The sequence below is a fragment of the Neolamprologus brichardi genome, chromosome 5 (genome assembly GCF_056152115.1).
Source record: "Neolamprologus brichardi isolate AB-2024 chromosome 5, ASM5615211v1, whole genome shotgun sequence".
NCBI classification, from domain to species: domain Eukaryota; kingdom Metazoa; phylum Chordata; class Actinopteri; order Cichliformes; family Cichlidae; genus Neolamprologus; species Neolamprologus brichardi.
The window spans coordinates 10,775,894-10,877,522 of NC_142108.1; the positions used below are offsets into that span (position 1 = coordinate 10,775,894).

Sequence of the window (101,629 nt, forward strand, 5' to 3'; positions counted from 1 at the left end):
AGAAAGAAAATTAAGAAAAGCAATATTGACTACCAGCAAATTAATGACATGTTGTTTATAGAAAAGTTAGGAACTGATACTCAGTCACATTTAGTTCTTACAGGTCCAGACACACTTATCCTCCAGGTACTTGGATAGATGTCCTTGTTTCTTCTGAAAGATTCGGTTACACCATTTGCATATTGTTCTTGATCATTCAACTCAAAATCTCTGGGAAGAAAACAGGGAAGTGGAAGAGAACGGAGCAATGAGGCTAGAATGGAATCGTAAATGTTGCCAAGATAGTTTTTTGTGGTTTAGAGTGAAAGACAAATTAGCATGGCTTTCTCTTTATGAAAGAAAAACATGTGAGGAATGTTTAGGAGACTGCAGTTTCTACAGAGTGGAAAACCACACCACAGAGAGAGCTGGAGAGAGCCTTTGCTTTCATAATTGCAGCTACAACTTCACCTGAACACTTGATTAAAGGAAATATATTCTACCCCTTCTTCATATGAAGCAGATATTCATGTAATGTCTGGAATCTCCATGAATAAACAGACAGTGGTCCAGGCCAGCTGTGAGGTACTTGCACAAACCACCACACTCACATGCTCTCCCTGGCATTCAGCCGGCAGAAATAAACAGTTTCCTTTCATTTTTCCTCAAGACATTTCTCAGTCCAACAGAAGGTCCAGAGTTTCAGACAGAATACATCTTCTGATTCCAGATGTACAATGTAGTGCAGAGGGTGTAGTATTACATTCCTCAGACCTAAAGCAGAAGTATAGCCGAACCCTTCACATGCCTGCTGCTTCTTGGCTTGGACCTCTGCAGAGAATCCCTCCTGCTCTCCATTTTCCTTTGATATGGGTTAAACGCTGGGCAGTCTGACAGAAGACAATTGAGGAAGAAAGGAAATGAGAAAGCCTGGAGGAGACAGTGTAAGTCAGGGAGGGACAGAAGAAAGGTGAAAGACAGACTTAGTCTCCTAAAAGCTCCCAGTGGTTAAAATAGAAAGGAAGGGGCCAAAGACGAGGGGGCTGGATTTCTGCAGCTCTCTGATTCTGGGTCATAAAAGTGTGCTAGTATGTGTGCGTATGTTTATGTGCATGACAGAGTAGGAAGTGGGATGGCTCGAACTTTAAAATTCATTAGCAGATACTGTACATTCAGTAAATGTTTTCCTGAACGCTTTGTGTCTCCGTTTGTGACACATTGTGTCTGTGGGTGTGCTTGGTTGTGTGAAAAAAGAGAAAAAAACCTGAGTGTTTGAGAAAGAGCAAAGAAACTCTGAATAGCCTCGAGGGGGTTTTCCTCTGAAAGGGAATGCTTTTCTCCACCCCCTCACAGACACCCTCTACTTCGATCTCTCTCTCTCTCTCTTTCTCTGTCTCACTCCCAAACACTCAGAGTAGCCGTAGAAGCGAAACAGACTTAAAAGAAGAGAAAAAGAATCAACGGGCAGCTCGACAATTTGCGTCTCTCTGTGCCACACACTCAGACTTGGGGAAGGTCTGCGAAGAATGGAACTGACTTTACTTACTTTTCAAACAAGGCAACTCACTGTCATGTGGATGTACTTCAGCCAACTTCTACTGCTGATGAACTAAACATGGCAAGTTCTTCTGCACAAAGCCAAAGGAGGCTGTCTGGAGAGGATTACCGGGTCCAAAAAATGACAAAACCTTCTGCTTTGTAGAGGAGAAGCTCCCGCAAATATGGTAAAGTAACACCAAGTTTCCCTCCCGAGTATCATTATTGTCCATTGTTACTTTCTGGTTTAAGATTTAAACTGCTCCAGTGACCCAGTAACTCAGAGTGTGATTTCTGGTCTGGACAAGTGAACAAGTGAATTTCTTTCTGTGACTTTGCCAGCTATGTGTACGTGTGTGTGTGTGTGTGTGTGGGCTACTGGAAGCCTGATACATTAGTTTACACGCAGGGCATCATTTTACCTCCTTTCAACTTTTGTTTTCTAGTTGGAGAGTTCTGTGCATGGTAATGATGCACACTTTTTGCTCTCGTCTTTTATGAAACTTTATCTTTGTAGCACACAAAGGGAGTACAAAACCCAATGTGAGTGCTCTCTCCAAAGCTTTTTGTAATCCCGAGCACAGTTGGTGGGACCGTTTCACATCAACAGCCAGCAGCATCTCAAGCTTTTTAAGTGTGTGCACACCAACAAAGAGAGAGTGACAGAGAGAGGCACATTGTCGTTTGTCTCGCATCCTTAAGTCCTTTGATTTGGACTTAATTGATGCGGACGGCACACATACTTGAGTGAGTGGAGAGTGTTTCGATGTATAAATTATTTTACTGCTTTGCATGCGCACAAAATGGAATTCTCCAGTTCGGCGGTTGGCTCTTTAAAAAGTTCAAACCGTAGAGCTTTTAAAGAAAGGAGGGGACTAATCTAATCCCAGTCACAACAGAATGTAATTAATTACGATGAGTAAGCCACAAGATGGGGAACACTGATGGTGGATTTGTAGGAGGATGTGGTTTCTTTGAACTTTTATTTACGTATTGCTGTTGCTATTAAATTTGTTTTTAAAAAAGGGGAAAAAAATCCCTAAATGCTTGCTTGGAGCATGGCTTTTTTTGGTAACCTGGAATATATTTAGTCAGTCTCACATTTATCCTTTATATTTATGGAATATACTTTTATTTCTTACATGGGAATCCGTCTGACCCATAACATCTGTCCAAGCGTAAGTGATAGCTTTACAGCAGGAAGGAAGGATGTTTAAAGAAGTACAAACTTGACTGCGAGTGGCGGCCACCACTGTACTTTGCCCCGACTTCACTTCCACTGCAGCGCTAGTTTGACCAGCTTTCAAAGACGTAACTGTTTGTTTTACTTAATGCCTGACTGATGCCATGAGCCTGCAGAGTCTCACTTATTAAACTGCTGCACTGTGCAAGACCTATTGTGTTTAAACTCTCTACAATATCACAAAAGCCCAACTTGTGGCACGCTGGTGTGCAATGTATTTGCATTTAGTTAATCATGAAAAGTACAACCAAGAGTCACTTATTAACTATCAAGGTCAAGAACTTTCCTCTTGAGGCCTCACAGAATCATGTGTTATGTGTTCCTTTAGTGTACAGTAAACACAGTTACCTACTGCGGGACAGACAATATTTTCTATTGTCAGTTGAAGTGATAAAATTGTATTTAAAATATATGCAAATTATGAAAGTGCACATGAGAGTTCCACTTGGGCTTTGGACTTGCTCTCGTCTTATAAAAACATATGTGGAGGCAGCAGGCGAGCAGACTTTCTACAAAACAGTAACAGTTGCAGAAGATTAGCTAACAAGAATAAGCAAACAATGACAGGTTTAGCTTTCACAGGAGAAAAATAATTATGCCTCTTTTCACTAAATATTTTATTAATATAGTTGCTTTAGTTGTCTGCCGTTGCTGTTGTGCTGTGCTGGTAGAGACAATTGATTTATCTGAGTTCTTATGGGTTTTTTTTTAAATTTTGGGGGCGTTAAAACGATCAAATAGTCACGAGGGCATTTATACTGGAAGGAAATAGTTCCGTTGTGGACTATTAAAATATAACAGTGCAATGAATGATGCTCATTGCAATGTTCCATAAACCTACAGGAAACTGCAGAATTTGGTGTTTATTCACTGTTGGTTTGGCAAAATAAACAACCACAAGTTACTGGATCTGCTCCAGGCGTTTAAGTCTATATAATATATCAACTTTCAGATTCAGGATACTCAAAAGTGCTGATTTATCAGTGTGCCACAAGCATGTACATCATCTCAAACTCTGTGGAAATGCGATGCGAGTGTCCAGATTTTGATTGATTGGCAGAAAACTGGACTTGGATTTCCTGGGTCACTCCCCCCTTTTAATTTAGCTAATACTGCACACTGCTCAACTTGATTTTAATTTTTGCCAAGTCTCTTCTGAGGCTGACTGGGAAAATGAACTCATTTGATTTATGAAGAAATTATGGGTAATCACAGACATCTGCCATTTGGAACTGTATGATCAAAACAGATTTCATTTTGCTTCAGTCAGCACGTCAAGGCTCTGAGAGTTGTCGTGAAGTTGTGGACTGAATTTTCAGAGTGTCTATCATCTCTGTATCACAAAAGTGGGTCAGATGCAACAGAGGCTTTGCACTTGTATTTCCAAAACAGAGCCCCAGCCAAGTGTTCAAGGAAAAATGTCAGTGCCTCGGCTGTTCGCAGGCCAGCTTTCATTACGCATTGTCTCTAGAAAAGTTTGTTTTTGCAACATTGCCATTTCCTCCCCAATCTGTGGCTTTCCAGTTGCATGAATTAATTTTAAATGCAGTTTGTTAACGGTACAGAAAAAAAAACCCCACAGATTGCACTTCCTCTGTTTGACTTGCATTTCTTTGAACTCGCAGAAGACCCTCATACTACCTTGCAAGAATGAAGAGCAGCAGATGTTACTGCACTGCACTCCTAATACGCAAGCTCACAGACATAGAAATCCAAATTGTCATATGGCTTAATACATTTTACAACACTTCTTCTAACAGTACAAGTACCTTTTCCACACTGGGAGCCAGTGTGTTGTGTTGCACTGTCTAAATACTAAATAATTTGAATTTTATGTTCGATATTTTGAAGCCAGGATCCGGCTTCGGGAAGAAGGCTCAGATCCAGAAGGTTTTGTTTAGTCATGTTAAATGGGAGCGGTTCATGAATGAATCAGCTGTGGTGACATTGTGCCAGAAAAAAAGTCCCTGTGTGAACCTTTATCATAGATATATTTTTTGGTTCACTTGTTTTTACACAGGGCTGTCACTGCTGTATGTCTTTACTGGTCATGGGAAGTCTGTGCTGTCTGATCTTGTGGTGGCATGAAAGAAAAAGAGAAACTATGTCATATGGCGCACTTTAAAGCATCCAGGTTTATCCCTAGATCAAATAAGGATTTTGAAACGCGGATTTGTGATTTCAGAAGAGATGACGGCATAGATTTACGTAGGATTCAAACACACTTGGTTCATTGTCCTACGATATAAGCAAATATTTTCAGCATGACGGCCTGCAGCAGTGCTGTTTTGACTCTTCAAGTTATAAGCTGTTGGACTTGTTCATTCTTATATTATTTACAGATTAAGGTTCAATTAATGGATTATCTGTGAAAGCTCACCCACGTTCTGTGGAAACTTGCCAGTGTTCAATACTACAGCACCATGAGTAAGGACTGGAAATCTGATACACTCTTTATTGAACTACAAAATGAACAAATGTATTTATGGGACTCTACATTACTCTTAGCGGAAGAAACAACGCGATGTAGTAATTTTGCCTCATGTGGGATTTTTCATCTTAAAAGGCTTTAAGATGGCTTATCCGTGGGAGCCCCTCTACTGAGTTAGAAAGGCTTAGAGCACACACAGAGGCAGTTCTGTCTCATCACCAAACAGACAGAAGGAAATAGTAGAAAAGGAGGGGGAGTAACTCAGAGACACTGGGAACATGGTTTTCATTATGACATGACTAACACTCATTTTGATGATGATGGCTCGAAGTCAAAAAATCGTTTTTATTTTGGGTTCCGTGTGAAAGTAGTCAGAGTAAAGCGTACACTGCAAAACGCAATCGTTTTTGAACCGTGAAATAAAGAGAAAGGAAGATGACACCTGCATATGAAGCTGACTCACTTTAGCTCTACTATGTGCTGTGTTTTTTCTTTCCATGACAACATTTCTTCAGTTGACATGTCACAGGCACTCAGCCTACTGTGTCCACGCTGTTTTTGTCTTTTCTCATGACTGAGTTGGTGGTGTGTCATCCGAGGCTCTCAGGTACAAGACTAAACGTGCAGAATTCAGGCAGTTGTCAGGAAATACTGGCCAGTCTTAACTGTCACTTTTGGTTATGTTTTGGGTTAACCCTGGAGGTGCAGTGACGGCCTATCTCTTATGAGGAGTTCAAGAAAATGTGATGAACAGTCAGAAACGAAAACATAAACCAAACTCTTTCAACATGTCGCATCAAAAGCTGCGCCAGTTTAGTAAAGGTTAATCTCCATCACAATTACATCTTTTGACCCATATAGCTGATGACAATGCAGTACTCACCTTGACAGGTTGTTTATGCAGTAGCTCAGTTGTCGATCAAGACTTTTGTTAGCCCCAGCCTGAGGCAATATGGTGAAACTTGCCATAATGCTTGCTATTCTCTATACAAAACATTGAAAAAAAACCTCCTAAGGGGCAGTAGACAAGACAAAGAAAGAGCTAACCTTTATAAGAAATGCCTCTTGTCCATGTGGTTAGGTCAGCTCAGGTCAAACAATGACCTTTGTTGTAGACTGAAGCTCTTTCTAGAGTTTAATCGCAGGCTGCAATGGACAATTATCACAAGATAGGAAATCCCCTTGTCTAGAAAATGCAGGAGAGGCAGTGTTGGAATGTTTTCAGCTGGCCAAAAACAACAATCTCAAAATGAAAGTTCAGGATTTAAGCTTGACTGAATACCCTTCACTGGCTGATTCTGGAAATAAAATATATCTTGGTGGAAAAGCAAAGACGCTTTATGGTCATATGAGCTGGTTACTGCACACTGATAGATGGTGGAGAGAAAGAAAAATGCCATAATGATGCATGAAAGAGACTCTGCCTGGATATTTAAAACAGACTGAAGGAACAGATATGAGTCTATTGTAATGCCAGGAAGGTGACACAAAGAGCGTACTAAACAGGAAAGAGACAGTAGAAAACAAACCCGAAACATGAGGATGTTGATTAAAAGCAGTGTAGCTGAAAACTGGCTTCTATGTAAACTAAAGCAACAGATACACAAGCATGTTCAATAATGCAATTTAGTGAGTTCAACATAGAAAATGCATGGCTGTCCCTCTATTGAGGTCTGACCCACCACACCTTTGGATGCATGGATCGATGGTTGTTTAACTATCATTATATTGAAAAAGATTATACTTGCATATGCTGCTGTGACTGCAAATTACGATTATAACTTCCTTATTGTAATAATGTTTTCCAATACCACACACAGACACATTTTGCTTTGTTTGACAGATGTTAATGATGAATCTTTCACAGTTCAGACCTGTTTAGAACATTTTCTGGCACTGGTAGGCACACATACCAGTAGGAGCAACAAAGCACTAGAAGTGAGTTGACTCGCTAGCCAGTCTGAACTGGTTCCAGCTGAGCTATGATTAGTAAATCGTAAAATTGTCTCTCTCATGCAAATATTGCTAGCCAAACCACCCATAGAGATGACTTCCAGTCAGGGAAGTTTTCTTTTTTAGCTAGTGTTAACAAAAAACACAGGTTTATTTCTCAATTCAACAGAAGGGACTTGGAATGATTCCGTTGCAGTGAGGAAATGATTTAAAGTCACATTACACAACAGTGGATGAACTCTATCAAATTTGTGGAATATAACCTGAAATCTATCATCTACATAAGAAAGAGCACACGTGCAAAACTGCACCAATTCAAATAAAGCCCTCCCTGAGAACCTGAAGTCTTCAACTCTGCAAAGTAAGTTCAGGGAGCCGTGCTTTATTAGACATGACCACAGGTTTACTGTTAACTAACAGAAATACAGTAGTGGCTGCAGTCAGTCTAAAACAGCTGTGATGCATTACCATTTAAGAGCCTTCCTAAAAGGTATTCTGCTCTCCATTTCGTGATCTGTTGTGACAGATGTGCACAATCAGAAAAGCATTCTTTTCTACTTAGGGAATGCAAAGGCTCCATAGACTCAGAGCACTGTGAATGGTCAAATATTGGTATTGATTTACATCCAGAAATCTTGTCATGAGTCCAGTAGATCAACATTAGCTCATTTCACAGACATTTCAGTCACTTTGTATTCACTATGTATGTGCAATCCTGTTTTGTGAATGCAAAGACTAAACAGAATTGAAAGATTTACTGAAATACCAAATGGATTATAAACAGCTGGAATTTTATGACATTTGTTTTGCATGTTTAATGTCCAAGTTGCTCGCAAGTATCTGCATCTGCCAAATGGTCTCAGTGTAAACCAGTGTGAGGTCTTTGAAGCTCCTGCACTTGTGTTTACACTGAGCCGCTCTGGTCTTGGTCAGGCCATCAACCTAAATGAGGAAGGGGCTAAAAAACAGAGTCCTTTGTGGGCTGGGAGATTAACACAGCAGGCTACTGACAAGTGATTGTGTGAATAACATACCTGCTGTGATTAGCGACTGATATCTATGCAGATTCAAAAGAAGTGTCAAGTCCTTATATTCAAATATCAACTCGGTATGAATATTATGGCTTTCCTTTTCATTACCAAACATTGATTTAGTTCTAGGATATCTGGATAGAAGAATAATTGTACATTTCACCTCTATCTGGCATGAGATAAGACTGTGAAGAGCACTATATTTAATAATCTTGAGACACTATAAAAATATTACATTGTATTTCATGGGGTTTCCAGCCAAGTTAGCAATGTGGAAATCAATGCTGGTCAGTCTCCCCAAGTGGTTTTCACTTTTGAAGTTCTCATTTTTCAGTCAGATGCATATGTCAGTGTATCCAAAGTGTTCCCTCGATGATTCCCAAGAATTTGGCAATCACATGACTTTTCTTCTTTCATCTCATAGAAGTTCACATTGCTGCACCTTTTATCACATGCTAGAGGAACTTCCCTTTTGTCCAGCACTCTGGTTAATGACCAGGTGATACAGCTGCTCTGTATATAATAATATAATAATAGCATAATATATTAATATATAATATACAATAATAGTCTTTTCTTTTTCAAACTTATTTTACTTTATTTATATATTGTGCTACATGTAAATGTTACATCTGTGCACAAAACTCTGGATTCATTTTCATGCAGCTGGTGTACTTATACATCAAACCAACAGTAGAGTATCTGCAGTACCAAACACTGTTGTACTAAGCCAGGGGTCGGCAACCTTTCGCATCCAAAGAGCCATTTGGACCCAATTTCCACGCAAACGGAAACACTGGGAGCCGCAAATACATTTTGACATCTATGTAATTAACTCATTTTGAACTCTTAAGACACCCAGCTGAACTAAAATGATCCATGTAGCAAACAAAAACTGTTGTGAGCCGCCACCCTTATATCGCCTTTGGGCTTTTGGAGCCTTGACCTGACCTGAAAATAATTGGAAAAAAAGCACTATGCTGCTAAAAAAAGAAAAATAGATATTTGCAAAATTCTGCCTAAATATGTATTTTACCTGGTTAATGTGTGTGGCGGGGCGTGGTCTGCAGTGCCGCTGCAGGGGAGGCGGACACACCATCACGCCTCGCCACCTTAACGTCTGTGCTATCTATGCTGTTGTGTTGGTGTGTGTCGGGCTGTGAACTGAAAAGCTACAGCCGGCTGTATGCGTACAGCAACCGTGTGTGAAAAGTGGTCAATAAAAAGATGCTGAAAAGCATGCTCATGGAAACATCGTCGGGTCTGCCGTGGTATCTTTACAATGGGACTTCTGCTCCTGAACCTCCGCGCACAGCGTCTGCAAATCGGGGCTGTACGAAGTCACTTTCATCTTTACGCAGGACTGTAAGCTGTTGTCTGTGAGGCGTGAGCGGTGTTTGTTTTTAACATAGTTCACGGTGGAGAACAGCTGCTGACATTATGTGGATCCAAAGGTCCACAATTGGCCTACCGATAAAGTCTCGATAAATGCACGGCGTTTCGGCGGGTACACCGGCTTCCGCGAGTGTGACGCTTATTTTGAGCGATGAAAAAAATAAAAGAATATAATTGTATTTTTATATTTCAATATCACAATAATCTTCCAATTTAGAACTACAAGTTAAAAAAAGAACTAACACAAATAAAATACACTTCAGCTAAATACTTCTAATTTATTATTTATTTTCCCAAACCACACGGAGCTGCAATATAAGGACTAAAGAGCCGCATGCGGCTCCGGAGCAGCAGGTTGCCGACCCCTGTACTAAGCCATGTTGACAGGCTTCACGTCTCTAGTCATCACCACCTCAAAACTGGGCTTATAGTCCGGTTGGTGCACCAAAACTGCTTTGAAGACATTATCTTTTCATCTGAATAGCTTCCATGTGCTTAGATGGACTTCACTTGTGGCACAGCTGGTCCTAGTAGAATGCCCATGCAAGCATTCGCAAGATTACTAAAAGCAGACGTCTGCCTACAGGCTGCTACTTTACCTTCTGACATAAGATGGTGTCATATGCAGTGGCATCTTTATGAAACCATATGCTTCTTTGTCATTTTCAATTACATCAGATGCCGACCCAGGTCTGCTGCTAATATACCAGCTCAAATTAAGTGTATCCTGGCTAGACATGAAACAAGTTGCACATACTCATACAGCACAGACTTAATTATCTCCATAATAAAATTGAAATCCTTTTGAACAGGCTTGTTCATGCTTTCTTCTGTGCTGTTCTTGCCTTTAATCACCCAAGTAGACTGAATAAGAATTCACTGACCCAACAGTGAACTCATAAAGAAAATAATATATCTGTTTCTTTATGACAGCAAAAACTTTTTAAACTGATTTCAAACCCAGGACAGTGAAGGTGAGCAGGTCTGTCTCGTAATTTGGCATTTCCACAGCAATTGTTGTTGACCTGTTTTGGCTTTTGAGACTTTTTTCTTTCAAATACCTTATTTGAAGAAAGTTGTGTCTAAACAGACATAGTTTGTAATTTATGGTCACGGTGTACTCGTTTTCCACACGTGGAACTGAAAATAGCAAAGTTTGTGAAAAGGCTGAAAATACCAGAAAATTTAATGAAAATCAAATCCACAGTGACAGACTGGCATCTGCATTACTGTAGACGTCCAAACTTCATCTGACTGCCCTTCATCTCTTTTTCTCCTACAGAACCCAGAGTCTCTGGACTCGTCCATCCAGAGTGTGCTGTCGGCCCTCTTCCCACCGTTTGAGGCCACAGCGCCCATCGTCCTTTGCCAGCTGTTTCGCACTATTGAGGAACGTTATCATGGTGATGCTCTGCAGTGTTTACTGGACTTCCTGATTCCTTCCAAACATGTGCTGGAAAGTGTCCAACAGGCAGCATGTGTGAGTAGAAATCATATCTTTGTGTCTTTGTGAAATCTTCCATATGTTAAAAGGTTGAGGGGTTCAAATAGTGTCAACTGTCCAAGTGATAAAGACTACCCTGCAAACTTCCGCTGCTGCAAACGTCTTTTTCACTGTATAGAAATGATTAATAAAAATTGTGATTTATAAGCTACAGCATACTGTAGACATTGTTTTGTTTTGTATAGAAAACTTAGGCTCAGTCAGAGCATCAAATGCCCACATGAATATAAATGCCTCAAATTACACCAGTGGTAAATTCAGTTTTACAGTATGATCAGAAGATTTACTGTAGATGTCCAAACTTATAAGCAGGAAACACAGAACCAAATAATCAATGCAGCAATGCAGTGAATTAAGTAGACAGTAATTTAGAAACAAAACTGCATTGTAAGAAACCTTATTTGATTTTTTCCTAGGCTGGATACTCTGATGTGGTTTTCCGCTGTGAGGGCTGGCCTCTCTGTCTCCATGACAAAACAGTCATCCAGTTAGCGCCCGTTAACCCCTTGCTGTTGCGTCCTGGAGACTTCTATCTTCAAGTGGAGCCTTTTGGGGAACAAGCGGCGCGCATCGTCCTCAAATGTCTTCTGGAGGAAGGATGTCGAGAAGTGGAGGAGACCCCCATCCCTGAAACGTCTTATCCCTGCATCTTCACCGAAGACTGGCTGCGGGACATCAACGAAGGACGTGACGGAACTCCTTTGTCACGGTGTTTGCTTTGCACAGACCAAGGTGTAATTAAGTTGCCGTGGGCCAAAATCGCAATTCCAGAGTTTTTAGACAAGCCTAAGATCATGCCCACCTGTCAGAAATCTCGCCCTGAGCCAAAGCAGATTTCAGTTCCCGTCCACTTCAACTCCTCCACCCTACCAGTTGAAGCCACGATTCTTTCAGCAAATGACAGGATGTCAGCATCCTTAAGACCCGCAGCCTGTTCTTCCAAACTTGTCAAAATGGAAGATAAAAGAGGGGCCCCGAAATCCTGCTCCAAACCATTAATCAAGCCGGTGGGTTGGGTTTCTCCTAATACCTGGGACAGTCATAACTATCAAGAGATTGAGGGTGATTATGTAGACCTGGTGGATATCGACAAAGGGAAAGAGCTTGTGGATAAACAGAGAGACAGGCTTCCAAATCCAACCAATGCAGTTTTGTTCAAACCTGTTAGACCACCCCCACCTGTGCCGCTTGGGAATAGCGTTCCCTGCGGACGCACGCTTCAATATACAGAGGAGCGTTTTACACCATGCAGCCAAGGGAAGCTGGAGCAGGACCTCACTGATGAAGACATGAAGTGCAGGTACAGAGATTCATACCTGGCGGCACTGACAAATCCAGTGCCTTTTGAGAAAGGGAGTGTAGACCTCCTGGCTGCCTTGGAGGAGGTTGGCCTGACTGAAGATGGGGAGTTAAAATCTAAGGCTAAAATTGGTGCTCAAAAAGACCAAGTAGGAAACTATTGTAACCATTGTGAGGAACCTGTGTTTGGTAATGAGCCCTTCCCTTGCAAACACTACCATGAGCCAACACCAGCAAACTTAAAGCCCCACCTTCCTAGTAAATGTGAGCCGGAAAACCTCATGAAGGAGTCGCCCATAATTTTGAAATCAACCCCTGGTTTGAGCCAAAGTCAGAGAGTTCAGACAAAACTTATTTCTCACCCATCAGGACATTGTGCTTTTATGCATCCAGTATCAGATGTGTCCTCGGGGACCCCTGATGGTGACCTGGAGTCTCACCAGAAGGGGAAGGATGTGAAACCATCAGGCAAGCACAAAGTTAAAGTGAGGTCTTTGTCCGCTGTCTCAGAAACTCCTACAGGGAGGCCACTTCTCTATAAGCTCAACAACAGGAGCCATAGTGATATTTGCCCTGAAACAGTCACGAACTTAATGCACTGTAGGAAAGAAGTTCAACTTGATGGGGAAACTCTGAAACTGGAAACAGAGAAGTGTCTAAAAAAAGGTAAGTGAGGGATAACATCCATGCGACTCAACAACATTGTTATTATTTTGTGCAAACAGCCATTAAAATGATCGGTTGCTCCATGTTCAAAGGGGCTCAGAACATTTGAGCTTAATAGACGGAGTGAACTCGCGTGTTTGAAGGAATGTGCTCCAGTGAAGGTCACAGTTCACAAAGGCTCTTTAAAAGAGGGTTCAAAGGTTAAAGATCAGGTTTGAGTATGATCTTCCTCTAGGGATTCTCCCAATGCTGTCTGGGTTCTCTGGCAGTACAGCCACATTTATGTCATTCCCATTATCAAGGGAGTGAAAGGAAATAGCATGCTGCACCCCAGCGAAAGAAAGGGCCTGAACCCACTGGGTAGAAAGAAAAAAGCAGAGCATTCTTGTAATGTAGAGAGACAGCATAACGTGCAAGAAGGCAGTTTCTCTATCCTCTGCACCCAGTGGCATGTGCCCGCAAGCCCTCAGAGGGGCAAGTTGAGATCTTGACTGGAGACATGCTTGTCACGGGCTGTTAAAGTGGCAAAGAGAGAGAGGACAGATGAGGCCTTGTTGGCTCCAAGAGGAGGCCAACTAGTAAAAGCAAGATTTAGTAGTCAGACCGCCGCTGTGTTTTGTTATAAAGACCATGTCCAGTATTTAGAAGTGGTCTGTGAATGTCTGTGCAGCTGTGTAATTTTAAACATGTTAAAGATATGGCTCGGAAAATTATTAATTGCTGTTGTTATAAAAGGGCAAAGGTTACTGCACAGAAAATGAAGCTGACAATTTACAGGAAGGCGCTGCACGGTCTTAGAATAAAGTCCCTCAATAAAAAACAGTCTAATGGATAATTAAAAATATATGATCATTTTTCATGCTGCCAAAAATCATGTTTTGAGTTGTCACATTTATAAAACTTTCAAAATATATAAATATATTTTTGCTTTGTCAGATTCTCAGCCGAGCAGAAGTGAAGCTTTGTCCACCGCAGAGGGGCCGGGTACCAGACTCCACAACTTAAAGACAGAAAGTATATCCTCTTCTGACACTCAGCATCCCTCGCAAGAGTCAGCTTTCAGGAGGATCAGTGGCCTGCTTGAACTGGGGATTGTGTGTTTACCAGGTAATTTTGCACTTATTAGTGTATGACATGAGAATATATTATTTTGCAATGTGATTTTTCTGCTACTGTATGCTTCAAAATTCTTTTTTGTACCTAAGAAGTCAAATACTGCACACAACATGACGACTTAGCATTTTAACAGGTAAAAACAGTTTTTATTCCGATTAAACTTATTTGATCAGAGGATGACATCAGCGGCTTCTGTGTCATTGTAAGATGTGATGGATCAGATGTTATAATTATTACGTGCCTCAAAAAGCTCAGCAGAAGCGAGTGACGCCTCAGTTTTCAGTGTTAAACATAAAAGGTTAAATTTAATGTAGCCCTGAATTCCTGTGACTGAAAATTCATATAAAGAAAACTTTTACCACTTCATGGATTTATTAAAAGCATCTTCTCCATCATGTCCATCCGCAGGCAGCAGGGACAAGACTGGCAGGGCAGTTGTGGAGGTCCATGGTGACAGGATGGGGTGGACGTCCCCTCTTGTGTCAGCACAAAGCATTTGTGAATTACTGCTCTACTTACATTCTATACCAAGGTACAGTGCTGAAAGACTTAGATGTATCTCTAGAGAAAAAAAGATAACATTTCTGCAGTTAACAAACCTGCGAGAATGGAGTTTGTGCTTTGCAACATATGGGAAGCTGATGTCTTCAGTGTGCCAGAAGAGGAAAATACTTGCTGGCTTTTCATTTAGTGCCTGTGATTATTATGTTATGAAAAGGTTCTACCACAAGAGGGCAGCAGCATATCATTTTCAATATTTCCAGTGGTCAGAAGGAAGCTGTGAATAATATTATGCATGACCTCATATCCACACCAACTGTTCTCCTATGGGTAATTAGTTTGTATAGCTACAGTTCTACAACTAATATAGCACAGATTTGACCTCTGCATATAGCGCCTTAAGATCATTTGGCAGTAACATGGCTAATGTTTACTGACCGGTGGCCAGTAAACATTAGCCATGTTACTGGTCTAGCAAAGGACAAATTAGCAGGCTTATTTGTTTACACTAACTAAAGGTTTTGATGCAAAGATGTTCTACCAGAAAGCTGACCTTGTGCTGTCCCCAGCAAAGAGTCACACCACAACAGTCTGCAGCCAGGCTCGCTGCCAGCAGTCTGGTATGCAGCGCATTGACAGAAATAACAGCCTTGCTTGATGTAGGCTCACATTGGGATAAGCAAAGAAGAGGTTTCTTTTTTCTTTGGTTTTTTTTTTTTTTTTTGTGAATTTGTGAAAAAGTTTAAGGTCTAAGTGTCAGATGTGGGTAAGTAGGTGTCAGATGAAGAGGTTAATGTAAATCTGAGATGTGGATTACTTAAAGCCCAAAAGCTCTTAAATCTGGTCTTTATTGCTAAATGAACACTGTGATTTGGTTTCCTAATGCGCTCTAACATGACTTGTTTTTGTAGGAAAGATGTTCGAGAGCTGGGAATGACTTTGGTCATCAATGCCAGGAAGAAGCCTCCCCCGCTTCACCTCTACAAGGCTCTATTGATGGCCCAGGTTAAAACAATAATCCTGCATGCACATGCCAGAAAAAAGTTGATGCAAAGACTATGGGGAGTGTTTGGTTTACTGGAAAAAACAGGTCTGGGGGTATAGTCTGGCCTTGTGCACAGTACAAATTGCACTGTAGGTCTGTGGTCATTAAGGTTTTACCGTAAGTGAGAAAAAAAGGCAGGATACTTAGACATGTACCACTTAATAACCCTCAGCAGCCTTCCCCTAACCTGTTCTCTTTCTGCTTCAGGAGCAAGCTCTCCATGCTGTCCACAGTATCGTCATGCTGATGGATAAAGACACTTGTCAGCGTCCTGAAAAACAGCCTGGTCTGCAGGTCAGACATCAAAACATTTCATTTCCCTATTCAGTATAAAAGTGTAACTTTTATTCACAAAGTGCTTGCCTTTGTCTCTTAGATGGATTTGGTGACCACTATGAAAGCCCTAAACAAGACGGTGGAAGCTTCCCAGCTAACCTCTGATTTTGGAGGTACCTTCACTTACAGTCACACCGAGTGGCTGCAGTTCCATCAGGTACTAAAAATGCACGCTAAGTCTACACAACTGCTCTACTGGTGGTATTGAATCCTAACTACTTCACTCTGAAAACCCATGGAGTGGTCTCTGGTGACTAAAGTTGCTCAACCATAATTCAACACAATTGAAATTAGGCTCCCACCCAGCCAACCACCCGGAGCATACATGATATCTGATGTGCTGTACTTTGAGTGCAGGAAGGGTGTGGTCACATGGGAAAGGCCAAAGTCTTATCTGAATGATGAATTTGATTATTTATTATAATGTTAATTGCTCACATTAAGTAGGGGCTGATATTTTATCCTGGCTATGGATAAAACTCAACACTGAGTCTCAACCAAGGCCATTCTGCTTTAACACACAGGTCAGTTACTTTGTGTAGCATATACAATACCATAAATTACATAATATTTCACTGTATTAGTGTGCAAATGAGGGGAAGGAGGAGTATGCCAGCCCAAGAAGAAGAAAATAAAGAATTGAACTACCTGTAGACAGCTATAGATATTTTTTTAAATACAGTTATTTTTAAACCATTTATATTTCTTAATATACCTAATACTTAAAGCAAATTGAATGTTAAAGTAATACAGCATTTAACCACTGATATTGGTCTCCAGTGTCTGCAGATTTTTTAAAAATTAACTCAGTTTGTCTCCTTTTGCTTCCACGCGACGTTGCCTCTTCCACAAAGCTTCTCAGTTCAACACAATGGAACATGTTTTATTTCAGAGGCTGGTTTCATTTATGACTGACCTGCGAGGAGCTGACAGTTTGTTGCAAAAGGCCATTAAGAGGGTGGATAACAGAAACCAAATGGACACAGCTCAGGTAACATATATATATTTATACTGTATTGTTATTAGATTGGTGTATGGACCACATGCTTACATTTTGGCTTTGTTTTTTGCATAAAACAGGAAGTGCAGCAATGCATTGAAGAACAGAGGATTTCAATGAAAGAAATGCTGGAAGATGCTAGACTGGTGACTTTGCAAAGGGAAGGAGGGGCTTTTCTGGCCAGGATGAAGAAAGAAGAGTTCAAATTTCCACAATCTGAGGACTACAGGTGTCAGATATGATTTGTCAATGAATGATGTTCTTCTTTTTTAACTTGTATTAATCTATATAACATGCTATAGAGAATCTAAGGGCTGTTTTATTTGCACTTACCATACTTGGCAAATTTATGTGCACATTGCATTTGGAAGGGTAATGGGTGAAGCCATCCTGGGAATCACCAAACTTTACTAATAGGAATGATAACATGTAGGATTTCTCCTCCCTAATGGGAAAAAAACGACATGCATGTGAGGTAGAAGTCAATTAATGATCATTTTTAGATGCCTACACAGTCCTAGGAATATCTCTACTGTAATTATTCCAACTAAGTGAAAACAAAAAAACTGCTGGCTGCATGGCTGTGTGGGTGGCTGTAAAATGTTGTTTATATTAAATATCAACAACTAGTTTCATTTGTTTTACTTACCAGCAGGAGGCATAGTAAGTTATCCATGAAATGTTACCATAAATCATAGAATAATGAGTATTAAACTTATTTATTTTAATTGCTTTTTGCCTTGTTAAAAAAATAAAAAACACACCCCAGTAAAAACTGCATGAATCTTATTTGTGGTTTTAAACTAGAATTAAAGAGCAAACAGATTTTATTTGTCTTAACTTAAAGGCCCAAAAAGAGATGTGCAGCTACCACTAAACTCATAAAAAATAGCTGTGGCAAAACAGGATTATTGTGTTTTAAAATACTTTTTAGTTTGAACATTTATTATAGCGTGCTTCTTTCATACGAACAAATTCCAAAAATCTGGTGATTTTGAAAATCTCATAAAGTCCTATTTTATTCGCAAGAGAACACAGAAAACATGAAATGTTTGAACTGAGATGGATATTGAACGTTTTGAATTGAATAGCAGTGACCCATCAAAAACAAACAAAAAAGCAAACATTGAGACAGCACATCTATAAGGCACCATCCATGCTGAAAGGTATGCACATGTATTAGAGCAACAAAGAATAAGTAAGTCTTTTTCAGGGAAGGCCTTTTGTATTTTAGCAAGACAATAAAAAAATGCATGCGGCAAGTCTGTCATTGTAGAAGAGCCCTGCCTGCAGTTCAGCCTTTCTGCCAGCTATAAATGAAAAATGCGATAAAGAAGATCGAGGACTGTTTTGCAACCAAGTAATTTATATCAGATAAGAATGGGTCAACATTCTTCTCCCAAAGGTCCAGCAGCTGATGTCCTCAGTTTGATGTTCCCAGATGTTTACAGACTGTTGTTAAAAGAAGAGAGGATTTTACCCAGTTTTAAACATGGCCTGTTCTTAAAATTTTTTGAAACATGTTGCTGTCATCAAATTCAAAACGACCTTGCTTTTTTTCCTAGACTGGGAGTAAACATTTTTCTGTGTTCTAGTCTGGGTCAAATATGAGGTTGGCAAATCATTGCACCCTGTTTTTATTTACATTTTATGCAGTGTTAACAACAGTTTCAGAATTGGGTTTGCAATAAAAAAAAACAAAACAATAAAACAAGGACAGTGTCACCTGATGGCTGTCAAAAACTGCCTGGTGTGATTCTGATTAAAAAGCCATTTCCCTCCCTGCATGACAAACGCAACCTCACAGTCAGTCTTAAATGTTTTCTCCTCGTGTTGCAGAGACGCTTTGGAGTCGGTGACAAGTCTTTATAACCAAGTGGAGGAGAAGCTCCACACACTGGTGATGAGATCAAACGAGTCCCTCCAACAGCTGGAGTTCCTTTTCAGGCTTCGAGAGGTGGAGGCCAAAATCACCACGGTATGTCTAGTAATCTTAGTCTGTTTACAATATCAGAATCTTCAATATGTGTTTAAACATCTAAAAGTTATGCGATGATAAACTCACAGCTGGTAGCCACATGTACAAAGTGTAACCGCATAACCAGGGCTTTGTGTCTTGTAGGCTGGGATGTGGTTCAGCACAGAAGGTGAACAGAGACTGAAGGACTCTTACCCAGTTGATGATACCCAGGCTTGCACTGAAAAGGATTTGGAGTACTTCCACATGTTCCTTACTCAGTCGAAGGTATCACCTCTATGTAATGGCAAAAAAATTAAGGATAAGAAAACTTGCCCTCTTTTGGCTGATCAAAGTTGATATCAGTGATATCGTTAAACTGCAGAAGCGGAAGGAAATTGATTTCACTTAACATTTTCATCATTTATCACAGGAAAAACAGCAGAACGCCTTGATCCTAGCTGCAGAGGCAGAGGGCATTTTTAAGTCCAGCGACAGCAGCCCTGCAAGAGATGTTTTTCAAACTCTCGTCAACACTTTCAGATCTAATGTAGAAGACTTCATGCTGCGTGCACAACAGAGATCCAAAGAACTGGACGCGCTTGTGCACGTTTACGCCTTTTGTGAAAAGGTTTGTGTTTTGTCATTGCTCCTGACAATTTTTATTAATGTCCTTTTCCCCCTTGTAAACATTTTTACTGATTACTTTCCATTTCCTTTCACTCACTCTCTCTGTCTAGGCATGTGCCCTGGCCAAAGAATGCAGTCATTCTTTGGAGCAGGTAGAGCAGGGGTGTTACCCAGCTCTGACTTTAAGTACACTCCAAATGTATGAGCAGAGATTAGGTGGTGAATTCTCCACCACTCACTTCCAGGCTGTGAAAGCTAAAGCCTGCGCCTTGGGATCAGGGGCTTCGGCAGCAATGAGAGTGTGGAATGCAGCTTGGGCCCAGTGCCGAGAAGTCAGGCAGCATCTTAAGGAGATGCAGAAGAAGAAAAAATACATAGATAAGAACCAGATCCAGAAGACCACAGCTGCAAAGTCTCCAGGGGAACATGGAGATACGGAGAAAGAGGAGAAAGGGAGTGTGATAGCAGAGGCAGAGCATTCCTTGACCCAACAGCTTAGCACCAGTGCTGTGTGCCTCAACTGCAACGACTTCAAAGAGAGCAAAAACAAAGAGTCTAAAGAGCTGCATTTACCAGAAATACCTGATAAAAATGGAGAAAATACTTCTTTCTCTCTAAACACTGACTCCCACCAAGAGAGCAAGTTGAGGCCAAGAGAGCATCACAGTGAGACAGATCTAAGAGATGTAAACTCAATGAAAGGGAGCGAGGATTTTCCTTCACACCAACCTTTAAGTCGATCCCTAAGCGAAGGCTCACATGTCTGCTCTTATCTGACGAGCGTTCCTGGCTTTTCGCCTTTAAATGTGAGTCACAAGCACTGTCATAGTAAGACACAGTCACTGGAACAAAATCAGCAGCCCATCCAAAATCACCCTTTTCCCCATAACAAGAGACTACGGCCAGGAAACCCGATCAGCAAATCACCGAGAGACAGCAATGAAGGGAAGGGTGAAGGATGTATAGACTCCAGACGGGAACCTGAAGATGTCAGGACTCCAGAGACATTACTCACACCAACAGAAATCAATGGCTGCACTGTTTTGTAAGTAACCCTCTCCCTCACCTGTAACCTAGAGCAAGATGGTGTCCAACATATGGCAAACTATATTAAAATGTTTTACCCAAATGTTCCCCAGTAAGCAATACTGTCGTATGAAGACATGCTACCCACGCACACACAATGTAAAACTGAGCTCACCTGGGTTTCATTTCCTGCATGTGGAACAGGAAAGTACGGAGGATCATGGAGGAGCTACTGTCCACAGAGAGGGAGTATGTGAAGGCTCTGGGTTATGTTCGAGAGCACTACTTCCCTGAGCTGGAGAGGGAAGATGTCCCTCAGGATCTCAGGGGCCAGAGGGGGAGCATCTTTGGTAACTTAGAAAAGCTCCACGACTTCCACCGACATTACTTCTTGAATGAGCTGGAGGGCTGTGTGAATGAACCCTTCAGAATAGGACGCTGCTTTCTACATCACGTAGGTGCCATTTGTGAAAGTCTAGCTTTAAGAAAAATAAACTATATTAAAACATTTTAATATAGCCACTCGCCTAGCTTGGGAGTTCGGTTCGATACTTTGGTGTCACGGTTTGATATTTTTTCAATACAAAAAATGTTCATGCCTTTTTAATTTGTCATTCATTAAAATTATAAATATATATTTTAACTCAAACGTACAGTTTTTAAATTTAATGTTGCTGAAACAACAAAATAATAAAAAATAAATACATCTATCTGATCGAGAAATCACTCATCTTTGGAAAAGAGAGTTTATTACAGAGAAATGGCTCTTTCCAAAATAAAAGCTATAATATACGCTTCTTCTGGGCTATATTCTCAGCAGCATATTAAACATATCAGGTCCCCATAAGGAGAATCGTGTGCTAACGGCTGTCTAAATGACTCGGGTAAAGTTTGTAGCATGCGTGCTTGTTGTTTTTGTCTGCTTCCACTTGTCTTTGCACTACAATGATGTCCGCATAAATGTGCAGTCATATTCATTTTGTTCCCACTAGTGCTGTCAGCGTTAATCTCGTTAAAATGACATTAACGCCATAACGCGGCAAATCTCCGTTAACAAGTTACCGTGGATCTCCCCGTGTGTGGGGCTGGACGGCGTCAACACGTTAACGAGCTAACTGCGCTAATGCACTAGTTCCCACCAATGTAATTGAGCATTGCGTGGCACATCCGACATACTGTTTTACTTTTGTCCATGACGCGCTTAACTTCAGGGTCATACGTCACATGAAAACCAAGATAGTTCCAAACGCCGGATCTGAATGAGGGTGGGGGACGTTCAATTTGCCATGTTGCAACGAGCTTAGCTTCTGTCTTGCCAGCTTGTTCGATACATATGCCTACTGGACCGAAAGCACTGTATCGAACGGTTCAATATCGATATGAGTATTGTTGCACCTGTAATATATATATATATATATATATATGTATACACACTGTTTCTTGAATCATTAAATCATTAGTTTTTCCATGACACAATCGGTGTAAGTTTTGGCAGCTGTTTAATGTTTAGTACTACCTCATGGTTTTCAAACAACAAATAATTTCCCATGTGATGTGTAATAAAATTGCTTTCAAATGTGTCCTGACTGTATGCCCGTGTCTTTAGCTTCCAAGAATTTACTGGAATTATGGTACACTGCTTGTGATGTAGTGACATACTTCCACACAGAGTCCCGACTAATCATCTGCATTTATTTTCCATTTTAGAGAGAAAGCTTTGCTTTGTATGCCCTTTACAGCAAGAACAAGCCCCAGTCTGACAGTCTCCTGATCAATCACGGGCAGGCTTTTTTCAAGGTGAGATCACAAATGTGGACCTTGTCTCCAGGATGCCACAGATATGTAGCCGCTATGTAGGATGCTATCAAAAAACGCTGTTGTTTCAGGAATAAAAACATCTCTTTGTATACCTCTGGACCTCTCTAGTGCTATTTTTTTTGTATTTTATTTATTTTTTGTATTTGTATTTAGTTTTTTTTTTAAAATTGCCCAGTAGATGCCTCATTCTGACCACTTGCAGTCGTGCATGTGTAATTAGAGCAGAAGATGTGTCAAAACGTAGACCCTTCAAATCTAGTGTTGGAGAAGAGATGACAAATCTGTCCTCTAAGGCAATGCTGAAATTCCAAATACATTGCAATATTGTATTGTATTGTATTGCTAGTGGACTGAATGGGACTTGCAAGAAGTGATGTAATAGGGAGTGCTGGATGCAATTCAGAGGTACACATGTAGTCATATTTAAATTAGTTAAGGTGTTGACTGCACCTCATTAAAGGTTTGTAAAGTGATATAGTTATTACAAATCCTGTAATAAGGATTTTATGAGAATTCCTTTAAAGCTATGTTGGTGGAGAAACTGACTGACTGAAACTGACAGATTTTGCCATTATAAAAGGCATTTATTCAAAAAATGTTCTTCTAATCTCACTCATCCAATGTCCCATCACACACACGCATGATTTTAACCATGTCATACACCTTTTTTAGCCTGTACAGATATTCACTAGACCTTTTATAACAATACTGCTTTGTTTCCTCTTTTCTTGTACCAGCAAAAGCAGCTGAAGCTGAGGGATAAAATGGACTTATGGTCATACCTGTTGAAGCCTGTGCAGCGCATTAGTAAGTACAGTTTGCTGCTGCAGGACATGATGAGGGAGTGCGATCCGGGACAAATCAGAGAGATAGCTGAGCTAAAGGCAGCCCTTGAGGTCATCCACTTCCAGCTTCGTCATGGCAACAACTTGCTGGCCATGGACGCCATCCACCACTGTGATGTAAGAAGGACTCTAGTTGCGTTAGCTTTAATTCTGTGTAATTTGATTATCATGATTACAAGATGTGAGGTTTTTAAGTGTTATATGCATATTACAAAATATAGTATGAATGTACACTGGTTTGTCATGCTGTTGTGCAACATCTATGAAATTTAAGCAGCAAAGTAGGGAAACAGGTACAGGCAGGTAAATATAAATACTCAGAAACCTTCATCATTTCTTGGTGTTGTGCAATAGCACTGTTAAGACAGAACACACATAGGAGAGGCTAGGATATGATTGACAAGGAGAATTTATTAGCCTCATTCATAGGAATCCAAAGTGAGGTGATGTGTGTGTGGAGGACGTGGTGGTCTGGAGCTCCATTATCTGAGAGCCCAGACAGAGGGGGTGAAGATTCACAGGAATTTTGTGGGTTATTTTGTGAACTTGATGACCTCTCTCATGTCAAAAGTAGTTAAAAAGTTCAGTATCTTGCTTTGCTGCTTAAATTTATTTAATTTTTTCTTTAGCTGAATTTAGAAGGTTGATAATTATAAAAAGGATCGTACATTTAAAATGTAGTTTTTTGCATTTTTGATGGGTACAGCATTGCAAATGACCCTACTGAGCCACACTTAATAACTCTTTTGTGTACTACAGGTTAATCTAAAGGAGCAAGGGCAGCTGATTCGTCAGGATGAGTTTTTGGTAACTTTTAGGAAGAAAAAATGTTTCCGTCACATTTTCCTTTTTCAAGAACTCGTCCTCTTTAGCAAGACAAGGAAGACTGACATTGGAAATGACACGTACATCTACAAACAGTCATTCAAGGTACACGTACTGCGCAAACACACACGCATGCAAAGTGCTTCAAATGCAGATTTTTTTTGTGATTCATCACAGCAAATAAAAGTTCATTCAAGAAACTTCCCCTTTATAACAAGTCACTAGAAAATTACTTATTGCAAACTGCAAATGACTGTTATAGTGACAGCTTTTCCACTTGGTGTCATAACTTAGGAGAATTTCCTCTTTGCATACATGAAGGGGAAGACTTGCAACGCACACAAACCAGCTTGACCTTTACCGGAACCTTTATCCAATGTGACACATAATATAGAACTATACTCAGTAGTGTATATCAAAAACAATTAGCAGTCACAATATTTTGACTAAGTTTTTCTGAATAATTCAATAATATGCAATAATATACCCATAAACCTTGAGCTGCAACTTATAAAAACAGTCCTTTTGTGAAAATTTGCAAGTACCCTTACTTAAGAGTCACTATTTTAACACAGCTCAGCTCTTTATTTAAAGTCCTGTCTGGCACACTGATACTCCTCAAGAGGACTTGGATATTTGCCTGTGGTTTTACAAATGTACCAAACTGCTTGCTGTATTTACAAAAACCTATAATCTAACACATTATCTTTCTCTGTATTCAGACCTCTGACATAGGAATGACACAAAACACCGGTGACACCGGTTTGTGTTTTGAGATCTGGTTCAGAAAGAGGAAAAGTCAGGACACATACACTCTGCAAGCAGCCAGCCGTGAAGTGAAGGAGGCTTGGGCCAGGGACCTGGAACGGATACTCTGGGAACAGGCTATACACAACAGAGGTATGGCACCTACATATAAACACACACCAATTATTACATTTGGAGGACTCATTTCATAAAAGAAAAAAAAAAAAAACCCAGCGCAGCATATCTAGCTGCACAATTAGTCAATGAATGTACCATTTGAGAATTACACAAATGGTTTCACATGTTATCTTTTTAGAGGTTCGTTTGCAGGAGAGAGTGTTTCTGGGTATTGGAAACAAGCCTTTTATGGACATTCAGCCCAGTGAGGCAGCCATCAATGATCGAGCCATTGACTACGTACTGATGGGGAGAGGTGAGTATTTGATGTTTTTAAATAAATTTGTGACTTCTCAGACCCTTACACTCTTTCTTGTTGCAGAAAACAGAGGCCTGTTCTCTGTGGGATCATGTGCATCACGGGATGAGCTTCCAGGAGGGCGGCCAAAGTCCGCTGGTTCAAGGAGCAGCTCTTCTTCCTCCTCGTCCTCTGGACGGGGCTCCCTCTCCCCTGTGGGGTACTTGTGTGGCCCAAAGCAGAAGGTGATTGCAGGGGTCCTTGGACGATATGCATCACCCCCAGGAGCCCTGGAGGAGGACGATCTTGACCAAGAGAGTGGAAGTCAGCATTTATTGTGTGAGTGAAACTTTGATCGGAGTAAAAAGTATGTGATACATTTTTATTACACAAAGTCAAATGACCAGTCAAATGAAGAGGGTATTTCTAAATGAACCAGAAGAAAAGTATATACCTTGATGTACCCCAAAACTTCCTATTGCTATGAGAGTGTTTCTGATGACCCCTGAACAGGTCATACACCAGATATCAGGGTATTGTGTTTCAAGCCTCAGAGAATTTCCTCTACAAGCTATGGGGCCAAAGGTCAGAGATCAGGGCAGATTTCTTTTCAAGAGAGCCAACGGTATTTCAATAGCAAAGCTAATTCCTAAAAAGCTGTTTGGCCCTCAGCTGTCGGCTATATTTAGGAACTTTCTCTCACCACTATGTAGTAGCGGAAGAAGCTTGTCCCGTGACATAATTGATGGCAGACTTTGATCATTCCTCAGTTCAACCAATCATGCACTTACAATGTTAACAAAGAAACTTTTCTTTGTTCCAGTGGACAGCTCAGAGTCGTCAGGCGAGAGCGTAAGCGGCTTCAGCAGTTCCAGTCACAGCTACCACTCTGCTATCGGAGGAGAGGTGGAGGACGTAATCACTGTTAAGGAGTCAGTGATTGCTCAGCCGACTGAGGCTTCAAGCATTCTTGCAGGAACCACAAAAAAAACCCAACCACCAGTTCCACCCAAACCCAAGCACAAACCAAAAGATCACAGCAAGAATCTGCCCTGCAGCAAGGTGCAGTACGAATCTGAGTAAAAGGTCATTTGGTTAAAACCAACCTGGTCATAAATCACTCACAGATGTATTTACCACTCAGTGAAGTCATTCTCATTTCTGCTTGTAAGCTGCTTTGTAGCTTACATGTGTGGTTTTGAATGTCAGTAATGAATCTTCTATTGTGACCAGTCACAAATATTTCTTTTTAATTATTATCTCTCAGGTACAAAGCACCGCTTTTGGAAAGTCCACTGATGTTTGAGAGCTAAGATATATATAAGGTATAGTAAAAGTAATGCAGTTTTACATCACCTATATCTTTCAATGTTGCATAAAACACTAATGAAAGGGAGGCACGTGAATAATCCACTGTTCTATTGTGAAAAGCAGTTATTTTTACATTTCTTCTTCATTTCTTCATTTTTCTGCAGATGTCTAAGCAGCCTGCGAGTCTGTTTGTGCCCGCTACCAAAGGAGACATCACTTTATTCCAGCTGTTACTGTAATGTTATACAACTCTGTAAATAAAGCTTCTTTTGATGTCACCACTAAAACCGTAGGTCAAGAAATCATCGGTGTGTTGTATTCTCACTACAAATGGTGATAAATGTCAGTTTGAAATGCGTACCTGACGTGGCTTTTTTTGCACTATATATTAGGTTAGTTTTATATCTTAAACTGCAGTCTCTGTGTCTATGTGTATTTGCTATTCATAATACATTGTGAGATTATTGTGTACTCTGAAATGTGGATTTTATCATTGTTAAATAAAAACATAACATAATGCCGTCTTTTTCAAATCTATTGCCAAATGTTGTACGAATGATGGAAGCCTCAGCAGTACTCAAAGCACAACTAATTTCCTCTGGAAACAAATCATTTGCTTTTTCTTTTGACAACTTTTTTTTTTATAATTTCACATATTACCGGTCTGAAGATATTGTTACATGACTTTCATACAGAAATACACAATATAAACAGTGATGTTGCCTGTTTGCTTTTGCATGGCCTTTTTCACACCTCAATATGAAAACATTTGGTGACCAAAGTGGCGACATTAGGAGCTTAACTGCCAGTTCAGACTTACACTAGCTGGACAAAGTAAATGAGCCATCAGGGCATCATCATCATCATTATCACCACCATGTTTTGAGTACCTCACTCAATAAGTTGTTAAATTTACAAAAGTCTAACTTGTAATTTGAACAAAATAATTTCATGTTTCTAGTAAGACTGGTTAGTTACCTTGACTCTCGAAATGCACAAGATCCCATGAGATTTCAAACCACAGGAAAACCACTGGGGTTATAAGAGACATACACACACTCCATGCGTATGCTATCACTATTTATTGTTGTTTAACCTATCAAGGACAAAAATGTTAAGAGAACTCTGTATCAAGCCTTCAAGCTAATCATAGCTTTCCGCACTGTTGCCGCACTATCAACCCTGATAAAGTTGAGAGATAGATGGAGTAGAACTTCTTATAAATCCTTTAAAATGTTATGTTAACCTGATTCTAGACTTTGTTGAACACTCGAGTATTTTTGTCAGACTAACGTAATTTGCATGGGTTCGATCCACTATGTCAAATTTAGTTGGGCTCAACTACAGTAAATGAATCCTTTATTAATTAAGTTAGTACAACTCAAGTATATTAAGTTGGAATAACAGATTTGCATAATACTAAAATAAAGCAATTTAATCACGTGGAAAGTTTTTCCATGATTTTTTTTTAATGTTCATTCAAAGATTTTTTTTCAGTGCTCAATAAATATTACTTTTACCTTTCTCCCGTGTTTCTACCACCCTGTTGCTAGTGTGTATTCTACTTGACACATAAAAATTCTTTTGAAATTTACTGTTGAACTAGTCAGTCTCTCTGTACAACTGATGCTCAGGTCAAGACCACTTATGATAAGCTCCCAGCTGTGTGAAAAACCTAAAGTGTTTCTAACATCTGTCTACTTTAGCTGGTGTTTAAGTCTATGGCAACTCCAACAATCAAAAGATAAAACCCTGTATACTAGTGTGTGATGATTTCTCCCACTCTCTGGTTTGTGTCCTGGGAGAAATCACAGCTGTTGCCATTCAGCTAATTGTTTAAGGATGGCCTGATGAATAACATTTGCTCTTGTCTCCCCGTCAGATAAGCTCATTTTTTGTTTTGTTTTTTAGGTTTGATTTGGGTTTATTTCAAGGGTTTAACCACTGTATCTTTCTTTTCAGATAAAATTCATGATTTATTTATGTATTTATTTATTACTGTTGCACTTCATTATGTGTGTGGTCTCCCTGTTTTTTTTTTGTCTAAACTTGGACCTGCTTGTCCATTTTAAAATGGGCTGAAACTGGGTTTCCGGCCTGTTTTGGGTGACTATTAGAAAGGCTTATTTGTTGTCACTAGAGCAATTCTGGGAGATCCATATCGATTTGTGGGTTGGTGAAGAAGTTTGGTCAGTCTTTTTGCTCATCTGGTTTATTTTCTTGTACAGCAGTTGGTTCTTTGTGAATGGTTTGGTGTTAGAATACGATTCGTCTGCTAGGTGTTTATATAATGGGTTTCATAGGTAACCTGTAGGAATCCACGGTGTTAGTGTAGTGTAGTGGGGAACGTGGGAACAACTCATTGTTTCCAGTTGCTTTTTTAAGCCACTGATTTAGAGTGTGTAAGAATGCCATACAAGTAACTATCTGAATGCTAGGCTTGAGTTGGCTATTTCTTTTGTGAAAGAGCTTGTTTTGCTTTTTCAATTTAATTCAGTTTTGTTTATACTGTGTCAAATTACAAGAACAGTTGTTTCAAGGCGCTATATATTGTAAGGTGAAAACCCTACAATGATACGAATAAAACAGAAAATCAGCAATCATATGATCCCCTACGAGCAAACGCTTTGGCAACAGTGGGAAGGAAAAAAACTCCCTTTTAACAGGAAGAAATCTGCAACAGAACCAGGGTCAGGGACGGGCGGCCATCTGCCAAGGTCAGTTGGAGTGAGAGGAGAAAGACAGGACAAAAGACATGGTGTGGAAGAGAGCTGAGATTAATAATAAGAAATGATTCAGAGAGGTGTAAACACAATCAGTTATTAATTCATGTACTAACAGGGACTTGGAAGAGAGAGACCTAATGTTTAGTTAACCACATTCAACTGTTTTACTCTTTGGTGCAATTGTGGAAACTATTATTCTTTCTTTGTGATTTTTTTATGTTTAACTCATTTTGCTGATCTTCAGTTAGTTTTTTTTGTTGTTTTGGAGCAGACGCAGTCTCTTAGGGGATGGGGTTTTGGGGGGATAACATGTGGAGAGAAGCTGCAAAGAGGTGTGTAAGACTGCAACCCTGCTTCTTGGTCTCAACTCTGGATTGAGCAAACTGGTGGTAAAACAGATCACTTCCATAGAAAATGTTGGGGAACATGAGCCAACTGCTGCAACTAGTGAGTCACTAACAATACAATATAAGAAAATGGGAACAAAATGTGAACTCCTGAACTTTGTCAGTCAGTGTGCTGACTGACAAAGTTCAGGAGGCTTACGCTTCATATATATATATATATATATATATATATATATATATATATATATGTATTTATTATTGATATTGTTAAGAGATATATTCTAAAACACTTCTTCAGCAGAGAATCAGAGAGGAGAAACACACAGATTTTCTTGCTAGCAAGGGCAGCCTAGAGTGAGACTCAGAGACCCGCCCTGAGGACTTGCCCTGGTCCTTTATTTATACACTTCAGTGAGTGCTTGTGTGGTGTGTGTGTGTGTGAGGGGGGGGGGGGGGGGGTCAGAGTGTGACCCCATAAAGACTTCCCTAAAACTGCTGGTCTGGAAAGTCCAGCAGTTCATCAAACCAAAACCACTTAGACTGGAAACAGATATAACTACGTTAATCCTACCGTAAAACAATAAAACAAGGTACGAACTTTCCCATGCTCCTAGGATGTGGGGGTGAAAGCCAGAACACCCTGGAATGTTACAGACTTCCTAGGATGAGACATCCTTTCAATAAACACAAATGGTTACATGCAGTATTCTACCATATACAAACTTATATCATTAAAAGATTATACTGACTACTAAGTACAATTTTCCATTGACACATATATATGTGTGTGTGTGTATATATATATATATATATATACACTAGGGGTGTGCAACGATACACAAAATTCACGGTTCGGTTCGGTTGGATACTTTGGTGTCACGGTTCGATATTTTTTTGATACAAAAAAAAATGTTCATGCCTTTTTAATTTGTCATTTATTAAATTTTCACGGCACATTCTGCACCACATCTCTGTGTGTTCATCATTTGTTTGAAGCCAGCTCACCTCCTGCAACCACTTTTCCGAGAATACGTGCTTCTTTTGTGGTTCGGACTCCTGACATTTCTTTGGAGGTGGAGGAACACCAAAGTAATTGCTTAAAGGAGCTTCTTTGACATCTTTAGGCGTTCTAAACAAATGTCTGTCCTCCTCCAGAAAATCTTATGTATGCAAACACGCGTTGCAACTTCTTATCTTGTGCGCGTTTTTTTATTTTGACAGCAAATGCGCACCTGCGGACCACTTATGTGCAGCCCTGGTTATTTAGCTCGTCATATTGCAGCCACAGAAATTCTTTTGTCCATGAAACCATAAAGCTGCACTTTATTTTTGCCTTATGGTCTGATTTGTCATAACTTTTCCGTTTTGTGGTAAGCTTTTCTTTGGCTGTCACTTCTTCACCCTGACCTGTCTTATTTGGCTCAGCAGAACTAAAATATATATCCTGCTGCTTTTACACACGCACTAACATAACGCTCAGCGATTCTCTGCGCGATCAACCTCTCACATGTTTAAGCTGCGGGAGATTTCACTTGTCATGTTTGCATAGTAAGCTAACGATTGATAAGACGATGTCAGAGGAATTGGTGCGCAAATTATCATCACTCACCAATCAGTGCTGTTGCTCTCTATACACTATTTGCTTGATTGCAAAGTGAAAGCAAAAAACAAGAGCAAATTCAAACCCGATTTCAATATGTCACATATTGACAGTGGCTCACCGATGCCAATGACATAATTACCCAGCTACATTTCCGAAAGAATGCAAAAGCATTGACATATATTTTTTCTTCCTACGATAGGCCGACGGGCAGGGCAGAGATAGATTTTGGTAGCCCGACTGGAAAAATTGCTAGCCCCTGGATGTCGGGCTAGCGATTTTGCGAGCCCTGTATCTGATTGAGGAATCACTCATCTTTGGAAAAGAGAGTTTATTACAGAGAAATGGCTCTTTCCAAAATAAAAGCTATACTATACGCTTCTTCTGGGCTATATTCTCAGCAGCATCAGGTCCCCATAAGGAGAATCATGTGCTAACGGCTGTCTAAATGACTCGGGTAAAGTTTGTAGCATGCGTGCTTGTTGTTTTTGTCTGCTTCCACTTGTCTTTGCACTAGGATGATGTCGGTGTAAATGTGCAGTCATATTTGTTGTGTTCCCACTAGTGCTGTCAGCGTTAATCTGAAATGAGGTTAACGCCACAACATGGCAAATCTCCGTTAACGAGCTACGCCGCCCCTTGCGTGGGGCTGGACGGCCAACACGTTAACGAGCTAACTGCGCTAACACACTAGTTCCCACCCATGTAATTGAGCATTGCTGGCACAGCCAACATACTGTTTTACTTTAGTCCATGACGCGCTTACCTTCAGGGTTGTACGTCACATGAAAACCAAAATAGTTCCAAACGCCAGATCTGAATGAGGGTGGGGGAGGTTCAATTTGCCATGTTGCAAGGAGAGCTTAACTTCTGTCTCACTAGCTTGCCCTGCGCTCAGTGAATCTGCGTTCGACTACTCCGCCTAGGCTGCACTGTCGAGCGCAGATCCACTGAGTGCTCAACACAGACAGCACCGTCAGAAGGAAAGTTGATAAAATAAATTAAAAATGTTGTATTGTTCATACATATACATACTGAACCGAAAGCACTGTATCGAACGGTTCAATATTTGCACCCCTAATATATACATACATATGCTGAACATGAGATTGAGAGGTTTCCTCTTTGTACAGTGACTAGAGCTATGTGTTGAAAAAACAAAGTGATAATAGGACATAGAAACTGTAGTTATTACAGTGTAATTATCTGTCTCTTATCTATCTTTTTTGTAGTGAGTTGGTTCAGAAGCAGAAGTCTGATCCCCCTCTTAAGGTTTGTTTTGGACTCCTGCCCCTGCAAAGGTTTTTAAAAGTATAGCTCAAGGGTACTTTGTGCAGTCCAATGTCCTGGTGCGCAGATGACTTGTGCAAAGAGATATTAGATATTAGGAGAATATTGGTCATTTAAGTTGTGGTCCCTGTTAAATTCAGAGAAAGTTTCTTGAAAGTATCCTATGAGGGTGTAGCATTACATATAGGTGTCTGACAGACACGCAGATGGAGCTACCATTATTTCTTTTGGTCTCATTTTAAGAGATTTGTCTCTATAAGACCTTGGCTGCGTGCAGCGGGGCTAGGGGAGGGTCTGTGCTGACGTACGTGGGTTACTGACCTGGTAGCGTGGTTCAAGGTTCAAGGTTCAAGGTTCGTGGCGTGGGGTTGTGGGGGTGCTCAGTCTCTGGGCTGGGGCCCTGGCTGGGCCTCGGGGGCTTGGGTCCTGGTTGGTGTGTTACAGGGGTTGTGGACGGGTGAGTGTATGGGGGCCACTTTGGGGGTGGGGTGCCCTCGGCCTCTCGGCCTGGGGCTCGGTCACTCTGGCGCAGCTGGCTGCCAGCGGAGCTCACGAACCCGTCACTGCAACCCCCCCTGGCTTCTGCTCCGCGGCTGCTGAGTGACCCCTCATCTGGGACTCTCCTCAGCTCTTTCTGGGATAGTGGCGCGGCTGCCCCTCTGTTGGTCTTCCTTGGTCTCTTGTGTTCTGGGGGCCTCTGGATGTCTGGAGTCTTGATCTCCTCCATACCTGCTTCATGCCCTGGAGGACGGGGCTGTGGCTCCCCACACCCTCTAACAGATCATTGCATGTAGGAACCTTTTAAAAACAAGCGCGTTCATGCTCACAGGTGTACACACGGGTGCTCACACACACAATCTACACCCTTTTTGGCTCCTACCTCAAAGCACACTGTGCGCTGTCGATCTTACGTGCTGCACAATAATGTTTAATATTTAGTATTTACTGTTATATTCACATAGATCATCATGATGTTGTTTATTCTATTGCTCTAGTCTTTCTCAACAGGTGATCCAGGAAAAGAAAAAGAGGGGGGGGAAAAAAGGACACAAAGACAAAGGTGATGAAGCAGATTTTCATGGTCTTTTCTCTCTATCTCTTTTCTCCTTTTTTTCCCCTCTCCTTCTGTTAACTTTCTTCTGAACTTTTCTTCTTGTTTTTCTTTCCCATCCCCGAGTCCAGTCTGGCCTGATTACAATAACTTAGAATAAAAATAATTAATAAAGATCAAATAAACTATGAAAAAATATATATATATAAGACCTTGGCAGTTGACAGGTAAGTGAAACCAGTCCATAAGATCTAATCCTGATGTGTCGCATTACATAATAGATCTGCCATTTGGGTATTTAATCATGGGCTGCATTGGCTTGCTGTCTCCCTCAAAGTCTGGTAACTTGTGCCAGGCTATCACTGTCAAGCAACTTAATCTTTGTATTTCATTGCAACCAAATCAGTGGTAAAAACATTACCATCCACAAACCTAAGGTGCTCTAGAGCGCTTCCACCAAACAGTTGTTTCTTTGCCACTCGGATGAGGGTAAGCGCCAACAACAGGTTTCATTGATCACAGTTTTTTTTCTGATACCTCATCATACCTCATTGAGCACTATATAGATGTTAGAGACGCTCAACACATCAAGCAACACTTTTACTGCGTTTTCCCTGATAAGAGAGAACAGCTGGAGAAAGCGATACAACACATGTTAGATAACAGAACAGAAAACTCCAAATCCAGCTGGATATCTCTCAGTTTACTAGTTAAAAAAAACAAAGTAAATTTAAGGATGCTGGCAAGTCCCTCTGTTTCCTAGAGCCGAGCCGCTCTAATAACATTAACCAGTCTCACTTCCTACAAGGTGATGCCTTTTGGTTTGCGCATAATATCCCAGCAACATTCCAGTGGCTTATGAACCATGTGGTGACTATTCTCTCTGATTGTACTGCGTAACTTGATGATATGGTCATATGATTAACGGAAAAACATCTGCAGGCAGCACATGTATTGTTTGACTGTGAATTTGGCCAAATGTGAGTTTTCTATTGCTACTGTTACCGGTCTGGGATAAGTTGTTTGTCTAGTGGTAGCAAAAGTCCTCAAAGACAGAACTTAGCATGATGGGGTATTGCAGAAGCTTTTTAAAAGCTTCTCTGCAGCAGTTGCAAATTGCATTGACCCTCAATGACCTCTTGAGTTCAAAAGTTAACGTTTTTAAAAATGTCAAAGCTCTCTTGCATTCCTCACCTATATTGGCAGCTGATATGACATGTTTTTGATTTTCTTTTTCCTTTTCAATGTGTTTCAGTTGAAATATTTGATTCGGAGATGTGTATCTTGGATCTGTCAGAGTGTATACTGACTGTAATCCCCTTACTTTTTGTGTTCCCTCCAGCCCTGCTGTACTTGTGATTCTGTGATTAATTTTCCCAAATTGATACACATGTCAAGGCCACATGTGAATTTTTAAAGGCTGGAACACAGAACTCCCAGCTGTGTAAGAAAGTGTTTCCAACATCTCTTATTTTCTTCTGCTAATGAAGTTTAAGGCAGCCCCTACACTCAAAATGTAAAACATCTGGATGATGTAGGAAACACAGTAAACAAACAAGCAAATAAATAAATGAATGCTTTATTTACTGGGTAAAAAGGTGGAGTTCTAGATGATCAAAAATACCTGAATTTCATTCATCACAGCTAAAGCATAAACTTCTTGGAGGTTGTGTTAGAACAGTTAACCACACAACCAGCCATATTGTGGCATGTTGGGAACAGTTTGTTGTAATCTCCTGCCTTGGAACACAGTTTGTTGTTGAGGGAATTGTGTTTACTGTGCCTGTTATAGTTATGCAGCTGTTATAGTTGTGTTACTGCCAACACTACAGTGCTCTTTTATGGTTTACAAGTGTTGTTGAAAAGAGGTGTTGCACCATCGGTGAAGCTTTTACAGGGTTAATGACCACCTTGGAACTGCAGTGTTAAAGTGTACATGAAACACTTTATGTATTAAGGCTAATTTACAACACGGAGCAACTCTAAAAAAAATGCAGCTTAAATCTAGCTTCAGTGTTAACTCTATGATGATTTTTTTAGAGTAGGGTTCTATGGTATAAATTACCATTAACACATGAACTGCTTAATGCCACCTTAAATGCAGGGGTTATCGTGACACCTGAAGCTCAGGTGTTTCTGTTCTTACCTTAGTAACTCCTAACCTCACCACAATATTCTTAGTCTGAACATTCATGCCCCAAATGCTCCAGAGGACATGAAAACTACAAACATGGCAGAAAAGTCTAAATCTGTCACCCCAAATTGTAGCTGTGACACTTACTGCTGTGTCTAGACACCTGCCAATCAAAACAGCCATGTCCCTAACAATATCATCCATGTGGAGGGTTAGAAAAGCCAGCCAGCCTATGATGGGAGAAATTAGACTTAAACTGTTTTCATAGAAGTGTGGAAAATATGCCTTTTAAAGCTATAATTGTAGACATTTAAACATGGGAGTCTATAGGCACTGATTCAGTTTTGCTGTTAGCTTCAGGTGGTCTTTATAGGAATTGCAGTTTTCTGGCATTTCCTCAATACCTTTATTTTTCAGCTGGTTTCGGAGGCTGTTGCTTAACTGGGAGGGTGTAGGGGGATTGGTAATATTCAAAATATCAATTTCAAGCAACCCGAGTTTTATGAAAAACACTGAAAAATGTTCACAGGTCAAATTAGTTTACAACTGTGGACAGCAATGGACTTATTTTTCAATATGTGTTCGAGTCAACCTCGGTTAAACAAAATCTGCACAAACGGAAAGGGAGAAGGGGTTTGATGTATAAAAACAAAAGCTGGACAAAAGCTGGCAATTTTGAAAAAACAAAACAAAACAGTGTGTATTGCATTCTGGAGAAAATAAATGATGCATTGCCATGACTTAATAACTCTTCTCTGTGGAAATTCCAGAGAATTCTGAGAAGACTTGAAGGGGAAAAAATGCAAATTTGTCTGACCGAACTGCTGTTATTTTTTCAACCTACAATCTTTGTTTAGATTGGAAAAGGTTATCTTCTGAGGAAATCTCACAAACATTATCAGATGATGATAACATATTTCCCCACACGTTTTATCTGCTGGAACATGTTTTCTCAGTCAATTGGCTTACAACCCTGTTTAAAAGATGATTAGATGAAGCTGCCATGGTCTCTGTTACCTGCTCAACTTCTTTGTTATATATATGCTGCCTGAAGCTGTATTAATTTTTCTCTCTTTTTTAAATGTTTTTGAAACTTTTTAAATACGATAGCTCGTAGTGCACTCGGTAACCTGCTCTTGTTTTCCAGTAAACCATGCTGATCATTGCAAAATCACTACAGCACTTTACTATTCATTCAGCCTACTTGACACAGGGTGTGTGATGATGAATCACACACCCTATATGAATAAGTATAGTAGTTCTTCTGTGTGTGTGTACGTGTGTGTGTTTTTGTAGCAGGCGCTCACTATTGGTCTTAGCTAAGCTCTCTCTCTCTCGCTCTCACTCTCCAGGGGAGGGTCACGTCACACCCACTACCAGACTGTCAAACACAACGAGGACTACAAATAGGGCAGAGAGCAACAGAGAGACACATAAAATTCCTCTCTCAGCTGAAGACTGCCTGAATAAACAGTTTGGTCAACGAGCACAGAAATAGTCATGGCTCAAGGTAAGTTGTGTGGTGCCTCCTTACTAATTTTATGGTGATGTTATCTTTTGCATGAAGAGGTCTTTAATGAGTAGAATTTGTTAGAAATAGTTAAGACCTTACTCAGTATTTTAAAAAAAAATCAATATTGTTACATGTGTTGTTTTGAGTCATTCATTCGGGTCAGCATGGGTGTTCATTATTATCCCACTATGTCTATGTTAATGTGACTGTGATGTTTAGTTACAGATTTTTGTAGAGAAGTGCATGTTTAGGAGGTGAAACTTTCACTCTTAGCCTCTTGCTGTTACTAACAATGCTGCAGGCACGGTGCCAAAGATTTCCACTGCTGTCTGAAGTCATCACTATTCACTTCAGCACCGTACTGCTGGAGTAAATAGTGATGTCACATTTTCATCAAGGATCTGAAGATCTAAAAAAATGTTTCACCTTTACATTTGAGAAGATGATTGCCTTCCAAGGTCCCTAACACTTAATAATAGCAGCTGAGAGCAGCTGGTGCTTCTACTACTTAACCAGTGCTATCTTTATAGGCTCACAGAGGACCGAGAAAGAATTCGGATGGTGCTGCTAAGAAATTCATAACTCCACAAACAACATGTCATGTCTGTTTAATAGGAATCCCCAATAATTCAAAAACAAAAAGAAGTTGCCCACCTGTGTGTGAAGTCAAACACTGCAGCATACCAAAAATATCTGTGGAGGGCAGCTGGACACTTTAATAGCAGCCTAACCGTCTGCCAGCGCACCTCCGAACAAATTGTAGTTGGTCATGCTTACACTAAGTTCTTATAAATAAGCAACATTTGTTTTCCATATGCTAAATGTGCACAGAGCATTTATTTAAATCTGAATGAACTTTTGAAGGAGAACCTCAGTCAACATGGGTGTCTCCTTGAAGACTGAAAAGTTCTTTAACTTCAGAGTGTTTTTCCTTGTTTATTTTTCCAGGATTTTAAACAGTGTCAACTGTACCAGCTCATGCACACTTGTCCCCAGCTAGATTATGTGTAATTTTCCTTATGAGGCTCATAGTGGCCTCAGTGATGCTAACCATGATCCACACATCACCAGGGGGACTGTGGCGTGTGGCTCATGGTTGGTAGACTGGAAGTGGAGAGTGGGTCTGTTCAGTATGTAAAGGTTAGAAAAGAAGGGAGGGTCAAAGCTTAGGAATGGCCCATGCAGTTTAAAATGGAGTGCTGTCCTTATAATTTACGCAACCCTGCAGGATAAACTGCAACCCAGTGACATGCATTCAGTTTGGCTTCACACCACACATGCATACCATATGGCATACCAAAGCTGCTCCGCTTTAAATCAAACCTTATGTTCAATTACGGGAGCAAATCAAAATACTTGCCTTTTGTACTATCAATGTAGCCACAACAAGCCTCCAGAGCCCTGCAGAGAGGATGATGTCAGTTCCCCACTGCACCATTAGCCTGTTGTCTCTAAAGGTTTAAGGTGACAGACATCCATGTGTTATTAATCTAAGTAATTGTTTTCACATTGTGTAAGCTGAGGGCATGTTTTATTGGACTTTCTTGTCTCCAGATGGCTCCTATATAACTTGATATAATAATTGTGCTTCAGTGCAATGCTTACTTTTTTTTTTTCCAAATATGTGTTGATTGGTTTGGGATCATGAACAGACTAAACAGAAAAGCCCTCATTATGCTCTGACTACACTCTCCAGCTGTGTCAGAATACACTGCACTAACGTGTCTTCAGTTAAGACCGGACTAAGTTTAAAACATCAGAGCCATGCCAAATACTGAGGAATGAGCCCCTATGGATTTCATGTAAAACCACAGGAACTTTTTCTAGTCGAGCCTTTGTTTACTTAAGTCTCTCCTAGCCCTGTGACTACCACCTCATGTCTGTTTCAAGCATTATGTTTGCAAGGAATAATACACAAGGAGAGGCTAACATGACATGTCACAGTGCAGATGAGCAGTGGTTACACAGCAGCAAGAGAATCTCTGAGTCATCATATAGGTGGGCCTTTAATCAAAGGGTGGGATTCTTTAAGTTACAAAGGACACTGGAGTGTGAAGGGAGTGACTGTCTGGGTTTAGCTTCTGGTAAATTAATACAGGAAGACCTGTCAGATAATATCATCCTTGAATGTTGGAAAAGACAGAGCATCCTACAGTCTGCAGTTTAATTTCAAAGTGAAGTCATCACAAGCAGAAGGAACAAACAAAGCAGTTGTTTTATGTTTTTTAGATTATGTGCCACATCCACAACTGCAACACAGGAAATCCAGACCTTGTTAACTGCACTTTTTCAGTTAACTGATCATTTTTTTATAAGTATTTGTTGGACATTGGAGTTCCCGATGTCCTACACAGCAAATAGGTTTTATAAAGCTTCCACTTTTTTGCGACATTGCATGTGCTCCATATGCATAGAGATATATTTTTTAAGAAACAAGGACATGACTAATGAGCTAAAACATGTCTATGCTTCACAAATCTAAATGATTATTCTGGACTAAAAACCCAACGTTTTGGGTCAGCATTGAGAGAAATTACTAGGTGAGAGATGTTTTTAGAAGTAAAAATTTTTAATTATGGATATGTCAGTATTGTTTAATATAAATAGCATTTACACTGTATAGTTTCTGTCAGTAGTTGTGTAGTAGCTGTGTGTGTACTCAGCTAAATGTGCTGCAGACAGTGTTTGATTATTGTAAATATATTATATGCAGATACTCTTTTACTCTTTGTGTTTTTTTTCTTGATCTGCATTTTTATAAAGAATAATAGAAACTCTCATTACCAAGATGGTTCTTTATAGACTATACTGCATATTTGAAATACTACTTAAATACTTTCCTTTTTATTCTCTCCATTTTAGCTCTGGACATCGATCACTGGAACTTGGAGTGCGAGTTCAACAACACTGACCATCGCACCGATCTCAATGGCATTGATCGTCTCATTGTGAGGAGAGGCCAGCCTTTCTCAGTCAGCCTGTACCTTCGCTCTGGAAGCTACCAGCCAGGAGTCAGCTCACTTGATTGTGTTGCAGAAACAGGTACTGCTCCTGATTCTTGTATTATATTTATATTATATTAAGTGTTTTGGTCCATATACATGTGTTCTTTTATAAAGTTTATATGGTCTGTATCAAAACAATTGGAAAATTGAATGAATAAAACTTTCCCTACACAATAGGAATAGGAAAAGCATTGTGTCCTCTCATTCAGGAAGTTAGCAGCAACTTGAAACAATAAGAAAGAAACAATAAAGTTTATGGAAAGGGAAGTCATGTTCCGTCTTCAGCGATCAGCAATAGTGCAACACCCTTTTCACACTGGGCTCAGTTACAGTAGCTAAAAGATGTTTCTATTTCTATCCTCTTTGACCTTAGTTGTTATTCTTTGCAGCCCTAGAAACTGCATCTTAAATTTTTTGCAGTACAAACAGTGAAAGCTCCCTGTCTCTTGTCCTCTTCTAATATTTGGATAAGACTGTTATGAAGAGCATGATAAGTCAACTTGTTGCACACCATCGAATGTAACTCTTTAAACAGGAAATGTTGCTCGCCAAGAGGAAAGCGTGTGTATAATCACAGATAATGATATCAGCCTTTGAAAGTCGAATGTGTTTTAATGGATAAGAGCGGCACCGTTCATCCCTCCCAGTGTGTGAGCCAAAAGCTTGCCCTTGCTTTAGCTGGCTGAGTGGGAGATGTCAAAGAGTTGGCTCTGTGGATTAAAGTGAACATAAATGATTTTAAATTTGTTTAACACAGCAGAATTTAGGAATGAATTACTAATCTATTATGATATCCACAAATCAGAAGACATACCAAAGATTACTAGAATAAAGTTGATAAGGGCTGAGAATACTGTAAGTTTACATTCCCTAACTACGATTGTTTCACTAGGATCTCTCTGCCTCTTCTTTCAGACTCAGACTTCTAACTATATTTGGGGTTTCATGCAGGTCCTCAACCCTCTGAACAGTATGGCACCAGGGCCTCTTTTGGTCTGTCTGCCAGCATTGACACTTCCTGCTGGAGCGCTGCTGTCACCAGTCCACCCGGAGACATAGTGACACTGTCGATCTGCTCTGCACCAGATGCGCCTATAGGCCGCTACACCCTGACCCTGGGGCACTCTGCGAGGATCGAGTTCATCCTGCTCTTCAATCCCTGGTGTCCAGGTGGGTAAACAGAAGCTGTCGCGCAAGGGGCTCTTGTTAAGACTCACTTTGATGATCATGTTTTACACTAGAGTGGTGTTGGTGCAGGAACTTTTCAGTTGCACGAGTGAAGAGACCATTTAAGGGAACGGTTGCATAGTCAAACAACTATGTTGTGATTTTTAAGCAATAGTTCAGCCTTGAGCTGAATATTCCTTTGTTGGAATAGTTTTGAAGCACTGGATTGAAAGTGAATGAAAGAGAAAGATTGAAAAAGAGGATTATAGACAGAAGACAGCTGTAACATGTCAGCCACTTCACTTGTGTTTACTTTTGAGCCGAGCTAGCACTAACCTTTCCAGCAGCAGCCTGTAGTCTTTCCTTTGTTACATAATAGTATTTTACACTCTTGTGTTTTCAATAGGCAGTTTCCAATAGTTAAAGACCAGCAGTACATCATTTACACCCTAGTTAGGACATGTATTAAGGAATGTATTAATGTTTGTAATGTCTCTTGGCAACAGGTGATGCAGTATACATGGACAACGAGGAGAAATTGGCAGAGTATGTCTTAGCTCAGGATGGGATCATCTTTCGAGGAGCCTACAAATATCCCATACCTACTCCCTGGAATTTCGGACAGGTACCAGCAACAACACTGACACAATCAGCCTGCCTACATTATCCACATAATCAGTTATATAAGTTCACACAGTGCCAGAGCGGTGGGGGAGTGAACCGCACTCATTCTGATAACAGAAAAATACATCTACTTGTGAAAGAATTAATGAAATGCTACATACCAAAAAAAACATAACTCTAAAAATTGGATGGTGGATACATAAAGAGGGTGGACGGCATGATAAAGTAGTATTTTCTTTAGTATGATCCTGAGAGCCAGAAGATAATGTTTTCCTATTCTGATTTTTTTAAGCACTCCCTTTCTACAATTCAGTTTCCAGAGGACAGTTTCCCTTCTTCCCCTATCAGAGAAATTAGGATCATTTGTTACTTTGATAGACTGTCTAATCTTAAAGAATCTCTCCTAACCTATTGAACTGGCTGTAACTGGGACCTGGTATATTCAGATGCTAAGGTATTCGGATCATGCCATGAACACAGATATTTCAGCCCAGTTTCAATAGAGTTGATTTCTAGTGAAAAGACTCCTATTTCCCCGACTAGATATTGTAATGAAAAACTTCAGAGCCCTAACTCAGCGGTCCCCAAGCTTTTCTGCACTTCGGACCGGTTTGTGTCCGACAATATATATTGTTGTGTTACAACAAAATAAAACCAGCGGAGGTACCAAAAAGAAGAAGATTTATTCATAACACAGGGGAAAAGACCCAGGGAAACTGAGTTAATAATAAAACTGATAAAAAAAACCCCAATAAAAACCCTGAAAATCATGAATTACACACACCCAAGCCTCAACTCTTGCTGCCTGGTAACGTGTTTGTACTTGCTCAGCCAACTCAAATTCTGTTTTCTGTTTGTCCTTTGAGCTTTCACTTTACTGTTATAATATCAGCCTCTTGCACCTGGCAACTCATCCCCAGACAGCTATACGTCTGACTCCCCTTCTACAAATGACAGCTGGAAGTCCTGCTGTCCACTACAAAGACACTGAATAAAAGTTTTGTTTTGAAAGTGCTAAAATTACTGTAAATTTCTGAGCTCTTGGTAAAATGAAGACAAGAATGTAATAATGAAGATTTTGAAATTTTTGAAATCTTTAACAAAAGAATAATAATATCAGATCACTTAACCTCCCTTGTGGCAATAAAATGCAACATCAATAGAAAGCCCAGGATGTCCTCTTTACTCTGCAGTAGGCCTGAGATACAACACATATACTTTGGTTGATGTATAGGTCTCAAACTTGCATCCCTCACAGAGGGCAAGAATGAATTGTTGAGTGTTAGGAGGTTAATGGATGGTGCGTTCCATCAGTTTTTCCATGTCGTGACTCTTCAAAAGCTGGTATCTCTTCCTCTGAGTTTTTACCTTCCTGCTTTAATGCCGAAATATCCTCCACATCATGCTCTGCCAGAAATCAGTCTGATTCCCCTTTAAAATTCTGAGTGAAGTCCCTTTAGTCCTCTGCTTCCTGAAGTATGGACATAGGTTGAATTTGAAGGCAGCAAGCCCTGCTGTCCACTACAAAGTATACTTTAAATCACTGTAAATGTGATTTTTAGCAGCAGAAGCACAATATCTGCAAAAATAAAGGATCATAACCCTTCCTTGTTATAAAATGTGGAAGCCTTAATGCCCATCATTCTGAATGAAAACAGTATTGTATATGAATGATTGGGTATGCTCAAAGTTTTGACTTGCATTGTATTTCAGATTTGTTGAATTTATTTATTTTTGTAAAGCATGTGCCCGCCATGACATGCCTAGTTTTGTTATTTTTCCGCTCACACTTAATCTGCAGTTATGTGTCTTATGTTGCGGTACAGTTTGAAAGTGGAATCCTGGATGCCTGTCTGAGGATTCTCGATATGAATCCTAAATATCTGAAAAATCCTGGCAAGGACTGCTCAGGGAGAAGAAATCCTATTTACGTGTCCAGAGTGCTGAGTGCTATGGTTTGTCCTTTTGACTTCTCGATATTCTTTCATTTTGAGAGTGTATTGTTTCTTTTTGTTAATTTTCATAGACATATTTCTTTTGCCTGGCAGGTGAATTGCAATGATGACAAAGGGGTGTTGCTGGGAAAATGGACAGGTGACTATGAAGGAGGCGTCAGCCCCATGTTATGGAGGGGAAGTGTGGAAATCCTGCGCAACTGGCACACACAAGCCTGTCAGCCTGTTCGCTATGGACAGTGCTGGGTGTTTGCTGCAGTGGCCTGCTCAGGTAAGATAGCACAGAGCCAGGCTTAGTAGCCTATCTCTAAAAACCGCTTGCTTAGACTCAAGCAGACAAAACATTATATCCTACATATAAGCACATATGTATGATATGCATTTTGTTCATCTTTTAAATATGATAATACTTAAGTTGTTGTTAAACCCTGTCAGTTTCCAGGGCCCTGGGCATCCCCTGCCGAGTTGTGACCAACTATCTGTCTGCACATGACACCAACAGCAACCTGGTGATTGAACGCTATGTCAAAGAAAATGGAGAACCCATTCAATCCAAAGAAATGATCTGGTGAGAACTCTTTTAAGTTGACTCACAAATGGTGGGACAGCTCACAGATTCAATTTAAATCACTGATTATCTTGAAATGAGAGAATCCACAGGCTATACTCAGCGTGAATCTGTTGTGTCATGGGGCAAGTGTGAAGACCTGAGTTACTTTGGTTAGGGCCAGGCAGCTGGGTCTGGAGTAATGAAGAGGTGTGGCAAGAGTGGCCATAATGTTTTTGCATGTGATGCATGGTTGTAATACATATAACCATGCAGTATGTTTCTATTATGCTATCCAGCTTATGGTATGATTGTATCTATAGGAACTATCACTGCTGGGTAGAGAACTGGATGACTAGACCTGACCTTAAATCTGACTTTAATGGTTGGCAGGCCTATGACCCCACGCCTCAGGAGAAGAGTGAAGGTAAGAAAGACTGTCCATCAAAAGCATGTTGTTTTATCAAGTAACGTGCTCACCGTGTCTTTCCCCCCCCGTTTCCCTCAGGAGTGTACTGCTGTGGCCCCATCCCTGTCAGAGCCATTAAGGAAGGTGAGCTCACGCTCAAGTATGATGCCCCCTTTGTCTTTGCTGAGGTCAATGCTGATGTGATCACATTCATGAAGAAGAAGGATGGCAGCACATCGAAAGTTTCTTCCGATGCACTCGTTGGCCAAAAGATCAGCACCAAGAGTGTGGGCAGTGATGCCAGAGAGGACATCACTCATCTCTACAAATACCCTGAAGGTAGATCAAACTTTTAGCACTCCAGCTGAATCAAATAAGTTCTTTCTCTTTTGAAAAAAATAGATATTTACCCGAGATGTACTATTTAAACACTTGTTTGCAATGCATAGAGGGATTTACCATGCACGCCTCATCCAACATGGTCTCACATGTTTGCATTCATTGCACTTTTGCCCAGTTTTTCACACACCGTAAGTGTGCGTGGAAATCATTCCCTCATACCTGTAGGTAAAACCAGGGTCACTTTCTAGCTACATTCCTGAATTGCTTATCAGTGTTTGCATTCCCCCTATTGCACATAAAGTCAACTCAGAACACCCTTAGGCTCATTTACTCCTACACACACTTTATCACTTTGGTTCAAATATACTGTAGAAATTGATTATACAGCATGGCAAGGCATATGGGTCGAGGCTTCTGTTATTTAAGCCATGATGTCGCTTCAATACTCACAGGATCTGCTGAAGAGCGCGAGGCTTTTAAGAAAGCTGACCACCAAAACAAGCTGCTCCAGCAGCAGCAGAATCAAGGCCTGCACCTCAATATCAAGGTGACATCAGATATGAGGAAGGGCTGTGACTTTGATGTGTTTGCTGTGGTTACTAACAACACACAAAGTGAGAAGAAGTGCCGCCTGTTGTTTGGATCCTGCGCGCTGTCCTATAATGGGTTTATGGGAGGGAACTGCGGCTTCAAAGATCTACTCAATGTTGAGCTTTCCCCTGGAGGAGGTAAGTAAGCTCACCGCTGATAGAGAAGGTTAGTACAGACTTTTCTTTTCACTGTAAGTTTAAAATATAATGTCTACGTCCTTCCAGAGAGGAAAGTTCCACTAAGGCTGAACTACTCCAAATACGGTGGTCAGATCACTGAGGACAACTTAATCCGTCTGGCAGCTCTGCTGCTGGACTATACCACCGGAGATACAACACTGGCAGTGAGAAATGTTGTACTGGACAACCCTGAAATCAAAGTCAGGGTGAGTAGCAAGATATGTGACAAAATACAAACCTTTGGGGTCTTTAAAACCCAGAAGTGACCTGAATAAATATAACCAATGTCATGCATGATTGTTATGAGATAAGCAGCATTATGAGCTTCATCTGAGAGGGGTCATACTTTTTGGCCTGTTTCTGAACAGATCCTGGGAGAACCAAAGAAGAATCGGAAGCTGGCTGCAGAGATCACCCTTCAAAACCCTCTGCCAGAGATGCTGGAGAACTGCTGCTTCAGCATCGAAGGGGCCAACCTGACAGGGGGAGGCATCATTACTGAGAGGTCATTAAGCCATTAAGATATTTGTCTTTTTTCAAGACAACCTTTTAAAAATTATTACTGTCCGTAATGGAAATGTTACTTCCCAATTTGAATTATGAATTATGAGATTTGTGTCATGTTGTTTCACGTTTTGCTGCCAAGTCTCAATTCAGCACCCGAATGTCTGGCTGAATGTGCTGCTGTTTAGTCAGGACAGGAGGTCACTGGAGGAGGGAGGAGAGAAAATAAATTACCAAATGGATTCCTTATGATTGCTCAACAGAAGGAGATAGGAGGAGTATCTCCTCATTGAGTGTTTGAACAGTGTCCAATAATTTACTTCACATAAATCCAGCTTTGCGTTTCTGACTCCATGACTGATGAGCAATGTGCCTGCTATTTTTTTTTACCACGACTATGTTTGGTCAAACTCTTCAGAGCAATGCAAACACTTCAACTCCAACTGCACCATTGCCATAAATAGTCACAAGTATCATGGTTTGTTTGACAGCAGGAATTATTGAAATGTGTATGCAATCACAGGACTGTGATATAAACCTTCTGGTGTTGCCTCAAAAGTAATCTTTAAACCTTTTTCCTGCAGGCTGGGACCAGTGGGACCTGGGGAAGATGCCAAGGTGAAAGTCTACTTCACACCCACCCATTCTGGACTGAGAAAGCTGGTGGTTGACTTTGACAGTAACAAGCTGTGTCATGTCAAGGGCTACAGAAACGTGATTATTGGAAAATAAAGCCTTTCAATGTCCGTAATCCATTAAATGGAATTATTCTTACTCTTTTTTTCAGACCAGGCATTTAAAGATTAGACAATGAATCAAGTTTAGTGCCTTTCTGCTCCAGTGCTTCCTTACTGTCTCCTCTCTTGTTTATTAGGGATTACTGTGTGGATATATACTTTAGTCTGAACCCCATTTTTTTTTACTGTGATTTATGAATGTTTTGTACTCACCGATGCCAGCCACAGTCTGATGATTATAGGTATTATGTGTTATTTGACAAAATTAAAAATCTTGTTTGCCAGTCAGTAACAGCCTTTGTTTCCACGTGACTGAGAATGCAATGTGTAGGTTTTTGTTTGCGTATTATATGACAGACAACACATTTGGACTAACTACAGCAAAGGCAATATGGAGGAGCTGTGTTTATGATGCTTTTTCTCTTGTTTATATACAGTAAATATTTCCCTGGCTAATCACAGCCAATCCTGAATATTTTATTTTACTCATGGGATCCATTTCCACATGCACACTGTGACTCTGCAAATATTCCTTTTATGGTAGCATCTTTGTCCCCAGTAAACATGCCGGCATTAGTTCCCCGTATGTACTGAGATTACAAATGAATACTTCAAACACACTTTGGAAGCTAATCTTTTGTCTCCTAACATATTACATCATTTAACGACCCTGTGTTATTATTGCAATGAAAGCTTTACTTAAAACAAAGATCATCATAATCTCCTCTCACTTATAAATCCTTCATCACTGATTATACTCAGACTGAGCTGTGGAATATTCTGCAAGTTACTACATGCCAGTTTCCTTTATATTCTTTTCTCAATTCCTCTGTAGTCAGAGAGACAAAAAAGAGACAGTTGATTAACTTGAAAAAAAAAATCACCCATATCTGCTTTTTCAGCCCCATTTCTCATGCACCTCTTTTTCCATGTCTACTTTGGCTCCTGTAGCTGAGCTCTCTGGCACCTGTTCCCTTTCATCTGCCTCTCATGGCTCCAGTGTTTGTCCTCCAAATACTTCTAAATGACCAGAGAGGACTCTAGCTTTATGACACAATTATCAATTATCATTGTATTAGACAACTGCAGATCACAGTGCCGAACTGGAACACAGCCACAGACCTGTAAAGCTTATTCACCATTTAACAGTGCAAGATACCACAGATATATCTCAAATATGCTACAAGCTCATATCACGAGCAGGCTGAACTCTTTAATTTGTGCCGTGCATTTAAAGAAAGCATCAGTATTCCTGTTTTTTCTTCCCTCTAAAGGCATGAGTGCATGGAAGTGTCTCTGCATGTTTGTGACTTACTGCATTTCAAAGCTCGGAGGAAGCAGTGCTCTCTGCTGGTCAGGGAGATAAACTGTTAAGAAAAAGAAAGCCTGCAAAGCTTTTGAAGAATGCACTGTTTGTGTTGCACAGTAGCTGGCAGCACAACACAATCTGTCAGCTCGGAATATAATACAATGCACGGGGAAAATCCTTTGTTTATCCCGTCTACAAATGTGTCAGCTTACACACCATAAAACGTGACTGCATGCTCCAAAAGCACATAACACAATTCACCACTCAAGAAAACGACTTACCCTTAATCTTACAGACATGCAGAGTGATTAGTGTGCAGTAAACATACCATATAACTGATATAAAGAATTTAAAGCATCACTGGATCTCACGAGTAGTCAGCCTGCACACCTTGAAATGTATTTAAATTACCGTAAAACTTTATTTGATCAAACACAAGACGGAAGACCAGAATCACAGAATCAAATTTATAATTTAAAATGAAAGCATTTAACACAACAGTAGCAACAGAGCAAACACAGTCGAGGAGTGATTTGGGAAAAAAACAAAACAAAGGGTATCTTTGTTCAGAAAACTAGAGCAAAACTTTAGTCAGATTTACGTACTAGCTGAGGTTGTAATATTTGTTTGATTGGCACTGAGTAACTTTGTGAAACAATAAAAGTATACAGTGCAAATAAGTGAATACACAAGAACAGATATCTTATCTCGATGTGACGAGTGCGTACACTTGCATTGTTACAGACATACTAGTTATGGGTTAGAAAGCTAAATATACACTTTGCCTTTAAGGCGCCAAAAAACAAGGACTACACGATTTAAAACCAATGCACGGAAAAGTTTTCAGATAATGAAAAAAGTGGAAAATTATTCAGTTTTTCTTACAAAGCATTCGTACTGAAATGCTGCAGCTTTCAGCACACGTTTTGGTAAAAGACAATAGAAGTGGCACACTGCATCGTCTGTCTGTATCTTGGGCCTACAATAATAACATAAAACTTGTTCTTTGTCATTACGCCTTACTGTCACATTATGGTAAACTTAATGCACAGAGATGAAGTCAATCAGATGTACTGTCAGCAAAACCATGAACAATCAAACCATGAAACACAAAGGGTCTCAGCCGTGTGATAAATTAGTGTGCTGATGAGTGTCCCTCTTTACAGAGTGAAGTCATGCAAAGTGCCGGGCACATGGCTCGTTTTAAAGCACACAGGTCTCGTCACAGTCAGATTGATGGGGCAAGTGTGGGTGACTGCCCTGCGACTTATACTGGACACCCTCTGATCCCTGACTCCTCTCGGGCTTCACCTGGAGGTAGGCCCGGACGCGGTGGTGCTGCGCCACAGCACCGCTGTAGTCGAACACGCGGCACTCGTACGTGCCCTCGTCTGTTGGTTTGACGCTGGAGAGACGGAGTTTGTGGGAGATGTTACTACCGGCCACTTTCACCACCTAATGAGCAGAAAAGATCAAGTTTTCTTGTTTATGTTTAGTTTGGTGAAATGTCAAAAGTGCATCTATCAAGAAATGGAAATGAGTGTTACAAAAGTGTGATTTCTTACGTGTCCATAATCGTGATTGATAATGCCTTTAATCAAAAATGACTTTTCTAGGTGACAGCTGATTGATACCACATCAAACTTACACTAATTTTAGTGGCACCTCTGACAGTCTCCTCCAAAGGTACGATCTGCACGGAAATACGGATGAAAAGTTAGCAGCAGAAAGCGACTGAGGCAGGTTTTTCAAAAAAAATAAATAGATCTCATTCTCAGCAGCATCTCACTGGAGGAACAGGAACAAACACGACTGATGTATCAGTATTTTTTCTTTTAAAACAAAGGATTACTTGTTTGGATTGCTTTTCTGATGTGTTTACCTTGTTCTCCTTGTTCTCGTCTAGCTGAGGTTTATACGTGTGTGTGTGTTCAAATGTGCATGCACAAGAACACACTCCACAGTGCCAAGCATGTAAGCCTCTGAGCAGGAGAGTTTGCGTGATTGGGTATGCAGAGGCACAGAGGTATTCTTTTGGGCATAGGTATGAATTATGCATGGAGCAGAAAGAGATTTTGAAAATCTATTTCTTTCTCAGCACCAATTATAGTGTCTAGAGGCACAACAGGGGAGCCCGAGTCCCCCCATGATGGGAGAGAGTCAACCTGTTCCCCCAGTGCTGGCAAATGCTAATCAGCAATTATACCTTGGTTTCCATGACAGAGGGTTTGTGCCACTGCATTTCCCTTTGACTGATATTCAGTAAGCTTTGGGTTTAGTCCAAGTGGACGTGCCATAAGAAACTGTGTGAAATCTGAAAAAGTGAATGTTGAAATTGATGTTCAGCAATACAAAAGTGTACAGTGATTAAGGTTGCAAGAAATAATTTATATAATATTTGCTTTGTTCTGGATGTGTTGCAATATCAGTTATATATGTACTATTTTGATCCATCTAGTATTTTTTGGAGCCATGAAATAATTTCTAGCTATTTCAGCTGTTAATTCACTACTTTTAAGCTAAAGCAGCCCTGTTTCATCTGTAATTGGAATTAAGATATATATTTTTAACAAATCTCTTCTTGTTTAAAGTTAAATATAGGATGGTTGACTGAGTTAAGTTTAAGTTTGCTGAGGTATTACAGGAGTTTTTCACCTTCACTGGGCTACCGGTGACTCCATCAAGAAATCCCTGTACATATACAATAAAGGAACTTACATTAAAGCTGCTTACATTATTAGTGATATAGGGAGGCTTCTCTTGCCACTCTCTATAGTCCTTGATATACCACCACTGGATCTCCAGGGAGTAGGACGGAGAGCCCGCCCCACGGAAGGAACAGGCCATCTCTACATCCTCACCACTGTGTGTCGTGATGTCGTGTGGGACCTCTGTAAACAGTGCTGCAACAGAGAGACACACAGAGAGAGAGAGATGGGCTTAAGATGTCCCCAAAATGACAGAAACATTATTTCTCAAAGAGCCTTGTGACAATGTGGCATTACTGCATCACACTCATACATGAGAAAAACTGTAAGCCAAGGACACGGTGTTGGAACTTAAGCTAAAATAAAAATAAGGATTCAGGGAAGAGTGGTGTATTAAACCAACCAAGCAATGATTTTATACTTTAGATCTGTTTGCAATGCAGGATGATAACAGTTGTGATCAGGTTGGTGGTAATCAATCAGTTCCTGAATTTGTCTCAGTTTTCTTGGGATGCTCATTGAAACAAACGTGAGGCATAGATAAAAATCTAAAACTGAAACAAAATAAAACACATACACAGCAAAAAGTTGAATACTAAATAAATTAAACCAGTTAGTTAACCAAGGAATACTAAAAAAAGAGTGTAGAAGTGAAATATTTTCAGCTGGTTATAGCTGCTCTAAACTGACAAGGAAAAAATACCGAAGAGGGATTATGCTAAAGTAAAAGCAATCAATGCAGCAAACTGACAATTCAATTAGCTTTTCTTCAGATATCAGTGTGCTTTTCAGTTGTTTTGAGTGCATTAATAAAACTGATTATATTATAGGTAAAGCTGACCTACCTAAAGGCTGCGGAGACAATAATTAGGGAATACCTTTTGCATCACAAGCCCACACACGTCTGAGATGTGACAAATGAAGCCCGACTGCAGCAGTGATGGATTTTAAGAACTCGGATGTCATTATCAATGACTGATCATTTCAATTAAATAAAATTCATTAATTTGAAAACTTTGACTTATTAGAAGTTACTACATTACTCAGACCTTTATACACATTCCTTTATACACATTACTGTGCATAAGGTCTGAGCAGACAAAAACATACTGAACCCAGTCAGTGTAACACAAAATTAGATTTATGCAGCTTTAGAAATGAAATCAATACCAATGCAATTTTGAGGTTACATACCATGCAATGTAATCTAATTTCAGTCAGCTCAATGTTGTGCTGGCAGTGCATTGGCCATTAAAATTAGAATATAATTAATATGCTCCAGAGTAAAAGTATAATGCGCATAAAGCATCACAGGTGATGTGTATTGATCAAATGTAAATGTACAGTTCAACATTCACTCTTCCTGTAGCTCTGTTTTGGTTTCTGCCATCACCTGGCAAAACTGTAAAACAAAAGGAAAGGTACTGAAAAACCCATCGCTCTTTGAAGAGCGATAAGGACAGAAGCCATATAGACTATCAGGTAATATTTTAAGTCTTATCGAGAAAATAACCATCTTTCAGAAAAGTGAGTAAGAGAGGAGTTTTTATTATTTGAAACTGATATTCACTCTGCTTTCTGCAAAGATGAAAAGTAGGCTTGATGGGGGAAAAAAAGCTGAGAATAGGCAAGCAGAGAGAGGCTTTAGTGCCACTGGACAGACTCCTAAAGCCTCTGTGCCCTTGCACTGCTGCGGTGCAGTCAGGCAGTGGCCTCATTTGTCAGCAGGAGACCTGTTGTAGTTTTGAGACTCTCCGGGACCAAAAGAGAAAAAGGCAGAAAAGTAGGATAAACACAGGACACTTTGTGACAAACTTATCTGGTCTGTATGCAAATGTGCATGTAACAGTGTAATCTTGCTTGAACACTTTTTTATCCATTTCCCCCAATTATGCATTCAATTTACATACAATTGTAACATTTTTTAACAGGGACACAATATCGCGATATCTGATACACTTTAAAAAGACTTTAGAAAAATAGCTACATAAATAATAAATAAATGAAAAGCATGTGTTCTGACAGTAATGATGCTATGAGTAAGTAGAAACCTGAGGTTTAAATGGTCACTTAAAGAGGAAAGAGCTCACTGCAGAGAGAAGCAAGAAAAGCAAAGACTTACAGTGCACATGTGAGAAACGGAGAAATTTCATTGTTTAATGCTCATTTTACTACAAAAAGGTCTTTATGTGTTAGTTCTGTCTTCTCTGCTTCTCAGGGGCGAAGCTAAAGGACCAGCACAAACACAAACAAGAGCCACAAACATTACTAGTTTTTCCAAATATTTTAACACTGCCCCCTGGTGACAATCCGCAGCGGCAACTTGCAGACGACAGCCAGCAGAGCCCTGTGTAGCAACAACGCACAACAGTTTTGGTCACCTAAGGGAGTTTACTTCTAAGGCTGTTCTTTGGCACAGTGAAGTTCCGACGTCAACGCTCATATTCAAAAATGACTGTCGAAAAAATTACAATAACAGAGACTTTATGCTAATGTTCAACAGTTTTACTGGCATTCAGCACCTCAGTTTTGCTTTACCAGAATTAATACTTTAAATGCCATACCAATTCAATAGTTTTGGAGACTTTTCAGTTTGATTTAAAGAAGTCTCGACTGAAAAAAATGCATTGCAATCCTTACAAAGACTGGTTTCTTGCAGGACTAATGTATTAGTGTATGGGTAGCTTCGTAGCCTTGGATGTCTTATCTCAACACCAAACATATTGGTAAAATAGCGTGTATTGTGTCTCACACAGCCACAGATAATATTGTGTTGCATGGCCCCAAGTGATTTTCTCTATACTGCCCTCCCCTTCAACCACTGCTGTGAATGTAACACATTCAATAGAGACGTTTCCAAAAGGTCCTAACATCCTGGTGTCAGTATTTGCTCAGATAAAAACTGCTTTTACATTGGCAGACCAAAATCATACATATAGACACATTTCCTTTAAGCTTTTGAGAGATCTCCTGAAAGAAATCACTTTAACATTAAAGTACTTAATAAGTTACACTACAATACACTTTATTTATGCTAAAAAAAAAATAACACTTCAGTCACCAAATAACCAAATATTTCTCTACTGTCTACGTTTCATCACAGCCTAACAATCTAACAGTTAAGATGCCGGCAGATAAAAGGGCAGCAACTGCACTTTCTAATGTATGCGCCGCGCAATATTTCGTGTTAAAACAGAGAACATGCAAAAGGTTCAAGGTTTAAAAATACAAACAGTACAACAATACAAAACATGATGACATGATGAAAGAGAAACTATGAATAAACCATAAGTTCCTAGCTGAGGTTGAAATGTCACTGTGGATTGCAGAAATAACAGTCTTAACAAAAGATTCACTAGACAACAGCAAATTCTATCTCCTGACATTTTCAATCAGACCCTTTCATTGTAATGCAAAAGTAAAATGCCCCCATAAGAAAAGAAACATTTTACAGACATGAGTGTCTTTTATTTTAAACTGCCAGACTTTATAGAACGTTTCGGGGCAGATCAGATGTGCACAGACAGCTAAACAGAAAAACAATAGGAAGTGCAGATCTATGATAAGCAAAAGGAAACAAAAACTGTAAATGTGCACATTTTCTTCAGATTTTTCTGCACAGTAAGCTGCATCTGCTGAGACAATTTCCCGTTGCGCTAACTACCCCTACACTGCCAGTGCAGACTGTAATCACAGCAGGTACAAAGATTAACTGTAATCTGATGGTGCGTGGCTTTCTTGCTAGGAAACCACAATAATTGTTCATTTTCAACAGATCAAGACATTCAGAAATAGCACTTGTGACGATTGTTATAAAGTGAAACGTTCCAGAAAATTGTAACATGACAAGGCCGATAACGTCTGGCAAAATAAATAAATAAATATTACAGCCAAGGCATGAAGTTAGAGTAGTTACAGAAATTAGAGACATCTACATCTACATATTCTATTCATTCAGCTTTAATAAGACTAAACAAATAATAAGAGAAAAGGAACAGCTAACTTATTTACTGTCACTCTAGAAGGTGGTGCAAAGATTGACATTTCTGAGAAAAGCCATTTTCTTTATGGTTTTATGCCAACGCAGCTACTTTTCATAATACTACAATATGATGCTCTGCAATGAAAAGCACTCTGTAAGAGTATACGTCTCATTATTCAGCAGTGGCAATCTTGCCTCTCAGGTCTCTGACGAAGAGCACAGATGTCAGGCAAAACTAATAACAATGTCTTGTTATATTGCGCTTCCAACATATGGTGCTACAACTGAAGCCGGGGAAGGCAGAGAAGTACGCCACGCACAAAATATAAGAGCAAAACAACCAAGGGTGGCATTTCAATCATCTGGGTTTTCTTACTCAATGCAGGTTCTTAGACTTTTCTGTCCTCCAGACACAGTATCAACAGCCAGCGGCACAGCACTGCAGCATCTGTCACTTGGAACAGACTGCACTACTGCGGGAAAAAAAAAAAGGCTGTTTGTGTGTGACATACTGTAGAAAGTAAGAAACACAAAGCAAGTAAGCACAAAAAGGAAGGTATGTAATATCTTTAAATAATAAAATGTTTCAACATAATAAATTATTAATTGACCAATACAGGAGTATCAAAACCCTTCTGTTAAAAGCACTCAACAGAGAACACTGCAAAGGCCCATGGAACCAAAATGTAATAAAAAGGTAAGTGTCCCAAGTAATTAATAATAACGGATTATTTTTATAGCGTTTTTCAGGGCCCTCAAAGTGCTTTACAGTTCCACTATTCATTCACTCTCTGGTGGAGGCAAGCTACAGTTGCAGCCACAGCTGCCCTGGGGCAGACTGACAGAAGCGAGGCTGCCATATCACGCCATCGGCCCCTCTGGCCAACACCAGTAGTAAGCTGTAGGTGAAGTGTCTTGCCCAAGGACACAACGACCAAGAAAGACAGAGTTGGGGATCGAACCAGCAACCTTCCGGTTACAAAATGAGCTTCCCAACCCCCTGAACCACGGTCGCCCGTGTTTATGTCTAATTAAGACGTAAACACTTTTACATCTTCAAGATTTTAAGTCTTTGCTGAAGAGCATAAGCTGCGAAATGTGGAACGCTTCTATTACATGACACAGCATGATAACATTGCTGAATGAGCATGAGTAACATATTAGCTGAAGTAAACAACTTTGTAAAATCCTAGATACACCATTGTATTTTGTGTATTTTGTGGTGTTTAGTCTGTTTTAATTGAACTCTGGTTAGTTTTCCCCCTTGGTGTGGACACACAACCAGAACACTCGCAGATCATTTACAGAGTGAACATGATTCAACCACAATCTGACCCAACTACCAGGGAAGTTTGCCCGAAACACCTTCCTGTAGCCATGTATGCTTAGCATTCTGGGATACGGCAGGGCCCCATAGACAGTGGTGGGAAGGTTACTTTTAAAATGTATTCCACTACAGATTACAGAATACATGCCCCAAAATGTATTTTGTAACGTATTCCATTACGTTGCTCAGTGAGAGTAACGTATTCTGAATACTTTAGATTACTTGACATTAGGTAAGGCTGGACTTTTTGCAACGATCTCGTATAGAAAGCTATTCCGTGCGTATATAAAACAGGTCCGCAGCTCCGAGCGGTAGTAAAGGGACCTCTGGCTAATACGTCAGGTTCCGTGTCAGGCTTGTAGCAGAAAACTAGCTTTACTTTGTTGTCTGGGGCAACTTTGCTAATGAGAGACAGAGAGAGGCGTTGAAAGGCTCACAGACACATAACGGGTATGGCAGTCCATTCTCCCTGCAGCACGGACTACACTGCCCATGAGGCTACATTCTTTAGGGCTATGCCTCTAACACTCTGCCTTCATATTAAATCATTTTTTGAACAGTAATTTTTAAAAATATTTCCTCACGTCAATATGAGACGCGAGATTGAGACACAGGCATTTGAGCCTCTTAATGTGTGTTTTGTTTGGGTTTCCACCGGCGTGGAATTACCAAAAATAGAGAGGGCGTAGACTAACATATGAAACAGGAAATGACCACCGTGTAATCCATTTATTTCAACAAAGTAACTGTTTTCTGAATACCACCTTTTTAAACGGTAACTGTAACGGAATACAGTTACTCATATTTTGTATTTTAAATACGTAACAGCGGTACATGTATTCCGTTACTCCCCAACACTGGTTACATCGGATAAAACCTTTTATTAAAAGGGTTCTTTAAAATTAAAATCAAAATAGAGAATAAAGGAGAACTCTTGAAAAATGACCAGTTCTGAGTGTCCACAGCCATTTGAAGCCACAGCATCCGATGTCAAAGTCAAGTCAAGGAGAAAGCTGCATGGGTAGTCCATGCGTCCAGAGCTATAGTACCAGCACAGGCTTATACCTGCAAGGTAATTCCTGCACTTTTCCACTTCCCCTGCCAGCCAATAAGACCCTGAATCTGTAAAGGTAAGATTTTTTCCTTCACTTTTTAACCTCTTTCTTTTCTTTTAAATCCTTTGCCTTCTCTCTACTTTTCTCTCTCACTAGCCCACCGACATGTTTCTTAAAAGTCTACCCCCAATTGTTGAAAACAATAGCATCTTTACTCTCCTATCTCCCTGTTCCTATTACCCTTTCATTTTTACTTTACTCACTTTCATTCCTCCTTTTATTCAGTTTCCCTTCGTACTTTCCGCTCGCTGAGTGGGCAATATGTGTCTGCTGGCGTTCTGGTGTCTGGCATAAAGAGATTCTTCCAACAGTCTCAAGAGTAGCTCACTACATCTCCTGGAGCCTTGCCCACTGGCTTTGGCAGGTGTTCAGCATCCTGGGAGAATTACCCTGTGTGTTACTCGCTGTGTGGTGCCCTATGGCTTCAATTCAGCATACTGTGTGTGTGTGTGTGTGTCTGTCTGAATGTAGCTATGTAGAATTGAAACACATGTTAAAAAGGTGCAACACATTATTCTTTGGCATAAGTTGCATGTTTCAATGCACACGTTTTCCTAATACAACAAAATCCCAGCTGAGGTAAAGGCAGAGAATAACAAGCAGAGCAGCTTCTAAATCATCCGGCAGCATTTAACATCCATAAGCGTTGTCTTTATTTAACACACACACACACACACACACACACACACACACACACACACACACACACACACACACACACTAATTGCCCAGAGAATCACAACAATTCAAAAAAGACAAAAGGATAAAGTAAGAAATCCTTTACTAGATAGACGAGAGGAAAATGACAAATGGAAATTAAAAAAAACCAAACAAAAATCAGTAATTTCTCACATTATCTGCTGGCAGAATAACAGAAAAATATCATCCTTTCATCCATCCATTTTCTGCTTCTTATCCAGGTTCAGGTTGCAAGGGTAGCCGTCTCATATATGCATATATGTCCAGACCTCACTCTGCCCTGGGCAAACCAACCAACCAACATATGTAATGTCTTATCTAGCCCAGGACTTCCTCCTATGCCTGGAACACCTCATTTGGAGACATCCAGTATGCATCCTGGTGAGATCCTCAAGCTACCTCACCTGGCTCTTTTCAGAGCAGAGGAGTAGGAGCTGTCCGCAAAGCCCCTCTCAAACGATCAAGGTCCTCACATAACTTCTAAGGATGAGCCCCCAGGCACTCAGATAATTTCTGAATTAAGTAGTATCCTTCAGTTACTACTCAAACCTCGTGAGAAAGGTGAGAGTAATTCTGGCTTCTAAACAGTGATCCTACACTATAATGTAAGAGATGTTTCAAGGTAGCTTTTCTCGAGGGTTTGTTGAGCAAACAGCCTAAGAATTACAACTATTGGTCATAGATTCAGGCGTTATCACCAATACAAACTCAATATGCAGTACTGATTTTAAATACAATACACTTTGGTTTGGTGCTACAATATGTATAAATATTATAGTATACATATAAATCAAATACATTTACTTGTATACCATTTTTATATATGTGGTCCATGCAGGTATAGTGCTTTTGTGTTCTCTAAGTGAGGAAATCGCATAACTGGCATTTAATCCAGGTGAATTTAAATCATAGCTAAAATGTGTTTCACACAAAAGGTGTATATAAATATCTATAAATTCTTGTGCAGGGCATACCATGCTTCTCCTCCTATGACAGGAGGAGAAGCATCCACTCTGTTACTGCATTACATTTTTATACACACTCAACATTTCTTTATCCATTTCAATTAAAGAGTCCTCTAGATTTTCACTGGACAAACTGTCAATTTCTAATGAGGATTATTGAAGACATATGGTATACAAGATTATCTATGAATGTGGCATTAATCCTTGACAACTGCTTATTACACCGCACCAAAGATTACGTGAAGGAGAGACAAAGACGCATAAGTGAGGCTGACCGTCTTTTTTCTAAAGAGGAAGACAGAATGACAGATGTTATACTGATGATTTTATGATCTCTTCATTCTAATATTTGACCATGTAGTCTGTTATAGTTTACTGATATATGTAAACTATCTCTGTGTCCTGCTTACACAGGAGCCACAACTCAACAATGCATGTCCACACATTGTCAGTGTACTTAAACACATTACACCTGTACAGCTGTGGTGGTGTATCATAGCAACAATGTTTCAAACAAGAGAGAGTGCAATCTATTTGCAGATGATCCTCTAGGCTGCTACATTAAATCTACATTAACTACTGAGTTATAATTATGCTTCCCCCAATTTCACAACAAACTAATGGATAGTGTTTCTTCAGTTTTCTAGCAAAGAGCTTTTTTACTTGACTTTGACATACTGACACTTTCTGAGTATGTGCAGTCAGTCTTTTTCCACATCACCATTTTTTAAGTCCATAAGTTACAAAAATATAGAAAAATGTCTTTATTCTCTGTAAGTGAAATTTCATTTTTTTAATGCAGGGACTGGAAACACAGAATTCAGCTTTTACAGATTTGACTTTACACACCAATCTCAAGAAAAAAAATTAAATCAAAGGACAACAAAAGCATCTGGGTGAAAATTAGATTTCACACTATAGTTCAACCGACTCAGCAACTCAATTGTGCGCGTTCTGCTTTATGTTCAAAATTTATGATGAACCTTAATTGTTGTGACTGCAGGCCTGATGATCAAATGTATGAGGGGAAAATTTCACATCAGGAAAGACACGAGTCACAGAGATCATGAACAGAGGGAATTGACCACAATAAATTAGAATATTTCACCTGTATAAGCAAAAAGTATAAGCAATATACAGTGTTTGCTATTCGATAAACTCAGGTCCTTTGTCAGGGTTTGACTGTCCATCTGACAGTTGTCAAATTGCCTTCCAGTTAGCTATGCAGGAGCCCTTCTCAGCCCTGCCTGTGAAACATGACTTGTTGACAAACAAACTGTCTGCTGGTGTGCGCAGTGCCTGTGTCAGGCCGTAACAAGCCTGCTCAGCAGACGTCCAACTGTTTCCTGACTTTAATCACACAAGCATCACCAGAAATCAATCGAATAACCTTGGTAGAATGCTAAATCAACACAAAAGCTGACTCCGTCCGTGGACTTTCACGGCCCTGAACTGGCTGAGAGTACAATGAGAACGTGTACTTCTGAAGTGGATATTGACTCCCAGGGAAATCTTAAGCACACTAGGTTGTCTCATTTATAACGCTATATAGCTGGCAAGGAATGAGCTTGTCTGGCCTGGCCTTGTCTTAGTATGGATTTTCATAAAGGCAGTACAGTCATAACCATCTTTTAAGCAGAGGCAGGGGGACGCTTGTCTGAAGATGCAGAGTACAGTACATGCATTTTTAAAGTGGCCCTCCTTGCCATTTTTTACTTTATTGCTTAGAGAGCAATGATAGAAGTGAGACCATGAGAACACTGGAGCAGCTGCTCTCTAGCCACCAAAGACTCATTAAAAATGAAAAAGGGGGGAAATAATGAAAGAAAACAATCCAGTGGAGGACATAAATATATAAACAAAGGCAAATACTTTGTTCATGCCCTACAGAGACCATACTTTTCCAGCAATGGTAAATATTTTTCATCTTCAGGTCCAAGGCAAAACAAGAGGGATAAATCCAGTATGAGTGGCAGTGTAAGGTCAATGCATCGATCCTCTCTTTCTCTCCCTCCCTGTTGTGGAGAAGCTTGAGCCGTTTGAGGATGACTAAATTACAGGCGCCTCATTAGCATGGATGAGAAGCAAGTGTGACAGCCGCATGCTTGTGTACTTATGGGAGCAAGAGAGAGAGAGAGAGAGAGAGAGAGGCTTGCAGTGTAAGCTTGTCAGCACCCCTGAAAGCTTCTGTTTTTACTTTGTGAAACCATTAAAGGATGTATGTTATTCTATATTCCTCTCACTGCCAGTTACTTGAAGAGACAAAAACCAGCAATCAGTTTTTTCCTTTTCTTTCCTCAATATGCAGTTGTTCCACCTAAGAAACATTTAAATATTTGCAGCTTGTAATTGCAGTTTTTAGTTCGATCAGGACCAATATAGTCAAAGGAAGATTGATTGCGCCACCTGCAGCAATTTGTAATATTTATATATTTACTTGGATCTGCTTTGAGAGTTAGTCTGCCTTCGACATGCATATGTGAATTGCATAATCCAGGGAGACATCAATCCAGTGTTCTGTGGACATTACATGGAAACCAAGGGCAAGATCAAGAGGAAAATACCGGCACAGAACAGAGTAGGCATCAACAGGTATGGCTTGAATGGTCAGATACACCATGAAATAGGATGTAGTAGTAGATAGGATGGAAATGGGTTGCTAATCGGCTTGCAGATGGGCAACAGAGTGAACCATATGAGATAGCTAATTGTCTGTTTGGAAAAATAATAGTCTGAAACTGATCATCTTAGTTAGGCCTGTCCTAACTAACTGTATTCTTGATTTTTTTTTTTTTACCCAACCACTAGTAAACACTGTATTTACTCTATCTATACAATAACTAGCAACTTTATTAGGTACACCCAGATAAAACAACCAATGGCAGGTTCATTACAGATGGCAGGAACCCAATGTATTTAGGGATGTAGAGCTGGTCAAGATGAAGTTTAAACTTAACATCAGAGTTGGGTTGGGTTGTCTATACAAGGCATGGCATGGTATTTTAAAAAACTGCAGATCTGGTGGGATTGCCCCATACACTCGCCACACAAAAAGGAGAAAATATCCATTGAGCTACAGTTCTTGGGTGAAAATGCCTTGTAGATGACTGAGATTAAAGAATGGCTAGCTGCTTCGAAGTAATTGGAAGCCAATAACTAAAATAACCACTTGGTACAACCAAGGTATTCACCAGAGCATTTCGGAACACGGGAAATGAATTTTGAAGCAGATGGGCCAAAAGTTGGACAATAGAGGACTAAAAAATGCTGCCTGATGCAATGAATCTGCATTTCTGCTGCAACATTGAGATGTTGGGGTCACAAAGTGACACAAACAATATGAAAGCATAGATCCATCCTGCCATGTATCAACAATTCAGGCTGCTGAAAAAACAGTGTCACTGTGTATCATGTCAGTCTTGTCCTTTTTCAGCTGCTCCCGTTAGGGGTCACCACAGCAGATCATCTGTTTTCCATTTCTCCCAACCCGGCAACCACCTGCATGTCATTTTGACAGCACACCGATTAAGTCTCCTCTTTGGCCTTTCTCTTTTGATCTTTTATTCTCCCAATCAATTTAGTCTCTCTTTATTTCTCCCATATCCAAACCAAGTCAATCTCACCTTTCCTACTCTGTGCCTAAACTGGGACTTGACATACTAATTCCTAATTGTATCACCCTAAATGCAAATCTTAGAATAATATCAGTGTAAAATATGTATGCAGGAAGTAAGCACAAAAATAAGATTATGATGCAATCTAAAGAGGCCTTACTGGTGTGGCTGAAAGTTCTCCCTTCTTTAAATGTGTCTGAATTTAGAGAGATAAAGTATAATGATGGACAGCAGGCTATACTTGACTGTTGAGAAAACTCGGCCAAGGACCACAGTGGTTATGTGGCTCGTCTGAGCCCATCTCCAGGGCTGCTTTCATGTGTCAGTCCAGTCCTACAGAGAGATATGAGAAATGATGCCTGGTATCTGGAGGAATTGTAGAAATCCTTTTCTAAGTTAAGTGCAAACATTTTTCACCTGAAAAGGTGCTGCCTTACAGGGACAGCTAGTAAAATCAGGTTCATTAACTCAATGGTGCCATTTGAGTCACATCTATAGGGCACTGTAGAGAAGAAACGAATCATTAAGAAGAAGAAAAAGCTGTAAATACCAAGACACAAAAACCCAGATAAACAACATAACTTCGACCAAGGTGAATGTAAATAGCCCGTGAACAGAAACCCCCTGAGAGAAGGGATTTCACTAATTTGATGAATGGGTTTAATAATCAGGGAAGCCCCAAGGGAATCGTGGGTGAAACAACAAGAAGCAGCAATAAAGAGACCTGCTGCAGATACAGATATTTATCTTGATCTTAGAAAGCTTTAATCCTGCATACAAAAAACGCCTACTGAGAGTTCTGTTAGATCGATGAATACAACACAACCTTTAGAGATTATCGCACTTTCAAAACATCTTTTAAGTAGTCAATAGCTACTTTTCTTAAACCTGTATACATATATAAAATAAATATTTGGATCACCTAGGATATTACGTCAAGAGATTTCTGTACAACAGTTACAGTACAAGTGACAGCAAATAACCAAGTGTGGGAAATAATTATACTGATAAACAAAAAAATTGCCAGAAAGTCAATAAAGCTGTATTTGGTCCAGAATCAGCTCTGGGGCAAACAGAAAGGTATGTCCTTTGGGAAATTATCATTTATTGCGAGACCTTCAGCCTGAATTCAAGGTGGAAGTTAAAAATAATGAAATAAGAATGGAGCCGGGATTCAAGCAAGCAGCTGTCCACCTTTTGCCACTGATACACCGGGCTTACGGACTGAATTTTTCATAGCCCTTGGGACGCGAGACACAGAGGCTATTTCTGCGTTTCCTCCCAGTATGTGGCTACATGAAGTATCACGTATTGTTGACAACACATACCAGGGCTCTGAGGCATTTTCGAGATTGCTCACCGTACTCCATCTGGAGTCCACAGTAATGAAAGGCAACATTATGTTCCTTTCTTCTATGTCGCCCTTGAGAGCCTTTAAGTAACGGTGTCTGTGTTTTCCTTGAGTAGAGTGCAGGAGCCCTTGCTTGGCATGTCCTGTCTACACAGTTTCAATGAACTAAACAGGACATTGAATTAAGCTGCTACATTTTCACGTTAGTTTTTCTTGCATTGAAAGTAGACATATAATAATCTGTTTAATAACTGAATCATAACACACAGAGCTTGTTAAAGTAGAATATTCACTATTGTACTATATTTTCTGAACCCTCTTTATCAAAAAACCCCAAACTTGAATGTGCACTTTGGTACACTGGGATTGTCATAATACTAATATTTAAAGCAACCCAGGAAAATACTTGATAGAACAGGGACCAAAAAAAAAAAGAAATCTCAAAAAATTAATAGCCCTTTTTTTTAAAACAAGGATTAGAACGATGGAAAAAATAACATCAGTGATAATACCAGTTCAAGTTGACTGATAATTGCAAGCTTTAAATGTATTATTAACAATAAAAATAGTAAATAATCATCATCATCACCTTACTATAACGATGCATGCCTGTTCCCAAAGTGCTCCTACACACAAATGATTTTTATAGCACTCAAATCCTTACAAATGATATATTACGTGTAGTAGCTGTTCTCATGCCAACATTACGTGTACGTGGCTTGATGCAAATACATTTTGCAGGTGCATATTGGGGTAACTTTTCTCATGCACAACTGTAAATAAGTGTTCATCAAATAATCATGCTAATAATGTGATTCGGTTGTCTTAATATATAGCTTGCAAAGAAGAAGAAATACATGTATTTTTTGTTCGGTGTTTATGAACAGCTGTTTTGGCCATCTGACTAGATACAGTGATATAACGAACATAAAAAAATAATAAAATGACAAATTTACATTCATGTCTGTGTTGTAATGCATGAACAAAGCAAAGAATAACTGCCCGCAGCACAGATTTTTGCTGGTAATAATAATAATAAAAAACTTTATTAATATAGCACCTTTAAAAAACAACATTAGGAAGTACTTCATGAGACAAGACAGGAAATAAACAGCATATAAAACATTTAAGAGGAGATAAAGATGAAACATTAGGTATAACAATACGGGCAGCACAGGGAGATTAAACGCGATGAATGAAGACAATTAAAATTAAAAAACAAGTAAATTAAAAGCAAATATAAAATAAATTAAAAATCCCTAGCAGAAGGTGATAAAGCAATTACAAAGGACAACATAGAAATAACTCAGAATGGAGGATCCGAGAAAGCCTACTTATGAAAATGCGTCTTTAAGAGATTTAAAAGACAAAAGTGAGCCATTCAGGTCTTCTCAGGGAGATTGTGGGGTAACTAGCCTTCGCTGAGGACCTCAGGTTAGACCAGGAGTGTACAATTTCAGGAGATCGGAAATATACACTGGTGCCAGTCAACAATAAAATTATAAAACCAATTCAAGACATAATAGTGAAGCAGCTCATGTTAATATACACACCAGTTAAGATAATGATAACTGTTCACTGCTTAATGTTGTTGAAAACTGAGCTTTTCTGAACTCTCGTAATTCCTCCTCAAGTGTTGTTCAGTGTTACGAACATCACCTACTTCACAGACAATTTTTCATATGCCAAAGGCATCAGGTAAAACAATCAACCTCTTGTCATCGTAATGAACCTTCACAAATCACAGTCGGTTATTGGAGGAAAATTATCAGCAGATGAATCTATAATTAAAACAATCACAACTGCTTTTTTTCCATGAGAAATTCTTTGTTATATTTTAATTTTTATTAATAGTCTTAATTTATTAAATAAAATATGATGTTTTAATGTAGCTACAAGTACTGAAAGTCAATTGTTCAAAGCTTATTTTTTGTTTCACTTGAATGTCCATAAAATCAGGTAGGTTTCATAGAAATATCAATGATCATTGATATTTTTTTTCTTACAGATCAGAGGAGATTTCTGTATCACCAGTCATCACTTCAAGTCACGTTGTGTTACACGCACTCTTGTTTCACTGCCCTTCTGTTTCCTACCAAGCCTCCACCAGCACCCTCTGCTGTGACAGCATGACTGTGCAATCTGTTGCCCCCCACCTCCTGCACTGTCAGAGCTCCATCAAATTAAAAGCCAACGCAAACTGACTGAGCTGGTTGTCCTCATTAAGAGGACACCAAGCAGAGGACTGGGCGAGGATCCTAGCCACTTTGGAAGCCTAATGAATTGGTACACGCCCCCACACTGTGAAGGTAGTGCCCTCACAAAGCAGGATGAGCATTGCCAAAGAACACTAACACTGCAACATCTTATGCTAAAATTGAAAGGCTTCCAACATGTTTCCCATTATCATTATCATCACTTTCTGTTATAAGTTACCCCCGAGACCTCCCCCATGCATAACATCACTTATTACAGCTTCTGTCGCTTTCCTTACTGCTGACACTTGACCTTCAAGTACTTGTGGCAGGTAAGAGTCTTATTCTGATGCATGTGGCAAACAATGGGGTGAAGCTACTGATCCATTGAACGTGTTTGTCTTCAGACAGAACATATATTTTTGCGTTGTAGGTGATTCAATCTACACTTCAGCTCAAGTGGAAACTGGGGTGCAAGGGCCAGGTGCACTTATCTGAAACAAATGAGTCAGGGCTAAATTTAACAAGCACTCTCCAGAACTGTGCATCCGGCCTCTCTGCTCTGCATGAAGGCTCGGCTTCCCTCTGCTTGAGCCATTTATCAAAGAGTCTGATTACAAAAAAAAAAAAAAAAAAAAATCTTATCTAACCACAAAGGATAGTACAACTCTGTTTTCTGGTGGTGAAGCTGATGTTGTACAAATATGACAGTAAAAAGCTTCTAGGTTGTTTTCTCAATATAGTTTTTCATTCTTGTTAAACACACGGAGGCGTTCCTTCTTTTTTTTTGCCTGGGAAACAGTATTAATGCCAATACTACAGTTGATTTTAATTTGCTTCCTTTGGGGAAAATGCTGCTGATTTTCTAACCTGTCCAGTACAGTCCATCCTTGTGACGCCACTGCAGAATTTATAGTTTGTCAAGTCAAAGCTAAAATGCTAAACACAGCAAGCTGAAGGCAAACCACGCAATTTAATTATGTAACCGTAAGGTTAGGAGGTGCAGGAGAAAGGTGAGATTGCTATTAGCTATAAATGATAATTCTGTTCAAAATTTCACAATGTATGAACCACAGAAAAAGAAATCAGAGTTGTTTTTCACATTCAAATAAATTATTAGAGCTGGTAAAATAAAATATAACAAATAATGCAACAGTGGTTTCAGTGACTATGACCTGAAAATATGCATTCAAACGTGCAGGTAAACATTAAATGTTTCAGTCTGAAGTAGGTTTTATCGTTGCCCAACAGATCCTGCTGTTGAAGGTGCAAGGGTAGACACTTATCTAAAAGGAAGGGAATTTTAATGTAGGCTTTTACATACTATTTTTTTTATATTAGTACAGGTACAGTACAGCAATCCCAGTGAAACTACAATAAGTCATGTGTTATTCTGTAAAATACCAACCTAGAAGGACAACCGGACAACTGCAAACTTACTTTTTTTTAGCCAGTTCTAAGTATGAAATATGGCAGGTTACTTGAATAACAGGGCATCTCAAGCCTCTACCCACATCCATAAAACGCACACAGCACAGTACAAGAACTTCATTCTCCTCTGGGTGAATACTAAAGCTGTATTTTGCCCTTGAAAACACATAATGTGCACATCCGTTTGCATTTGTGTTTTACTTTATAGTGTTAGATTTTATTTTGTTGTACATCAGACTAAATGTTCAGTCCACCCTGGGTTTAATTTTCCGTATGTTGAACTATTCTGGTAAGCCTTGTCAATTTGAACAGCTCACACAGTGTGCTGTTGGATTTGTAATTCATATCTACTTTTTCATAACTCTACAGTTCTTGTTTAGCAATATTAATTAGCATTATTTTATACTTTTTGATGAAATACAACTCAAAAGAAAGTTTTCAGAGACACAGATTTTCTAAACTGTCTTAAAATGAAACATTAATACACCACTGTAGTGGCTCCAGTAATGAGCAGGCTACCATCTCACTGATTTTCAAAGGGTGCCCTACACTGCACATCCAATCTCTCCTCACATTTTCTGTCCCTCTGTCTCTACCATAATTAGGGATACTGTATGAAATTACTAAAATCAAGAAGTTTGGTTGGGGGTGTTGTGCCTTGGGGAAAGACCTGAGTCAGTTATGTGTAAAGTAAAATTTAACAAAAAAAAAAAGAAATGGACTTGTCAGACCAAAGAGCAATGTATGGTTTATACTAGTCTCACATTTTCTCTGATATTTAAAAAAAAAATTAAAAAATGTTTATTTTCCACTGACATTTAGGGATATGTAAACATTTACCAGAGTTGCAGCATCTGTTTTGTGAGTGTGTGTTTGTGTGTGCTAAAATAATTATACACACAAACATTTTGAAGACACTTTAGTAAGAAGACATTATGATGAAACACCTGCCTGTACCCAGGCTTCAAAAGCCTTTGTCCTGCCCCTGCTTGTTGTTACCCTAAGTGTGTGTCTGTGTCTGTGTGTGTTTGCGCTTTTAATGAGTAATGAAAAACAAGTTTCATATACAGGGATATTAAAATGCTCAAACATGGTCGATGAAAGTGCACAACTCATTGTTTAATTTAGCCCCACACACCCCATCCGTAATGTATTTGAACTAATCACTGACATCAAACGTTGTTGTTCACTAAACCCCACCCAAACACTTAAGAGTCAATGCAATGAGAGCTTCACTCTTCCACTCCAACAAACACGCATTAACACAACTTACCGTTCCCAGAGATGTGATTATCCACCTCTCCGTGTCCGTCGTTGAGAGCTGCGTTAAGTTGAATGTAAAGTCCCGCGTACTGTAAAAGCCCCATTATCACTCCGAAAGCTCCCATTGCTTCGGCCGGTATTTAAAACAGTTGTATGAAATTTTCACGTTAGATGGAGAGCATCGGTAACGATATATCCCCACCGGCGCAGAGCAGCCCTTGCAGACATACAGCTGGAGCTGGAGGACAGAGACTCGGGGACCCGCTCGGCTGTGAGAGGGAGGAGATGATGCGGCCAGCGCGGGCGGAGGGAGAAGCAGCGTGTAAACAGGTGAGGCGGCTCACACCGGGACAGTCAATTAGGCGGAGGGATCTGACAGAGCCCTTACTGTCGTTTTAAGTTTATCCCACACCCCAATTTTTGGACACCCTCCTCACTCATTTCATCTACACAGGTTAGATAATTGCCCTCAGTAAACACATTAATGTATATTTAACGTGGCGGTTGAGAAGGTGGGATTTAATTGTTTCATGCTAAGTGTTTTATGTATGCTGAGGGTGTTTGGTGTGTTTTTAAACTGGGTATCCTTGCTAACCCTTGAAGTTAAAGGAATAAAAGTAGTTCCACTTTGAGAAACGTCCAAGTTAGGAGAGCGTTAACATTAATGGTGCTTTAAAAAAAATGCTATAAGTGTTTCCTTTATGCACTAAGAGTAATGTTTGCTCACTGTTTACACTGATAAAACACTGCATACAAGCTTGTATACAGGCTTTGTTACTAGCTAGGTGATGCCAGCTAGCATGCTATTAACTGTCTCAGAAAACTGCAAAGAAACTACGTTTTTGTAATATTTTTCTGTAATATTTTTGTGTTCGTATGGTCTGCATTAGTGGTCATGTCAGTATTTCTGACTGTGCTTTTAGATTGACCTACACATGACACAGAGGTGGCATGTGAGCCTGTGTTGAGCTGTCCAGGGCTGACAGAACAAACGCAGTCAGGGCTCAGTGAAGAGACAAGTGGCCTTTTGCCAGTCTTCTTTCCTTCCCAGTTTGACAGCCAGATGAGTCACATTAGAGCTGAAGGACGACGCTCTGATATTGGAGACATAGAGACAAGAACATTCTGTTCTGTTTTCAATGATATAGGCTACCATATTTTTTTTTAACAATAACAGAATGAGCAAGAAATGCACCCCTTCATGCCGAAGACACAAACGCTTTTAATATTTCACAGGGCTTTTCATATTAAGAGGACATCTTCCATCTGTTCCAAAAAGTCAATTCTGCTCTTATTTTACTTGATTCAGCAACAAACAAGCGCACAATGCAAAGTAAGAAAATTACGATATGGTGCTAAGAGGCCACTGCATTACTCTGAGAGGTATAATCCCTTCACATTTAGCGTCACACATGCATATGCATTTGTTTTTGCTCGAGTGTGTAATTAATTATTATCAAAGGCAAGGGAGCCCTTTATCCCTCTTACTTTGATCCATCTGCGCGAGAGCCTGACACGTGGAGCTCACAGCATGCATTTTAAATTTTCTGCAGAGGGTGGAATATTTTTCTTTAAATTAAAGTTTGAGCACATTTAAACTGTTATTGTGGATCACTCCTTGTTGTATGAGTTGTAATAGAGTCATGTGGGGACGTAAAAATCAATTTCGTCTGCTTCAACTTTAATGAGGTATTTAATACCAAGGCACCTTCTGTCATCTCCTGGTGTCAGTAATACTGGAAAATGATTTATTTGCTGTTAAGACATTTGGGACATCCACAGCTTAAAGCCCTTTTCCCTCGAAATATGAGCACGAGCAGACAGCACCATTTGAGGAGCTTAGATATAATTTCGCCGCTACAAAAGAAAACCAGTTAACCTTAGAGGTCTTTGAGAAACCCTGCCATTTTCACAATGCATCAGCTGGTCAAAAGAGGCTCATATAGCTATTTATTCTTGCTCTTGGCTGATGGTGCCTTCTGGTCTCCTCCTGTGGCTGTAAGCTTGGCTCACAAGCCCCGAGAACCGAGGGTGAAATTGAAGCTGATGTATGCAGACGTGAGCCTCTAAGATGGACACAACACCTGCCTGGTAGCTGTGAGATCAGCACCTCTCTAGCACTAACTGCCTCAGACAGCCCCAGCTAGAGATGAGGAGAAAATGCCTGTGTGCTTGTGCCTGTGCGCGCGTTTGAGATGATGGGCCTGTTAAATGTAAAATGAAGGGAGCGAACTGGGAGTGTGACTCAACCAGGGAGTGGATTTCAAAGCCAACAGCTTCCACAGAAGCGTCATGACATCTATTATTTATTCACTTCACTTTGACACATTCAGTTCCTTCTTTTTTACCTGCTGCTTTTAGAAAGGGAGCCTGTTTCTCCTTATGAGCAAACTATCATAATCAACAGAGATTGTAATGCACAATACTTGCTCTCAATGGGATAAATTTAAATATGTTCAGACCATTAATTATATTTAAATGCTTGCTTTTTTGTAGTTACCTTCAAAAAAAAATTACCTTTACGCCTTTCTTATGTGGATAGATATTTCTGAAGGAAAAAGTACAGCAATTTGCACAACTGCCAGGTAAATTGCTTTCACATTTTCATTTTTAAAAGAATAAGCACAAAAAGACAGTAGTTCCACTACTCACTTTGATTGATTTGTCCTGACTCCATCTCATATTCTAGTTCTACCTACTCATTGATACTGTGCCAGTAAAGCTGAAACAATCAATAAAACTGAATATTGTGCAGCGTGCATCAGCTGTTGTACAGGAACAGGAAATTCCTAAATGTAAGTTCCCCAACTTTCCCACTCGTTTTCTGTTACAGAAATATAACGCATCAGTGCCAAGCACTTTACCAACATTCAAATATGGTGTTACATCACTTTTAGATAACTCCTGAATCACTACCAGCATATATAATCTCTAAAGGTAATCAGCCAGTGATACATTTAAGCAAAGTGGCTTTGTTAGCGTGCTCCTTAGCGCAGCCTTTTCCACAGGTTCCTCCCAGCCGTGTCAATCAGATCAAACAGATTCAAGACAGCTGTCTGCCCTCTTAGTTCTTATCTTGCTTCTGCTGTGTGGTGTTTAGGTGTTTAGGTCTGTGTTTAGTTTTTTACTGGATGAAAAACGTACCTTTATTTTACATATTAGAATGACAGTCCATGTGTCTGACCATCCTTGGTGGTCATTGCCATTTTGACTTTCTTGTCCATGGAAATCACCTTAGTCCATTATCCCCCGGCTTCTTGAACTCTATAATATATTGCAGCTCATGCTGCTAGTTTAAAAAGGATGAGGAAATGACAGTGGGTGTGTGATAAATGGGGTTTTCCACTCTTTCTTCAATGCTCTGTTTACCAGGCTACATAACAATATTTCTTTTTACTCTAGATTGTGCGGAGCTCCCAAGGTGTTGAGCACTTCATGAATATTAAACAAAGCTTTGGGAGCTACGTAACATCATCTTTAATACGATGAGGATTTAAAATGTGGGTGCATTTGCAGACACGCTCAATCATTTTTGTTTATCCGAGCACTTTTGGATTCTTTACACTATCCCCGGGGATTTAACGCTGCGGCATGTATATTTAAATCCTGAGGCATCTCTTGCTCTCCCTCACAGTTTTTGAGTGTCTGAGCTTTTCAGCATGTGGATGGTGAAGGTATTTCTTTTAAAAGCGAGACAATTTTGTGAGTCAAATGTTGCCGTACCCTTGTGAAGACGTGCAGGGCTTACACAGAGAGAAAACTTGGGGGTCGAATGGAGGAGAAAACTGATGTGAGCAAAGAAAGTTAAATCTCTCAACCCTCAGTAATTACTGGACATTCAAAGTACACATTACAGGTTCATTTCGATCGCTCTTAAATATAAGATTCCTTTACTAATCCCTTCCCTGGTTCAGTGGATTTAGTGAAAAATATTTGTTCAAGAATTTAAAAATTAAATGGAACGCTGAATTTGTTTTGTGGTTAAATAATCACGTTTTACAGCTGCCAAGCTATCAGACTGGAAACTGTCGAACCCATCCTTTGTAGCGCCAACCTTTCTCATTTGTCTCGACAAGACCCTTCACAAACATTACAGCATGACACTAGTTTTCAATAGATGGAAAGTGTTTTCACACTCTACAGAATTCATCACCAGTCAAGCACACTGTTGCACAGCCTCTTTTCCTCTGTCTCTACCTGTCATCTCACTGAATGTTCAGGAAAAATTATATGATGGCAAGAACCCCGGCACCATTTCCTGGTTCACTGGATATGGCTTTGCGCTCCAGTAAATCTTTACTGTTCATTTCTGGTACAATTTTAACTGGCTGTCGAAGAGAAGCCTCAGCTAGTATCGCGGCAGGTGCAGAACATTAACCACCTCTGTCTTTACCGCCTTCCTCCTGAGGCTAATGTGGCTTGACAGAAATAGGCATAGGCAAAGCTATAGGTTTGGTAGTGATGAATGTTGTGCATAATATACGTTACAGTATGTGAGGATGAGCATCAGTTGTAATTAGACTAAAAACATTAATGTTTCATGACATAAAAAGAATCAATAATCAAAAATTACTTCCTGCATAATAAATGCCCTTTATAAGCAAATGACTCTTCAGCCAACAGCTTTGTAATCACTGGATGTAAATGCCACTTCTGTGGACTCACAATGACTATGGGGAGCTGGACAAGCAAGATCTATTCTCCCTATTAAACCATGCAGTGTTAATACACCCTCATTAAAGCAAGGTTTTTGCACAGGAGGTGATGCAATAGTCTGCACTCCTGCTCTCAGCAGCACTTGGCATTTCAGCGCAGTGGGCAGAGATTGTAGTCAACTGCTTTTTAATCTTCTACCAATTTTCATCAGTACTGCAGGGTCTGGTTTTCCAGAGTTCACAATAGCCTGCCACCTGCCAGCTAAGTGACCCGTGTTTTGACAGGCAAGCAAAAGCAACGCGAACTAGACATGTGACCACATATCTGAGACATTTTAGGCCCCTAGCGTCGTCTTATGAATTCATTAACTCATCGGCTTAGCTCTAAGTTTCAATTTCACTTTCACTTTCAACAAGTTCCTGCAGGGTACCGCTTCTGAAGAGACAACATAACAAAGACAGTTATCTTGAAGGCAATGATTTGTTTTGGCAGCCTCTGTACATCTTTTAAGGAGCGTGTCACTATTTGAAACCAACAGGGAGCCCTGTTGTCGCTTGTATTTATTATGCGCCTTCATATTCCAAGAAAAAATGAAATAATACATTTCCGAAACAAAGCTTGTACTTGGAAATTTCCCCAGGGAGTCATGCTTCTTGTCCTGCTCAGCTGGCAAACATTACTACAGCACTGAAAGGGGGAGAATTTTGATAACATTTTATCACATTGACATGTTGAATAGCCTGAGCATTTGGCACATAGAGTCCCTTACAGCCCATTGTACATCAGATTCAATCATTCTGTTTAAATCATGTGAACATATGCTCCCTCAGATCACAGAGATCCTGTTTCCCTCGCTTAGATTAATCCCCAGCCGACCTGACCGTAAGGACGTTCACAGACATGAAACCAGACACCGTGATAACTCTGTTTGCCGTCATATGTTATCAAGATGGGTAAATGTTTTAGTAATGTTAATACATCTACCTGCTCGTGAAAAAGTGAACTTACAAGTGTGCGGCACATGAAGAAAGAGATGAAAGATGCGCTTAATAATTCCTGAGGTGTTGCAGAATGTTGTTTTCTGACGAGACTCACCCCGTGTTCATCAGCATTCCCAAAGACAGAGCGCACATTCAGGGTACATTATGCAGAGTCAATCAATTTTGCATTTTCTTGTGTGCGCATACCTACTTAATTCCTACTCTCTGCCCTGTTGTCATGACAACATTATTATACATTGTCATCGCCTTCAAAAGGAGATGAGAGGTTCATCATTAAGCATTCACAGTCTCTGAAATGCAAGAGCTATGTAGCTTAAGAGCATGTGAGAACATTATAGATCACAGTGTGTTTAATAGGTTGTCTTCTTTCGCTTGAACACATTCCCTTTTATTTTTATGAGAATCAAGGTTAACGTGCATGTGTATGTGCATAAAAACAAAGAGCATACTTTTGATTTTTCCACAAGTGTCTAAACAAATCACAAGCAAAAGCCTGACACAAACATCCAGAGGACAAGCTTCTGTTCCAGTGGACTGGCTTACCATCAGTCTTCTAACAGATGGATTTTTATTACAGTTTCATGTGCCGAGGGACCATGCTCACCCAATAAACTGGCATGTGCTCCAAAGCACCCCTCTAGCGAATTCATGCGTCTTACGAACAACAAGGGTTCTGGTGTAGTGTGCCAGGGCTGTAAAAAATCAGCTTAACAGCAGCACTGGGAAGGCATCAGTATGGCTCCAACTTTATTGTGATGATAAAAGGCAGAAGAGGTTGTTCTGTCCAAGAATGAAAGATGACAGTTTTGTACTTTCTGTTAGAAGTGTCTGAAATGCAAATAACACCCATTTTTACCACATAGTCACCAGAAAAAGGTGTGTCCTGTTTTATTGATGTGGATGTTATTTTTAATTATTTATATTCATTGTACATTCAGAGACAGTGATATCACACCTTCACAACAGATAGATAGATATATAGATGTTTGTTGTGTTAGTGTTCTTGTCTTTGTGCGAGAGCAGTGAATCCAGTCCTGCTGCTTTACTACTCACTGTTTCATATTTCTGCCACATCTGGTGACCGTCCCCTTACAGGAGCCTGACAGTTGGCATTACTGCTTCTTTTCAGTTGGATTTGCTCTTTGGGATGAAAGCAGCAGATTACTGATTACATTTACAGAAAGGTTTGGGCTTTGTTCATATATGGCTGTATACATGCAACATTGTGCATTGGGGAAATATTATTTATTTACTGTAAGATGTGCGACTTGTTACACACTCAGCTCATTTCAAGCATGCATTGATTGTTGAAATAAAAATGACAAAAAAGGAAAAGAGAGAAGCAACGCTTGTTTTAAGAGGTAGTCACAGTGTCTGAGTACAATTACAATAAATGGTACAACTCTGCTAAGTGGAACCACTGGAACTATACAGAAGGGGAGCACAAATTTGTTTTAATATATACACAAAGTGGGATTTGATAAGATCTAAGTTGGATTTTCTAAATTCAAACTAGAGTGAAAAAACATAGTTACTTATTGTGTATAATAGTTCATTTATTATTTTTAATCCCATCCATCAACAGCTCTTTATCCAGGGCCAGGTTATGGGGGCAGCAGCCTAAGCAGAGATGTCCAGACCTCCCTGTCCCCAGCCACTTCATCCTACTCTGAGTCCCTCCCAAATTACTGAACTCCCCACCCCATCACTGAGGGAGAGCCCAATTACCATTCGAAGAAATTCATTTTACCCGTTCATATTCGTGATAGTATTCTTCCTGTCACTACCCAGGCCGCCACTGAATGAGGCTAACAGAACTACATCATCTGCAAAAAGCAGAGACAAGACCCTGATACCACCAAAGTAGAGGCCATTGGTTTGGTTTTATGTAGAAATTTATGATGATGCCTGAATTAGTGATTGGTGATGCAAGTCATCACCATGTAGTGACTGCTCAGCACCTCCCTTTACCTGAGCATCCAAGACATGTGACCACAGATCTGATAAAACAATAACAAAATCAATCATCGACCTGCCATTTAGCGTATTGTGATCCCACGTACACTTATGAGCACCGTTATACTTGAACACTGTGGTTGTTATGGACAAGTGTTGATTGGCACAGAAGTTAAATAACAACAATGCTCGGGGTCAGATTAGGCAGATCAGGCTCTTAATTGGACCATCTGGGGCCTCCACCCTTGACTGTTACACTTCAACTGTCTCTTCCATGGACTAAGGCCCTTGAGATGGTCTCCCTCGACCTCCCTCCCCAGGCCTGTAGCAGGTAAACCTGTCCAAGGTTCATGTCAGGGGAATTATTTTTATTTTATTTACCACAGTAGAATTTTAATCATGTTAATCACTTTCTTTCTGTCTTGGCTTGTTCTTCTTGTTTTTTTGTCTTTTTTTTCTTTTGTTTAGTTTTTTTCAACCCCTCTAATTGTGGCTCAGGAGGTAGAGCATGCTGTCTATTAATCAGGTTAGTGGTTATATTCCCTTGGCTCCTCCAAGCTGCATGTTGATGATATATGAGTAGGCATGATACTTAGAAAGCCACGTAGAACAAAGCACTGTGTGAATGTGTGAATGCACTCAGAGTAGAAAAATGCCATTTTACTCACCTGTTTTACTTTTCCTTCCTTTACCCGCAGAGGTTGTTCCCTTCTTATATTGGATCATTGTTGGGCTTTGGTATGGATTTACCTCCACAGACTTTATAGTGATCTTGTGTTCGGCTTTCTCCCCTACAAGTCTTTGTTCTTTCTAACTTTAATTAAAGTTCTCCCTTTTTGCCCTAGTCCTGCATATGGGTCTTTAATCTAAACTCTAACATTTCTTAAGTGAACTTTCATAAGGCTCTGTCTGTCTAGATGTCAACTAAACTGTGCCCAGGGGAACTTATTAGCCATATAACTAAAATATTTCTGACCCTGCTTTTATCATCGTTCTTCGCACTAATGGATACTGACCAAAATCTTGGTCATTTCTCTGACATTCAGCTATTTGCTGTATAAAAAGTAATGAGTATCATGAATAATCAAAGTTATGCATTAATAAACTGAAATTCATAAAGGTCTTTTTACTGAGCTTTCTCGCTTGTGTTACATGGTTCTTCAGCTCAGAAACTGCTTTTTTTAACCATAGTAATACTTTGTACCATGTAACTTTTTAAATTTCATTAATGTAATTTGCAATAGAGCACTGGAAAAATCCCTCAAGACAGAAAAAGTGCATACTTACATTTACTTATGAGTACTTTTTCTTTGACTATATTACTCATAATAAATATAGGATTCATTTAAAAATGTGAAAAAATTTGAGTAAAAAATACAAAACAAGTGAGAATTTTTTTTATTTTACTGAAAGTAAAATAAAAAAAAAACCTTGTCAATATCATAATAATAAACTCTCTCGTATCATGTCATGTGGATTGTGCACATATCTTTAAGGTACTAAAAACATTAAATCGTTTACGTGCTCCTTAATGAGACTGTGTAGCTCAGCATTAAAACTCTGAGGATTCTTGCTGAAGCAAAATCTTTTCTGCTTGACAGATTTGCTCTTGCTTTTCCTGTCCTCTTGTGCTTAATTTATGTCCTTTTTATGCGTGAGTCGTACAACCTGTGAGTTATGGACGCCTCCGTGCAGTGTTTGCATTGGAAATGTGCTCTAGGCAACCATAAAAATGTCAGCACTGTGACAACACCATTAGCACAGATGTAGAGTGTTAAAAGGTAAAACAAAGGTGATAATTTCAGAAGTTCTGCTGCTCTGCCGGCACTCTGATTAGCTTTAGCTTCCAGGTATGTAATGGCCTGCCAGTGAAGGAAGTGAATCCATTGCACAGCATCCTCCATTAACCCAGAAGGAATGTTTGGACTAAACATAGACACACTCACCTGTCACTTAATTAGTTACACCTTGCTAATACACACGTTCACGTTCCTTCAGAACTGTCTTAAATCTTTCATTCAACAAGGTGCTGGTCCATAGTTATGTGAAACTGTTATGCAATTACTGCAGATTTGTCAGACGCACTTCCATAATCAATGAGCAAATCTTCACTTTACTACATCTTTACTAAGGTGCTCTATTGGATTAAGATCTGCTGACTGTGGGGGACATTTGAGTGCAAAGAACACAAGGTCATGTTCAAGAAACCAGGTTAAGATGATTTGAACTTTGTAACATGACATGCATACCAAGCACGATGGATCCACCCAGTTGCAAAAAATTGCAACTGGGTGGCTGTTTGCAAATGTGGACTTCATATATCAAACGTGACTAATTTATATTTCTCATCTAAACATAATTTAGTTTTGCACTTTTCACATATTCTTCAAGGATGTTCAGTCTATTAGAATTCAGTCATTTCAACGTTAGTTATGATGAAGTAAAAGAAAGTGGTCATGTTTTCTTCTGAAGCTCTGCCCCCTGGAAAGATATTTTGGAGGGAAAATCAGTTCATCGTCCTCGATTTTGTCTCTCAATCAAGACATTTCAGTTAATATAGCACAGTACAGTATATAGTAATGTATTGTGAGATTTTTGGAATATGCGTCATCATAACTATTTACTGTAAAATTAACATGAGATAATTATAAAACTGCTTGAATGAAAAACAACAACATTTAACTATTTAACTGCTTTTGACTGCTCCCTTGTAACAGGAAGTCACCAGCAGATTTTTACACTGGATGTCCTTTTGTTCCTCTTTTTACCTGATGTAACATGATTTCTAAACTTGAAAACATAAAAATCCCTTGTGACCTTTTTATCTTGAATTAGATAGCAGTCAATGGCTTTGCATTAAAAATAGTTACTTGTGATGTTAATCATAGTCTTATTCCATATGAATCCTGTAGATGTTGTTTGTTTGTTTGTTTTTTTAAAAATGTCTATAGCTAGTTTACTGTTTTGTGAGGACTAGCAACTTTAACACAATACACAGTGTAGAAGGCAAAGCTCAGCTCTGCCCTGGACATATGAACAATGGGGCTTATAAGGAGCAACTCTCTAGAGATGAGCATTTCCAGCCTTCAGCCACTGTGGTTTTTAAAAAGTTTGAAAGTGTCTCCTTGTGCACTAGGATTTCTGCCTGCACATTTTTACTGCTTTTAAATAATAATAATAAAAAAATTAAAAAGCAGTGATGGTGGAGATGTCTGAGCAGGCTGTAAATTTAGAGTGGATAACTTTCTGCATCTGCCTCATCCAGCGAGTGACTCGTTTTGAAACAAAATCAGCTGCATATAATTAATGTATGATTTAACTTATTTTCTAGAATCGTCATTTGCCCAGTGTCATTTGCAATATTTTGTGGTTGAGCTAAGTGACTTTGCAAGAAACTCATAGTCTTGTAGTACTCTGAAAATGCACAGCTGTTGCCTCCTTGTCATAAAACCAACAGCGAAATGTGTTACCTAATCAAAGAGAGTGAAACCTGAATTTGCACAGCGGCTGCAGCAAATGAAGGAAAAAACAACATTCCTACATGGAAACTAACATGATTTATTCTATCACCATCAATCCAATCTCCAAATGATTTCATTACCTATTTTTAGATAGAAAAGAAAGATAATTGACAGTCTTGTGATATGATTGCAGAGTAATAGGCCAGAACTACTGGCATCTCGCAATTTGAATTAAATTAAACTTAAAGTAGACATTTTTGCCATGCTTGCTAATGCACCATTTTTATGTGAGACTGGGTTTAAAAAATGGACTTTCAAAGTGGTGTTTTATGTGGAGAGAATGGTGGGCAAGCAGTTACTTTGGATAACTGCAAAATTTGCACAGTTTCACATTTCTCTTCCCACATTGTGGAGATTAACCTTGTTGCTACTTAAAGAGATCCTGAAAAGCTTGTTGCCTGCCAACAGACATCCACAGGAACCAGCTATTTTATAGTGGTTACGGTTTTTGTCCTTGAGAGATTTTTCACATTAAATGCAACTTTGTTTTTAACTTTCAATTTTGGTGCAAAACGGTGGGTTGACACAGAGTAAATGAGCCCAGAATCACATTAAGCAGAGGTAGTACCACTAAAAGTATGTTTATCAATCCCAGTATGTGGAACATTTGCTTAAGTGACCTATTGCCTAAAGGCAAACAGTCACATCTGTGGTATAAGTGTCAAAGTATGGGTAAAATATCAGACTTTCTCAAGTATAAGTAGTGTGAGAGTGTGATTAAAATGGAGAGCGTGACACAGAATACAATTCTGAGATGTTTCAAAAAACCCTAATCACTCGGTTGCAATGGGAAGCACATTCCTGCACAGTTGTGGCCATGAACAACACGGATTAGAGGCTGAGGATCAGAGTGTGACGCCTCAATTGGAATACAGTCTGTCTGTCTGCATACCAAACAGCTAATTTTGTGGCCTGTGCTCCAGTGAATTCTCTCACATAAAGACTTCAGTCACAGATTGACCCACAGACATTGTAATCGCTGCTAATGTCAGAGTTCGGCTCTTAACGAGAGAAACCAGCTGGGAATGATTTCACGGACTAAACCGTAATCAGTATCCCACTGTCTCAGCAACGAGAGAGAGAGAAAATGTCATAAGGAGCTCTGTCATATCGTGTAAGAAGTTTCATCAAAGTATTTACTTTACTGTCTCATCATAGTCCATCCACTTTTGCTGCAGTGTTTCATCAGTAATAACCAGTGTCGTGGTCATTGTTTTAAAAAGTATTGTATTATAAAATTACAAATTGCTTGTTACTTTTCTTAAAAGTAATGCAGTATGTAATAGAGCAGGGCGATATGACCAAAAATATTTATCACGATATACATTTGAAAATTTGCGATAACGATATAATTGACACTAGACAAAATACTTTACAACTCCACAACTTTATTAGTGCAAAAAACCCCATCAATGTATTTTCACTTAAACAAGCAGCTGTTTTTTTATGTGCATTAAAGTTATATAAAAATGTAACAGTGCAAATGCAAATTCCTTGCTGACAGTTTAACCAAAAGGCATTTCCAGTGGAAATTGGCCGACATATCCTCAGCATAACCATGTATAATATCCACAAAACTTAAAAAGAGGTGATACACACACAATACGGTAATATTATGTTGAAGCACAGTACGTATCACTCCGCGAGGCTCCGCCTACGATAGCCGTAATGCTCCGACAACCCATCAAGTGGTGCGGCTTCGTAGCTTAGCAAAGTCGTACTGAAACATTTGACAGATTTTCCAGCGCCGTGTACGACATAAAATCGTTTCGAGGTCAGTAAACACAACCAGAATTCAAACATAAGGCACACGGGATTATAAGGGGCACTGTCGATTTTCAGAAAAATCAAAGGATTGATTTTAAGTGTGCCGTATTTTCCAAACAACACGGTAATAACGACGGCCCGCTAGCATGCTCTACCAAAAATAGTGCTTTGTTGTGTATCTGATAGTGATGGGTCGTTCGCGAACGAAATGGCTCTTAGAGCCGACTCTTTGAAGTGAACGACGCGAGCCGGCTCCTTATTGGGAGCCGTGAGGGGTTTTTTTTTCTTTCTCTCACCCTCTCTCTCGCCCTTTTTTCTGCTAAACTCCGCATGCACGCCTGTACTTTGCGCTGGGCAGAGGGGGGAGGGGCGTTAGTTACACTTGCAGTAGCTCAGGAACAGAGCCAGAGAGAAAGAGAGCGAGGGACAACAACGTCACATTAGAAAGGTATAGTAATCATCCACTATTTTCAGTTGCAGATTATAAAGGATTCAGAAATCATGCAGGTCCATATGACAGAGAATGTGCATCTTCTTTTTGTTTTAATATTTTAATTTATATTTAATTGTGTTGTGGTTTGCAGTGTTTTGTGTTGTTTCACGTTAAATTTGTTTAAAAGGAAAAAGCTGAAAATTTAAATAGTTAAAAGTTCAAAATGTAAATAGTTGTTTTTTGTATTATATGATTTATTTATTACATTTTATATGGAGTGAATAAATAAAGTATATTTATGGTGACCCTTAGAGACAAAGCACGTACAAACTCCAAAACACGTACAAACTCCTAAGCATGTACAAACTCCAAAACACGTAAAAACTCCAAAACACGTAAAAACTCAGAAGCACGTACAAACTCCAAAACACGTAAAAACTCAGAAGCACGTACAAACTCCAAAACACGTACAAACTCAGAATCACGTACAAAAGACAACAGAAGTGCTCCAGGATGCTAGGGCGCAGTGTTGAGCTTTTGTTACCTAGTGGCTACACAAGCCAGGAACTATCAACAACCGGATTTGGTGTGTGGTAGTAACAGGTAAATGAACTTTTTTTTTAAATTATTTGAATAAATATAAGTGCTTGTCTATAAATACACAAACAATACACACATGCTTTCAATTGTGTAATTTAAGTGATCTGGGTAGCTCTGCTTTGGAAGTTCAGTAAACGCCAGAAATGTGTTTTGGAGTTTGTACGTGCTTTTTGGAGTTTGTATATGCTTTAGAGTTTGTACGTGCTTTGTCCCTAGGGGCCATATATAAACATATATAAATAAAACCACTTTTTTTTACATTAGTAATTACTTTTCTGCATAATTTTATATTATTGTTAATGATTAAATAATTAAAGCAACAAAACAACCTGAAGAGCCGGTTCGGAGCCGAAAGAGCCGGCTCTTTTTAGTGAGCCGAGCCGGAAGAGCCGGATCTCTAAAAAGAGCCGGAAATCCCATCACTAGTATCTGACGGACAAACACCAAACCAGTTCCACACCACTGAAGTTGCAGCATTTTTACAAACCAACTCTGGTTCATCCGTTTCATTCAACGATCCACTTTCGCTCTTCTCGTTCTGCGTCGCCGCCATGTGCGTATTTAAACAAAAGCACTGCGCATGCGCGTTTTACCCATATTCTATCGCGATATTTCATTTTCCTAACGTTTCCCAAAATTACACGTATTACCGTGAACGGTATGATATAGCCCAACCCTAGTATGTAACATAATTATTCACCATAGAAAGTAATTTTTTACACTACTCTTTACATTACTTTCACATTTCTCCATAAAATGACCTAAAATGTACCATCTTATAATTACATATAGCTATAACCAGTTAAAAATATAAACCTGCAGGCTACAGTCCCAGAAACCACACAATCTTTTTTAAGTATTTACATATAACCACAGTGCCAACAATGCAAAGATGAAAACCAGCCTTTGTTGCCTGGTGGGCTGAGGTTAACATGCACTCAGCATTAACATCATTCTGAATGCTTGGCTAGCTTTGTATTAGCATGCATCTGTGCAGATGCTTGCAAAGGGCTGACGTTCTGTTACCAGTATAAAGCCATTACTTCTGTTCAGGTTGCAGATTGCAGTTGGGTTCTTGTGCTTTTGTGGCACAAAAATAAAGTAAATCCTCCTACACCAACCGATATAAGCTGATATAAGTCTGTACCCTTGGCAGAAAACCCCCCCAAAGAATAATGCTTACACCGCCATTTGACTGTGGGGATGGTGTTCTTTGGATCATGCTCAGGATTTCTCTTCCTCCAAACACGGTAGGCTGGGTTGATGGCAAAGAGCTTGTTTTAAGTTTTATCTAACCACAGCACAAGGTCTCGCATGGAGCTCCAGACAAAGGGTGATTGATAGTCATTTTATATTTCTTTCATTTATGAATAATCACACCAACAGTTGTCACTTTTTCATTGAGTGTCTTGCTGATGGTCTTGTTGCTCATTCCAGCCTTGCGCAAGTCTACAGTCTTGTCCTTGACGTCCTTTGACAGCTCTTTGATGTTGCATGTGGTGGTGGAGAAACTGGAATGGAAGAAACTCTGGCTCTGGCTCTGTTGCAGGGGATCAAATGCTTATTTCACCTAGTGACATTCAAATCAATTTCTAACTTTTATGTCTTGTGTTTTTCTGAATTTCTCTCTCTCTATTGAAATGAAACCACCCTAAAAATTAGAAACTGTTCATTTCTTTTTAAGTGAGGAAATTCAGCTGGGATCAAATAATTAATTCTGCACACTGCAGGTATAAATCCAGAGGGTAGTGTGGCTGATTATTTAATTTCTGAAACTGTAAATAACATGATTAATTAAATGTTTATTTTATTAAACTGTTAATGCTACTTTTACATTTTCCAACCCAATTAGTGCTTCTGAGATATTAGGCTCAGACTATATTTATTTAGCTACATAAAAGCAAGACTTGTTTACATGCAAGTGCAGATTCCAAACATAACTTACCAGGCATAAACTCAGCAGAGCTGAAAATCTCTAACAGGCAGTCAGCAATCCATCAGCAGTCCTCCGATCTGCTCATTTGAGATAAAAGAAGTCAGGCCAGCTCCTCGGGGATATAGGGAGCGCCAACACCTTCTACCTCTCAATTCCACAGCATGTAATTCCCGTTAGTGCACCTCAGAAAACCTCAGCAGGGAAGAACCTGATGTATGAAAGCAAACTAAAATCAGCATAACTTGTCTGACTCTTTTTTAAAAATATATCAAGCTTGAATGTGAAGAGAGAGAAACCATAAACAAGCAGCGCCTTTACCTGATATAAATAATCTATTGAGCAGTCATCTGATGTAGGTTTAATGCAACATTTACAACTAAAGAGAAATCTGACTTTTGTCATTGTTATATTTGACTTAACCTGACTAACCTCTTTCATACATAATAGTGATTGACATTCCTATTTACATTCAAATCATATGCATTGCATTAACACAGTATACACAATAAAGCACAAATTACACACAATAACGGTTTTAGTGTGAATCAAATTTAATCTGCATATTGATTGATTTTGGACAATAGAAATATTATTTCTGTAGGACTTTAGCTTCTAACATACAGGTGTCAGCCTAAAGTATATCCTCTTTGATTACAGTGCTTAATTACATTTTAATGGTAGATGAGTTGTTTTTGACATCGACTAACGCTGACTTCACAGCAGCTGCAGAATTTAGAAAGTCTGTCTATCTGCACCATCTTATTCGAACCTTAACGTTTATGGGTCCGGGCTCACAGTACTTGTTGTCTTTCAATTTCTAGTGCACTTAACCTTGAATGGAAACAATGAAGGAAAAAAAGGGGGAGGAAGTAATGAAAAGAAAAATGGTAACCTTACAAGAAAAATATATATAGGGGGAAAAAGTTAACGGGGTTGTTACATGTAAAAGTTTTGTTTTTGTTTTCAAGAAACCATACTGCCTCAATTTGCAAGGATGGATCATCACACCATAGATGCCACTGTAATAAGAAACTACTTGTAATATTACTCTTGAATTATTATATATGATGAATATCTGGAAATCTTGCATTGGGCCTGTACAAGAGAAAAAACATGTTTCAGGTGACTGATGATGACTGATTTTTGTGCAGGTGGCATTTTCTGTTTAGACACCATCTCTGACATTATAAAGATCCAACCTCTCAAAGTGAAGAGAGGTTGTGGTTCCTTAAAAAAACCTTTTTAGATTTATATAAAGTAGACAGAAATAAAGTGATTTAATCCATTGTTTTTTCTGTTTACAAGTAATGAGTACAGTCCACAGTTTTAGTGAAAATGAGATAAAAAAAAAAACAACTCTCCACTCATCTCTTGACTTTTAATACATGAAAAGTGCGTAGATGCACTGGCACAATGTAAATTTGGGTAGATGAAGTGAGTCAACTGTGATTTTTTCTCCCTACAAAGCATCAAAAGAACTCTCTTGCTCTCCCCAAAATTCAAAATGATCTACTTTGCATTTTCAGATGAACTCGCGGCCGCTTACAGCTGAAGAGCGAACAAATTAGAAGAGCATCAATCAAATTACATCTAATTGGCAGCCCAGTCAACTCCTCAATGAAAATCCAATACCAGATCTCATTCGGCTGCATTCTCTCCATTTCAGACAGCAAATGAAGTAGCCTCAACAAGATGTGATAAAAGTCATACATTTTAACAAGTCCTCTCAGGCTCCCTCTCTCCTCGGCTGGTCTCTTCTCAGATCCATCGCCTGTCCGGCCCCATCAAGCGGTGAACGGCCAGAAACTGTGGGGTTAATCAGTGTCACTAATGGAGGCTGAGCTGCCTGGAGACACGGCCATTACAAGTGGAAGAAGAGATCATGGCGTATAGGATTGTACAGTCAGGAGGAATTTAAATCAGGAATTCTTCACAGTTGTCGGAGCGGGGAAAGCAAATTTAATTGTGCGCTGGACAACTTCCTACAGAGGACAAAATGAGAAAGATGTGTACAAACTGGGTGAAAAAAAATTGAAATGCTCTACATGTGCCTTTAAGTGCCGTATTAGGAGGTTTTTACTGAATGTATTCACAGAAGTGAAAAATTCTTATCATTTTATTAAGCTTACAATCGGAATCAGGCTAATTACCCTGGGAATTTGCTTTGAGGTGGTGAGGAATAACAATCACAGCACAATGCAGACCGATCCTACCAGCCGTCTGTGGCGCCCTCATGGAGTACATCCATTTGTTTCAGTCGCTTGTCCAACACTGGGCGAGAGCCCAGCTTGAACTCTTTGCTTATAGCGGACAAGCCTGCTATACACTGACAGGCATACCTAGTGTCACCTTTAACCCTCACTAATTAACAGGTTTGACTTGATTGGATTAATTTGTAAACAAAGAGAGAAACAGGAGAATTTGTGTGTCTGGAGGGGAGCAGGGTTGTTCCTGTAGACTAAGCTAAGAGAACTGAGTGAACAGTAGGACAGTGGAGAGATGCTATATCTCCCAGTATCCAGCTAAAAGAACATTTTGTTAAAAGCATGCAACTTTAAATACATTTTAAATTATTCCTTTAATTCAACGTAAACCAGAAAGCCTGAGAAAGTGCAGCACGTGCCTTTACATTTGTATTCAAGGACAGAGCTATTAGCAGGGGCAACCATCGTCAGCAATTATAATGATGGCTTTTTCACTTAAAGGGCTGTTTATAAGACAAACTACAGCATATGGTTTGTATTCTCTAGTTGGATCCCATTAATAAGACAACAAAACACCTATCGCAGAGTCATTTGTGGGATCCGGAGCCAGCTCTCTGGTTGTCGGATGTAAAAGTGGCAGGGCTTAGAAGCAGTAAAGCGCTGGCTGACTGTGTGCGGCTGTGGTGTAGCATTAATCTAAATCAGTCAGGGCCACATTACCTTTACCCTGGCTGACTGGGATAATTAGTTTAGACAGAAAAAAGTGATTCAGAACACAAACCTCACCTTCAGCAGGGGTTTTGGCTGAATTCGAAACACTTGGGCCGTTAATATCACGACTGCCTAATCGATAATATTTGTCATATATTATTTTCACTCAGCTCAAGCCTGATCAGAGGCTCTTGTGTTCGCCCCCGGGGAGTGTGAGTAAGTGAGTGGGTGAGCGTGGTTTAATTAGGATTCCTCTGAGATGTCAGACGCAGCGAATGCTCGCCTGTGATATTGGCATGAGGACTAATTAAAATGACTTGACCCATGAAAAAGACATGTGCCTCATCAATAAGGCGGAAGAAAGACTGTGTAGGGAGTGAAGTGAGCAGATTGGTCTCCTGACAAGATCGATCAAATTATTTGTCAGGACATTTCAGCATAATGTAGGAGCCGGGGAACATATAAGGCCACATATGTGCATTATCCTATGTGCTCTAAGAGCTTGAAAAAGCCATACAGCATCTATTGTTTTTATTCTCTGTTGACTAAACATGAGTGCTGCGAGGCAGTAAGCTGCAGAGGTCTGTGCTTATCGTAAGAAAAATCCGTAATGCAGTGATGGCTGATTATATGATTCTTTTATTTTCTTTAGTAGCTTATTTTAATAGCAGAACAGCAAAGTGATTGTTGGCTTGGAGAGTCTTGCTATGAAGCCATTTATCTAAAGTGTTTTCCCCAGAAAGCAAATTTTACCAAATCGGATTCAAGAGTGCTCACTGCCCACTTTTCTTCCACCTGATCCTAATCCAACCCAAACTACCAACATCCTGAAGTAGTGAGACATTATTCATGTGTAAATTTCCTCCAGTCTTAATAACCAGTTTAAGGTTGTCTTTTCCCACTTATCTGTTAGCACATTCTTCATGGATAATCGCCAAGCTTAATATAACTCTTTATTTTTTTCGGCTTGGGTCGCTTGATCAGTTGCCACAAATCCTGTTCTGTAGTAAGGTGCAAAGGTATGTTGTTTCTCTTCAGTTGTCACTTCTGAACTGCTGAGTCTAAAGAAGAGTGTTACATTTTTTTTTCTGTTGGCATTAGAAGCACACTGTATATGTGATGAGACAAGCGAGGGATGGATTAGACTGGGAAACTGAAGAACACTGCATACTCAAACAGTAATAAATTGTTCGTTTCAAGGTGGATTCTACTTAAAGCATTCTCTGCTTTTTACTTTAAATAGATAACATGCTGTACTCAATAAGACCTAAAATTAGGAAAAGCATTTGCTAAGACTGTTGGTCCAATGAACTAGCAACTGGAATCGTTGCCCTCTGCTGGACATTGAGAGAAAAGAACAACTCCATGTTACTTTTACTTTCTGGTCTAAAATCTACATTTTTAATTTACACTCTGTGCTATTAAATCAGGCATCTCCTCATCAAAGTTTGGGTCAGTGGTACAGATGAGAGCAAAGAGAGCGGCTGGTGTTTTTCAGGGGGAATTCGCCGATAAGTTTGACAAACAGATGCTTTCATACAAATGTACAATAGCTCATTTCACTAGCTGGGCCCACGTCCTCATTTTAGGTTTGACAGCGTTTTAGTAGGTAAAAATGAATGCTTTGACGTGAATTGAGTTGCGGTTTGGGGAAGACCTTGAAGGGGACTGGCGATGGCTCCCGGACCTGGCAGATCCCCATGCACTAAATAGAAACGAAGAAGTTAAAGAATTGAGAACAAGGAGGGAGGGAGGGTGGGCCACGTAAACGAGAATGAACAGCTTGCAGAACTGGGGGAACCTATATAGATGACAGCCAGAAGGAGCGTGTTTGGAGGCGTGGTCCTGCTCCTTAAATTCTGATACATAATCTCCAATATATTAGCTGTGTAGCTGGAGGGACATTAGTTGAACCATCTATAGCAGCAATAACTTAACTGAACTATTCACTTTCTCTATGACTTTATCACTCTCTCACATCATTGTGGAGGAATTTTTTGGCCTAATCTCCATTAAAACATCTCTCAAGTTCATTCAGGTTTTCAGGAATTCATTAATACGCAGTTGGGTTGAGGTCTAGCCTACTGCAACAACTTGATTCCTTTTTTTGTTTCAGCCATTCTGTTGTAGATTTGCTGGAGTGCTTGGGGTCATTGTCCTGTTGGTGAACCAGATCCTTTTGCAGCAAAACAAGATCAAACCATCAGCCCTTTAACAGCGTGCTTGACAGCTGGTGTGAGGTGTTTGTGCTGATATGCTGTGCTTGCTTTTCACAAAATATGGTGCACTGTATTATGGCCAAACATCTCCACTTTGGTCTTCCTGTCGATAGGATGTTAGTCCTGACATCTTATATACTTTGCAAACTTAAGCTCTGCTGTCATTTCCCTTGTTTTTCAGTCTTTTTTTTTTGTTAAAATGCTAACAGAAGCCTGTGAAGTCTGAGATGTAGCTACTGGGTTTTTTGCTGTTTTCCTGAGCATTGCACGGTTTGACCTTGGGCTGAATTTGCTTGGCTGTGCGCTGTTGGGAAGAATGTGGTGAAACCATCAACTGCCAATACTTGTGCTTTTCTAGAGGTGCTCATATTTGCTGTTGATCGGTTCGTTCCAACGTGATGTCCTATAAAACTTTTCTTTTTCACATGACCCTATTAAACACTGCTCAACTGTTTTTTAGAATATCTTCGTTTTAAAGGATGAATATAAAACAAGAGCTGCTATTAAAATATCTGCTCACTTATGTAAACTACACATGGAAATATATGTAGTAAAATTCTCTTTTTAAATGTGTTTAAAAAAAATGCTTTGAATGTGATAGCTTCAGTACAGCTTCACTACTGGAAATATATGATGACAAAAAGAAAAGACAAAAAGAGACGTGAAGTTACAACACTATGAAGTGCCTTGCCAGTGGATTGCACTGTGTGGGCTTCATTTTACACAGCTGCTATCTTTCAGCTGAGTTTAATTTTGTTGCTGAACATCTATTTCTGTTTTTGATTTTCTGAACAACTCGACTGAACTCAAGTGCACTCTCTCACACACATACACTCACAGAAGAACTGAGGAGAAAGGGCAATTATTTTTAAACCTTTCATGGACCACAGACCTCCAAGAAAGTTGGCCAAAGGCTGGTGAACTCCTGGTGGACTGGGACTGTCTGTATGACTGATGTTCTGTGGCTGGAGGAGAACAAATGGATTTTCTATATTTGTAGCTGATCACAAAGCAGCATTCAGTTCTCTCAGTCACAGCAGATTGCTGCAGCTCGCTGCATCTCATCCGACTGTAAAGAAGAGCGAGCTGATGGGGAAGCTCAGCCATGTGTTTATGGGGGTAGGTTTTTTTGCATATGCTTTGTTTAAACATAAGCTTCTAGAGCCAAGTCTTTAATAACAGTGTTTGCAGTTTCTTATGATAACCATTGGGGGTTAGTTTCACTGATACAGCTTGAGCTATGTTTGGTTTGCTCATTTTGGCCAAAGGTGAACGATCTGAGGTGTAAATAAAAGGAAATGCATATTCAGAAGTAACTTCTAGAACTTGCAGCTGTGCGCAGACTTTGATGGTGAAATGTGTGTCTATAATCCATGACTAGCACAAAAGTGGCACAAAATGTATGTAGTTTTATAGTTTCTAAGAGTGGTAGTGCAACACCTGTCCAGTAGATGTCATCAGTGACTTCTCGATCTCTGTAGATCACCTGACTGACCTTGTGATGTCACCTGAGTTGAGGTGATATTTCTCCTTGCTGTAGATTTTGTTTGTGTCTTTTATTTCTTGTCTTTATGGCCCGTGACCTATAACTATTATTTTGGGCTTTGAGGGTATCACAGCAATACTTGGTAAAAGTTACTATACTTGATTTGAGTCTTTGAAACTTCTCAAAAAGACAGTTTGAATTGTCCGGTTTTAAACTATGTGTGGATGACATTGCACGTCCGATCCTCCCATCCCCCTCCTCTGTTTTCTCCTAACGGAGGCAATCATTTCCCCCATTAGGTACCAAAGCATCGACCTGTCACTGCCTCTTTACGGTCCCCTCCACTGCTGGCACCTCCCTGCCAGTGACACACTATCATTTTCCCCTCCAGCAGTTTTCAATTTAGATTGTTAAAACCAGCATGTTCTTTATAGACGGCGAGGAAGTAAATCTTAAAAGCTGCTGTGAAAGCACAGTGACAGTGTTTTCTGTAAAGCTTTTCAGTTTGACCCAGGGTCATGAGCCAGGCTGATCTGATAGGGGCTGACATCCCATTAGTCTTGCATAACCTCAATAACACCACACAATTTAATCTGGTTTCCTCGTTTTCTCTTGCTCAATTTGTCTTCAGCAATAACCTACACTTTTTCAAAGAAAACACGCAAAGTTGATCAGCGCGATGTCTCTGTAGTCGCCTTTTTTGTGGTATTACACTGACAATAGTCTGCAGCACTGCACTTAATTTTTACAAAGTAAGGAACTATCCAATTGTTAAGTCTGACGTCACTAGCCGTGTCTGGGCCTGAACTCTGCTGCAGGTCCATATATCAAACGATCACTATGGCATTACTGAGAGTTGAAAAACTGTCTAAAGTCTTTCCTCTTTAATAAAATGATCAGCGTTCTGCTCTACCAGGTGTAACAATTGAGTTTAACATCCAGGCATCCATGAAAACGGAATTTATGACATTTAACGGAGTTAGAAGTTAGCAGGAAGTTAGCTCACTAGCTTCTATCTAAATACAAAATAGCATGTCCTTACTGCGGGGTTTTGGAAACAAATTAAAACGTACAGCTCTGTTATCACTTCCAACATAAATGAAGACAGAGAACTAAACAGCAGTGACGTTTGTAGGGTTACTGAAGTTTGGCTAGCTGCTATATAATGATTTGCTACGCGACAGCTAGCGACACAGTTATGTTAGCATAATATAAACAAGCTAACTTTTTTTCCACTCGATAAAAGTTAACGAACGAGTTAACGAGTTAACAAATGTAATCGCATGGCAGGATGCTGTAAAAGTACCAAACTTCAGCCAGGAGAACAACTGAGATAATCCATCCACGAGGTTAGTCATTCATATACTGCTGCATGGGCTGGGCTGTAGTTACATCCTAAGGTTTTAAAAACTGAGCTTAAATAAATGATTAGCGGTAATAAAAGCCGAGGGAGGTCAACAGTGATCACTGACTGTTTTAGGAGCTTTTTGAGATTAAATAGAAGAAAATACAAAACATTAAACATGTTAACAACACAAAAGCCATATTAAACGCAGACTACTTTAGGCCCGGAAGTAGGATTTGTCACGTCATCACTTAATAACTGGATAATTGCTTCGGTGTTCATATCTTAAAACAGGATATGATTTGAATACTGGGAGTTTGTGCTTTTAGACAACGTTTAGTCAAATTTTGAATTGGCCAATATTCAGATTTTGTGCAGAAATAAACCATGTTTGGAAGAAAAAAGCCCACTATTATTTATTTATTTGTTTTATTAAATAAATAAATTAAATAGATTACATACTTTAAAATCTACAGACACTTCTGTATAACTCACTTTTTGGATAGATGAAATTCTTGAAATATACTCCCCTGTGGTTGTCAGTGTTGTAGGTGTGTATGAAGTGATGACCAGAGGAGCTTTTTTTTTTTCCTTTTACTGCCATAAAAAACTCTCAGGGAAGGGAAAATGAAAACACAGAACAATTATCCAACTTCCACTATAGGATATCTATTACCCGATAAGGCCGCCGCTCATTTATCTCCCTTAAACACCCCATGAGGTGTTGGCAGGCGGGCGAGCAGGGAGGTTGTAGTGTGAAGATCAGACACGGGGATGAGGTGGACAGAGCGCGATCGCCAGGATGGCTAAATGATCATTGGGACTGTTTTTATCTGCACATACCAGGAGAAATCCTCCATCACCACGACAGACAGGACTCACCTGGGGGATAGCTGTGAAATGGTTTCATCCATTTCAGCAAGCGTGTACACTGAGCAGAACTCATTTCGTTGTTCATTGTGAGTTAAATATAACTCAGAAGTTTGGTTCTCTTGACCTAATTTCAATAATGAAAACCTTTTTTGACAGATCTGTTAAGCACCTTAGAAAAACATACAACTGCAGAGTGTGCTTAAGCAACCTCTTTGAGAAGCCTCTAAAGTGCACAGGTGCATTTGTCCTGTTCCCTTTATTGTTCACACTGCATGTGGCTCCAGATAAATTTGATCTTACTTAAGTCAGATATGGGGTTAAAATTTTTTACTAAAACTAGAAAGTTTGAAATAATTTCCTCCATGCAGGAAAACATACTGTATCCTTTCCCTGCTTTTGCAAATCGGCCAGATTGTTCTGTAATGCCTCTGTAATGCACTATGTCCTTAAGCCTAGATAGAGATTTCCTTGCTATAGATTGCAAAGTTAAAGACACCAATCAGCATTAGCAAACCCATTGATTTGTCTGATAATGAGTCTTATATCCTGTCTCCACAGAGCCCAAAGGACTATCAGATCAATACTGCATTTAAAAACTTTTCCGTTGTCAGTGCTCATGAAAACATACATACAACTTTAAGGCTGAAACGCTATCACATTCTCAGTTAATGCTTACAGTTTGCTGCTGTAGATATGCGATTTATGCACACAAAACATGGGACAGATTAATAGATGTCAGGCTTTGAACTTGTTCTGCTTTCATTAATTGGTTAGACATGAAAGCTTTGCTGATACTTCATAGATGACATGTTGTGATTTAATTAACGTTGTCCTGATCAAAAATGTATATAAAATGGTAAAAAAAAAAAAAAAAGAAGTAATAAGACTGTGATCTGACTGTGAGTAAGACAGAAAGAAACACATTTAAAAAAATTTGCTAGAGTTAATCATTTTCCAGCTGAAAAAACGTTATGATCCAATGATTCCAATCCTCCCAGTCACTATAAAGCCATTTGCCTGGTGGTCCTCCTTGGGTCCTCGTATTCTGGGGCCTCTGGATGTCTGGGGCCTGGATCTCCTCCATACCTGCTTCATGCCCTGGGGGACGGGGCTATGGCTCCCTACACTCCCTAGCAGATCATTACATGGAGAAACCTTTTGAATACAAGTGTGCTGATCCACACAGGTGTGCACACAGGTGTACACATGGGTGTACACAGACACAAACTACACCTTTTCTTGGCTGCTACCTAAAAGCACATTGTGCGCTGTCGATCTTGTGTGCTGCACAATAACATGTAATATTTAGTATCTACTGTTATCTACTGTTAGCTAGTTTATTGTGATGGTGTTGTATTTGTTATGTTGCTCTTTTTTGTTTGTTTTCTCTTCTGTTTTTTCTTATCTCCATACAGGTGATCCAGGTGTTTTCTTTGTTTTTCTTTTTTTTTCTTCCCCCTTCTCACCATCTCTTCTCCCCTCTATTTTTCTTTCTCTCCCGCTCTTTCTTTCATTCTTCCTCCCTGTCCTATCCCCCAGTCATGTCTGTCCCGTTTGTAGCAACTGAAAATAAAATAAAATAAATACATAATTATAATAAAGGTCAATCAAATGGGCCAATATGGCAAGGCCATGATGATCCACTTGGTAAAGTAAATCTGCTTGGCATCTTTCTTGGCCTTCAGACAACAATTCTCATGGCTAAAGATCCAAACGGGACAGGCAAAAAAAAGAAAAAGAAAAAAAAAAAGCTGTTTGCCAATATCCGTTGTTGTGGAAGCAGCAGGGAAGCTCCTATCTGAACATCTTTGCTTGTGAGAGATAAAATGAATAAATTTGTCTTGATCACTAAGCACATAGGAGTTCTGCTGCATTGAGTGCTGAGGAGTGTTGAGGTATTATATGTGTAGTTTTAAGATGTGTACTATTTTATTTTATATTAGCCTCAAGTGGATTCTTCCCCACATGCAGTCTTGTTCAATTAGACTATCAACTAACTTTTCCCTTCTTCCCCAAGAAAAGAGCATCTAGTAAATCATAAAATAAAATGACTCGCACTAACTTATCAGCAAAGTTTAAACTCTCTTTTATGAAACTACCTTCATGCTGAAACCTGGATGGACGCATGAAACAGCACACAAGGTAACCTTATGGTAACCTTGTGGTTATGAGTTCTATTCAAATTATATTGCTTTTCACATTTACTACTGTAACCCAGGAAATAAAGCCACAGGACATAATTTATGGAAAGACCATAAAGGAATTTTTATTCTCTGACTAGTTAATAAATAAGAGAGGAGCATTAAAGTTGCTTGAGATATAACAGAGCACATGCTTCCAATAATCTCACCAAAGCTATGAGCACTTCAAACTAATTTTCTTCCCCTTTTTGGTCTAATAAGAACAAATCAAATTCAGTGGAACTCAACAATTCACTCTAATTAAAGCAGAAAATTTGTGCTTTTTCTGTTTATAAAGAATAACTTCTCAGCAAGCCAGAAAAACGAGATTAACTCTCAGCTCACTTTAATCAAAGATAAAAAGTCTATAAATAAATAAGTGGATACAAAGCAGTAGTGATGGTAGTGCTCTCGGTTTAACAGCAGTTTAACAAAGAACAGCATTTTTAGTAAATGCTTATCTTTTTGGGATTAAAATGCTTTCCCCCTCAGGTACAATCACATTGCATTCACATTACATGTAAGTATGTTACGCCTCACAACTTCAGTTTTCAGCCAGGCTAGGCTCAGAGGTCCTTTGAGCAAATGGCACCACGTTCACAATCTTATTTTATGAAATGCTAAACGGTACACTGTGATCGGGTTTCCTATAATACAATAAACAGAAATACTGGAGAAAATAAGAATTTGGAAATAATGTTGGCACTAAAATACAAAATAAATTGTATATTTTCGAAGACTTATGGCAACCCGCACCAGCACAAACAAAGACGCGCACATCATGAGGAAATATCCTGGGAGTTCGTCCATTCATTTTCTTCCGCTTGCCTAGAAGCTCACAGGGCAGAGAGACAACCATTCACACCTACGGCCAACTGTTCAAACCCAGGACCTTCTTGCTATGAGGTGACAGTCCTACTGCAACTTCTCCACCAGTGTCCCATCATTTTTGGAGGTCTAAGCTGTTTTATTGGGTAAGTGAAAACAAGATTCTAGCGGTGCTATAAGACTGACCATGAACCAGGATATAATGCACATTTCATGGCAGTCCATTTCACATTAGTAGTTAGCAACCTCATTATGGACTAAAATTAAAAGACAAAGATCACCAAATTCACTATTCATCCTCTGGGGATCATGTTTTAAAGTTTTTATTCAATAGTTTTTAAGGTTTTCTGGATTTCTTCAGTTGTTGCATGAATTTGGGAGGTTAACAAAAATGATTTTTTTGTCTTAAAGTTTTTTGTAAGCAGTATTTGAAGCTGTGCTGTTTTAATATAGTATTGTTTTATTGCTGCTGCCCAAAGCCAACATCACAAGCACGTGCCCCCAATGACTCTCCACTCAGTTCAATCAGTCATTTATACCCTGCCATTATTTATTTTATTTTTTCCGACATGGCAGCTGAAAGGGCACCGAAAGAGTGGAGGCTCAGGTGAGTGCAGGTCTTATCTATACCCTCCAGCTGTGTCCCAGTTCCCCATCACTGCCTCTGGTAACAGGAATTTAGTTCAGAGTTTAAAATTAGTCCGGGCATCTATCATTTCCCACAGGCTGAATAGGTTGGTGTAGGTGCCCTGGCACAGGTAATCTGTCTCCACACATCAGTCTGTCCCGCCTCACAGCGCCATCACTCAAACACGGTGCCTCGTCACTGACGACAGAGCCAGTGCCTGCGGAGAAGTGAAATATTGCTGTAGGATACATAAGCAAACATTCAGGCAATTGCTTCAATGCATGTTCTGTGGCGAGCGTCAAAAGGAAAGAGGAAGCATCACTTTGTATCCAATGAAACGGAACTGAAAAGACACTATGAATTAGTTATCACTGTTTAAGATATCCCCATGACCCTGATCTGGATAAGCATTCAGGAAAATGGACAGATTGTTTAATAACTACAATTAAGAACTAATTGAAAATATCTGATTGTGTTACATATTTTACAGCTTAACACCCAAAATGTACATGCAAATTTTACAAAAGAATTACGAAAAAGGGAAAAAAAATCCTTAAGAGTGGCTTCATACTGAGGCCAAAGCTGCAAGAACAGAGCTGACATCACTATAAATCTAACCCTATTTAAGAGCTGGAGTGTCTGCACACTGGAAAGGAGCTACAACAGATCAGCTGGAGGGCACAAAGCAGCTGCGCTAACACAAGACAGCCTATCTCTCACCTGCTGTGGACTGTCTGGGTTAATATAGTGTGACATTACACACGCACCTCATTTTGTTGTACCAGTACAGACTGGAATAACACAGCTGAGGTCCAACATTTGTAAACATTGCTTTTTGTTTTTTTAGATTTCTTCTCTTTTAAAGATTTTTTTTTTTTAACATTGAACTTCATTCAATCTGCATGTTTACAATTACTCCATGCTTCTTACTGTGGCTGTGAAACCCTGACTTTCACTTGCTTACCTGTTACAGCAGATTATAGCTGTAAATATTTCCCCTTTTGTCAGATATATTCTGTTTTTGAGGGGGTTTTGTCTGTTTACGCTGATGGGACAGGGAACAGAGTCATCTTTAGAAAATGTTGCAGGAAGTGTGACGTCAAAACAGTCGGGATTCTCCAATTAGATGATTCGAAACAGAATCAAATGCAGTGGCTGAAGAATGTCAATCTAGCAAATGTGGATTTGCATCCACATCCTTAATTCAGTCCTGCACTCAGGATTGAGTCAAATTCAGTCCTGAGTGCAGGACTAAATTTGGAAGAAACACACATTCCCACACTCCCACACTTACACATTATCCCCCCATTACCACCTGACAGAGACACTAAGTGATCTGACCCGTGCTCACTCCACGTGCAGCGCACAGCTTATTGGTGTTTCCAGTCGCGGCTGCTGATATTCACCAGCACTGGCAGAGGTGTTAGGGTTTGTGGAAGGTGTAATGTTTATCGATCGTGGTGCAGGACTTGGGTTAAGGGTCCGGTCAGTCTTGGCTATCACTCCGGAGGATTTCTTCCAATGCTGTCTAAGAGCTTGCACACCCCACCCACCCACTTTTAATCAATAGCTCATTAGTGTGTTTCTTCACACAGCAGTAAGGGCAAAGAAAACAAAGGTCATCTTCTATGATAGATCTGACTCCTAATGAAATTTGCTTCATTTTGAATGAGATCTTGTGCTCTCGGGTCTGTTGTGTGTTGTCTGAATATAAAAGCTCATACACGCCTTGTTTCTAAATAATTAGTCTTCACACCCAGTTAGGATAAAAAAGTAAAAAGTTCAAACTTGTAATGTTCATAAGCATGCATTCACACACAAAGGTCTATTAATAATCACTTACATCAAGCAGCTTTTTGTATTACTCTAATAAAATATATGACTGCCTTATACCAGGGAATTTGCTAATGCTGTAAACAGTGGCTGATCTTTATACTCTGATCACTGGTTGACCTTTGTGTCAAATAATTTTATATAGGTGCCTGAATGTTTTTTAAGTGGCTTAATAGTGTAGTTGTTCATAAATTCACCTAACAAGAAAAAAGTCCCAGCTGAATCCTGGGAGAAGACACAAATCCATCAGGGTTGCATCAGGAAGAGCAAAGGGAGATGCTAAAAGTAGCATCGTCTATGTATTTCAAAAGTATTACTTATAAACACAATTGATGCCATGTTACAAATCAGCTTTAACTGCTATAATCCAAAGGCAGCAGGTTCAGCGGGTTCTTGTAAACAAACATATTTATTCTCTGATTCGTTAAATTAATGAAGACTAAACTTCTAAACTGAAGATTTATCAAACCCAGAGTGTAACAAAAATGAAAAAAAAGTAGGAACTTCTTGTAATACTGAACAAATCCTGTTTAAAATCAATATAAAAATATTTAACAATGTGAGTTTTTAAATATGAATTTGTTCACGTAGCACTAAATATGTTTTAAAATGGCGTTTATTATCAGATAATTGTGTTTTACTACAAATATGTCATAGTAAGTACTGCATAGACAATTCTTTTTTCCCCAGTGTCTTTTGATTTATTCTCTACTGCAGCCACGCTTGTCTGAGGCCGCAGGTGTTAGCGCCACGTGTACTTGTAGACACCATAGTTCTAATTCAAGCATTCGTCATCATTTTAATTCTTCTGCTATTGTTCAAGATCACTATTATTGTCCTGATTATCTATATATGTATAAAAAAGAATAGCCTAGTTAATTAGAGGGGCTAGTGCTTTTTTTTTTTTCCATTTGTGCTCCTGCAAGGTTGTCTCTCCTTTAAACGGGGGCACAGTACCTGTTTTCTGTCCCATCCCTGCTGACACAGAGAAATTGTTACGTGTGAAACAATAAGACCACTGATCCTTTTCAAGGACAAGCTGCTCATAGACTCTACAGTCTCTCCAGGGAGGTTAATGACCGGTGCCTTTCCATCCTTGCCCCTCTTGTGTTTTCATGCTCAACATTACAGGAATAGTTGTTCTCATTTGCCAATGAATGTTCATTGAGGCTGTCTTAATTGCCCAAATAGACATATACTTGATAATAACAGTGCTGCACAGCAGGAAACACCGTGCCACTGAAAAGCAGGTATGCAAGCTGTGCAAGTATTAACGTATTTCAGCCAAAACTGTTGGTTTGTCCTCGGGATAAATGTAGCATTTATAATTGTAGGAAGTGTAATTTCCTTCTGGCCACCTCAGGGTGAAAAGACAACTCCCTCACAACTGTTTCAGCTGTGATGTAACTGGTTTAATGTGAAAACACGAGTGAATACAGCAATTGGCGTGTGTCTGGCACAATTATGTTGAGTCGATCTGACGTTAATTCCTCTGGGATTAAAGTCAATAAATTGTACGATCACTGCCAGAAGTTTTGTGCTCCAGGTGAAGCTAATAAAAGGGATTTTTCTTGTTAACCTGCCAATGTAGACTTAAATTGCGGGAGGCACATTTAAAAATACACCTTTGAGTGTGCAGAAAATAGCACACTTAAAAATAACTCGGCCTGTTTTGTTGTTGCTTTTTGAGCTCACACAATATGAAGGTCAAGGCGTAAAATCCTGCAAGCAGTTGTTCCGCAACATGTGTTGAATATAAATACTGTATGTTGACACAGTGTTCAGATTTCGTGGTGAATGTAGGGTAGACTGTAGTACTTGTGTTTCTTCTTTCCTACTCTTTTGTCCACCTCTTTGCGGGGAGTGTTATTGTTCTAATCTGAAGCATTGAGGCGTGTTGGTTTCACAAACGAATATTTTAGAGAAAAAGCCTGCGGTCTATGGTTAAGTCATTCACAATATGAAAAACAGAGACGTAGATTTGCGACATTACTTATTTATTACCATCATAGAAATGCCATTGTTTGCCTAACCCTTTGCTTTGGAGCCTTCCACTTCCTATTTTCTATGTTTGTGTCATATGGTTGCAGATGCAGTAAATTCCCAACTGAAACCTCCCACGCTACGTCTCTTGTTATCGCTACTGCTCATGTTACACAGATA

At 39.6% G+C, this 101,629-nt stretch overlaps 3 protein-coding genes across 5 annotated transcripts; 2 read left to right on the plus strand and 1 right to left on the minus strand.

Annotated features, from left to right (window-relative positions):
- The first annotated feature begins 1,308 nt into the window (after window positions 1–1,308).
- On the plus strand, window positions 1,309–27,264 carry quob (quattro b). 3 transcript variants are annotated; one of them, XM_006784491.3, is made up of 24 exons: window positions 1,312–1,703; window positions 10,851–11,048; window positions 11,489–13,037; window positions 13,974–14,144; window positions 14,562–14,685; window positions 15,566–15,659; window positions 15,907–15,993; window positions 16,076–16,192; window positions 16,928–17,026; window positions 17,116–17,264; window positions 18,875–19,013; window positions 19,158–19,280; window positions 19,426–19,623; window positions 19,733–20,667; window positions 20,853–21,102; window positions 22,356–22,445; window positions 23,204–23,428; window positions 24,071–24,241; window positions 24,859–25,036; window positions 25,200–25,316; window positions 25,383–25,637; window positions 26,122–26,360; window positions 26,566–26,623; window positions 26,774–27,146. In XM_006784491.3, the coding sequence occupies exons 1-23, from the start codon at window positions 1,701–1,703 to the stop codon at window positions 26,602–26,604; spliced, it is 5,550 nt and encodes a 1,849-aa protein (XP_006784554.2). In that variant the 5' UTR covers window positions 1,312–1,700; the 3' UTR covers window positions 26,605–26,623; window positions 26,774–27,146. The 3 variants fall into 3 exon arrangements, with proteins under 3 accessions (XP_087696763.1, XP_087696762.1, XP_006784554.2); XM_087840636.1 differs by having other exon boundaries at window positions 1,311–1,703; window positions 25,200–25,637; window positions 26,774–27,148; XM_087840637.1 differs by having other exon boundaries at window positions 1,309–1,703; window positions 25,200–25,637; window positions 26,566–27,264.
- A 9,882-nt stretch (window positions 27,265–37,146) lies between these two features.
- Window positions 37,147–47,622, plus strand: tgm2b (transglutaminase 2b). Its single transcript, XM_006784489.3, has 13 exons — window positions 37,147–37,267; window positions 40,133–40,312; window positions 41,227–41,445; window positions 41,949–42,067; window positions 43,893–44,021; window positions 44,115–44,292; window positions 44,457–44,589; window positions 44,892–44,995; window positions 45,077–45,316; window positions 45,772–46,047; window positions 46,135–46,295; window positions 46,458–46,594; window positions 47,178–47,622. Exons 1-13 carry the CDS (start codon window positions 37,258–37,260, stop codon window positions 47,323–47,325), a joined length of 2,034 nt encoding a protein of 677 aa, XP_006784552.1. The 5' UTR covers window positions 37,147–37,257; the 3' UTR covers window positions 47,326–47,622.
- Window positions 47,623–49,099: 1,477 nt separating this feature from the next.
- On the minus strand, window positions 49,100–69,565 carry vstm2lb (V-set and transmembrane domain containing 2 like b). The gene is made up of 4 exons (XM_006784488.3): window positions 69,300–69,565; window positions 51,373–51,542; window positions 50,288–50,332; window positions 49,100–50,094 (listed from the first exon to the last, which is right to left on the minus strand). The coding sequence occupies exons 1-4, from the start codon at window positions 69,412–69,414 to the stop codon at window positions 49,843–49,845; spliced, it is 582 nt and encodes a 193-aa protein (XP_006784551.1). The 5' UTR covers window positions 69,415–69,565; the 3' UTR covers window positions 49,100–49,842.
- Window positions 69,566–101,629: the final 32,064 nt, after the last annotated feature.

Coding starts and splice junctions, on each gene's coding strand:
- vstm2lb (XM_006784488.3), bottom strand. CDS start 69,414: ATGGGAGCTTTCGGAGTGATAATGGGGCTTTTACAGTACGCGGGACTT. Junction 50,333..51,372: donor CTCCCTATATCACTAATAAT/GTAAGCAGCTTT, acceptor ATTTCCGTGCAG/ATCGTACCTTTGGAGGAGAC. Junction 50,095..50,287: donor GAGGTGCCACTAAAATTAGT/GTAAGTTTGATG, acceptor TCTGCTCATTAG/GTGGTGAAAGTGGCCGGTAG.
- tgm2b (XM_006784489.3), top strand. Junction 44,022..44,114: donor CCAGAGTGCTGAGTGCTATG/GTTTGTCCTTTT, acceptor TTTGCCTGGCAG/GTGAATTGCAATGATGACAA. Junction 46,296..46,457: donor ACCCTGAAATCAAAGTCAGG/GTGAGTAGCAAG, acceptor GTTTCTGAACAG/ATCCTGGGAGAACCAAAGAA.
- quob (XM_087840637.1), top strand. Junction 15,660..15,906: donor AGGCTCTATTGATGGCCCAG/GTTAAAACAATA, acceptor TTTCTGCTTCAG/GAGCAAGCTCTCCATGCTGT. Junction 25,638..26,121: donor TGGAAGTCAGCATTTATTGT/GTGAGTGAAACT, acceptor TCTTTGTTCCAG/TGGACAGCTCAGAGTCGTCA.